Genomic DNA, 101,303 nt, shown 5'->3' on the forward strand with positions numbered 1-101,303 from the left:
TCAAAATGGCCGAAGCCCTGGATTTAGATAAGAAGGTGGATGCTATTGAGACTTGCGAAGAAGAAACACCTGCTGTAAGGTGTCTGTTATTGTGTGTTTATCAGAGCTGTCAACTCTCCAACATTAAGAGACAAAACGTACGTGGTAGGTGACACTTTAAATTCACACATTTCTCTTTGTTGTACAATGAGAACAAATAATAACTGATAACGCCGAGGCGCAAGCGGAAGACACGGAGGAACGGAGAATCACTGTGAAAGATAACACCTAATTCAGTTTAAGCAAACTGCTTCTTCAGTATTCAATTCATTGCCGGCATGGATTCAAATTAATATGTTTGCAAATAACATTGTGCACTGTGTGTGTGTGTGTGTGTGTGTGGTGTGTGTGTGTGTGTGTGTGTGTGTGGGGTGTGTGTGTGTGTGTGTGTGTGTGTGTGTGTGGTGTGTGTGTGTGTGTGAGATCTGATACTAACCCTGCAGTTACTGAGCTCCTCGGCTGTGAAGATGATGCTTCCACATTTCTTCCCAGGTATCCCACTGAGAGAGAGAGATAGAGAGGGATCATTAATAGTTTTCAGGTCAAGTCTAACTCTTGAAAAAGTTGGAAAGCCTTTATCATCCACTTTATAATTCCTTGTAGCTCTCCGAATCACTCCACCTTACAACACGACTCAGGGATTTTGTCCGTCCCGTTGAAGCCGTTCTGTTATGCGGTGTTATGATATGTCTGTATCAGTTTTGTTTTATGAATTGTGGACAGACATGAGTCTGCTTTAGGCAAGGGTCAAAACTGATGTCACTCCTTTCGGGTGTTTGTTGCCTTTGACTGTTATTAACAGCTGTGTGAGATATATAGTTAGACTCTGGGAGCTGGATTGACCCGCCATGAGGAAGACACTAGGTTGAGAACATTTGGGGCTAAAAAAAACGTTTATCTCATGTTTTTATATGTACAAACTGCTGGGGCACGAACAACTTAGATATTGAGATATAGCCTAATTGTATATAGGCTGTAGGCTATCCATGGTTCTGACGGCAACAGCTAGCTGATCGTTTCATACGAAGAGGAGAGCGAGCGGAGAGGGGGGGGGGGGGGCGGCCTGTTGTGATTGTGTGAGAGAGGGAGAGATGTGAGCGACAAATGGCATACTGTCGGAAGCAGTGAATTAACGACACAGATTAAAACTGTCGGTGCATACATTTACTTTACCTCCAGTTTTTCTAAGTAATCGTCTCAAATTTGAGCTCCAGATGGTCAACTTCATTCATTTCTTTTTTATTATTTACTGCTGGCGCTGGTTATGTAAAAAACAGCCTGCATCCCAGCTCTCTATAGGGTTCATGTATTTGCTAGAAAAGGTGTTGGCAGCTCATTCCTAAAAGCAAAGCCTCAGATTGATTATAATAAGGGAAAATAAGAAGGGTATACTTCAAGACTTGTATGCAAATCGTTTGTTTATCAACTAAGATTTGTTAGAACAAGTTTTCAACTTGAATTGACTGAATTTATTTGAAAAGTGGGCTTATTAACACATGAATACTACTGTATAATGTATGTCTACATATATATTTAGGACGTACAACATTTTACATTTGTTAGCAAGGGACTGACTGGCACTGTAAAACAGACCTGGACTCTGAGCCAGCCCAGCCAACTATTGGTGTCATCGCCATGGATACTCAAGAGCTGCAGAAGGGGTCTTAAAATGCCTTAATCTTTCAAAAAGATATCTTTACCTGGCAAGTAAGAACCAAACATTTGCAATAGGGCTGTCGACCTTTGTTGCATGTCAGTGTACAACTTGAAATGTCATGTTTAATTCAATGAAAAACCAACAGGTCTGATGATCTGTACCCGAGGAGACGCTCGACCCCAGTGAGCTGGTCAGGGGCCAAATCAGTGCTGCGAGTCAACAGAACCTTCCCCACCAGACAGGAATGGTTTTATTCGCCCAGAGGAAGTCTAGTTACATTTTGCCGTCTAATGCAACGTTACAGTATAAAGGCACTTACGGGCTTGCAGGCCATCCAGGCTTCAGGATCTATTACAAACTGGGTTTAGCACTGAAGCCTAAAAAACATCCTGAAGCTGTGTTGGGATTAACATGCCTGCTTGGATTCATGGGTTTTTCGGCATCTGTGACACATGAAGGCACAAACACACCTATGACACATGAAGGCACAAACACACCTATGACACATGAAGGCACAAACACACCTGTGACACATGAAGGCACAAACACACCTATGACACATGAAGGCACAAACACACCTATGACACATGAAGGCACAAACACACCTATGACACATGAAGGCACAAACACACCTATGACACATGCACACAATCCCTTATGCTGAAGGGATGATACTATTGCACAAACACACTATATATTCTCCTGGGGAGGCTGTTTGCTGAAACCTTGACCCATGGCTTCACCTCAGTCAGTCACTTTATTATCCATTCCAATAAGCAAAGCTCCTCACATGAACAATAATGAATTCCTACACCTCTAACTTCCTCTCAGTTTGGTTTTCTTTTTAATCAATCTCTGCTGAACCTCCAATAAAGAACAATGCTAACAATGATGAATGAGCGTGTGCATGCTGCCATCCCCGCCCATAATGACCATAATGGTCTTGTGGGGAGATGGCAATATGTGCGTACACACACACGCACGCACGCACGCAGGCACGCACGCACGCATGCACGCACACACACACACACACACACTCTAAAAACGAATTCAGGGGACCTTTCACCTCCACTTAATTAAATGCATGGTTCTTTCAGGAAGACTGGGTGCATATACATTCACTCCGCAGCTGCATATAATCAGCTCATCACAGGCGTTCTCTTTAACCTATTACATTTCACCTCATTCTCCAGCAGCCAATCACTGTGCTGCAGCCAAACTATAAAATGGTTCTCCTCTCTCCTGCAGTCAACTGTGATTTCAGGTGTTCATGTACCTTATCATATGGCATGTGTCAATAAATGTTCAAACAAAATGAATTCTCTCCTGATTGAAACATCATGTGTTGAAATAAACAACTGCAGTTCAAAATAAAAAGTGAATTGCCTAATATTTTTGTTGTGGACTCAATTAATTTCTTTCTTTAAAGGCAAAAACATGAAAAAGCTAAAAAAAAAAACGATTGAATACAATATATTTGGAGCAACTTAATTTATAAATGGTTGTCAACTTAAAAACGTGTGTTCACATTGATGGTAATTAAGTACATACAACTTAAAATTCCTTTTAAATCATGTGGTAAAACTAGTCGGAACAACTTAATCTTTTGAGTAATCAACTTAAAAACTTGTGTTTATGCTACCAATTATTAAGTAAGTGATAATTAAAAACACCTCTGATTGTAGAGGAAAAGCCTTCTCTCCTAACTCAAATAACTTTGTTGCTTTAAGACAATTTCATTAGAAGTTGTCTTAACTCAATAAACATCGATGCAAACTGTTGCGTTGATTTTCTTTGTTGAGCCAAGGCACACACACACACACACACACACAGTCCTATTCACATTCCTTCTGCAACACTACTACTAACACTCAGTGCTGATAAAGCTGCAGCTACAGGAGCATGATGGTAGAAATCAATAAAACAAAGATGAGAAAAAGAACTTAAGGATGCCGGTCACCGAGGAAAATCAAGTCAGGAGTTTTCCCACACATTTCTTATCATCCTTCCACATCTACCACGCTCAAACATACACGGATGTGCACACATAAAAATATATTTTCAAGACATGAAGGAAAAAATAAACACTCAGATAATAGAAGTTGTACTTCTAAGTTTGTTTTTTATACATTTTACATGTGTGCTTCTTTTGATTTCTTTCTTTAAACATTTTATCATATGAAAAATTGTTCTTTGTGTTATTTAAATCTTCGACATCGACTATTATTCCAGTATCGTCTAATTTAGAGTTTGTTCAAATATTTGATTGTATCTTGTATTTGGTTGGATGATTTGACGTCCTAATGTGGCTCTGCATGGTTACAAAGATGGGCAGATGGTCACTGATCATTAACTATACTACTTTTACGAGAGACATGCTGTATTTTGAATTCTGCATTTATATAACTTCTACAAATTCTGCAGATGTTGCTTTCAGGGACTTGTTCATAAAATAATTAGATTAGATTAAATATACTTTATTAATCCCATATTGATATTGATTTATTGTCACAGCAACACATTACCAAAAAATATATAATAAAATAAATAATAGAAAAAGATATATCAATCTAAAAACACACAATATAAAATAAGCAGAATAAGTTAGAATACTCTATATTAGACCAATCTGCAACATAAATATAAAAAAATAGGATACTATATACATTATAAAAATCTGCAAATACTACAGTTGTCAAGAAAACTGCCAAAAGGTAGACTGTTCAGAAAACTCGAAAGCTTCTACTTTTACTACACCAAAGAACATGAGTCCCTCCGGTGCCTCCGGTGCCTCCGAGAGTATTGAACTCTATTTCATCAGACATCTCTAACAGTCACTCCACTGCTGTAGTAAATCTATTGGGAATATCAGATGATGTGGAGTTATGCAAAGCTGAGTCTCTGGAGTTACATGCATATTATATAACCTCTTTGTGGCCACGTACATCAAGTACTTGTACACATGAGTAAGCAGGGCTCTCACCAGAGAACGTGGGCAGAAAGCCTTCGGTCTCCTGACCACGCGCTCAGTGCTGGGGATCCCTGTCACTACTAGAGATAAATGCACTGTGGATCAGGGGATCTGATGGCTCCTTTGGCTGCCTGTAATAGATGATGGTGCACAGTGTCTTTGATGGGGGGGGGGGGGTGTGACTACTGTGACTATATTGGGCTGTGACTACTGTGTGAGATGGTCAAAGGATGTATTCATCCACAAATACCTAAATAATCTATTTACTGGGAACTACACAGATTTGTCCCTTTTAAGTGTACTCTTGTAACAGGAATTCCACTGTGAAAACTCTGTAATATGTCTTTGTGTGGCTCTGGAGGAGCTTTGTTGAGTCTGAGAAAATAGAGTCTGTCCCTGCTTGGGCATGGATAGACTCTAAAGTCTAAAGAAAAAAGGAAAGCCGGCATTACAAACTGTGGTGCAGAAAGATGTGCGTACCAGGCACACAGGGACCAATAGGACATCATGGAGCTGCATTATGGGAAAAGTAGGCTCCAGAAGTTTTGAAGCCTTTCCTTTTTCAATCTGTCTATACTGTTTTACTGGTATTTTGATGAATAAATGTTAAATGGACTGTACTTATATATCGCTTTATCCAATCTCTACGACCCCTCAAAGCGCTTTACATACTACCATTCATCATTCACACCTCATTCATGCAGAGCAATATGCCACTTTTTGCTCATGAAAGCTAACATTCATACAACACATTCTTACACCATTGGCCAAGCCGTCGAGAGCCACTCAGGTTTAAGTATCTTGCCTAATGATAAATTGACAACCCACAACCTTCTGATTGAAAACCGACTTCACTCCCTCGTAGCCAAAGTCATGAATAGTTTAAAGAATATAGTTCACTACATGTATAGTATATGTCTTCTGATGTTACTAATCACCATACTCTACTAATGAAAGGTGTTTTGACTTTAGTAGCTCTTGCCATCATTTTTATTGAGATCTGCTGCTCTCTGGGAACACAGCAACACGGCAAAATACATGTAGTCGAGTACCAGGTTCCTAAGGACAGTACGACTTGTTTAAATTCCCAAAGAATGAAAGTACTTTTAAATAACTTTACACTGAAGTGCAGGTCACAAAACATATTCAATACTTATTTTTTTAATCAGATCCATGGCTTTATGACAAAAAAATACGGGCTTTTATCTGAGGAAACTGAACTCTGTGCGTCTTAAGACTTTTAAGCCTAAACTGCTCAAATCATTTCAATGACACTTAAAATTCATTTGGCAAATATACAATTATTTGAATAAAGTACAACTTGAAGTTTTACTTTAGTTTTGAGGGAAACTGTTATAGTGTTTAAAAGATAACTTTGACTTTGGCTCTTCCCTTAATATTATTTTCTAAAGGGTTGTATGACTCCTTTTTCTACACTAAAGTTATCATATTACTGATGTACTGTGCTTCAATAAGCTAAGATATTCTTGATTCTACTTTTAATAATGTTAATCAAAGGCATCATGAGAGAATTTACATTCATTTATTGCCTTCATTCCTCCCCAGATAGTCCCAGTAAGATTTTAAAAAGCATTTTAGCGAAAACCAGGTCACGACAGCAGCATCACCATATTCATTTTGATGAGCACCAAAATAAAATAGAGGTCAAAGTGACACGGAAAAGCCGAGCAGCAGCACTAGTTTAATACATGTATCTGATGTTGGGTTGGGGTTCTGGTTAGAGCAAGTCTGGTTGGTAACATGTATTCATGACAATAACAAACAATCCATCTATTCATATTTATAAAAACCTAAATAGGTGTTAATACCTATGAAAACTATTTATTTTTCATTATATTTAATATAATTATTAATTACAATAATAAGTATGACCTCATTTACATCAAGTCACCTGGATGACCATGCTACCCCTGAGTCGCAGCCGCCCACAATGTTAGCTGTTAGCTAAAACAATCAATTAAGCTTAGCAATAAAACCAAATCAACACATGTAAAAAATATTTACAACAGTATATTTGTTATATGCTTACTGAGTAATGTAAAGTTAATGTATATTAAATAATATACTATGTCCAGTAGATGTTCAGTCCCTGATCGCAAATGCTACTGCTGATAGCTTGTTAGCTTAGCTAGCGAATCCTTTGTGATTAAGAAAACAGGCTGCTGTCTTTTTTGATGCGGCGTGCTGGTTGTTGAGTCTTTTTGTTGTGCCAATACATGTAAGCTGTGTTCATGGCCGAGGAGACCAGTCGCTATATCTGTTAGCTCCCCGCTAACTACAGTAGCCTACTTGTTGCTCCTATTGTGAAATCTAGCTAGTTGTGGTAAGCCACTGCAAGCATTAAACTTGATTATTGTGATTAGCATTGCTGGCAAACTGGAAGTTCTTTAGGCAAGTGCTTGCATTAGGTCATAATTATTATTGCATTTCTACTATTGTTTTTTTTCTACTACTAAAGAAAATAATTCCAGCCGTCAAAAAAAACATCATAGTTTCATGTTGACAGCCACAGCATAAAACAGAGAATGCTTTGCAGAGTACATTAACACTAACCAACTCTTAACCCCTTAGAGAACCAAACTAAACATGGATGGTGTGATTATTCTACAGCCATTAAAATATTCACATCATCCATGGCTTGCTGCTGTACAACTTAAATGTTTTATTTTTAGATATTATAAGTGCCTGCAGGTCCTCTGAATCTCTCTGAAGCACAAGTGTTCTTTAACATCAGTGTTTGCTCGGCTGCAGTAGATTATAAACCTCAAACTGAAAGGTGTCACAGCTTTCTTTTTTATTTGAACTTCATTGTATCCTCATATTTTTTTACTTTGATTTATTCTTCTCCAAACCCATTGTGAAATTATATACATTAAAATGACTGGATGAACAGGAAACAGATACATTTAGAACTAGCAAATCACAAGAAGACTAAAACCATTCTGCCCGGCAACACCGATTTACTGCTGCTCATGGAGAAGTGAACATGAAGGAGAGATGCAAGAGTACATTGGTGTTTGAGTGTGTGTACACATGAATATGCATGCAGCTATGAGTGTACAGCATCACAGGTGTGCGTCCAGGTCCATATTCTGACAGTGTGTGAGGTTGTCCCTCTGTCAAAGTATCCCTCCCCATGGGGCTTTCTGCATGGGAGATGCGCTGATGTTCATTTGGATTACAAGGCAGGGGATATGCGTGGAAGGGGGGAAGGGTAAATGGTAACGCTGGCCTCTTCCAAACACACACACCGTCCCTTTCCCTCCTGTCACCCACTGATGGGGAAGACAGGGTGGCAGCTCAGTCAATTACACTCTCTGATGAAAAGCTTTCATGTTCTCCAGAGAGCAGAGGACGGAGGGAAGCAGCGAGGAGAGAAGGGAAGTGGTTTGGGAATAGAGGGAATGTGAATCAGAGTAACGTTAAGTGAGAAGCACAGAAGCGACTTCTTTTCAGGATACAACAAGTGCATGTTCACAAAAAGTGTCTTGTTGCTAGTCAAAACATATTCAATTTAATTTTGAATTGTTTACTTCTGATATTTAGTTTGCTAGGCGAGGACAGAGCAATAGCATTGCATAGTCCTCTACGCTTCTACGCTTAAAAACAGTGGAATAATAGAGCAGTGTCTTGGATCATGCTCAATTACGTCTTCCCAAGCTTGAATTTGCATTTGTTTCAGTATTAGAAAAGCTACACAGCTATGTTTATAGGAATAAAGGAATATTTGACTAATACACTAACCATACAATAGCAGACCTTTTCAATATTTCAAACTATTTTTTATAAAAGTGGAGGTCTAACTACACGAACAGTAAACAAGGCAAAAAAATCAGCTTATCACTCACTGATTAGGTTATCACTCACTGATTAGGTTATTCTAAATTACAGAGGAAGTACAATTACTGGGGATTAAACATTAGCAGTGACAGCCATCATTACAGAACAGACACATTTTCCAACAGCACCAAAAACTAAACTGACATTGAGAAAAAACAAACAAAAAACTGATATAGGGTAACTGCTCAAAGACAAAAAAGAGGGTCATGTGATTAATTGCTTTAATCAACTTATTGTCTACATTGCACTGGCATCAGCTTCTCTGTTTTGTTCGTATGTGGGTTACTAGTAAATGGGGGAAAAAATGTAAAGGGTAGAGTAAAGGGATTCAAGTAGGTTAAATCCATGGGTTAAATCATAACCCCCCCAGAGACAGTAATGAAAGATAAAACACGTCTATTGGCCTTTTTCATGGAAAGGAGGACGATTCATTATGCATGTTTGTGTTTCTTGCTTCACGCTCCCTCCTGCAAAAATGTCTAAAGACATTTTTCACAGGATGAGTAGAGAGCTTTTAATCAGCAGTGAGTAGGCACTGATGGTAATTATCTTTGCACTGGTACTTAAGTGGATTATTGAGGAGTTGTAGAGCAATAAGCAACAGGAAGTAGAAGCTTTTTAGTTTTGTGCTGGTTTGGCCTACATTCTTAACGTTCCATGAAAAGAAACCCTGGAAAAAGTTTGGAATCAAACCAGTCAGTCAGACACTTTTCAATTCGATTAACATGCATGTAGATTTAGCTGCTGTGTAAAATAAATTGTTGTGATTATCAAATGTTCATGCAATCAATATAGTGTCATCATTACAGTTGCCCAAAAGGAGAAACACCTACCCAATTTGTGCATCCTAAAGCAGCGACCCTTCCTTTTTGTCAGGAAAAAGGAATCTCGCTCCACGTTACATCTCAGTTCCGACAAACTAGCTTTGCTTCAAATAGCTGATTTAAAAAAGGGCGCTCTTTTATAGCTAAGCTGAATAAATGTGCTAAAAAAGACAGGATAGCTGTGTAGGGTTCAACTTGCCCTTTTGTGAAACCAGTGATGCTGGTGAGTGAAAATGTTAAATGTATTATGGAGCATTCATAACAGGACACAAAGCTAATTTTTCACGCCTTGTCATTACATTTTAAATCAATGCAGATAGACATTTTATTTATGTCTGTATGATGTTATTGTGAGAGTGGACGTACTGTAGCAGCTACAATGGTATTTTAACCTAGCCTATTCGATCCAATCTTCATTACAGAGGATGCCATGGTCATACTGCACTGACCCACCATGTGAGGATCCTCTTTATAGACGTTAGTTCTGTTAGTTCTGCCTTCAACACAGTCATCCCAGGCAGACTGGTTTAAAAACTAAGCCCCATCCTCTACTCACTCTACACTCACGTCTGTGCCCCCCCCCCCCCATCCCACCAACACCATCATTAAGTTTGCGGACGACACGACTGTCGTTGGACTCATCTCAGGAGGAGATGAGACAGCCGACAGAGATGAAATCCAGAAACTGTGATCTTGCCCTCAACTCCCCAAAAACGAAATAACTCATAAACTTTTTCGTGAAATTAGCCTGTTTTCCTGAGACCCACAGGGCCGTATACGATCCCAAATATCACGTTGTGTTCAAAGTGTCATAACTTCTCAGCTGTTTGAGCCAGAGACATGCCGTGTTTTTCCTCTTAAACTACAGAAACGGCAATAAACAACTCTATTCAGTTTTTCATTGAGAGGCGTTTACTTATTTCGGTGAAACGGATGTGCGTAAAGTTTTAAAAGATGCGGATAGTCTCACCTTGATTCTGGCTCATTGTTTATCGTTTTGTATGTTTCATAGGTCTATTCTCATCTACCATCTTTGTTTGTGACGTAAAGAGTGTAAGAGTCACGTTTCTGAATCGGACACTCTTGAGTGGATGCAGTCACAGCCAATCGGAGTCTGATTCAGAGTAGTGATGGGAATTCCGGCTCTTCTTGGTGAGCCGGATCATTTGGCTCGGCTCACCAAGAAGAGCTCTTTCGGCTCCCAAGCGGCTCTTCAGTTTACCACATATTATACCTTTTATAATTCAATCAAATAGCCCTGTTTTGACTAATGATTTATATGTGTACACATATCACTTAAATTATTCAATACATCCTTTGTACTGAAGTATTCAAAAGTAAAAATTACATGTTTAATATCAATTATTTGCTGCATGTGGCCAATTGTTTTCATTGCATTTACAGACCCTTGTATCTCTCTGATACCACCCAATGAATGCACTGACTTGCTTGTAGAACCACGCTACACAAAGCAGATAGCAACACCTATAAAAACTTAAGCATAGACATTTAAAAGAAGGCATTTTAAAATTATATTTAAAGAAAAGGCCCTGACAAAACAGCAGGGCTCTATTTCAGTATTAACTATAGAAAAAAAGACAGCAAAGCTGACATCAAATCTTTGCTGAGCCCAAGGATAATCATAAATAAATAACATAGTGAAAATAAATATATTGCAATGCTCAGTACAGCAGCATCCAACAGTCTCTAATCCTTGGATATTACATGTCCCTGCATGCATGCACGGAGCAGCTGTAGCGCAGAGATCATCATATAATTCTGTCTTGTATTACTTAACAAAAAAAAAAAAAAAAAAAAAAAAAACGGCTCCCGTCGTTCACTTAAAAGAGCCGACACATCACTAATATATACGGTCTATGGTCGCTGCACATTATCCCTTACGTAGTTCCTTTCCACAATACATGGCATGCTGAGAAGATTAGTCTTAATTTTCATCAACATCGTCCCCTTGAAAAATCAGCTCCAAAGCTTCAGCTGTAGTAAACTTCCTTGCCATACCTCAGTTTACTTTCAAAACACTAAAAGAACTATTCCAACTTTTATTTTGTTTTCGCGCGTGGAATTATACCGGCTCTCGTTTCAGTACACATAACAACGGAACTGACAGGCAACCCTCTGAATTAGTGATGTGTCGGTCGCGGGAGCCGGCTCGCACCCGCGAACGAGCCGTTTTTTTTTGTTGCAAGTCAGTGCATTCATTGGGTGGTATCAGAGAGATACAAGGGTCTGTAAATGCAATGAAAACAATTGGCCACAGCAAATAATTGATATTAAACATGTAATTTTTACTTTTGAATACTTCAGTACAAAGGATGTATTGAATAATTTAAGTGATATGTGTACACATATAAATCATTAGTCAAAACAGGGCTATTTGATTGAATTATAAAAGGTATAATATGTGGTAAACTGAAGAGCCGTTTGGGAGCCGAAAGAGCCGGCTCTTCTTGGTGAGCCGAGCCAAATGATCCGGCTCACCAAGAAGAGCCGGAATTCCCATCACTAGTATATATAAAGGCAGCGACGCGGTCATTATGGGGAAAAGAACACCGACAGGCAGATCAGGAGCCCGACGCGAAGCGGAGGGATCTAGATCTGCATGAAGGTGTTACCTGCACATTATCCCACTTATTACATGGCCACATTCTCAACAAAGTAACGATATGACTCCCAATATTAATTGAAATGCTTTTATGGATTTAGAAAATGATTTTATTGATTTAAAAAATAGTTGTATGTATTGATTTAAATTGACATGCATCCGCTAAGAAAAATAGTCTGTTGTTACCGTTTGAAAAACGTAGCAACGGCAGGAAGGCGGAGCTTTTTGATTACAGATTTGAAAACATCGTTGCTTGCTTTAAAAGTAGCACAATTCATTATGTCAAACCTTGGAAAGTATCTAGATATCCCTGCCCTAATGCCAAAGTAACTGGCAACTGAATATGTGTTGCCGTTTGATGTCTATGTCTGGACCGCTGCGTAAAAAGGAGGGTTTCTGCCCGTTACTGTTTTCTTGTCGCTCTTGTCTTGTCCGTTAGAAAAGCAAACTGCATGCAGTTTGCTTTTCGGCCAAACTGTATACAGTTAAATCGAACGGACTTCTTTGTGCAGATGTGAGCGTCCTTAACAACGGTCAATAAGTCCTTGACAGCGGTCTGTCTGTTCTGGATTAACAACGTGTCACGTGTTCTGAATTGACCAATCAGAATCGAGTATTCAACTAAACCATGTAATAATTAAGCAATAGCTCACGACAGGCCGTGGTATATGCTCATTATATCACAGCTAAGGCGCGTGGTTCGGCCCGACGCGAAGCTGGTAAAACGGTTACCAAGTGTGGCAATATGAAAGAAAAATACACACTCTAATTTAAATAGTTTTTATTAGTAAATAATCATGTTCAAAATAAAATAGTCCCTCCGTTGCCTTCTGCACGAAACAGTGTGAGGTGGTTGCTATGCAACAACACTAACAGCTAGCGAACATTAGACAGAGAGCGTTGATCCATTATTTGGCTATTTATTTACATTAATTTGTATGTTGCCGTTTATTGTGCACCCACTGAAAAACTGTCCAGCATCAGTAGAATGGCTTACGTGGTTACTTGTATAGGTTAAGGTTGTAAATAATGTATGGACTGTATAGTGTACGCTGTTGCTTGCCATGGCGAGAATATTGCTCCACTTTCTCCGGCCCCCAAGATTCGGCTTCCAGTAGCTCTGGAGAGAGCTTTCGCACCTGTGGCCACTAACGGTCATAATTTCTCTGCTTTGTTTCAAGACCCGCATCAGAAAGCTTTTGAATGGTGGTACTTTTCCAGTTGGTCTAACCGCTCTTCACGTAGCTCTGCATGTCGTCGTTTAGGTGCTTTTTGTTCTGGAGATAGGCACTCCTCAATCCACTCCTCCATAGTAAGACCCCCCCGGAGGTCGAAGTTAATCTTAACTGTTTCCATCTTATGCTTTGTAAGTTTGTTTCGTAGCGGAAGAAATGTAAATATATTTATAAAACGGACAAGTCAAATCAAGCAATCTGATTGGTCGATAGCGTTTTTGCTGACCTTTTTGATTACAGATTTGAAAACATCGTTGCTTGCTTTAAAAGTAGCACAATTCATTATGTCAAACCTTGGAAAGTATCTAAATATCCTTGCCCTAATGCCAAAGGAACTACACACTGAATATGTTTTGCCGTTTGATGTCTATGTCTGGACCGCTGCGTAAAAAGGAGGGTTTCTGCCCCGTTACTTCTCCGCTGTTTTCTTGTCCCAGTTTAAAAAGCAAACTGCAGGCAGTTTGCTTTTCAGCCCAACTGTATACAGCTTTTCTCAGACGCGGAGGGATACTGACTTGTTGTGAAAAGTAACTACAATTCTACCCATGGTATACGCTCAGTATATCACGGCTAAGAACCAATCAGATTGCTTGATTTGACTTGTCCGTTTTATAACATCATATATATATATCATAGTCTTGACAAAAAAAAAGACAATTCCTGGCAAAAAAACACCCATGGACACTGCCCAAAAGAATGGGCATAACTAATGAACAGAAGGAGTTAGAATCTTCTAATCAGTTCTGATACAATGATAATAAATGTGTGCAATTGTCTGTGTTGAATGTTTTTTTCAATGTTATGGTTAGCAGTTATTTTTTAAGAAATAAGTAAAAGATTCAAGCTCCGTTTAAAAAAAAGAAAATGTTTATTGGCAAATATCCCATATTATATTGTATATAAGTCTCTAATGAGTGGCATATATCATTAGCTGAGGTTGTGCTGATTTCTGGGATGGAAAACTTTATTATACTGTAAAGAAATGACAATTTATAAAGCAAAACACAAAAATATACAAAAACGGAAATGTCCTATGTGGGTTTCAGAGGGTTCAAGTGTAACAGATTGATGCTTCTCCACAGATTGTTGTTAAAAAACTGTAAAAACTAGGGCCACCAAACAGCATCTTGCATAGGGCCCCCAAAAAGCTAGAAACGGCCCTGAGTGGCACAGTACAAAATGTCTTGCATATCCAAATCAAATATTTTTTATTAAATATTGGAGGCTTTACAGACATACAGCATACACACCCTCTGTCTTTAGACCCTTGCAGCTTGCAAGGTAAAAATCCCAAAGAAATGCCACAATTAAGAGTGCAGCATCCACATTGCAATATGCATGGTGTCACTTCAGATCCAGAGTGGGTGGTATGTACAGAGCACTGGTTAAGACAGACCTATCTAGGTTAGACCCACAGCCTAGCTATTAGGTTGCCTTTAATAAATAATGGCCAGTAGGATTTAGGTTGAGCGTCTAGGAGGAGATGTGAAATACTGAGGAACTTGTTCATTAGTGAGTTGTGCAATCCCTGCCGTACTTATTACCCCTCATTACACTAAAGGAAAGTGCTAATAGCGATGGCTGCAAGCATAAGACTGAGTTGAGAAAAGGAGCACGGAGGTGTAATTTCTGTCCTGAAGGGGGAAGCTGGTGATATTTGAGATCATTTGAATTCTCAGTCAGGCTCAGCTTATTGAATATTTACTCTGACTGCTCTAGGATATCTCAATTAGGAGAGGCAGGAACATGACTTCTGAATGTAATATAATATCGCAGTTGGGTTCTCACCGATTATTAAATAATGTATGGACTGTATAGTGTACATGCTAACTGGGTTATAAGAAGTGCTGGTCTGTAGCTGAGAAAGAGACAGAAATCAATCTCCAGAGACACTCTGACCTCTTTCTGATGCTCAAGTGAGGGGGTTGATGGAAAGAGTGACGGAGGGAAATACAGAACAGGGTTTCCCATTGCTAACCCAGTGTGAGGCACATTGGATGTCATTCTAAACTTAAAAGAAAATGGATTCAAAACACTCCAGCAGCATAGTCTCAAACCTGTTAAGCCCCATAGCCCCCGAAGGCGGGGGCTATGGGCTTTTTTTCTTCACGAAACTGTGTCTCAGGGCTTCTTAACATTTAACAACCTATTAATGTGTCATACCCACTTAACGGGAAGAAACTCAGCTAACTGACGATTTGAACCCTTTTTAGCTAAACGAAACACAAGGGTATTACCAAGCCTCTGAATTAGCCCTGAGCGAAAAAATGCTAACGCACAGAACTCACGGTAGAAATACTTTATTACTTATCGGATCTTCACAAACAAGATATCAGATTAAAGCTGAGATACCACAGATTCTAGAGGTATAAGTATCATCACTGTGCGACCAAAACTCGCGGCAGCTCAGGCAAACCCAGACAACACAACGTAGCTTTACGGAGCCAAAACGGCAAATACGTCTTACCTTTGCTGTTTTCTGATCAAAAGTTGTGTTCAATGGCATTAAAACGATAGAAACGCTGCTGAAGGTTAATCCAATGTGTCTGTGTCACTTTGAAATGATTACTGATAATCCATCATTCCGTTTTTGTCAAAAACTGAGATTTCATATTAGCTGCTATGAGAGCTATGAGCAGCTTCCGGTTTTGGGCAAACTGCGTGCGCATCACTCTCACTCATCAATGGTAATGTTTAGATGGATTTTAGGAACTTCCCCTCGATTCTATTGGCTCTAACGGTTCAAAAGAGGTGTCAATCAGCAAAATCGACGGAGGGGGGCCAGTGATATGGCAAATCCACCCAAATGACCCCAGAAGTGTTTTTTCTTTGCTAAACCTCTCTGAAAAGGTCAAATGTCACTTGTTTTGCATCAATCTTGATACAGGGTACTTATTATATGTTATAGTTTGGATTCCTAAAGCTTTTAGTCTACTATCCCATCATTCAAGGGTGGTTTTCACTATAAGTAATGTTTCTTTTTTGGACGGACACTATAATTTAATTTTTTTTACTATGTTCAATCTGAATTTACTTTAAAATAAAAAAGTTCTATATTGATTCTGACTTTTCTACATCCAACTCACAGGTTTATCATTGCTTTGAGAAAAAAGATTATTAATTTACCCCTTTTAGAAGTGAAGTTATAGTCATTTGTACTGGGAATGTTTTTCGAGCCTGAGACCTGAAAAACAGGCTTGGGGCTTAACAGGTTAAAAAGATCGCTTTGTATGCCTATCTGCTCAATATACTTTTCCATTGTGAGAAGTGGTAGCTAGCTATGGAGGATTTGTGATAATAATATATTTTATTATCTAGTATTATTATACTTTCATATTCACATTGAACCATTTTGATGTTTACTTATGTGTCAGGTGACTAACAAATGATTATTAACGATATATATATATATTGATTGATTGATTGATTGGTTGATTGATTGGACTTATTTGATGACTAAATAACAAAAAGATGCATTGCAAAAACACAATAAAGCTTGAAGGCTTATTTCCATTATGCTTCTCTTGTATTACACTTAATACATCATCTGATAAAGCCACATTAACACAGTCAATAAAATCAGCTTATAAGAAAAGTATAAAATCAATAGGCAGTGTGGGAACATCAACATGCTGTTATTATTGTCATCATAAGAGGTTTTACTTTGTAACAATGTATTTAGGGCCATTTTGAACATGCCTTTTGAAATGCTCAGTTTCAGTGTGTTCAGTGTACTGCTGCACTAGAAAAATGTGTTTTTACCCTTTAGGCTATTTTATCGAAAGGGTATGAAGTCTGTCAAGTTACCTCTAGTCAAGTAGCTAGGATTTTCTCTTAGAAGTAACAATTAAGGACTAACGTAATGTAAACCCAAAAATGTGGCTTCCTGTATTGCTTAAATTGTGGGGATCATTTATTATCTTCGAGCCACTTACTTACATTTTGAAAAACCTTACTGGCAGTATTCGAAACCACTGCATTGTATTCATGTGCTACAAAAAAAACCTGCATTGTCAGCATATAAAGAAAGATTACATGAGGGTTTAAAAAAGAAAAATTAAAGTAAAAAAGATGGCCCCAAGATACTACCCTGTGGCACCACACATCCCATTGCATTGTTCTTGAGTCTAAAAAGTGTCCCATTGTATCAACCATTTCACCATTTGTTGGTTTGACTGGACCGAATAAAGGCAACCCACTTAAACCCATCATTTCATTAAAAAAGTGCTGTAATCTATTATTTGAAATGTTTTTTTTAATATTATCATTATTTATTAGGTTTAGGATTATTTTAATAGGCCGCCTTTTACCTTTCATGTTGCAGTCACATTGGAAAAACCTATATGGCTGTAATTTACTTTACGTGTATTAGCTTGTCCAGATTGATGGGTCTCAGAGTCAGACATCAGTTGACTTGGTTATAGACGCAGTAGTCTGATAAACGCAGATAGGGGAGTAGACATAAGTAGTAACATCACATAGGGATGGTAAAATACGCACACAATACATTTCAATTAGAGGGGATTATATTAACAATTATATACTGTCTAGTTTACGAATTTCTTTCTGCTTCTGCAAGATATACCAATTATATTACTGCAAAACTGACTGGCTAGTTGACATAACAAGTCATGGGTCACAGGGATACACACTCGTCACCTTTTGGTAATGCACTTGTTAAAAGTATGGTTATAACTTCAAGTGCATGGGCTAATTGTTGTTTTTGAAGGCATAATCTTATTTTGTAGTCTTCAGGTTTTCGGGGGCGCTAGGTCGCTGTGCTGTCATCAAAGAAGGTCAGTGATGCACATGTTAACCTCTCAACAGAGCTTAGAACTAACTCACATCTTGGTTACTTCCCTCATCATCTTGGAGAAAAAAACATTGTGTTTTTTCCAGACTGAAGCTGATAATAACAGGTGAGCTATGTGGCATCCTTCTCAGCTCTGTTGAGAGATTCACATGCAGGCAGGATGTCCAAGTCTGTGTTTCCCAATCCTGTCAGTACTTCAAATTCAGGGCTGTTTCCCACTTGCATTCCACTTTTTTAAAAAGGGCATTAAGGCTTGACAAAACATTTTGCACCTCTGTTAGAAATGTGCCATGGCTTAAAAATCCTCCCAGATTGATTAGAGGACCATATTTGAAAACTATGTGAATTTTGGAAACCCACATTTTGAATTGTCACTGCTCTCAGAACAGAAATGTAATCATCGCAATACTGTAAACAAGTACTGCAAACATTGCATAGTGAAACGATATTGGAGTGGTGGAATTACAATGTTCACATCAAACTGCCAACAGTTCCTTTTCACTTTTCTAACGGCCTCCTGCCTGGGATGACAAGCGATTCAGTCAGCCTTTTAGTCATGAATAACAACCCATTACTAGAACTACATCAGAGTCAAAAACAAAAACAAAGAAAAACATGAATACACAAACTTTATCTGTGTGATCAGATACATCTTTTGTTCTGATGTTCTGAGGTTTAGAGAGAAGAGACAGGAAACAGCTTGCGGGAAAGAGAAATATCACTTTGCACAACAGAAACTTGAAGGTCTTCAAGAACTCTCTTTAAAAAGTATTTTTATTCCTTTGTCTGATGCTTGTCTTTGATTTCACACAAATCGTTTTCCTTCATTGCTATTCATTCTTGCTCCTGCTATTTCGTTCTGCTTTAGTCATCCATTCTTCACTCTGATTCCACCGCTGCTCAAAAGCTTAGACATTCATTCCCAGCAGCATGAACTTCTCGGGTCAGAATCCTCCTGTTAATTAAATCTGTCTTTATCTTGTCAGTCAAGGATCAAATGTTCTAACTGCTTCACCCCAGTATTAAAAAACATTGGCAGGTTGGATATTGATCTCGACATGACCGGAGAGGGACTTCTAAATATTAAGTCCCAGCCCCTAGACTTGCATAGAAAAAAAAAGATGTCGGACCTTTGCATCCAAGTTAATGTTTGTCTATTATGTAGCATGTGTAGGACTACATGGATGCCATCCAACATGTCTCACTTGCAATCCAATTACTTGATTTGTCACCTCCTTAAAATGATTGTGTATTGATCTCTAATTAAGCTTAGGGGCTGTAAGCTCATGCTAACAGTGAGAGGGACATTCAACACTATCATCATTGGGACTACAGTGTAAAAAATCAGGAAGTTAGCTGAAAATAATAATATTACGTTGAACCTAAAACTTTTTATTTAAACTTGATATAATTGCTTTCACCTAGCCCAATACAGATATATGAAATCTGTTGACATAATACATTTAATTAAAGTCAACGTTTCAGTTTTTTGAACTTATGAGCTCCGTGGAGACTCTTCACCTTCATATCTTTATTAGGCATACATTTGTTGATAGTCCAAGTTGTTTTTATAAATAATTATAACAAGCAGTATTTTATTCCTGTGTATTTTGTCATTTTGCATTATCTCTTTCAACCTTACACGTAGAGTTAACTCTAGTTAACTATTCCTTCATTTTGCATGCACAATTATTTAAATTTGCACAATTTTATCGCACTATTGTATGTCTCTTTCTTTTCATCTTAAGTCAATTGTCTGTTGCAATTATGGAGGAGCCTGGGACTTAAGATTTTCATCGCCAAGAACTACGCTTTAACTGTTGTTCAAAAGACAATAAAGCCTTTGGATCTTAAATCTTTGAATTCAGAACATTCTTGCCATCTTAATGATTGATTGGCTGATGGAAAGGTACCATATTTTTGGGGCAGGTGACTCAGAACTACACTTTGCACGTATGAAAACACACCAATGAGCCCCACTGTTGCAATGGATGAGATGTTCCTTTAATGAACACGAATACTTTACTTTATTGCGAAACAAGACTAAAGACACATTCAGACATAATCAGACAGGATCAACATTACAAGTTGAGGGCATCAATAATAATTGTAATCCTCTGTGTTTAAATCGTGATTGTGATCAACCATCAGAAAAATGTGAGATGTGATTTGTTTCAAAACTGGAAATGTCTCTGGACAAAGCCAAGGGAGAGAGTCAAAAGTCTCACAGTATTTTCAGAAAATCACTGCTGTACGATCTTTCTGCGATTATCTGCTTCTGCTGAATTTGCATTGGTAGTTCAGGCTTCTGATCAGGACGCCTCCTGGACACCTCTTTGATGTTCTCCAAACATGAACATTTGAGGACAAGAAGGTCATACTTCCACCCCTAGGCCTCTGCTCTCCAGTATGAATGTGTGTGAGTGGGTGAATGCTGACTCGTACATGTAAAAGTGCTTTGAGGGGTTGAAAAGACTGGAAAAGTGATATATAGATGCAGCCCATTTACCATGATGACTGGGGAAAAGCCTGCCACCATGACCTTGCAAACAGGGTATACCGGAGATAGAGAATGCATGGATTAATGGATGGATCGTTTGGTGAACTTTTGTCCCCCAGAAGAAAAAAATGTCTATCTTCCAAACCAAAGATACAAAAATACAACAAGGAACACTCTGAATGCCACACAGTCAGTCAGTTAGTGAGCCTCAATAAATATGCTGATCACCTGCAGGGTAAATGCTGCTATTAATAACCCCAGCCAGCAAAATCCTCCACACAAAAACCCTGCAGAAACCCCTCAGAACCGCTCCGCCAGCGCCTCCTCTCAGCACCTCTGAGACAGGAAGACAGTGGGTGGCTTTAGCATCTCTAGCTAATTATCTATTTGGACAAGCATCAAACATCCTACTGTGAAAATTATGTTCATTGTTTATTAAAGTCGGAGCATTCAATGTGCCAACAAGTTTGCTTATGGAGTGGAGAAAAGCCAGGAGAAAAAGGCGGTGTAGCAAGGTGTAAAAATACTTTTATACACAATATATAACAAACGCTCAAGATAAAGTGTGCTCACACTAGCTGTCAACAAATCAGGCCTCAAGTTAGCCAGTGGGGAAATATATTGTTTTAGTCCTTTTGCACAATTGTTTTATCCTTGCAGCGTTAATGGGAACATTTTATTTAGCTGTCTGTTCTAATAAAAGTGCACCACGGCAAACATTACAGAGGAAATAAAAAAACAAGTAAAAGGCTCAATTAATTAATTAAAATGCCATTAAATGTAAAACAAAATATATTACAAATCAATGTAGGCATTAATATTGATTAAATGTGACATAAATTGATCTCTATGTCTTTATGTACCTTTGCAATAATTCCCCTTTTTATATACGCTTCTATTCCTGCATTCATTTCCTTTTACATTTTCCACCAGTTTATTTCAACCAACTTGTTTATTGCTGTTTTTTTTTTCTTAAGCGACTTATTAGTGCACTCACTGTTTAGAACAGCAATACCGTATTTTCCGGACTTTCCTAGTTTTTTTTACCTGTCTGGCTGGTCCTGCGACTTATACTCCGAAACGACTTATATATTGAATTTTGTCTGACTGTGTTCAAACTCCGGCCAATAGATGGCACTGTATACAATCGTAACTGCTGTACCACCGAAGAAGAAAAAAGTCACGGCAACTGGGAGGATGCGTCACGTAACTTTCCAGGATGTTGTGGGATGAATCGACACAGCATGGGCTTCAGTGACGACAGACACCATCCTGTCGGGATTCAGAAAGGTCTAATCGGAGCTGATTCTGATGGTGAGTCTGAGGACAGCCCGGAGCGGGACATGCTGCTTCATCGACACCGATAACAGCGACTGTATAAATACAGTGAGAATTCCGAGTGGCTAAGCTAATTAGCGGCTAGGCTAATTAGTGTATCAGTATTATGCATGGATGTATAATAAGGACTGGATACAGCGTGGGAGGCGGGGTCTCGTTCTTTCCTATGAGAGCTGCTCATTGGCGCATGAAGGCAAAATGGCCCAACTTTTGAGAGAGCGAAACGTCAGATTACCCGTCATGCCTGGCTGTCAGAGCAGAAGAACCCGTATGTGTGCTCACAGAGCACAAGCCCCTTAAGCCCCGCCCCCCGAGCTCCCACTCTCGGCTCACTAAAATGAATGGAGAGAGAAAATAAATCTAGATTCTGCTTTTAGTGCATTTTACAACTTTAAGGACTTAATGATTATAATAAGGGCTATAAAATAGTTCATACTGGGTAGTTTATTTTTATTTTTTTTAATTATCCGCTGATTTACAGACGTCTCTTTCCCCATGTTAGTCAATGGGAAAAAGTCTTTCTGGGCCGGGTGACGTCACAGACTGATACGGAAGTTGCAGTACCGCCGTTTGGACACTACGAATTTTGGGCAGAGAGTCCGGCGCACTTCCTGGGGGCTTGGTATTATGGGCCGTAGCTCATTGTGTGGATTATTTTGTTTATTCAGCTCGTCAGTCGGGCAGTTAATAACAGTGTGCCATGTCTGTATTGTGTTTACAGTTTCACCAATTCATTAAACTTCAGTAAAGCTGACATCTGTGCCGGAGTTTCTTTGAAAGTGTTTAACTGGATGGATAGCTAGCTCGCGACTTATACACCGAAGCGACTTATATATGTTTTTTTTCTCTAACGACACGTTTTTTTACAAAAGCGATTTATAATCAGGTACGACTTGTAGTCCGGAAAATACGGTATATGAAATGGAAGCAAATCAGGGAGGGGACACTTTATAGTGTAATAGGTGATTATTTTTCTTGAAGTACATGCAGTTTTCAAAATAAACTCAGTGATTGTAAAAGTTAATACTTGGCTGTGATTGGAGCACTGGTGGAACTGGGCGGGGCTTACTGAATGATCTGTAAGTACTTCCTATCTCAGTTGAATTATTTTCTTAAAGTTTTCCAAACTCCTCCAGTTGTCCTCCTGTCACCTCCCCAGTTGTATCCACTTTCCTCTCTGGCTTCCTGTGTTTTATTATTTATGATGAAAGTCATCATTCAAAATTAAACTGAGTCCTAAATGGTGCAGACTACAGTTGGGTGTCTTAATGTCTGAGAGACGCACCTTTTTGTGCAGTATTGCATTTAGTAATAGAGTTGGAGAGAACAGAGAGCAGGAAATGAACGTTTCCTCCACATTGACATTTATAAGGTCTTCTACTAAATTTGGAGGGTACGTTTGAATTGATTGTTGAAGCCAGCGGTCAGTGAGGAGATGTAGGAAAGGCTGAGGGGGAGGAAGATATGAACGAGGAAAAACATATTTCACCTGAATGTTAATTTATCAGGGATAAAAGGCGCTCACTATGTGGAATATAATTACAGGAATTTAAGAGGCAGCAAGTCTCCACAAAGCCGCTCTGCACGTCTAACTGAGAGCAGGAGAGGAAGGACAAAGAAGCTAATAAAACACCAGACATTTTAAATCAGACTATTGTGCCCAGAAGTGATTCACCTGTCTGTCTCAGTCTGTCAGAGTAATAACTTTCTGAAAGGCTTCAGTCCAGCGCTGCATTATTAATTTAACTGACCATCTACATGAATGAGCTGAATAAGACCAAAGCATACAGAGTTCAAATAAAAAAATGACAATGAAACAGAAACAGAGATATTAAAAAGCGTAATCATTTGTTCAGGTTATTCTCATATTGTAGCAGTTCTAATAAAGCATTGTTGAAACACAGTGGTAGTAGGCGGGTGGATTGGGTGGTGGTGATGGTGTATCCTGTCACCTTCCTCCTCCTCTGATTTAGGTGGGAACCCCCGGCTCATACATCTCAATAAAGCCCCTCGACAGCTTCTTCCTGCTGTAAATTGATGTTTGCTGGATTTAATCTATTTTTGGAATGTGGCTCTATCTTCTGTACTGGGAGAGATTTAATTATGCATGTATATGAAATAAATTGTTAGAGCCGGGGTAGCAATTTCATGGTGGCACAGTGACCTATTGATGGACTTGGAGATATTGAAACAGAGGGAGGGAGAAAAGATTCATATGAAAGTAAAATACTCCATGATGGAAACTAGCAGAGCAAACATGGTCTTAGTGATATTGCACAGAAGCTGGAGGAGAATAGAGTGGTGCATTTATGATGTCTTTTTGTAGACGTACGAGGAAGTTAGTATTGCAAGGGCTCTCTTGATATAAAGCGACGAAGAGTATAAGATTCTTGGCAAAAACATGTTGTTTTGTTCAAAAGGATACACTCCACATCATGATTTTTGAAGTTCAAATGTAATCAACAGATGTAAAAAGCTAACATTAGGCTACAGTATGAACAAACAACATCACATGGCTGCGCATAACCACCGCTAAGCTAAAGGCAGCTAACGTGCAGCTAACTTGTTAGAAGGCGTAAAATGTAAAAATCTCTTCAGCTTGTGTTAACCACAGATATCATTTCCGGCTACTAACCAAAAACATGTTCAAAAAACATTTGAGACGAGGGAACGGACGTAGTAAAATGCTAATTTCCGGGTTTTAGGACCCATCCTGCACCACTCTTTTACACGTTTTATTTTCTATGACTCTCTGTTATATGTTCTATGACTCACTATACTGACTCACTAATAATTGGATCCAGAAAATGACAGACTAGAAGTTGTGCATGTGTGACTTTGAATGTAAACTCCAGTGGGATTTGGGATAGAATAAATGGCCAGCGTGTGTGTCTGTGAATGAGAGCGTCATCTCATGGTGGGCTGAGACGTTTTGCATGACCCTAACTCAAAGATTACAGATACATACAGAAATAGACTCATTTATACTCTCATTTCAAGTGCTCCACATCCAGGTAAACCAAGATTAGATTTGAATTTAAAATTAGCCACATGGCGCTCTGATGGCCAGATCATAAAAAACATCCATCTGGGCCTCCCCGGGCTGAATGCAAATCACATTGGCCCGCCTCATGAAGCTCTATCTATGAACACTAACTAATTACTTTATATATGGACGAAGTTGGAGCTACTCCCTCACCCATATATATCATCTAATGAAGCGACCAGGATCAGATAAATGCTGCAGAAGCATGTTACACTTTCTGTAAGAAATCTGTGGAGCTACTTACTACTCGTCTCTTTAATGGGATGCTTCGCATAATTAATATGTCCACTTGTGGGTTGTGTTGCTTTAGTTTAAAGAGGTCCTATTCTGCATGTTGGAGGTTTCCCTTTCCTGTATAGCTTTTTGAGCATGTAAATGGTCTGGAAAGGCTGTATTCCCTCCATTGGGAGTTTCTGTCCCCACACACTCCCTCCCCCCCCTGCCTGAAGCACCTCCATTGGACTCTTTTGTTTACTTCCATAACATAGTGACATCACTAACACTTGGCCTCTTTTGGCTAGTGCTCCAACAAATAGAACATGATAGGCTAAGTGGGCGGGACATCTCTAAGCGGTTGACCAATCACACCAGAGCCAGCCAGCTAACCAATAAGAGCAGACTGGACTCTGGTTTCAGACAGAGGGTGAAAAGAGGTGCTGCAGCACAGGCAGTATGAGAAAAATAAAGTGCTTTTTGAACATTAAAGCATGGAGACATGTCACAGTAGAGACACAACATACTGATATAACCATAAGCATAATAGGGCCTCTTTTACTTGTGTTTCTGCTTTGAGAAGACTGATGCTGTGGATACGTCTTTAACCGACAAAGAAAATACCCTCTTAAGCTCTATATCTATCTGGGAGTAACATAGCAGCTGGACAATATGGCAAAATGCAAAACAGAAAATATGGTAAAGAAATTAGAAACCTGGTCTCAGCCTTTTAGAAGTTCATCAGCACCCTGAAACCATTTCCCACATAATCTACTCCCAAGAGTCCCGACAGGCAGAATGTAAAGCGCATCTTATTTCCATGGCCCTGAGGAGTTGCTCCATCACAAACTCCAGGCAGCAGTGTGTGAACACAGGGACACATTCTCTCTCCACAGCAGCACCGTTTCTGAACAGCTCAAAATAAATAGGAGTCAGACAGGCACAAGGACAACATTCAGATCATAACACAAACTTCCTGCTTTGTCGAAACTCATCCAACATATCAAAGGCAGAGCTACACGCTTTGATGCTACTTTTAGATTGTAATGAGAAGCTTACAGAGGGAAGGGAATCGTCAGGTTCATGTCAGAAGATCTGATGTTAAACACCGGGTGGGCCAAAAACAGTGATGCCATGGAGTGACAAATGCATGTCTGTTAGCAGGCAGGAATCATGGGATTGATCAAAGAGCTGAGCTCATGCCAGTCTGATGTATCAGTGGCAAAACATCAAGCATCCTTCTACATATGGCTTTTTAATATTTAATCAGACGGACTGCCAATAGAAAGAGATTTACATCTGTGAGGCAAAGTCCTAATTAAGCACAAAAGTTAATAAAGTGTACCAGCTGCTCATTAATAACCCGTTTGTGAAGCCTCAGATGAATATACTGTGTGAAGTGTTTGGCTTTGCATGGATTAATGGCACAACTTATGTCAACAGATATCTGCAGAGCCACAGCACACAGTGCAGGAGGGCAGAGAGCAAATCAAATACAGCACCGCCCCCCCCCCCCAACATGCACCCCTTCACATCTGAGAGCACAGAGAGCTTCACACTCGCTGCAGTGTAAATGCCAGGCTGGGGTCTCTCCACATATTCATGTGTGATGTGTGAGGCAGCGGAGGAGAGAACAGAAGTCACTTCTCGATGAAAGTAGGTTGCGGGTAGTTGGAAAAATAATGAAGGGGAAAATGTAAGTCATGCATATATTTATGTGCAATCTTTTGTATATTTAATCTGACTCTGTCTGACCGCCGAGAGTACAATTGGAGTAATACTAGTGTGAAAAGCAACCCGCTGCGAGTGTTTCACTGACAGATGTATAATATAGATATATTTATATATATATAAAATAGTATTATTGCACTTCTTCTTCTGCGTTATAGACACCTGCTTTGCTGGTGGACCCGATGATGCTGGTTGCCATAGATACCATTCAATCATTGCAGGCCACGGCTCTCTGATACTTCTCTTGATGTCAGCAGGCGGCACAGTAAAAATAGCAACTGAGAAATGAATCTGTCCACTGGGTTTTGTTGAGGTCTCCATATTAGGTTGAATACTTAAAACGAAAGTTAATTATAATCAAATTTATATAATCAATTATATTCTTGTATATCCCAAAATGAAAATGCTTCATATTTTATGGTTTCCTATATTTACAGTATAAACAAAACACAAGTGGTTTGTTAAGTTGAGTAAGGCCTATAATGGTTTATGGGTGTCACTGATAAGAGAGAGGAGACAGTTTATTCCCTCTTCCTACAGCGGTGCACAAGGAGGGGGCTCCTGACTTAGTGGAAAAAAACTGAGGCCCCAAAAAGGTGTTTTTGCCATAGCCGAGAATAATATTTTCCAGTTCTGCACATTAGAGGTCATGACCTTTTTTTACATAAGCATGAGAAGGTGTGTCTTGGGTTTTCTGTCCTGTTTTCAGCATAAAAACACTGGGTGAGAGAGGGAAAGCTTCAGAGCTGGGTTTTCTCTCGGTAAGGTTCTCTCAAACTTGGTAAATATCTCTCGAATTTCTTTGTTGAATGCGGAGTGAATTGATGTGTGTTGAAAGTTTAGCACCCTGCCACCTGTGAGGAAGGTCCTCCGAATTCATGCGGGACTAGATGTGTATACGAAATGATTTGTTGAAAGTTGAATGAATTGATTTGTTGAAAGTTTAGCACCCTGCTACCTGTGAGGAAGGTCCTCCGAATTCATGTGGGACTAGATGTATATATGAATTGATTTGTTGAATGAAAGTTTGAATGTTCTTTTTATTATCACCAGTCATTTATGAGGAGATGTCTCTAAATTCTGTCGGACGATTTGAAATGTCAAAACTGAATTGGGCAGTTGAAGTTACAATTTAGTGTAATAAATGTAAAACTGTGAATTGAGGTTTCATATTAGAACATGACCACAGAATGATATGTTTTATATGATTATAATGTTGTAACGAGAAGGTAAAACCCTGTTCAAGTGTGGACCAATTTTTCTTCAAATAAACTGATCCCACCTTTTGGATTGGGACAACTTAAAAGACATCTGCGCTCTCCTCTCCTGCTTGAAAGGTAAGATTGCACCCTGCCACACTGACACGTAGTATAGGGCCACACCTCATTACTGATATCAAAATCCTTCGGGATCGCTTAAACAGATTTAGAGGGTCGTCTGAATTGAAACATCAGTTAATTGAACCTGGTTCTTCAGAGAGTTAATAGAGGTGAAATCTTGCTGACATTGGTGGATCTGAGCCAAGCAGCAAACGTACATAGACTCAATAACTTCGGTTAGGTCAATTAGTAGGTCTGAGTAATTTGCCGGAATAAATTAACAGGCCTCCCGACTCCAACAGTTTGTTATGATAGGTTCATATATGTATATATATATGATTTTTGTACATCTAAAACGTATATGTTTTTTTTTCTGAAACTAATATAAAACTTTTATTATGGTTAATTTAGTCATGAATTAAAAACAAACAAACTCTATCAATTAAATTAGTATAAAGACTTTAGTGTCTCCAGAGGGAGTCTTATAAAGTGATGAGTTCACTTTAGAGTGGACTCATCTGGAGAATACAGGTTAGAAAGAAAATTCACTTTGATTTCATCTGTATCTGTGTGTATCTGTGTTCCTATGCTGTATCTCTGTACCGACAGTGTATATGTGTACCTGTGCTGTATATTCAGCTCGGGAAAGAATTAAGAGACCACTCCAAATTCTTCTTAAAGGTCACCTATTATGCAAAATGCACTTTTTGATGTCTTTTATACATAAATATGTGTCCCTGGTGTGTAAGGAGACTCACAAAGTGTCATCAAATACAAAACTCTCTCTCGTCATATGTGACGAGTTTTGGAAGTAATATGGTCTGTGTTTACATTAGCAAGCATTGGTATTTTGAGCAAAAACCTTCAGAGACATGTTTTGTATAGATATGGCCCTATAATATTTTGTTTGAATATAGTATAATGGGACCTTTAAATCTGAATCTCTACATGTATGGCAGCGATTCCATTCCAGTGTCTGTTTAATTCAAACACAGAAAAATGTTGTCTGTAGTTTTTATTTTACTCAAAAACATTCCTATAAATACTGAAACCAGAGAAACTGATAACGCTGCAGTGGTCTCTTCATCTTTTCCAGAACTCTATGTCGGTATACCTTTACTGTCTGTATGCCCCTGCTGTCCATATAATACAGGCTGGGATTGACTTTTCAGTCGATTAAAGGTTTATTTTACAAAACACAGAAGGGCATCAGAGCCAAGTCATTTATGGGTAATTGGTGTTCTAACATCCATGTCAACCCAAGGCGGGTATATTATGGTCTGTTTTCCAGTGAGTCTTGGTTATGTATCACAGCAGCCATAGTGCATGCAGAGCCTGATGGTCGAGTACATTACCAAGGCACAAGAGGCGGTGCAGGTCAGGTCAGCAGGCGGTGAATAATGTGACAGACCCACTCTTCAGCCTGCGAGGACTCACAAAATGCCTAAACACAGTGTGAGTCGTGACTTTGTAACTCATAAGGTGGGTTTCCCTGGTAATCCTGTCCTCCACGCACTAAATGCCAAAGGGCTTCCTCTCCCCACCCAACGTATGAAAATAGATCCATGCTGTGGTTCTGATGTCATCTTGAGCACAGGAGAATAGAGCAGCATGGAGGCAATGGCTCACCCAGCTGGATATTTCAGCAGTACAGAGGATGAAGTACACTTCAAGCTCTCAGTTGCCTTGGAAACTCGTCCATGCTTTAAACTTGAACTTCTTCCAGTACATCACGTTGTGTGCTGGGTATCCTCCTGTCTTAGTTATCATTCTTCTCAGCGTTTCTGATATAAACCAAGTTTTAGATGTTTGTGTGTGCATGGCAAACTTTGTATACAGTACACACACACAAACACACACCATTTTGTAGAGGAGAGTGCACTTACTCCAATTTATTTGTTCATGGCAAAGCCTTGAAAAGCAATTAACGAAGACGCACAACTTTCACCTTGGAGCATCATCCACCTCTTAAGGCTTTTTGGACCAATTTCAAATGGATGTGCTAAATCTGCAATGAGCAGCTCATAAAAGTACACAACCTGTAACTTCCTGTTGCCAGGTTAGGTGTGAGCTATGACTTCAAGTCAATATTGGCGTGTGGATGTCTTCACGCTCTGACTCTAAACTCTCCAGTTACAACAACTCTCTGTTTTTGGAGGAAGTGCCCGTGACTGCAATGCCACTGACATGATGTCAAATCACTTTGAGTGTTCACAAGACTGGACAGGTGCTATATAAAATGCAGACCAATCTTTTAAGACAAAATTTGAAGTCTGTCGGAATAAATCAGTAGGATGAGCTTCTTTAAGTACAGCCCACTTCAATGCTAAAAAAAGAAATTGCTGTTAAATGGCCAACTTCCTGTCGGGTCTACGGCAGGGGTCGGCAACCCCAGGTACCGTAACCAGTGGCACACTAGGAATAAGTGGAATAAGTGTGCAAAATATTTAAATTGTACTTTCGGATCCTGAACGAGACCACCGTCAGAGCGCGTCTCCCCGTTACCTGCAGAAGGAAGCCATGCACGCAGCGCAGCGCAGAAGGACAACTTCTAGGCCCCGCTCTATTTAACTCCAGTCGACTTTCTGGTGCTTTCCTCCGTGGTGAAACGATCAGGGGTGTAATGCTGCCGGAGTGCACCGGAACGCCGCGCCGGCACTTCACAAATTGCAGTACCCATAAGGAGCCGTACACATGCCGCAGTTTTTGCGTGGCTGTGTCTTTAGTTGAAAGCCCAGTGGCGATCTGCTCATCTGTCATACTGATCATACAAAAACGCCATTGAATAAATAATATGCTACAGTACAGTACAACTACTTCTGGGTCTCTGTGTGTCATTCAAGCTCGGCTCTGTGTGTGTGGCACGAGCGCATTGTGTGTGAGTGAGCAAGAGAGGCTCAAATAACCTCAGCTCAGGTGAAGTAAAGGCACACCTTTACATGATCATTATAGTTATAAAGAAATAAGAGAATAAATGAAAAACAGGTATATGACAGAAAAACAAGAATACAGTTTAAAAGGGGAGTGATTGTAAAATATCCATAAAGAAAAAGAAAATCTGTTTCATATGGGTGTTGAGAGATGTATCCATAGATCTATTAATGTTGCTCTCAAAGTGCACCAGATTGATGCTTTTAACTTCAATATTTAAAAAAAAGCCTGCCTGTTGTGTGATAAATCGGATGTGGATGTTTTCATATGGATGGGAGCATACTTGGTGCTCATGTTTCTGTTTGTTACATTTCATTCACCCGTTTTGACATTTGCTGTTAACACATTGCAAGTGTATTGCTGAAGATTGGTGCTTAATCATCATTGGTGATTAGTGATTTCAACTCAGATGTGAATGTGTTCATAAGGATGGCTGCTTTCTTTGAAATGTTGCTATGCACTTGATCCGTTGGAAATGTTGATGTGATATCATAATTGCAATTCATGATAATCTTAATGTGGATTAGGCACACTGATCACATTTTTTTTTTTTTAAATGGCACTTCATATCAAAAAGGTTGCTAACCCCTGGTCTACGGTATACCTCGAATAGACTTTTTTGTACATCTCTACTTACAAAGTTTCGTACATGTGAATTATAGGGTTGCATTTGAGCCATTTTAACAAGCCCATGCGCTAGATGCACATTTTACCTAATTATTCTCCATTTCTGAATTTTGTGGTAATAATAATTCAAATCAAAAGCAACTTTAGATCGCCAGAAATTCCAACAATTAAGGTCCTACCTACGTTACCTTGCTCAGACCCTTGATATAAACTTGAATTAAAGGTCAAAGGTTGGTTGAAGGGTCTCGAACATAACGTCTTCATTGACTGTAATGTAAGGTTAAATGTCTCTGAATTTCATACACATGCAAAACATTGATTTCAATCTTTTAATCTACCTCAGTTAAGATGGCAAACAGACAGCCAACACAATAATATAACTGTCATGTTTTTATGTTTGTCTCACTGATAAGATTCAGCATGTCTGTCCATAGAGCGTGTTGTGGCTTTGAAGTGAACCCTAGCTGCTGTTATATATGTAGCTGTGGGTCCAGATTGAAGTCTCCTGTAATCAGTACCGCTCCTGACCCCACTTTGCTTCTTAAGTTCTTCATACAGCTTCACTTGACGAGAACCAGGCAACAAAACGTTAACTTTAATTAAATGTACTACGTCAACAAATTACACATAATTGTAAAAGTTCAATTTAATATTATTGCTTTCAACTAACCTAATACAATTATGTGTGATTTGTTGATGTATTACATTTAATTCAAGTCAAAGTTGAACTTTTTCAGTGAACCCTCTTCACACACATACACCAAAGTTGCCAGAATCCAGCACTTGCGCCCCAGAGCCTTTGCTCACATTGACAGGCTGTCTGACGAAGGAAACGCTCAACAAAGATTGATTAATGTGTTACGAAGGAGAAACCCAATCTGCTTTAAAAGGAGGGGCTCAAATTGGGAATATGATGAATACGTGGCCCATCATTAAGAGTGTTCCATGACTGTTGAGTTAATTTAGTTTTTCATTTTACCTGTTGGTTTTTTACAGATGAATTATATTCATATTTAGGATACATGCAGTAATTACCGGAAAATGTAATATTACACAAAATAGTCTTTCATCAGTTTTCAGCAGTGTGAGTCAAAAATGTAATTGTTACCATCAAATCAGAGGTACAGGGTCCCACGATTCAATGCACGTAGACAGAAGAACTCTCATGTGCACCAGTCAATCCTCAAATCAAACACAGAGTTAAATCCAGGTCAGATGTACGCTAGAGGGTCTTGAAAAAGTTATTGATTAAGCGATCCTAATGTTATGGTAAATGTCTGTTTCCTTGTATCGTGTCTTAATATTTGTTTGATTTGATTTAGCAAATGAAGCTACTTTGCTGCAAGAAACATTTCAAACTGAATCTGACAATAAAGTATCATCTTATTGTATTCTATTGCAAATAACCTGGCAAAGATTATTCCAAATGTACCAAAAACGACCAAAATCAGCCCACAGAGAGTATACATATTGGCATGTTTCTGGTTACTATAAATGACTGACTTTTTTGGAGATAAATCTCAACTTGGAATAATAATACAACAGGATTATATGATGGACATGATATTTAAACCTGCAACAAGCTCAGATGCATGCTGAATCCATCTAAACTGCCAAACAAAAAAATTAAAACAATGAGTTGCATGTTTGAAACTCAGACTTAGCATGTGGCTTGAACTTTGGGATTTTAGTCTTTGCAAACCATTTACATGCAAACAAACCTATAGAACACACTACAGGAAGTGGGAACAACCCAAAAAGCAGAATAGGGCCTCTTTCAGATCAATGTCCTGCACAGACCTCCCAGAGGTCCCTGGTGCAGGTTGATATAGTTGTACTTACGAGAGTGTCCGCTCCAGCCTGCTGCCCGTCGATCCGATGATCTCCCCCAGCGTGCAGAACATCTGACCCAGGAAGTCCTTCACAGAGGAGAGCAGCAGCACACAGTCAGTACTGCACATCAGTACAACTGGAGGACAAGGGTCATTTGGGGCAAATACGCTAGAATTTGCTATTGCTATCTTATCAGAGAAGAGACTGTTTTGCTTCACATGTCTGAAGGGGATGGTACCAGGATCAGATTAGATAGATAGATTGTGTTTTGAGAGAACAGTCACAGTCTCAGAGATTAGCGGTTCCATTTACAAGCCCAGATGATGTTTAATCTGTGGAACAGTGAAGATGCTGTATTTTGAAACCAGCTGCAGGAACAGCATGACAAGTCTTCAGGCTATATGTTTAACACAAAGACTTCAGAGAGAAATTCCCTTAAGGTAAAGTGCGTAATGTCAGCTTACCTTCTGCTCATCCAGGAGGGTATGCAGTAAGAAAAGTCAGACACAAGTTAGAGTAAAAGCTGTAAGACACAATAAAAACATCATTAAGTTAATAATAACAAATAACTTCCAAAGCGAAAGGTATAATGCCTTCATTTTTCAGATAAAGGCATTATACCTTTGACTGCTTCTTGTCTTTTTCAGGTCTCAATACCAGCTTGCATAAAATAACATATTCACATCTTGAAAGCTGCTTACATGTTTTGAAAGGTTGGAGCTCCTGGTATCCACATTATACCTGCAATTTAACAAAGAAAAAAGGAATTTGAGGTATTTTCATTTGGAATACGCACTGCTATACCTTACAGTATTGTAACAAAAAAATACAGTCTTAATGAAAAAAACAACCTTATTTGAACCTATATTCTTTGACAGGCAGCACAGAGATAATGTGCAGCCCTCCTGGAGTGTGCTGATGAAATACTTAGACATGCTGCGCAGAGAAGAGTGATGAAGGATAAACGTATGGATCTGGAGCAGCCACTTCCTCTCTGCAGCTTCTTTCTCTTTCGCACCTCCTCTTAAGAGCTTTCATCTTTGAAAAGGCTTTTGCTCATGTTTGACAAAGGAAATCTTCTGGTGTGTCGAGTGACATTTCACTCATATCATGTATTCTTCAGCTCCTCATCGCTGCGGATCTCTGCGCTCTTCTGCCGTCAGCATCTTTCTAAGGAGAAGACACTGAGCGCTGAAACCTGCTGCATCTTTACACCAGTTTTTTCCTCCTTCTCCAATTCATTTACACCTAACGTATGACATGAATGAACATCTACTAAAGGAGCTCCAAGCATGGACGCACATGAGGTATGCAAAGGGAGTTCTTAATGGACTCAGAGTGTGTGATACTGTACTGAGCTAGCTGCTTTAACTTCACTATGAAGATGATGTGAACATCTCAGAAGTGTTTCTCAGGGGAGCAGGCAGGCATGAATAAGATGAGTGAGAGCTGTAATATAGTATGTGTGTGCAGGAGCTCAGGGACTGCCTGCTTCCCTGTTAGCCGCTGGTAAAAAAAGACAAAAGCCAAGACAATAAATTATTGCTGTAGGAGTCTTCGATGTCTAGAACACGTTAAACAGCACAGACATGTGGAAGTTACTGAGGATTTGTACACACTAGCATGTCTGGACCTTCAAAGTGTTTTTCTGAATGTGTAATGTTTGCACTTTCAACCTTTTCTTTCGTTTTTTTCACAAGAAAAAGTACCCATCCTTGAAACTTAAATGATGACATTTCATGTCAAATAAAGTTGATTGATTGATTTTCATCACATTTGGTTTACACATAATTGATTTTACTGTACTTCTAGCATGACCCTTGGGTCAAATGTGTCCCAATTCTTTACCTACAATACCGATAATCAATCAATCAATCAATCAATCAATCAATCAATCAATCAATGTTTATTTATATAGCCCAATATCACAAATGTTACATTTGTCTCAGTGGACTTCACAGTTTGTACAGAATATCAGTATGACAATACGACACCCTCTGTCCTTAGACCCTCACATCGTACAAGGAAACACTTCCAGAGAAACCCCACAGTTTAAAGGGGAACATGGGAGAAACCTCAGGGAGAGCAACAGAGGAGGGATCCCTCTCCCAGGACGGACACACGTGCAATAGATGCCGTGTGTAAATCGAAGAGATAATACATTTCACAGTATAGGTAGACCAAATGTTTGGAAATGTATGTGTCTATAATAAGAAGATGAATCCACGAGGATGTCAACAATCCTGTGGGAGCCATTAGGGAAGTAGTATGATGAGAGTCAGGCAGGACCACAGTGACAGGTTCAGCCACGACTCGAAGTCCAGGACTCAGATCAGGACTCAGGATGGAGGATCCAGGACTCAGGATCCAGGACTCAGGATCCAGGACTCAGGATCCAGGACTCAGGATCCAGGACTCAGGACCACAGCAACAGGATAAGCCACGACTCAGGATCCCGGCGTAGATAGACACCAAAAAGACATTTGGGGAAGCTGGGTTATTGGGAACATGAGAGTACACAGGTACAGACAGACAGAAGGAAGAAGTAAGGTGTCCCCCGACAGTCTAAGCCAGGGGTGGGCAATTATTTTTTACAAGGGGCCACTTCAGAAACTCGAGCTGTGTTGGGGGGCCGAATCAAAAATAAGTTGAACTTAATTCTGCTCAATATACCAATACTGAAAAGGTGTTTTACAGTATGTTAAAGATAAGAAATGAATCAGCTTTATACAAAAAGAAATTAGTGCTTTTGATTTTTGTTTTTCAGTTAATTTTACTTGTTCAGTGAGAAAAATCCAGTCTGTCTTGGGCTTGAACAAGTGCACGGAAATCTGGTTCAATGTCTGAGGTGGATATGCGAAGGACAGCTGAGAGGTGATCATCAGTGATAGAGGATCTGTATCTGGATTTGTTGAACTTCATCACTGAGAATGTCTGTTCACATATGTAGGTAGATCCAAAGAGGACCATCATCTTCTGAGCACGTCTCCTGATGTGTGGAAAGTTCTCCTCTTTCAGGGAAGAGTAAAACTCAGGCAGTGAGACTGACCTAAAGTGCTCTGACAGAAGTGTGTCAGACTGCAGGTCAATGAGTTCAAGCTGAACATCACTGGGTGCATCATCCACATGGCATGTAAATGGGGAAAAGATCATGTTCATTTCATTCTCAACTGTTTTGAAGTCTTTAAATCGCCTTGAAAACTCACCATGCAGTGCTTCTAACATGGATGAGTACCTCTGGAGGTGATCAGCTGATGGTGTGGCTTCCTTCAGTGTTGGCAAGTGCGTGAGAATGTTGTCCTCCATTTGGCTTGAGAGAAGCTGCAGCTTTCTCATGAAAGCCTTCACTGCACTGTACATGTCATGCACAAAAAGGCCCTTGCCTTGCAGTTTGACATTTAGTTCACTCATTAGTGCAGTCACATCTACAGCAAAACCAAGGTCTGCCATCCAGTCTGCATCTGAAAGCTGTGGGATGTCGTTTCCTTTCTTCACACAGAAGTCTTGAATCTCTTCTCTCAGGTCCCATACTCTTTTCAGCACTTTGCCCAGGCTGAGCCACCTGACAGCTGCATGGTAGGGTATGTCACGATGTTCAGTCTCACTTTCCTCCAAAAGTGCAACAAACTGTCTGTGATTCAATGCTCTTGCCCTGATGAAGTTAACTATTTTAGTTACAACATCAACAACATGGTTAATTTTTAACACTGACTTACACAACACTTCCTGATGTATAATACAATGCAAAAATACCTATTTCTGCTCAGGGTTAATTTCTGTCACTTTATCCTGCATTCTCTTCAATAGTCCAACATTTTTCCCTGTCAGATTTGGACAACCATCCGTTGTCACGCCTGCCAGCTTGTCCCATTTCAGTCCCAACTTTTCCACACATGCATTTACCTCCGTGAACAAATCACTCCCTGTTGTTGTACCTTTCATTGACTGCATGGCTGCCAGCTCCTCCGTGATTTTGAAGTCTGTAGTTATCCCACGTAGGAAGATGAGTAGCTGGGCAGTGTCACGTACATCGCAGCTCTCATCCAAAGCCAAGGAAAAAAAGTCAAAGTTGACCGCTCTGTTCTGCAGCTGAAGCTCCAGATTTCCCGCGATGTCCTCAATTCTCCTCGTAACAGTGCGTCGGGAGAGCGGCACTTTCTCAAATGCCTCCTTTTTCTCCGGGCATATTAGTGTCCAACAAACACTCCTTAATGAACTCTTCGTCCGAAAACGGTTAACTTTTAAGACATAACTCGTCTTGACAGCTGCATCTCTGGATGTGGAATGTTTTGTGGAAATGTGTTGTTGGCTTTGCAGCTTAGCTAGCAAAGCATCCGACCCCTTTGCCCGCTCTTCCTCAGACAGGTTCTTGTATTTATCTGCGTGTTTGGTAGCATAGTGGCGACTCAAATTGTACTCCTTGAACACAGCGACCTGCGCACCACAAACTAAACACACAGCTTTACCTTTCACTTCTGTAAATAAATACTTAGCGGTCCATGTCTTGTTGAAAATACGGCATTCAGTATCGATCTTTCTTTTTTTGCCCTTAGCGGACATTTCGAGGACTAGCCGGCCAGCATCACTCGTAGCTGTTACGGCATGCGCGTTTACGTAAATAAATAAAAAAAACAGCAGCTTCCTTTTCAAAATAAAAGCAACACAGTTAGAAAAGTATTTACGCCATGCAAGCAATACAGCTGTGTTGCTTTTATTTTGAAAAGGTTGCTGTTTTTTTTCATTATGTTATAATTTATGATCAACCTCACACGGGCCGGCCAAGGCCGGCCAACGGGCCGGATGTGGCCCGCGGGCCGTAAAATGCCCACCCCTGGACTCTAAGCCATTATATTTATATAACTAACTAATGACAATCACCTCAGCCTCAGCTGTGCATTTTCTTTAGTTCTATATGTAGCAGAAAAGTGATAAGCATTGCCTTTTTGTGTTATATATTTCTTGTGAAACAAATACTACATCTCAAGGGTTTCCTCTAAAATATATATGATTTGTTATGCGACACCTCTTTAGTTTATGGGCTATGTAGTAAAAAAAACAAAAAGGGTAGTTATTACTCATGGTTTCCTCTAGCACATTCCTCAGCACAGGTAGCTGTGACAGGTGAGGGCTGTGCAAAGTGAGAAAACAAATAAGTGTGACAGGACTGACAACTGTGTGACGGACTGACCAACACAGCCAGCATCAGGAACATGTGTTAGTCCTCCACACTACACCAACTTAGAGGGTTCACAATTATGGGCTTATTTTGGGAAATGAATATAACCATAGCACCCACTTAGTTAATCACTTAGATTTATTTCTCTTCTGTTTACATGTGTCATAAACCGCCAACAGTCTATGTAGGCTGGCCAAAAGGGCAAAATGCAGTGCTCTTAAACAGTCCTTCGACACACTTTCATTACATTTCTATCCTCTTTATTTCTATGCTCACAACTCGTCTTCAATCTCTCCCCTCCTTGCCCTCCATTTCAACAGAAATCTCCCTCACCCCCCACCTCAACACGTCCCCATCTCCAACGATGTCACATTGAGCTCTGTGTGGAGTTTGGGTGGGATCAGATGAAATTACCTCACGGTATGATAAGCCTGTGAGGGATGCTGAATTAGATTTGAGTGTGGAGGAGTAATATAGTTGCAAAAAAAATAAATCGAATGACCTTGATTACCATTGCAGGCGTCGGGGGAGCTGGAGGGCTTTTAATAACAAATTATGGAAAACAGTGAAAATATGTCGCCTTCATATTTTGCCATATCTCTCCTTTCTTCCTGCTTTTGTATTTCTTTGTGCAAACCACATAGGTTTCAGATCACACAGTGTTCAACTACAGGGGTCTTTTGTGAATGAGATCCACACGCCTGATCCTCATCACTTAGAGTCTTCCTCAGGGATTCATGGCATCATTTTCACCAGAGACCGCTGAGTTTGTGTTTATTGAAAAGGATTTCCTCCTCTTCAGAGCCTAATGCCAACACATTCACGCAGGAAACTCAGCAGTAAGAGCGTTACACTGTGCAAAATGTGGAGTAAATCATTTAGGCTGATTCATTTAGTCACCATGGGGGTGATTAGTGCAGTGAAATCACATTACTGTTATGTAAGTGTCAGCCGGTGAAAACCAACACTGTAATGAGAGATATCTTTTTAAATCCATCATGATCCGCCATGAGGAGGCAAAATACATCAAAAAAGGCTGAACCAAGTAAAGGTGCAGCTCAAATGTTCCTCCTACTCTGATGTGACCTTAAAGAAATGAAATGTGTTGATTCTCCTCTCTGTAATACAATAATGTGCTTCAGTTTGGATCATTCTGCTTGTCTGTCCTTTCATGTGACAATGAGAGGAGGTTGACTCAGACTGGCATCCTTTCAGATCCATTTTAGGATTGATATATTTACCTTCTTTGTTTACTGTCTATGACTTTAGCCCTTAAGGCAGAACTTAAAGTGCATGCACTGTTATGGTGAATTACAGTGAGGAGCCGCTTTTAAAAATAGAAAATTAATATTCATATATATAAAAAAAAAAATGATTTAGCTAGAACATGGCTGTTATGCAAACAACGTATTCAGCCAGTATTCATATTATTGCCACAATCCTTTGGATGATTTTTTGTAATCTTTGGCGACTTTGTTTTGAGACCAAAGATGTTCTGATAACTCATTATTAGCTATTATTTTGTAAACCTATTTTTTTGAAATAATACTTGCCTACGACTGAAGTGTCTGGGTCCCTATTCCTCAATCTGCATATAGCTTATCAGGGTATTACATATCTCTATTTATTCTTAAAATTGGACTTGAATTTTGGAATACACTGAAATGATTGATTGGTTGATTGGTTGATTGGCTGATTTATTGATTGACTGATTGCCTGATTGATCTAAGCCTTGCATCAGATGCAGCTAAAAGAAGAATATTTCACTGTTTTGTAGAAATGTGGTACACACGTATGCATGCACCGTCGCCACTGATTTGCTACTGATATTCATGTCTCATCTCATTGTTTTTGTTTACCATTATCATCAGCCTGCTTTTCCCTCTCTTTGTTATGGTTTCAGAGCCAGGTCGTCACAAGACTTGAAGCCTTAATGTGAGAAATCCTCCTCTCTTCACAACCACTCAGGGATTCTCCACAGAGAATACACACAGAGTCCAGAGAGAATACGTGTCGTAGGTGCAGAAGAACTGGACATTGGACATGGGAGTATCGGGTCAGTAATGATTTTCCCACCCTGAGGAACATTACGTCACAACCAGTCAAACATGTTGACATGAGATTGTAAAACCTCTTGTGGCAAATTAGGTGATTTGTGATATTGGGTTGTAGAAAATAAAATGTTCTTGCCTTGAATTGAGAAATTATATATATATGGCAGGACATTATAATTACTTTGTTACAGTGTCATTAAACTTTAATGACATTTTAAAATCCCAGACCATGGACAGTGTTATAAAAATCACATGACCCATTTCAAACCTTTTCTCATTTGAGGAATTCCCACTGTACTTTATATATTTATAACTATGTAAACATTGTATACTTGCCTTGCATACACTTCATTGAATTTGGTCTGTAGAAGCTCATGATAATTGAAGCTGTGTATGGAAATGTGAGGTTTTGCGTGATGTGATGTACATATTTAGTTTGCATCATGGATGAGGCGTCTCTTAATCACAGTCTCGGTCTGAAACTGCAGTGTGAATATAAAACCTCATTACACACCACTGCACGCTGTGTTAGCTCGGATTCATTCCTTTAGGGTGCAGAAACAAAATGTATACCAGTCTTAATGACGTGTTTTCAACAATAAGTTGAAGTGTGATGGAAATATATGCTATCAGCACTCATGGCTAGATGTTTGTATTTGTTTGTCTGGGTATTTGCTTGCTTTGCATTGTACATTGGCGCGTTTCAGGTCCGTAAAGACATAAGCTGATAAACTAATTTAACAAGCTGTATGGAAATGTGAGGGCAGGCATGATGAGATTTACATATATTTACATAGTATTTCAGAGACCTTGGTCATTACTTAAATCAAATGTGCATAAAGCACAAGTAAACAATTGATTTGGAAAATGATTAGTTTCCTTTTCACTGAAGTGAAAACATGTTATATAAAGTAACGGCACAGTAACGCAAGATGCTGCCATTTGTGAAGGAAAGGCATTCATGATGCACTTCACTTGACAGAGTGTATGTGTGTTGTCGCTGTGTGGGTTATATGTTGCATTACTTCATAATTCAGCATTAATGATTGACTTTGTCAGGAGATTAAGACTAAGCGTGCAGCCGTCCCAGGGGAGGAGGCTCCATCCCAATGCTCAATGAACTGAATATTGAGGACTCTTATGCAGATGGTAGACCAACTGAGGTTCTGAATGAGTTTCCAGCTCATTATTTTTCCTCATTCATTACGATAGCTCTAGGAACAGTACAGCATTATTTTAAATGAATATGTACAGACCTGTTTGTCATTGTATAAGTCAGGCTATGCATTTGTCTCTCCGCAGCTCAAAATCTGTCTCAGTTTGGTTTACTGTGAACACTTATGCAGTGCAGGAATTTCGACTGTATTGTTATCTCAAATCGCTGAAAGCTGCTGTGCCCTCAACGGAAATAGTATCACCGCAGTTAACTAGCTAGCTAGCCAGTTATTTATCATCGACATATTGTTACAGACTGCTCGATTAAACATAAGAAACAGCACCAGAATATTGGCACATGACTTAAAAAGTGAACTAGAAAACCCACATTCCTAACTTTCTTTGCATAGTGCTGTGTGTACCGTAGCAACCTGGGGCTGGTCGTGGGACTTCCGAGTATAGAGCAGCTCTGATCAATAGGAGGGGTGTGATAGCCTCTTCTTTAACCTGGCCCCTCGCTGGTCTCTGCTCTGACCCCCCTCTAGGTCTTCGATTCTATGAAAGAATGAAGGCGGTGAAGTTCTAAGTTTGCCCTATCGTGTCTTTCTTTACCTGCAGCCTCCTCTGTGAGTCTCTTCACATTAAAGTGTAACTTCACACTTAGATCCAAGCCTAAATGACTCCAGTCATTTAGAAAAATAATAAAATGTGGGAAAGGGCTGAGAGGGGGGCAAGAGGGGATGTAGCGGAATGTGTGAGGCAGGAGCTGCTCAGTAAATAATATATTGGTTTAGGACAAACTTTTCTCACTCAGGGCCTCATACAGTACAGAAAAACATACGAAGGGCTGGGCCAATCACTAGCGATGAGGTTTATTGTCTCATAAGATAAACATTTGCACATTTGCATCGTATAGGTACATTATTCTTGATAATTGAATATGCTTTATGAAAAGAAAACACAATACAGCTCCCCATAGGGATTCATTTATTTTGTTACTAAAAGTGTTGGCAGCTCCTTCTCCCTTCACAGCCCTGTAGCAAAGGGTATATTTCAAACTGGTTTGTCATGTGTGGGCCATAATCCATTATCATTTTTAGAATTTGCTGCGGGCCAATTAAAAATGGACCACGTGCAGCAGTTGGTTTAAGAAAATGCTAAAATCAAGTACTTCCAAACGGAATCCTCTGATAACATTGAACTCATCAGACCTTTATGGAGCGAAGCTGACGCAGTAAGTACACATGACCTCATGTTGAATTTAGATCACAAAGCTATATTGATTCCCTTTCACCCCAAAGATGGTCTTTAATCCAGTATCTGCAGTGGATGTGGTGATATGGAACCATAAGAGCAGTGTTTAGTTACTGATGAACACACCCGAAAAAAAGTGGCCAATAAATCATGAGATGATTCCAGAAAAGAGAACAATTGCATTTGTGTTTTTAGACTTTGTACTTTCGGAATTAATTTTCCCCTTCTCTTTTCCCCTTAAAAATGCCTCAGTAATTACACTGGATAAATATATACATTTTCTTAAGTTATTAATGTTACTATAAATGTCCATTCAAGAAAGAAAAAAAACTACAACAATGTTTTAGTTATACTGACAGTGTATAAAGATATTATTTATAGATTATTTTGTCTAGTTTTCCATTTCATAATGTTTTAGGACTTTTTCAATGGTAACCCAAAGATATGAAGACATTGCTAACATACTGTGTGAGTATGCATATTTACTGTCTAACAATGACATGAGAATATGTTTCTATGGTAATCAGCTCTGACTGGAGGCATGTAAACATTGTTGGTATGAGTCAGCAATCCAATATAAGGCAGACTTGATTGACGTCATCCTCTGGTATAACACAATAAAAGAGAAGTTGGTGCTGTCGAGGGAAGAAAAATAGATGTTCCAACTTACACATCAAAGCGAAGGTTCTGCTTCTCTTCAAAGAAGAAATCAAGGACAAACTTCCTCACAAAGTCTGGGTTCAGTGTGTTATCGATCACTTCTGTCCGACCAAACTGGTAAAAAGAAATGAGAGATGAAGGAGAGAGTCAACAACTTACATATACACTGATCAATCTTTACATTTATAAGAGAGAAAAGTAACTAACAGTGCAGAAGGGTAACTCCTGTTCTGTTGCTTCTTTTAAACCTCTTGGCTCAATGTTGCATCACAATCTACTGAACCAGCAGTGACAGCATCGGACTGGGAGCAGGCTAACACAGGCTAACAGGGCAGCAGGGTAAGCAGCAGGCTAACAGGGCAGCAGGCTAACAGGGCAGCAGGCTAAGCAGCAGGCTAACAGGGCAGCATGCTAACAGGCTAACAGGGCAGCAGGCTAACAGGGCAGCAGGACTACAGAGTGTGAGCCTCCTGCTGGAACAGGCTGGCAGTCAAAAAGAGTAATTGCAGCAAGACAGAGAAAGGCCCAGGTCTGGTGGAAACACTTTACTCAGGCCAAGACCAAGCATGGTGGCGGCCTAACTAATATGATGTTTACATGAACTGTTACCGTTTATGTGTGAATCGCTGAGATCCAACAAACATGTTAAATGCTCTTCCTACCCCATAAAATACGTGGATTTCTTTAGAATTGAAATCCCAATGTGTTAACATCCATGTGTATGTGCCAGAAGTAGGAGGTTAAGCTTATAAAAGGGAAAATTACTTTTCAAAATCATATTATTTTTGCCAAGAGTCAGACGCTATTATACAGTATTTCACCTTAAAGCTGTTACAAATGTATTGTACACATGTAGACTATGCATGGATGTATAAATGGCACACAGATTGACCACAGTCTCAGTCCTGCGCTGTGCCAGTCATTAGATAGAACACTTTTTATTAGAGAAAGCTTCATCTCATAATGCAATGTGACTCTGGGGAGTCTACCTACAATTTCAAATACGTCACATGGCCTGATTAAACCAAAGCATATTTTTCATAGTTTTTGATGGTAGTGTGGAAATTGAGAAGAACGAACATGTCTTTGTTGAGTTTTTGATAAACTCAGCTATAGTTTCATGTATGTTTAAACGATTGGGAAAGTACCCGATTGGATCCGTTTTTTATAAAACATTGATTAGTACAGCTCTGCATGTTTAAATAATTGACAGAAATGAGCTGAGGCACCTGAACAGAGTACACACGTTCAGTTCATGTGGGGCCCCTGGTGGCCCTTAGCAGCTGCTTTGTTTATGTCACGCCTCGGGGAAGCTCTGCACTTTCTTCCCCCAATAAAAAGCAGGAGATACTATAGTTATACACAATCTATGACCACACTGCATTTACATCAGTTCATTTTCTTTCCTTATATTCAATTGATGTGGATACACACTAACCAACCTCTACATTATTTCACAGACTTAAAATGCCACAAACCTTTATTACATGGTGAAGAAGAAGAAGCTGGGGCCCTGAGAACTTCGACAATGTCACTGGTCATTAAAAAGACAAGAAATGGGTGGATGCTGTTTTATGATAAAGAACTGCTACCTCAATGAAGTAAGTAATACTTTCTAAAATAAAAAAATAGGGAGGAGTGTTGTAGGTTTGGGTAACAAGTCCAACACTGACAGACATGAGGGAGAAAGTACTGTAGGACACTGGTTTCAAATAATGAGATACACATACACACCAACTGACAAGTATCTTTAATAAACTCTGTTTTCGACAGCTTCTCTTTTTGTTTGGTATGATTTCAGTGCAGGTTGTTCTCTGTCACCCACCAGATAGTTGGCAGATCTTTTATTATTATTTCTCCACATTAATTTTTAAACTAGATTTTCTGCTAATTGCATCAAAAAGTGCCTGGAGCCAAATCCTCCAATGTGTTCCGACAGCCCACACAGTACAAGCTGCTGACAGTACCGTGTCGCAGGGAGGAAGCTTGTTTCCTCTGCTTGTGGACAGACAGCTACGCCAGAGTCCAGGCAGACGGAGGAGGAAGGGGGCGGCTGAGTGGGACCTGCAACCATATGGAAGATCTCCAACAGTGGCTGCACCCCAAACTGGCAACCCAGGCCTAAAGAAAGCTCCTCTGTCTTCAATCAGCTCGGATTATTCAAAAATAAAGAGCAGTGGTAAACACAGTCACAGCCAAACCACATGGCTCTGTTTCTGCTGTAACAAACAGTTAAAGGGAAGCCGCTAAAATAGAGAGGCAGCGAGATAAATAAGGTTTAGGATGCTCCCAGATAAACTTTTATCTGCTTAGAGAAGCAGAAGCGTGCTATGATATTTTCCAACTGTGCTTGGATGGAGGCTTTAGAGTTTATCTAGCACAGTTTCTAAATCTGTGATAGGATTTTTGCTCTATCGCTCCCAGCAACTTAAATGTTCACAGCAACTCACTCAGAAGCTCAAAACGGTATATTCCCTCTATGAGCATAGCAGAAACCGGTTTAAGTCAAAAGTAAATGCTAAATAATGTTTTGTGAAAATGGACAAACTGTAGCTGGAAACTCCAGCTGTTCTTGTTCATTGTCAATTTATACTACACAGACATTTAAGCACCACTAAATAAAAAGGGTAAAATAAGTTCTTACCAAATGTGTGTGCCCACTTCCTAGAGGTCATGATTGTTGAGCTAAATGAACTAACAAAGCTAACGTTAGCTTGCTAATATTTCTCCTTTGGTTGAAGGCGTAAAATGATAAGTTAAGATAAGATAACTGAGATAAGGTAAGACAAGCCTCTATTAAAATAATAAGTAAAATCAGTTTTCCACTGGTATTGTCTGCACACTTTACACAATACACACATGCATACAGATTAGTCTGAATACACATATGCACAAACACATTTATATTGAGGTGCCAGAGCGAAGAGGCTGCCAGGTTGTCCGGCGCCAGGGAGCAGTTGGGGGTTCGGTGCCTTGCTTAAGGTCCAAGGACTTGAACCGGCAACCCTTCAGTTCCCAAGCAAAGTCCCCCCACAAACACAATGCAATATCCTTTTCAATTTCAAAGAACACACATTGGGTTATTTACAGGTGTTGTTTTGTGTGGTAGAGGGTCGCTTTCATTGATGCGTTTTGCACCCCGGGCCGTTGTTTTGATATTCCGCTGAAGTATACGCTGTGACGTAATAACTATTTTTTCTTTTTTTTTTTCGAGAGAAGGGGTGGGGGTCAGAGGGGGTATAAAAGCCACGGCTCGCCACTGGATCATCAGAACTCTTTAGTTCTGATGATCTAAAGAGCAGATCGCGTTCACACCGGAATACGTCCCTGAGGGAGGATTAGGCAAATGAAGCCGCTGACGTCACTTCTTCTTCTTCTGCTTTGGGTTTACTGGCAGGCCGCAAACAACTTCACGGCGTATACCGCCACCCGAAGTCCCCGGCCGGAAGTCCCCGGAGTTGGGGACTGGCTTCAGTAGAAGCTGCTGGGACTCCCAGCAGCTTCTACTGAAGCCTTCCGAGTAAATCGCCAGAACGCCGACACCTCATCACTCCACCGCTTTTTTGTGTTGCCATAAATTAGCCCTACTCCGTTGGTGCGCTGGGCTAATGCTAATAATGCTAATGCCAGCAAATACAATGGCGGCTTCACAAAACCTTTCCGAGTTTTACGGGGCGTGGTTTGCAATCCGCCCAGCCAATCAGAAATGGGAACCTTTTTCTCCCATGAAAGTACCTGCTCTCTAGCAGGGACTAAAAAGGGGGTGAAAAGGTTCTCATTAACTAAGTTCTAGTTCCAGATTTTTTTGGTGTGAACGCAACATTTCAAGAACTATCGGAACTATACTGGGAAAAGTACTCCGGTGTGAAAGCGCCTAATGGTTGAAACATGGTTTTGTTTACATTGTGACTGGCTACATCACACTAGCTGTGATCTCATTGGTTGCACACCGTATGGTCAGCGGCAATCAAGGTCCACATTTTTATGGAAATCTTCCGTTTTACCCCCCATTAACTGCAGGGTTTTTCTGGGAGTTGTGTTGGTTCCTTGTTGGTTGTGAGGAACTAATGACAGAGGGTGTCATATTCATATTCATATTATGTATAAACTGTAAAGTCCACTGAGACAAATGTAAACGTTGTGATATTGGGCTATATAAATACACTTTGATTGATTTATTGATGCATCAAAGTTATGGTTTACTGTTAGTTGTTGTCAACTAACAGTAAACCACTTCTTAAATGGTGACATACAATGGTGTATGTCACCATTTAAGAAGGTGACATACACCTTCTTAAATGGTGTATGTCATTTGTGGCAGAGTTCTGAAGTGTCCTGGAGAGTTTTTTGCTTGCTTTTGTTTGGCCTTGCCTTGTCCTGCTATACTGACTAAAAGTATTTTTCTGTTTATATTTTTGTACGTTCTGCATTTGGGTCCACCCTGCTCTGCACTCAATCATGACAAATGTTAAAGATGCCGGCCATATATTGTGCCCATAAAAATGTTTTTTTCTTTGTGTACATTCATGCTGTAGCAAATTCAAAAACTACAGCAATGCACAACTACTACTGTTTTTGTTCTGTCCTGACATGTTTTTCACGTGGAACATGATGGACTATAGGAACCAGCAAAACAATGCAATGCAGATATTTAATATAACATTGCGCTACAACTCTCTCTACCGTGCTGCGACTTTAACCTGATGCATCACACTCTACAAGCTTCAAACAACTCAATATGTTCTTGTTTGGCCCTTACAGTGTGCCTCCTCTCCCGTGAGGCTGATTGAGGCTCCCTGAGATCTATATGTATGTGTTTGGACCCCCACTGAGGCAGGACTGATTTTCTGTGATAGCACAGAGCAGAAATGACTCTGTGAGAGAGAGTGAGACTCTGAGGCAGAGAGCAACACATCGTTCCAGGCCGACCTCCCAACGCGTCTCAGTTGGTTTTCCAATTGATGAATTCCTATATTTGGATGCTCAGGCTTCACAGAAGGGCTTAGCTTTTTATTACGCTCTGTTTGCTGTAAAGCAGTGTGATCACTGTGACCGTCACAGGACACTTTGCTTCACGGCTACTTAGACGCTCTTTAGTTGTGACCTTATTGGAGGAAAGCAAAGGCCATTTTTTACATTTTGTAATCTCAACTATGCTAAGAATGATAAATGCTTTTTAAAGGATTGCAGTTATTGTTAACCTTGACCTTGTTTTCTTAGACTCTTTGCCATTTTGAAGACTGATTTGTGTGCTTTTCCTGCTTTCCATTTCCCACAAAGAACAGTCTGTGAACTTAACTAAAATTAACAGAACGCATTACTCTTTTAAGTAGAATGTATTACTGCAATGTGTGTACTGTTCACACAATGCAGTAATACATTCTACTTAAAAGAGTAATGGCAGGTGGCAGTTATTGGTGCAGCCTAAAATCTTTTCTAATACCCAACACAGGAAGGCTGGAGTGTTAAGGCCGCTACACACCAACCTGAGACCAAAGAACGCGTACCGAAGGCGTCCCAACTTTTACGTCCGCTACGTCGCCTGCGTCGGCTACGCCGCCCGCCTACGAACACACCGCAAAGACTTCAGTCGACGAGTGGCAATAACTGTCCTTACCAGCAAGCAGTGGCGGCTCCAGAGTGTTTTTGTTGGGTAATCTATGGTAGGGCTAACCCATACAGTGGTGGGGCTCAAGTCAGTATTTGCAATGTAATTACATACACGCTATATCGCCCCCCTTGACAGTGAAACGCCACGCGTGAGGTTTAGATTATTTCCCTGTCTCAATCAAAATTGAACTTTATGAAATAAAACGGCACATTTGTCTTGTAGTAAATAAAAAGGCATCACTGTGAACGTGACGTATGATAGTACACGTTGAAGATCCAATGGGGATACTGAATGGCGGTTCCGACGGATCTCTTCAGTAATGCATGACGCAGACCCAACGTTTTGTTGCTCTGATTGGCTGTAGCCTACCCCAGCCATACCCTGGCGCCACCACTGCCAGCAGGCAGCGGTAGTGTGTATTCGTCATTCAAAAGAGGCAACAACCAGAAGACAGACTGCGTTATACACCGAGAGAAGAAGAACAGACTGCGTGATATAAACAAACAACAAATAGCGTCTGGGTTCCATTTTCACTCTCTCTCATCGATCGAAAACATGTATCGTACGGTACTGGCGTTATCAGCAATTGGAGTGTTGCTTGCGGCTGCAGAGATTAAGAAGCGGAAGCAAAAAATCAGGAGAAACCGCACTAAATGGGTGAAAACATGGATACTACAGCGAGAAGCTCAGGGGGCTTTCCCGAACCTGTGTCGAGAACTGTCCCAGGAAGATGGAGACAAGACCCTGAACTACGGCTGGCCACCCTGCCACACGGCACCAATATTCCAGCTCGAGCCAAGTAGCACAGGGATGAACTATGCCAATATTTTAACAGTGTCGGTGCAGTGCCTTTTCAGTGGGATAAGGTATAGCAAATATGTCTAAAGAACTGTGCAATGTAAACAATCGACAAAAATACAATACGATAAAAATAGTGTGTAATACAATAAAAAAAAGAATTTGCCAAATATGTCTAATGCTGTGTTATCAATGGCTGTAGTATCAAGGTACGAAATAAAGTTTTGTATTGCCTATCCTGCTATTTGTGTTTATTCTTTTAATCACACAGCGTTAATAAAAAATAAAAAATGTGCCTACATAACTGTCAGTTGCAGCCGTACATTATTATTGGTTTAACCTACTAACAGTATATTTTTAACACATTTTAAAATGACCATCTTGAACAGCTACAAGGTTAAAATACTTCTAGGCAGATTGTGGAGGATAATGGGAGAAAGAATAGAGGGGCAGACAGAAACTCCCATCTGAATAATGGCCATTTCTTGCAAAATGTACATTTCCATGTGATGCTCACAATAGGTAAATGAACAATGAACAGTGGTAGACTCTGGGTGTTTCTCAATCTCGAGTACGCTTGCTTGGTAGCACATGTCTTCCGAGCGTCTTACTACAGAAGCGAGGCAAGAATACTTCCTAGCCTCGGAAAACGAAAAGTGGAACAGGCGAGCAAGTGTACGTCATATGAGAGGCCCCCGCCTTACATTTTCCGCCACAGATTTGGGGAAATTGGTCCGTGCGCAAAGCATTGTGGGGATTTTAAGACCGCGGAGTCTACACATGTGCAGCCTCGAAATTTCTCCAAACGAAGTACGCCGGGCTCGGTAGAATTCCAAGTATCCTGGACATTGGAACAGTACTTCGGCGGCACTCGATGACGTAGTATGCTTGAAATAGTGGCTCTGGAGCAGCTTTACTCGAGATTGAGAAACACCCAGTAGCTCTGTCTGTCTGTGTGTGCCTTCTTGATCGTTTGTTTTGGTCCCTCACTTCCGCTTCGCTTCTCATGCACTGATTCGCTAAGCTGAACAGCCAATCAGAGTGATTTCTTTGGCCGACTTTCTTTGGCCAACTGTCGCGGGAGGTGTGAAAATTTGCCGTAAAGAGACGACGGTGCGGGACACACCAACCTGAGTAGGGCGCCGCGAATGCCCGACTGCCTCTGACGGCCTCTGACTCCCAGAATCGGGTTGGTGTGTCAGGGCCTTAAAGGCCATGGAGATTGTATAGCAGGGGTAGCCAACACGGTGCCCGCGGGCACTTAGTCGCCCGCAGGGGCAACGTGAGTCGCCCGCAGGGGCAACGTGAGTCGCCCGCAGGGGCAACGTGAGTCGCCCGCAGGGGCAACGTGAGTCGCCCGCGGGGCATGTTCTAAAAATAGCTTGCCAAGCAAATCCAAAATGTATAAAATACACAAAACAAAAAAGGAAATGTAAATAAAAGAATCTACCCTATGCATAAACGAAACCTCAATCATAGCGAACTCTATCTACTTACTACAACTCTATATCTATCTAACACCCCTCCTCCCCCCACCCCCACAATGAATATCGACCAATCACGTTCTTGCTTGATTTGCGGGACCAGCGTTGCAGTCTGGAAGAAAAGCAAATGTGGAGTGGCAGCTCACCGCTGATTTTCCTTCTGGCAGAATCTACACAACACATCAGCCCCATTGAACAGCCTATCATGCAGCCTATACAACACATGGGGGGCAGAGTTTTACTCTGTGTGTTGCAACTTGCATATATATGTATTGCACTTGACGCACACACACGCATGACGTAATTTCCACCTGGGAGAGGGGGGAAATGTCCCCCGCTCTTTTCGAAATCCCGTTTGTGTCCCCCCACTTTACAAATATGTTTATTATTATTTTTTAACGCAAGCCGTCATCGACACGGAGGAGCACACAGCCTCTGTGAGCGAGAGAGACAGAGGGAGAGAGAGAGGGGGGGGAGGAGAGAGAGAGAGAGAGAGCGAGAGAGAGAGAAAGAAAGAGAGGGAGAGAGAGAGAGCGAGAGAGAGAGGGGGGGAGAGAGAGAGAGCGAGCGAGGGAGCTAGGGAGAGCACACCTTTATCTATTTAATATAGATAAAGTAAGAAATCATTCCAATGTGTATAGGACAGTAAAAAAAAAAAAAAAAACAGTTTGAAAGGGGAGTGATTAGTAAAATAAGCATAAATAAAATAAGCTAACATAAGATAAGAATAAACCAGTTTAAATGATTTGTTATTGGTTGTGATCATATTCTAAAGATGTTTGGATTATTGAAAAGTATACAGCTCCCTTTCATCTGAGTGTTGAGAGCTGTATCCATACATTCATGTTGTGCTCAAAGTGCACCAGATTGATGCATTTCACTTCAACATTTAAAAATAATCTTCACGGGGGTGCATGCCCCCGGACCCCCCTAGAGGAGGTGAGGCCCGTCCACCCCCAAATAAAGCAGGTTAAAATAATTAAATTGCATACATGTTCTTTTAGTAAACACTGAAAACGGGTCCCACAGACCCAAACAGCACACAAAGGTTAAAGGTAAGCATATCATAATGTTAAAATGTGCTAAATATATACACTGCAAAAAACAAAAACAACAAAAGGGGTAAAAGAAGCCCCCGACTTGTTTTATTTTTTTAAAGTAGCCCTCACCCTAAAAAAGGTTGGTGACCCCTGTTGTATAGGTTGTAGGCTTCAAAGAATTTTAACTAAAGCTCACCAGTGAAGATTATCAGTATAATACATGTTTGAAAATGTAATTATTTTGAAAAAATAATACATATTTAGAAATGACATACAGTATGGATAAACCTTTATAAACCAGTGTCCAATCAATAAACTGCTACAGATCACTGCTAGCACTGATACAATGTCTGTACTACCAGAGGTGGAAGAAGTACTCAAATGATCTACTTAAGTAAGAGTATCAAAACTATAGTGTAAAATACTTAGTTACAAGAAAATGTCAAATTAAATAAAAAAAGTATTAGCATCAAAATATTCTTTAAGTGTCTAAGCATTTTATCACCATAAATCTTTGTATACAATTATCCTATTATAATTATTGATTTAATGTGTTCATCACTTCAGTGTTGCACTTGGTAAAGGTGGGGTTCATTTAAATAACTTTATACACTACTCGGTAGCTTAACCTATCAAAATATATCATAATGTATTAGTTCATTTATATTTTATATTAATGATCTAAATCTGCAAAGTTGCTATTAACTAAATCTGTCAGAAAAAATCGACTGAGTAAAAAGTATAAAGTAGCATAATGTGAAAATACTCAAGTAAAGTACAAGTACCTCAATTATTTAAATAAGGTACTTGAGTATTTGTACTTAGTTAAATTCCACCACTGAGTACCTCTACTGCTCCTACTAACGGTACCATTACATGTCACATGTCTAAATATGCGAGCAGCTTATTACCACCCATCTGATCTTTCCACAAAGCACAAACTTTGATCAGCCTAGTTATAATTTTAATCTTTAAATCTCACAGGTTGATTAATTGAATTTTGAAAAGCATTTCATTCACTCACCTCTCTCCACTCCTTGGTCCCCAGGCCTTGTATGTACAACACCACCACTGAGGATAGAAAATATATGCATACTGTCATGAAAGCAGTTAAGCACAGGTTCAGTACTAAACTGTTCGCAAAATGTTCACTAAATAAGCTCTCCTCTTGCAGAATTCTAAGAAAACATTGAGTAGCAGAATAGCAGGAAACATCTGCGGGAGCATTGTGAGAGAGAGGCATACACAGAGACACTACTCACATAGACAAGACACAGCTGGAGAGGGCGGACAAAAACACATTACATTACATTACATTACATTGCATTTAGCTGACGCTTTTATCCAAAGCGACTTACAATAAGTGCATTAGACCAAGAAGATACAAACTTGAAGAAAACAGAATCATATAAGTACATCAGGTTTCCAACCCGGTATCACGGCAAGACGTGAACATGTGACGATCTACCATGCTGGTTTCGTCCCTTCAAACGTGACAGTTACACGGTATTGTTAACATGGCCCAACCAGTGGACAAATACCCGGAAGTGCCAAACAAATGCTCTACCAAGACTATTGGTGGGTTTTTATTGTCAAAATTAGATGTTTTTAATTTATTTTTTAATCGTCACACTCGATTTCACCGATTTTCTTGTTGCCCTAGCTGGTCGACACCTCTTTTAGCAGAAACAAAGGCTACATTAATGTATTAAATCGATGTTAATCCATGTGTGTGGATGTGGAATTAACGGACGTGACGTTGTGCGATTGCGTTGCCAGGCAACAGCTTCGGTTCATGTTAATTTACAAACTCTTCAACTAGAACCGTAGTTATATTTAAAAACATTTTAGAAGGCCTCACGAAATACTTTAATGTAAATTTAAATTTAAATGTGAAGGAATGTGTGTATAACAAAATACATCCGTCATAAAAAATACCGGAAACAGACGTAGGCAAGGTCCTCAGCTCGGTGATTCGATGGTTTAGCCGCAATGCACGTTGGGAAATGGTGTTTATGCGATGTGAAATCCGAAAACATTTTTTAAAAATAAAATAATACTTTACCGAGTGTGCTTGCTTTTCTCTTTGGAAGTCATCACATAACGGCATTGTAATACACGGTTCGGCTGCATTAAATATTACATATCTGCCGTAGTTCTCTATTTATAGAGCCCTGATGAGAAGACTTCTGGACAAACAGGAAGAACTGCCACCAAAACTGAAAACGTGACGTGGATCATAAATATATCAGCAATTAAACAACATCTTACATTTCTTTTCACACAATACGTCTCCTTGCAGTATCAATAATAATTCGGCTGACTTTTATATTTGATCCAATTGGTAGATAGGCTGTATTTACACCATAACGGTGCACAGCTGATAGAAAGGCACATCTAGTGGTTGAAGCACGTTATTGCCTGGCAACGCAATCGCACAACGTCACGTCCGTTAATTCCACATCCACACACATGGATTAACATCGATTTAATACATTAATGTAGCCTTTGTTTCTGCTAAAAGAGGTGTCGACCAGCTAGGGCAACAAGAAAATCGGTGAAATCGAGTGTGACGATTACAAAATAAATCATTATTATATTAATATTGACAATAACAACCGACCGTCGGGGTAGCATTTGCTTGGCACTTCCGGGTATTTCTCCACTGGTTGGGCCATGTTAACAATACCGTGTAACTGTCACGTTTGAAGGGACGAAATTGTGACATCTTCACGTCTCCCAGCACATTTCAAGTGCTACTCAACTGGCTTTAGATAAGCCAGTCCTTTTTTGGTATATAAGTGCTTTGTTAGTAATTCTATCGCTCGAAGTGGAGTCGAAAGAGATGAGTTTTCAGTCTGCGCCGGACGATGTGTAAGCTTTCTGCTGTCCTGATGTCAATGGGGAGCTCATTCCACAATTTTGGAGCCAGGATAGCAAACCGACAAACACAAATGCAGCAGTGAATATACCCAGGTGGAAAAATACAGGGCGGGGCAGACAATCAAAGGCGGGAAAACACAAAGACAATATGTAGCGAGTAGGAGTATATAGCAAATATAGATATCATCTTAATCATAAGAAATATATTCTCTGACGGTCATTTTTGTTTTGGCAGTACAGTGCAGAAGCACCACAACAATGGACCGAGACCACATTACACACACACGAGGAATGCTCTTTTAAGTGTCAGCAGACGACGTTGCTCTCCTTTAACTTGTCACTATGAAGTAAATGTGGCCTGCCCAGATGAATGACTGCTGAATAATGACATTTAGCTTGCTCCCCCTTTCACCCTCAATTTCCATAATGCAATAATGTCTTTCTCTGGATCGCGTTTTTCCAAGACAATTAGGGCTCCATTTACAGCACTAAGCTAACTCAAATATAGCATTATATACAGTAATCAAATGACAACATATTCTGAACCCTGAAATCGCTGCTTGTAATAAAGCTTTTTGAAAAGAGGAAACTCAACAACATTTCATCAACTCAACAACATATCTTACAAAACATATCTTTCTTGATTTGGATGGTATAGACTTCTAGCAGTTGTAATTTGGGCTTTTCCCCAATAACATCCGATATAATCAATGCTTTTTGGGGTAGTGTGTTATATAGGTTTGTGTGCATGTAAACGGTCTGCAAAGGCTCAAATCCCTGATTTCCCTCCAGAGGAAGTTTCTCTCATCAGTGGACGGAACTGTCATCACTGTGATTACTGTTTCCAATCTTTGCTAATCACAGAGACTGTAAGAGACTGGCCTGAGGGACAGGTCAGCTGCTGTCACCCCCCAGCTGTGCCATTGGGGGGTGTTTATGCTCTGTGGGGGTATATTTGGAGAGCTGTTCATTTATGAGTGCTGTGTTTGTTTTCAGATAGTTTTTCCTCAAGTGATGAGATACAATGGTTAGGGTTATCTGCCGTCTCCTACAATAGATTCATAAAGGTACATTTACAAATGTCTCCTCTCCTCATCCCCTCTCCTTCCCTCTCATCTCCTCCCCCCTTCTCCCCTCTCCTCTCTAAAGCAGGGCATGGTAATGGAAGGCAGTGCATCCTGATTCTCTCTATCTGTTCTCCTCCTCAAAGAAGGAAAAAAGGAAAGGGGACAGGCCAGGAAAGGAAAACAGGGTCAAGCTAAATAAATAAATACCGAAACAGAGGGGGGGGGGGGGGGGGGGGGGGGGGGGGGGCAAGAGGCTGAGGGTTTAGGGACGGTTGGCTAACTGATTCCATTTGGGAGAAAAGGAAAGGGAGTGTGTGTGTGTGTGTGTGTGTGTGTGTGTGTGTGTGTGTGTGTGTGTGTGTGTGTGTGTGTGTGTGTGTGTGTGTGTGTGTGTGTGTGTGTGTGTGTGTGTGTGTGTGTGTGTGTGTGTGTGTGTGTGTGTGCTGTCGAGGTTACATGTTGGCACTGAAGTGTGAGGACATCACATCAGAATCAGGGGGGCCGATTGGGTTTTGTTACAGTTGCTTTAATTTATAATAAAATCACATAAAAATATATATAGAAACATAAGAGGTTAACTTTCAAATGTGCAATACAATGAAGTAGACTAGAAATATATATATACAAATAAAATAAAAACAATTATAAAGTAAGTTTGGTAATTTGGGATTTATTGTATGTCATATTGGGGACATTGTACATTATACTGTATGTATTTAATAATTAGTCATAATCACCTACATCCAAGGTGTTACTGCTAATAGTTATAAATAGTTATACAGCTAAATGTATGCACATCTGAAACTGCTCTGCATATTAAACCTTTTTAGATAGTCAATCCAAACATTCTTTTACATGGTCCCAAAAACTATAGTTTTTTGTTTCAAAGTGACCAAACGACATGCAAACGCAAATGAGAAATAAAAAAAACTGTTATTGGGAAATGTTGCTGCAATTATTAATCATTGCAAATTATTTATTATTGTATGAGCTTCAATTGTGTCCCAATATACGTTAAAAAATTCTCCCACTTGTACAAATTAGCAACCACTGAGTGTTAAAATCGTCATTATAATGTGTTTATAGCGTACGCATTTTAATCAGAAAGTATTCCACCACAAAAATACTTTACACTATGCAGGGGCAGAGAGAGAGAGGTGGGGGTTACAAGGGCCCCACACTCATATTAACCCAGCAGTCACGTCTGAGCACCAGGGAAAATGTTAAGAGCTGCACTTCCTGAAGAAATCAAAGGAACATGAATGTATATGTTGACGACTGGCAGACAGCAGAACAAGCTGTTAACTTGATGTTGATTGAAATGAGGTTTAACAAGAGCACCAAAACCCTTACACTAAACAGTGTGTTCTGTGAGTCCATCACTGCATGAGACTAGGGCTGGGCATCCCATAAACAAAATATCAATATTGTCATATGAGACTACATATCGTCTTGAATTTTCAATTTCTTAATATCACATAACTGTCTTTCCCTGGTTTTATAGACTCGGGTACAGTGAATTGATGTAACTTTTCAAGCTGTTCAATTATTTGCATTACCCACTTAGCTATTATATCGATATATTTATATACCGAAGACAATTTATAAAAAATCTTAATGTGTAAATATTTTGTAAAAGCACCAAATTGTCAGCCCTGCAATTTTGTCAGAATATCGATATTGGATTATTGATCTGAGATATTGTGATATTTGATTCTCTCCATATCACCCTGCCTGAATGTGACTCCTGTCACATAGAGCTATGGTCAATATTTAAATATAGATAAGTTCAGTATTAACTAAAGTTAATGGACACATTCAGCTTGTTCAGGCAGTCAACTCGAGCACCAATGATATATTTACACGTGACGCGCCTCGTCCCTCTTACAACCAACCAACCAATCACATTCTCCTAAACTTCGCTCTATTCAAGCTGCCAGATCTGATATGATATTTTTGGAAAAGATTGATCATTAAAGTTCTGAGAAGATATACACTTTATCTATTAAGAATAAATCACATTGTCCCAAGTTGCTTAACTGCGGCTCTGAACCTCAGTGACCTCGCAGCGAGGGTCCACCTGTGGAACGCTGCGTGACATCATCAGGACGCATCGACCCGGTCCTGTGGAGCCGGACGCCGGGCTCAGAGAGAGGCTCAGCGGGGTCACAGAGGGTCCAGCTCCCCTCTCCAACCCAGCGGGGAGGGGGCTTTGAAGTTCAGGACCCCTGTGACACAATCATTACCCTGCATCATGGTTCCCCACCTCCACCACCAACAGGAAGAAAGACTCATCTATGGGATGTGTCAATAACTGACCTGGCCTGCTCACTGCTGCGCATGATCCAACTGTCCCTACCCAACATGAAGCACATACTGTCCAAAATCTGCAGATCTTTCTGATTCAAATGCTATATTACCAATGTATAGCTATTTAATAAATGCAGATGTAATATAGTGGTAGATAATACTCAAATTGTTGTCTAGTGGTGGTACCCTTGTAAGGTAATAACACCTATGATGTGCATAGAGGAAGTTAATCATAAAACCGAGTTATGAGGCAGGACTAAGCATATTGTCAGAATCTTTCATGTTCTGCTATTTAGATCAGGATTATATGCAGATGTTAATACTGACTGATAAACACAGTAGGAATGGTCCTTTTTGCCTTTTCAAACCCAAAAACTCTATGTAAAATTATTTAGTTAACTATTCTCTTTATCAATACTGAAGCTGTCCATGAACGAGATCCAAATCTACTGCCATTCCATAATTAAGCATCTATCACTCTTCCTGCCTCGCACACCGCCAGTCATTAAACCATAATGTAAGTTTTAGCCAGTTTACTATAAATCATATAAAAAAGAGGGATATCAATTTGGAAGAGCAGGCAACTTCGTTTTGTATTATTGCGGGTGTTCCACTATCCAAGATGTCAGTGATGCAATACCACTATTGAACTTCCCTGTTTTTTCCAGTTGGGGACTCATTGCCTGTTTCTCTCCCCCTGTTTCCTGTGAGCCTCTCTCTGCAGCAGAGGGGAATCCCAGTGCTTCCAGGATGCTTAGAACTCACTAAAGAGGAGCTCATCAGAGAGGCACGCAATGAAAATACTATGACAGGCCTTTGCCAATGCTTACAGTTCCATACCCCATAAAATAGTGGATATTGCATATGAGCGACACTACGTCCTGAGTAACACAATCACAAAAGACCTCTGATCTCGGCCTGCTATGTGTATGCAATGCCAATGTCACAGCGTGACACACAACCCACTAAACTTCTAATAACCACAGGTTCTATCACTAAAGGTATGTCCAAGTGCATCTCTAGATGTATGCAGTAGGGATGTTAAGATTCACCGATTCGCATCGGTGCACCGGCATAAACGTTCAAGATGCGAGTGCACCGGTTGAAAGAGTGCACATCTACAGCTTGGGTTGAACTCGCGATGCATTGATTGTAGCGTCTTTGCATCGGTAAAAAAACGATTCATTCATATAATATCCTCTCATCCTGTCAGCACTCAGCAGAGACGATCTTTGATCTTTGCTTCGCACTACGGAGGCCGAGAGTCTCAGTTATCAACACACATGGAAGTCGAGGAGAAAGAGAAACACAGCGCACCGAAAAATACCTACAAATCAAACGTTTGGCAACACTTCGAATTTTTCAAGAAAGACGGACAACTTGAAAAATCGCTCGCAAATTGTAAGCGATACCGTGCGGCTTTAAAGTACACAAGTAGGCTAGTACGACGTGGGGTCTGCGTCTGAAAAGAAAAACCTGAAAGTTAGACATATGAGTTAAATCACTCAGTGAGGTGTTCTGTCAGTGAGAGTGGTGTTTAGTTTACAGCAGACTGTGACTGCCAATAATAGTTTAAATGTCTTCCTTACAATTGTAAGCAGTTATGAAATACCTGTTTGTGAAAGGTTATTTGTATTCTTTATTGTTCATATAGAAACCACTGCTTTCTGCTCACTGGTGAGTTAGCCTATGAATGAGTGTCAAGCACATCAGGCTGGCAGTTGTATGGGCATTGCACTATGGTAGTTGTTATTTGCACATTGTTAATCCTGGGCAAAGCATCCTTAAACTGTTTAACTGTGAGGTGTTATACAATTGCACTGTACTCTGGAGACAGAGAACAGTACAACACTTGTGAAAAGGCCAGTTTGTGAAAGGTCCAATTGTTTGGTTTTTTTAAGGTGAAAAAGAAACAGCATGATGGGATGCGCAGTACTAGTAGAGAGAACCAAATATGTAAAGCACTTTTTTGTTAAGTTATGATTTGCTGCATATAAGGAATAAAACAAATTCCTCTGTCGTACCATATTGAATTGTATCATTATTTTGCATCGTGTTGAATCGCATCGTATCGCCCCGAATCGCATAATGTTGAATCAAATCGTATCAAACTGTATCGCAACAGGGGTGAATCGTATCGTATTGTATCGCATCGCCTTGTGCTTCAAGTGTATCGTTAATGTATCGTATCGTTGGCAACGTATCGAGATGTGCATCGCATCAGCCTCAGTGATGGAGATGCACATCCCTAGTATGCACATTTTCTGTCTGCCTCTGAATGGACAAAGTTACTTTCCACTTGTTGGCTTTTTAACTTGTCTATTCTGTATTAAACAACCAATCACTGTTTGGTTAGCACACAACTTGTCAAACTCTTTAGATACAGGTTCTTCGTGTGTTAGTAGAGACACAAAGTCTTGTTGACAGGCAAAAATAGCACTAACTGTAGAAGCTAACAGCAACGTTACTATCACAGTGACAGTACCAAGATAGACAGACAAAACGCGGCTTCTTAGACAAAGAGCTCAGCAGCAGTTTCTGTTTGTTGCACCATTTGTTTGGCTGAGTATAGGAAGCAGCCAGGAAAGAGGCAGAATGTTTGACACTGGATTGTTTATAACGCCAACTGCAGCTAAAGCTGGTAATGTGGCATGAGACTTAACCTGAAGTATTGGTTATCTTATGTCAGTTGTTCTTCATGTGCTACAACACTTGGCAAGCAACCATTATCACCATCCCAACCATACACCACCGACAAGTCATCAGGTTCAGCAGCAAAGAAAATAATATTGAAGAAGCAGAAACGAGAGTTAGCATTGGCGTGCCGTTCTACTGGAGACAGCTGTTGGCGAGTCAAAAGACGAGCTTTGATTCTGAGTTTCTTCAGTGCAACTAATGACAACTAAAACCGTACGGAAAACGCCAGCGTATTTTATAAATTGATTCGAATGAGAACAGAGCGCATGCCGTCTGCAGTGGACGTCTCCAGAAAAACCGAAGCACCCAGCGTATTTTTTCCGAACGTCCGTCGTATTTGTGCGGCCGCTTAGAGCGCACCGTGGTGAAAATATTTCGACTTTTCAGAAAAGCGCCGGTGACGTCACTGTAGAAATTGGCGGCTTGTTTTTGGTCGTGTCTGTCGTACATCATCATAACATCATAACAAAGATGGAAAGCCTGTTTGTTGGAGCAGATCGGCCGGGTGGACACCGGATGTTGCTGCCGGTGAGTGTGTGAGTTTTATCGTCCTGTTCCCTCGCTCTGGCTCTGGGTGACAAACCCATTCATACAAAGTGTGAGAGCCAGAATCTTGGTGGGGGGCTTATGGTTAAAAAGCAATGTAAAAACAATGTATAATAGCACAAACAATGTAATAAATCCATGCTACTTTGCCTTACAAATATGACATATGGTTGTCATAGAAACAATAAAAGAGCGCTGGGAGTTTTTTTGATGAAGCGCTGGGAGCAGGCGTTCATCAGCACCCTGCCAGCGCCTTCCTGCCAGAAAAAGGATTGTATGTGGACACAGGTCCTTAAACACTACATAGAAACACTCTGATTCCTGCCTCCCTAACTAGACTAAAAGTGTCACAATTATTTTTTCAATCACTTTCACCCCTTCATCCATTTGCAGTATCCCTAAAAGAGCCTTCAATAGGCGCTTTCACACGTAGTACTTTTCCCAGGAATAGTTCCGATAGTTCTTGGGATTTTGCTTTCACACCAAAAAGATCTGGAACTAGAACCTAGTTCATGCAAACCTCAATGCATTAGCATTATTAGCATTAGCCCAGCGCACCAACGGAGAGAGACTAACTTATGGCAACACAAAATAAAACGTGGGAGCGGTGGAGTGATGAGGAGGTGTCAGCGCTTCTGGCGATTTACCCGGGACTTCGGGTGGCAGTATACACCGTGAAGTTGTTTGCGGCCTGCCAGTAAACCCAAAGCAGAAGAAGAAGAAGTGACGTCAGCGGCTTCATTTGCGTAATCCTCCCTCAGGGAACTTATTCCGGTGTGAACGCGATTTACTAGGAGAGTTCCGGGACTAAAGAGTTCGGCGGGACTAAGTACTGGGAACTAAGTACGGCAAAGTACTTGGTGTGAAAGCGGCTATTGCTTTTCCGTGCAGAAGGTTCTTGTGTCATAAAGCTATCTCACACAATTCCCTCTGCACATCTGTTACACAATAGACCACAAAGCACCTTCACCTGAGGGGGGTAACAGTCAGAGAGCCTGCTCTGGGATTTGTTTTGACTTCTTGTTGTGTCAAGCAGAAAGCAGCTAAAGCTCACACATGATTTGTTGGGTTGTAGTGCACGACTCGTGTTCAAAGATAATTTATTTTCTTTTGGTGATAGCACTGTGAGCTTTGACACCGAGATCTGAGGCGCCTTCATCTGTGAGAAACACTCACTGAAGAATACACAAGCCAACAGCACTTACATACACACTCACTATCACACACACACAAACCTTAGGCAAATAGGGCACTGTAAGCACCAACAGGCAGAGTACTGTATATTGCACACACTCACTTTGAACACTCTATGTCACATTCAATGTTCAGCCCTTAAGATCTGTTTCTAAAGCATGCAGTCTCATGTATCTGAATGATTGATGTCTTCAAGTAAACCCTGCTATTTTTCAACCTCTGTATTGTTGTTATAATTGGGTCACTCTTTCACTGCCCTCTCCCCTCCGCTGTGCACATCCTGCTCACTTGGCAGTTGCAATTCAAGTTTTATTGAAAGACGATGGCAGGGCTTTAAAAAAATGATAAAAGACAAATTAAGACATGGGGAGCAAGAACAAAAAATATGCACATGGCTCTGTAGCTGGATGACAGGCTGTAGACGATATGGCTGGTCTATGGAAGGTTGGGTTGTATGGATGGCTAAACCAAACCTCAGACTGCTTTTATGTCCTGTTTCCTACCAGCGGTGCACGTTTTTTGGAGCATGACCACCATTGTTTATTCTATAACGTCAACGTTACAAACTAGCCCAAACCACAGTGTTTCCTTAAACCTTACAAAACAATAACTATTGTCACATCATTACACATTAATTTCCAAACCGTGATTTGTCATAACTATTGTGGGCCGACTTTTGAGGTAGACCAGCTATATAGAAGTGGAAGAAGTATTCAGATCTTTTACTTCGGTAAAAGTAGCAATAGTACATTTTTTGAAATACACTGTTCCATGTTAAAGGCTTGCTCAACGGTTTAGTACCAAAATTCAAAGTAATCTTTTTTGGGTAATACATTTGAAATGTTCGACACCGCGACAGGCACACTGGTATGGTCCATATATATATACACTTGTTTTGCGGTAGCATGCAATATTCTAAGGGGAACAGGGATGATATCACAGCCTGGTATGTAACCTCACAGTGCAGAAATCAAAGATCCCTGGCCTGGTACAGACTGCCATTAAAATGATGGGGGTTTCAAAAATATCCATCCCCCAAAACATTTGTGAGGAGTCAATCATTAGACCAGTGGCGAGCCGTCAGGGCCCTCTAGGCCCTCTCTCAAATGACAGTACAATTGACCAATCATATCTTCCCTCTAAATGGGTGGGCTTTATTTTCGCGGACTTTATGACAAGTTCTGCCCGCTGTGAAGTTTATGCATGTGTGTTATATAGTGGTGCAGTGACGCGTCCTAAAACCCGGAAGTAAGCTGCGCATGGGTTCCATCGACAAAAAAGCAATGGGATTTCTCCATAGGATTTTGGAAAATAGCTCGAAATAAGGTCTGTGGAAAACGAACCTGTTAGATGAATGCACGTTTTGTTCAGCCGGATAATATCCACATGTCTACCCTACTTTTATAATTTTTGAATCATAAATCTAATAGATTTATGATTAGCATAAGTTCGTTCATGATGGCTCATGTCAGTGATAGTGATGACATCGTTGCGAAATTATTAACCGAGTCATTTTCAAGATTGAGTTACAATGATAAATTGGAGTGGCAAAGGATCAGCTGCATGACCCCGCCATCAAGTGCTTCATCCAAAAGGACAGGAGGATGGACTTTGTGTTTAAGTGATATGATCTGTGGGCATCGTGTCGGATGAACACATGCTCCGCTGAGCGAAGCCCCACGGGAACCCGGGACACCGGAGTGCCGTGCTGAGCAGTGGGGATCGGAGCAAAGGCTTTAGCGGTGTCCTGCATGACGGCGCACAGGGTGGTCACCAACCAGGGGGCCGATGTGTTGGCGAGGAAATCCCCTGGAAACCGCAGCGGCTGACCGTAGACCATCTCAGCCGTGGAGCACTGCAGATCCTCCTTAGGCACGGTCCTATGGCCCAGCATAACCCAAGGCAGCTTGTCGATCCAATTACCGTCCAGGCTGGCCCTGAGGTGAACTGCGAACCACGGTCTGAGGAAATGTCCGATGGGGTGCCGAAACGACACACCCATGTCGCAATGAAGGCCCGGGCTATGTCAGCCGCCGCTGTTGATGCGAGTGGGATCGCCTCCAGCCAGCAGGTCGTCCTGTCCACCATAGTTAGGAGGTAGGTGAAACCTTGAGAGGAGGGAAATGGGCCAACCAGATTGATGTTGACGTGGTCAAACCTCCTCTCAGACACGAGGAATTGCTCCAGGGCGGCCTTCGCGTGGTGCTACATTTTGGCACGCTGGCAAGCCACGCACGTGCCGGCCCGCGCACGTGCCGGCCCGCACACGTGCCGGCCCGCACAGACGGCTTCCCGCCGGGGTGCGACAGGTCGTGCACCACCTCGAACACGGAGCGCCTCAAGCTGGTGGGAACAAAATCCACATCCTCCAGACGCAATCCCACGTCAGCCCCCTTCAGGGCCTGGACGCTGGGGTCCATGATCTGGTCCGCTGTCATGCGGGTATAGTCTTAGTCTTAGGGTATAATCTTAGGCTCTCTGTGAGGGCCTAAGATATAATATTTAAAAACATTTTAAAAATATTTTTTTTTTTTAAATATATATTTTCTTAATATTATTTTTGTTATATTTTTCATTAGTTTTACCGAAAAAAAACTTGATTTAATTGTATTTAAAATAACATTTCCAAAGAAATAAATCCTTCGAATCTGCCTGTTCAGTCTCTGTTGAATGTGAAGGGTTACATGAAAGAAGCTCGTCTGGCCCTCTCTGCGATTCACAGAGGGCCCGCTATAGTAACTGAACGAGAGAGTAATGTCAAATGACAGTACAATTGACCAATCATATCTTCCCTCTAAATGGGTGGGTTTTATTATCGCGGACTTTATGACAAGTTCCGCCCGCTGTGAAACTTTTCTTGTTTCCATAGCAACAACAACTTCCTGTCAACAGCGTGAACTCGCCTTCAAAATAAAAGCATGCCAAATTACACTTAAGACATACAACTGCAACGAAAGTAACAAACACAATGCAATATCCTTTTCAATGTCAAAGAACACAAATTGGGTTCACAGGTGTTGTTTTGTGTGGTAGAGGGTCGCTGTCGTTGATGCGTTTTGCACCCTGGGCCGTTGTTTTGATATTCCGCTGTGACGTAATAACTATTTTTTTTTCTTTTTTTCGAGGGAAGGGGTGGGGGTCAGAGGGCCTAGGTATAAAGCTCACGGCTCGCCACTGGTCGAGGCCCAACTGGACAGCCCCGATGACGAGGTGTCAGCTGAATAAGGCGAGTGGTTGCCAGGCGCCCTCCACCCATTATTAGTAGTAAGGGAAGAGGCTGACGGATGCGCCAACAGGGCCGCCTGAGCCAGCGTGGTCTTGACCTCCTTGAAAGCCTCCGTCTTCCAGCTGATCTCCTGGATGGGGGCCTTACACTTCAATGCCTCGTACAGCAGCTGCATAACGTGGGCGGCCCGGGCGATGAAACGGTGGTAAAAGGTCACCATCCCGAGGAACACACTGAGCAACCGGGCCATGTGCGGGCGAGGGAAAGCCGCGACACCTTCAACCTTTCGCCGGCAGGGATGCCGCCCTGCCCTTGGTGACGCGGTGCCCAAGGAAGAGTTGATTATTAACCCGTGTTGGCTGAGCCTCGTAAAAAGGGCGCGGAGGTGGGACAGGTGTTCTTCTTCCGAAGTGCTGGCGACAAGTATGTCATCCAGGTAGACAAACACAAACGGCAAGTCCCGCAGCACCGAATCCATCAGGCGCTGGAATGTTTGAGCGGAGTTGAGCCCGAAAGGCATCATTGACTTTAATGAAATGTATTATGTCAACAGATTTCACATAACTCTATTATGTTAGTTGAAAGCTGAAATATCAAGTTTAAATAACACATATTAGGTTCAATTTAAGATTATTGCTTTCTACTAACCTAATACAGTTATTTGTTGACGTAATACATTTCATTAAAGTCAATGTTTCCGTTTTTGCAGTGTTCTTTCTGTCCTTCTTAGCAGCAGTAATCACAGTAACTGTCCACCGCTCACTGCTGTTCATACTGTACCTCCTGCTATGTGGCAAACAAAGCTATGTGTCAATCATCCTGCAGTAGGTAGTTGCTCTAATAACAAACTAGATTGAAAGTCTGCCAGTTGACCCCTGGGACAGAGCTTTTCATCAATGGGCTGCTGTATGGTGTGTGTGATGCTCTCGCTGTGTTACTGCTCACTGATGCTTGCTGTGCACTGATAAGGTGCATGAAGAGGAGATTTAATAATCACTGCATGAAATTGAACTTCTGTAAATGGTATTGGGGATTTCAAATCACTGTTGAGCTGAAATTAAAGACATGAAAGTTGAATTTGATTAAAGAATAAATGAGAAAATTACCTGGATCTGACTTAGAGAAGGTGTCCATGTCCAACAGGTTTCTGCAATAAAAGGAAAGAAGCTGTTAAAGACTCATTAAAGAGACCTCATACAGTCATATTTAATATACAGTGTCAGTCATTCCAAATCGTTGCGATGCACCATCACCATGTCGTGGAAAAATGACAGGCACGTCAACCAGCTGTTGATTAAATGTCTCAGAAGGCGTCACTGAAAGGGATCTCTATGTGGCCAGTACGGAAATGAAAAGGAATTACAGTGATCAAGGACATTTTAAAGTTAATGTGAGTATTGTATCAAACTTGAATGTGGTCCTTTCCTTAAAAGAGGACAATAGGCGCGTTCACACCGGAGTACTTTTACCCGTACTTTTCCCGTTTAGTTCCGATAGTGCCTGGAATTTTGCGTTCACACCAAAAGGAGTACTTAGTTCCGAGAACTTTTACCCCCATTTTTAGTGCCTGCTAGAGAGGTGGTACTATCCTGGGGAGAAAAAAGTACCAATTTCGATTGGCTGGGCGAATTGCAAACCACGCCCCGTAAAACTCTGAAAAGTTTTGTGAAGCCGCCATTGTATTTGCTGGCATTAGCATTATTAGCATTAGCTGCTGGGAGTCCCAGCAGCTTCTACTGAAGCCAGTCCCCAACTCCGGGGACTTCCGGCCGGGGACTTCCGGTGGCAGTATACGCCGTGAAGTGGTTTGCGGCCTGCCAGTAAACCCAAAGCAGAAGAAGAAAAAGTTACGTCTCCGGCTTCATTTGCATAATCTTCCCTCAGGGAACTTATTCTGGTGTGAACGCGATCTGTACTTAGTTCCATGGGGGTACTAAGTGCTGGCACTAAGTGCTGGGCACTAAGTACAGCAAAGTAGTTGGTGTGAAAGCGGCTATACTATGCTCATTTTCAGGTTCATCAGGGGAGAACACAGAGATCTTTGCCTTTACAGACCATTTGCATGCACAAAAACCTAAAGAACACACTACAGGAGAGGAAAAAACCCAAACAATAAGAATAAGAATACATAGTATTTTAGCGTTTTTCCTGGTTCTCTTTAATAATAGGGCCCCTTTAAAATATAATTAAGCACAAATCCAGCCTTCATTTTGTAGTTTTAGCTGTTGTATCCATCAGTTATGATCAATGATACCTTTCAAATTCAATACAAAAAAACTGTAATAAAAACGTCCGTCAGTCAGTCAGTGGTGTGTGTCATTTTATATTTTGTCATCACGTATTGGAGGCATTGGAATTTCTCAACTGCCAACAGAAAGATAAAGGGGAATAACATAAGTCAAGGTTCAAACTGTTATATCCTTGCCAATAATATGAAAGTAGAAACATCATTGAGTCATTTTGTTGCCCCATCAAGGGAGAATCATACACACACAAACACAAAGAGCATCATTGCAAACACACATCAAATCAGTGCCAGGATAACGACCCAGTTTCTCGTCACAACTTGACACATTAGTGAGCGGTGAGTGATCACAAACACAGATCTGAAGCTGAGCAGTGACTGACAGGCTGATCTCCAGAGGGCTCCGAGCTGTCAAGGTGACGAGGGGCCACCGCGGGGGGCCCCTAGTGAGCATCCTCATATGTTCATGCCCTGCTCGTGTCGACATGCAATATATTCATATTCATATTCATGCAGCGACCTGAGAACAGAAGCCCTCCCCTCCCAACAGAGCAACAGTTGTATTGCTAAAACACGGCCATATGGCTCCCCCCCACATGCATATCATACAGGATTTACTGTGTTTTTAACACTATAACTGCCATCGGGTCAACCGTGTTGTACATTTTTCATCTCACTCTAAAAAATAGACAAATCAGAGTCAAAGAGACCTTGCTTAACAGGATTTCATTTTCTATTTTTAGGTATGGTACACTTTAATTTAATGTTTTTTTATTCAGTATTTCTGCAGTCTTTAATGAACACAATGTCTCACAGGACAGACACAGGCTGGCCAAACTGCATCTCCAATCATTGCTCTAACAATAGCACACTTCTTACTTTAAAAAAAGGATAATCCTGAGAGAATATAAATTGGTGAATATGAAGAGTGAGAAGAGGACATGCTACAATGACATAAACATACTTAAATCATTTTATGGGAGCTGTGATTGTTTGCCTGCTTAAAAATCAATTGTTTGACTTTGTTTTTTGACTAGTTTAACAGTAGATTTGCAGAAAAAATAAATAGGACTAATTATATTGCATTACAGAAGCTAGAGGAGTAGCATGTAGCTGCATTGGGACTGGGACTTTTGAACAGCTTCCACAAAACATCATCTCCAGTATAAAAAGGTGTAGCCACTTCAACTACATGGTCCAACAAGTTCGAGTTGGCTAATTTATAAAGATTATTTGGTGAATTCTATATAAAAGAGATGTGTAATGTGTAGAATCTGAGTAAAAAAATGGCCTCCAAGAATGTGTGTTTGTTATTGGGTGCTCAGGATCTCTCTGCCTGTTTGTAACATTGTTCGTTTAAAGAATATCAATGTATCCATATCTTTCAGTTAATTAGTTTTAATCCATATAAACACAACATATCAGTTTATTGGTGCCATGTTGCTGTTATAAATAGCCTTACAGAGGAGAGTATTCCTGTGAGCCTCAGACTGCTGGCTGCTACACACTGTGTGTCTGCAGGGTAACGGAGACATTTCCTGAGGCTCTGCTGCCTTTTTAATGCATAATCTCATGTTTGGACATGTTTAAAACATGATGTGTGATATTAAAAATATTAAAAAATTCAATATAAATACTTTATTATGTATAAAATAAACAAATGGATCCGTTGAATATTGAGGCCAAGATTCCAGTTTTTCATACTTTAATCATTTCACCAATTCTTTGGGAGAAGGGATTTTTAGGGTTTCCTTTAAATCCCAAATACATTTTTAAAAAAAAAGAAGCAATAGAGTGCCACAGTGACGCGTCCTAAAACCCGGAAGTAAGTTAGCATTTTACCACTTCCGGTTCCTTCGACAAAAAGCAATACAATTTCTCCATAGGATTTTGAAAAATAGCTGGAAATAAGGTCTGTGGTTGAGACATTGAAGAGACAGATCACGTTTTGTTCTACGACATTAAATACATCAGCATTGACCCCACTGGTGATTTCTGAAGAGTTTACATGTCTGAAAAACGATGGTTGTTAACAAGTAGCTGAATAGGACTACAGAAGTTGTGGAGGACGTTGTATGTGTTACGAACTCAGACACTTAGGATGTAGGAACCAATTGCACGACCCGGGAGACAGAGGTAAAGTATTAGTAAGATACTTTATTTTCCAAAATACAGCAATGAACAACAAAAAAGGTAACTATCAAATCTCTAACCGAGATGACAAAAATAGAGGAACAAAATGAAAGCGCTCACGTAGTGAGGAATCAAACTTTACAAGAGTACAAAGAGCATAGACCTGACCATAGCAAGAGACAATACGAACTGACAAAGAACACTTGGGAGACAGGGGAATATAAGCACAGGGTAACTAGACACAGGTGGGACCAATCCGGGGCGGGGCTGACATTGATGAGCACAGGAGACACAGGTGAAAATAATCAGGAAGCCTGGAATGAGAGAAAGCAAACGTAAATAACATGCATCTCTCTAGCATTTCTGTCGGTGCACAACAGTACCCCCCCCTCTAGGGCCAACTCCTGATGGCCCAGGCTGATTGTAAAAATCGTGGATAAGCGTCTTGTCTACGATAAATGACGCAGCTACCCAGCTTCTAGCCTCAGGACCGTAACCCTTCCAGTCTACCAGGAATTGCTTCCCCCTCCCCCTATTACGGACCTCCAGTAGCTTACGGACCTTGTAAACCTCACCCCCTTCAAAGAACTCGGGCGGTGGAGGGGGCTTGGAGGCGGGAACAAGTGTGCTCTCGCACACCGGCTTGATTTTACCGACGTGAAACGTCGGATGTACTCTCATAGTTCTGGGGAGTTGCAAGCGTACAGACACCGGGTTGATGACTCTGGACACCGGGAAAGGACCCACAAATCTCGGAGCCAGTTTCTTTGAGGCGACATGGAGTGGTAAGTCCTTAGTGGAAAGCCAAACATTTTGGCCTGGTCTGTAGGAGGGAGCGACCCTGCGATGGACGTCTGCAACAGCCTTCATCCGAGCTGAACTTCGGAGAAGAGCCTGGCGAGCACCAGCCCAAACTCGTCGACAACGTCTGATCATGGCATGAGCCGATGGAACCCTCACCTCTTCCTCGTTGTTAGGGAAAAATGGAGGCTGGAAACCATTGACACAATGGAATGGAGAGAGACCTGTGGCTGCCGTAGGAAGAGTATTGTGGGCAAACTCGACCCATGTGAGGTGGTCACTCCAGGTAGTCTGGTTCCGGGAGACGAGACAACGTAGCGTAGTCTCTAGTTCCTGGTTCAGACGCTCCGACTGTCCATTTGACTGAGGATGATATCCTGATGACAAGCTGACGGTGGCACCTATGAGTCGACAAAACTCCTTCCAGAAAACGGAAATGAATTGTGGACCCCTGTCGGAAACAATGTCATCAGGGAATCCATGGATCCTGAATATGTGATTCATCATGACCTCTGCGGTGACTTTGGCAGAGGGAAGCTTGGTCAATGGGATGAAGTGAGCCATCTTTGAAAATCGATCCACCACTGTTAGGACCGTAGTCTTGCCTCTGGATGAAGGAAATCCTGTCACAAAATCCATTGAAATGTGTGACCAAGGACGTTGGGGAATCGGCAGGGGCTGGAGCAAGCCCATCTTGACTTGTGATGAGGTCTTATTACACGCACACACCGGACAAGCCGCTACGTACTCTGCCACATCTTTCTTCATGGCTGGCCACCAGAAACGTTGTTGTATCCTGAACATTGTCCTTGTTACCCCCGGATGGCACGAAAGCACAGATGAGTGAGCCCAGTGGATGACCTTGGAGTGAAGAGCCTCAGGAACAAACAGCAGATTGTTGGGACACTCGCTAGGTGCTGGATTCTTGACATTCGCCTTTTTTACGTCCGACTCCACTTGCCAGGAAAAGGCTCCGATCACACGGTTAAGTGGAAGGATGGTCTTGGGCTCTACCGCAAGTGGTTCCGGATCATAAAGACGAGACAAAGCATCGGGTTTTTGATTCTGAGACCCGGGACGAAAAGAGAGGGTGAAATTGAACCTACTAAAGAATAGTGTCCACCTGGCCTGACGGGAGTTGAGACGCTTAGCCTTTCTTATATATTCCAGATTCTTGTGATCTGTCCAGACTAAAAACGGCTGCTCTGCACCCTCTAACCAGTGTCTCCATTCCTCGAGGGCAGCTTTTACAGCTAACAGTTCCTTGTTCCCCACGTCGTAATTCCGCTCTGCCGTTGTCAGTTTCCGCGACAGGTAAGCACATGGATGCATCTTGTTGTCTTCTGCAGAACGTTGAGACAGTACTCCTCCAATTCCCTCATTGGAAGCATCAACCTCGACCATAAACTGGCGCTGGGGATCTGGAATGGTGAGTATGGGGGCTGATGTGAATCTCTCTCTGAGACGTTGGAAAGCGAAGTCCGCCTGGGGAGTCCACTTGAAAGGAACCTTAGGAGAAGTCAGAACATGTAGAGGGGCAGCAACAGAACTGAAATTCCTAATAAACTTCCTATAGAAGTTTGCAAACCCTAGAAACTGTTGGACCTTCTTCCTGGAGTCTGGTGTAGGCCACTGGGATACTGCACTGATTTTAGCCGGATGCATTTGCATATGATTAGGTGAGATTATGTATCCTAAGAAGGATACCTCTTTTGTGTGGAACTCACACTTCTCTGCCTTGACATATAACTGATTCTCTAGCAGTTTCTGCAAAACCTGACGGACATGGTTAACATGAGACTTAGTGTCTGGGGAGAAAATCAGAATATCATCCAGATACACAAACACTGAAATATTCAAAAATTCCCGTAAAACCTCATTCACAAGAGCTTGAAACACAGCCGGTGCATTGCATAGTCCAAAGGGCATTACTAGATACTCATAGTGACCACTCTGAGTGTTGAATCCTGTCTTCCACTCATCCCCTTTTCTTATTCTAACCAAGTGATATGCATTTCTTAAATCTAACTTGGTGAATATTTTGGCAGTTTGAAGTAGTTCAAAGGCAGATGTCATGAGTGGCAGAGGATAGCGGTTCTTCACCGTAATGTCATTTAGTGGACTGTAGTCTATGCAAGGTCTCAGAGACCCGTCTTTCTTTCCCACAAAGAAAAATCCCGCTCCGGCTGGAGAAGATGAAGGACGGATAATTCCTGATTTGAGTGAAGAGGAAATGTATTCGTCCATTGCTGCTCTCTCAGGTCTCGAAATCGAATAAAGTTTCCCCTTGGGAATGGGGGCTCCCGGTAAGAGATCAATGGGACAGTCAAAATCTCGGTGAGGAGGTAGCGACATGCTTTGGATTTGTTAAAGGCTTCCTTTAAATCATGGTAACAGGAAGGTACCTTCTGTAGATCAGGATAGTCGGGGTGATCTATAATGATTTTACGAGAGTCTGTTGGTGCATTAACAGGTTGTGAAAGTTTACACCTGCCCATACAATCCTCTCCCCATTCCTTAATTTTCCCTGAACGCCAGTCAATGTGAGGATTGTGGATCTTTAGCCATGGAAACCCCAAAATAATCGGGTGCTGAGCCGACTCAAAAATATGGAATTGCATGCTCTCGGTATGGTCCTTATTCACAGTAATCTGAATGGGCTCAGTGCAATGGGTGACTGTGAACAACAAGCGGCCGTCTAAGGCACTGGCATTAATAGGATGAGATAGCGGAACAGTCTTTATTTCTAGCTGATTTACTACGCCCCAGTCCATAAGACTTTCGTCAGCCCCTGAGTCTATTAACACACCCTGGTCAATGGTTTGATTGTTAATACAAATGTTTACCTGCGTAACAGGTCGAGGAGGAAAGTCTGCGGGAAACTTGCTCACCAGCGCCCTCCTTTTGACTGGTGAGCACGATCTTTTCCCGGGCATGAAGCGAGTTGATGATCCGACTGGCCGCAGTAGAAACAACAACCCTCCCGTAGACGGCGCTGCCTCTCCTCCAGAGAAAGCCTGGTTCTGCCCAGCTGCATGGGTTCCCCGGAGTCATTCGGAAGTGTAATCCTCTGACGGTGTGGTAACATGGGCTGGACATCCTCGGCTGGCGGCGCGACCCACCAAGATGCATTCTGGGAGCTGGGAATAACGTCTCGGTTGCGTCGACGCTCCCTCTCTCTTTCCCGAAGACGGTTATCGATCCGGATGGCCACGGCGATGAGAGATTCCAGATCCCGGGGTGTCTCCAGTGGAGCCAGCTGGTCTTTTATCGGTTCCGAAAGTCCCGTCATGAAGGCGTCACGAAGAGCCGGAACATTCCATCCGCTGTCCGCTGCTGCTGTGCGAAACTCGATGGCGTAATCAACCACCTGGCGGTTGAGCTGGCGTATATGAAAAAGTTTTCTGCTGGCCTCTGTAGCAGGCGATGAGTGGTCAAAAATACGACTCATCGTCTCTATGAAATCGGTCAATGAGTAACATAGTTCAGTTTCTCTTGACCATTCTGCAGTAGCCCAGGCTGCAGCTCTTCCCGTTAAATGAGACACAATAAACGCCACTTTACCATGGTCCGATGAAAAGGCTCCTGGGTTGTGTTGAAAATGCAGATCGCACTGTACCAAAAAGGCTCTGCAATTAGAAGAATCTCCGGAAAATCTCTCCGGAAGAGCCAGCCGTAAAGGGGAAGAAACAGCCTGACTTGGGAAATCAGCTGGAGCATTGACAGGCAACCTCTCAGTTGTGGATGACGTCACCGGAGGAGCAGTCTGTTGGTGAGTGAAAAAATGATTCATTTGGACAGCCAGTTGTTGCATCTGTGTGGATAATGCTTCCTGAATCCCGGCCTGGCGTTCTCTTAGTTCTTGCATTTCCTGGTTGACTAGGCCCAGCTGTTCCTCGTGATGAAAGATCTTCACGCCCTGTGCTGACAGCGCTGCGTGAAGCGTTCTTGGGTCGGCTGGGTCCATAATGGTCAGTTCGTTCTGTTACGAACTCAGACACTTAGGATGTAGGACCCAATTGCACGACCCGGGAGACAGAGGTAAAGTATTAGTAAGATACTTTATTTTCCAAAATACAGCAATGAACAACAAAAAAGGTAACTATCAAATCTCTAACCGAGATGACAAAAATAGAGGAACAAAATGAAAGCGCTCACGTAGTGAGGAATCAAACTTTACAAGAGTACAAAGAGCATAGACCTGACCATAGCAAGAGACAATACGAACTGACAAAGAACACTTGGGAGACAGGGGAATATAAGCACAGGGTAACTAGACACAGGTGGGACCAATCAGGGGCGGGGCTGACATTGATGAGCACAGGAGACACAGGTGAAAATAATCAGGAAGCCTGGAATGAGAGAAAGCAAACGTAAATAACATGCATCTCTCTAGCATTTCTGTCGGTGCACAACAGTATGTCATTACACCGAACACGTAAAACACTCCCGCTAAGTTTGTTTGCCCTGTTCTGCTTGAAAGCAAGTACCTGCCTGCCTCCTGCAAACTGTTCAAACAAACGCTTCAACTCGTACCATTTTGAATCTGTATTTTTGAATATGGATCTTAAGTTGGCGTGACGTTGAAGTCGTGCGACCCTGCAGTACTCGGCTGTAGTTCGTTTATAGCATAACGTTAGCATTTTGCTTCTGGCGACTAGATTTATGATTAGAAAATTATAAAAGTAGGGTAGACATGTGGATATTATCCGGCTGAACAAAACGTGATCCGTCTCTTAAATGTGTGTCAACCACAGACCTTATTTCGAGCTATTTTCCAAAATCCTATGGAGAAATTGCATTGCTTTTTTGTCGAAGGAACTGGAAGGAGTTTACTTCCGGGTTTTAGGACGCGTCACTGTGGCACTCTATAAACCAACAACAAGCTTGACATTTTTACCTAAAATCATCAGATGTGCATAAGGCTGTTCTTTTGAAGGGTTTTGATTGGTGATGCTTTTTTCTTTGAAGCTTAACTTCTGTTAGACACTAATCTAATTTAGCTGACAAAGGTTTCTGCTTGTAATGTGTCCTTATGCATGAGACCTTCAGGACAAGATATGAGGGAAGCTGGGCATCCAATCAGAGCCCTCCCCTGCTGTGATTGACATTCTCCCACTGAGGAGTCCTGGCTCCCTGTGCTCACTGACCTGCCTGCATTTCACTGTCAAACAGCAGCAACGTCACTTTTCAGTATCAGACCTGGGCCCCGCTGAGCAGCAGTCACAGTGCAGAGGCCTTTAAACCCTCGCTGCATTTATGGAGAACACCTTATGGGTTTCACTCAACCTTTAATCTAGTTGAACACCGGACTCCTTTATCCCCACTGAAAAATCTATAATGTGCAAAATAGTTTTTATTTCGAAAGTTTGGATGCTTTTTGTTTCCTACTTTACTGCTTCTGTTGAGGCAAAAACACCTGCTGCATCTTTGGGTGAAATATGACTATAAGATCCTGTCAGTGTCTGTCTGTACACCTGATGGCCCTGTATGATCATTGGTCCATAGGAACTTAATATGAAAGACAACTGACATCAAGTTTTTTTTATTTTAATTGTACCAAATTATAACAGAATTTATATTTAAAGTTCACCTATTATGCAAAAATGCCCCCTCTCTTTTTGTGATCCATCAATATAAAAACCGGTCTCAAATGAGCTGATCAGATTTTGGTCACTTTGTGATGTCACAATGGTTTTTTGGGTTGTGTAACCATTAGCCAATCACCAACCAAGATAGATTGAATGTGTGTGGTGTTTTGCAATAGGTGTGGGTCCGAGAATGTTCTTATAGTTGTGTAGATTTGGGCTTTGCAATTTAAGTGTCAGTTTCAACAATTGTGCTCACAAATGTATCATTGTGGTGCAGTTGAATGTTGAACCTATACCATAAATGAATGTTGAATGGTAAATAATAAATGGTCTGCATTTTATGGAGCTTTATCAAGTCTCTGTGACCCCTCAAAGCGCTTTTACATTTACAATTCACCATTGACACCACTCATATAGAGGTAGATGCTGCCATAAAAGATTCTACCTGCTCAAGGAGATTGGGTTAAAAGTATCTTGCCCAAGAAAACATAGACATGAGGACTGCTGGATGGAACACACAACCTTTTGATTGAAAGACAACAGTTCTACCTCACAGCCACTCGGTTCATTTCATCAACAGTGAGCTAGAGATTGGGTTATTAGGTGCTTTGCTACCTGGAGAGCAGATGTCATGTATTTGTCTCATGTAACAGTCCTGTGGCAGCGGTAATCAATGCAGACTGAAGGCTGGCTTAAACTCCTATCAGACAGAGGAAACCCCCCGCTTCCTTTCACACTGTCTGACTGCCTGTCTCACACACACTGAGATTCATCTCAAAGCTGCTCTGTAAGGTGGAGCCTTCACTTTGTCATTGGTGAGTGATCAAATCAGAGCAGTCTATCTTCACTTCCTGTCCTTACTGAACTATTTAACAGCAAAATACACAGTCTGACAGCTCTGGATGCAGCAATAAGCCTCTAAATGTAGAGAATACTTTGTCACATCCTCTGTTACTGAGGAGAAGGCTGTCTTTAATACCGCCTGTAACCACTCCTGTAAACACATATTACAACTGTAGACAACAGCTTCCACCAAAGACTCGCCTATTGTAGGAGTGTGGTGGCCACTAGAAAGAACATTAGGGAATATTGGACAAACCTGTGTTGTTCAATCTTTTGCAGTCAGAAAAAGGGTATACTCTCATGTAAATAAGGCCCTTAATCCCAACACTAAGGGAAACATGTGTGGTAGTGGGTTGGACTGAAGTAAGACTAAAGGTGTAACACAGAATGTATTGACAATTTATACCATATGCTTTAAATGACAGTCAAACCAAGCAAGATCCTTTTTTACCCCAGAGAACAAAGGCGTTTTTTAAATCGCTATTCAAACGCACGACACACCCCAAGCAGGGAAGCAGCCTTCCGGTGTGTTCCATTTCAAATGCGTTTGTTTCCGAACACGCGGGAAAGTTTTTGGCCAGCAGATGACAACATACTTCTCATCTAAACAGTCGGATGTTCGTTAAGAGAATGTCCGTCGCGACTTGAGTCATGGGACAACCTTTGGCATCTGTATTTATGTCTCCCATCACAATGTAATAAGTAAAACAATAAGTAGTAAATACAACCCCCAATATTAATGTGAGTTGAAAAAGTAAAGCATTGATCTAGAGGAGAAGCATAACCTCTGTGTGAGAGGCCTGCTATCACTGCTTGTTTTAATTGTGCATTGTAGATGGAGCATCATTGCAGGACCCCCACCCACAGCTCTCTGCTCCACCAGGGACCCCACCAGGAAGGAAAGGCCAGCTCAAAGAGAGGCTCCAATGTGCGTGGACAGAGAGGAAGACAGATCATTAATTATTGAAAAATGTTGTGACGGATGTTACTAGGGATGTGATAAGTGTATGATATGAGATTAAATATATACAAATTATTGTCTTCTGTTTGGATAATTACAAATACTTTCTACACACTCAAAATTGCAACATTTCCATGTTGGAAAGAACCAAGTGGTTAAACTGTTTTGGTCCACCTTAGCACATTAGCTAGCAAAATTAGCATTGTATGACTATCCCGAAGATTCATATAAAGTATATTCTAAGTGTTTGACCCCTGTACGGTCACTTTCAGATGGCTCGTTTTGCAAATTGAATGTCCAACTTTTACAACAACTCCCTGGTCATTTTGTAGTTATGCACCCATTTTTCACACTACTGATTTGGGGCACTTTATTGTCAGATATGAGCCTGTGATGTCACTCCTTCTGAAATATTTACAGCTCCTCTTCTCACTGCTTCAGGTGAGTGTCACGACACACACACACACACACACACACACACACACACACACACACACACACACACACACACACACACACACACACACACACACACACACACACACACACACACACACACACACACACACACACACACACACACACACACACACACACACACACACACACACACACACACGACTCACCCAAGGGGAAAGGATTTCTCCACACACACAAAAACAACTCTACTAGCAACAGTCATTTCCACAGAGCAACACTGCAGGAATCACTGTGTACTTATACTCATTAACATGGGACGTTATCTAACCCCTGTTGTGGTGGAGCCAAATGTGCTGATTTTAAAGCCACTATGTGAGAATGTGTAGTAGTAAAATCAAAAAAGGCTATGGCAGAACGGTAAGATGGATACACTGAATACAACAAATAGGCTGCAATGATTTTTCCCATGATTTTTCCAATCTTATTCCATCAGAATAATGTGGAAGATGCAAACAATAACAATTGTAGGAGCTTCAATGTATTTACACACTTCCTGATTCATTATTTTTTCATCAGTGCGACATCTCTGTGTTTTCCCTTCCATGAAGTGTGTTACATAGGTCTTCGTGAAAGAATGAATGGTCTGCAAAGAGAAGCCTGTGACATAAGATTTTCAACTGCATAATTACTCTGTAGCTATGTCAGATTGACAATAAAGAACCTTGAACCTTGAACCTTGAAGGCTGAAATCCCTCTCCTCTCAATGCACCTGTTCTAGTTGTAATTAACAATGACTGCCCTCCTTTTGTCTCCTTTTCACAACGTGACTTAAAACCGCCTCACGTACGAAACACTTAAAGCAGATCTGAGGTGCAGCTGCCTGCCTGTCTTCACTTTAATGAAGTCATTATGTGCAGGGACATGAATCTGGGCTCTCCCCTCATTCTCATTTCCCTTTTCCACGTGTGACTTATCCGTTTGAACAGTAAACTCTGTGTCAGGCATCTTAACCTGAGTGGAGAAAGCAATCCAGCTCATTACCACCTGCAGGGGCTCCGGGCTGCAGCAGCACAGCTGATGAAACCCTTAATGGAAAAAAGAGACGGCAGAGAATTGGCTGAGGCATCGAGTGTGTGGAGACAGACCCTTTTTTTTTTCTGCAGGCAAATCCTCCTCATATTGCAAAACAAGCTGAGATTTAAAAAGTTAGGAATAAGGGAGAAGTCACAGAGGCTTTTAGAAATAAAGTATTTCACCTCCAGATAACCTCCCCTGACAATACTGCAACGTTCATGCAATAACGACACAGTGTGGCTACATGAGAGAACCATCAAATGTCACGACACATCAGGCACGTCCTCTCAGACAGGATGATGCAGGAAGGTGAGCGAGGAGGGTGAGGGAGGAAGTGGGTGATGAGGGAGGCAGCAGGTGTTCTGAGGAGCACCACGCAGCATCATCTACACACAGCCCTGCTTCTGTCTGCAGAGAACTTTGTCAATCATCGTCAATTTCAGAACTCTATAACGTCTTATGTATCTCACTCACAGCAAAATGACTCTCAGCAACCACTTAGAAATCCACAATGTTGTGAATTGGAGTGTTACTGAGAAGCTATCCTTCAGGTGGGCTGACTGTGGCTGAGGTGGTCTACAAATAAGAAGGTCATGTTTTAATCCCCATCCCCCTGCAGTCAACATGTATCCCTGGGCAAGATACTTTAGCCCTGATTGATCCATAATGCATTGCCCACGGTGTGTGAGTGTATGTGAATGTTACTCCCTGAGCCTCTGAATGAATGTGTGTATATTAATTGTGCAAAAAAGGAATTTTTTCTTGGGGGGAAAAGTCCTATTGTTTTTTCCCATGACAGTTTTTTGGTTGCTAGAATTTTATGCTTGTTATAACAATTCGAGCCAATGTGTTTGAAAATGTGTTTTAAAAATATTTTGGGTGCTGTTTTTGCAGTTTGAGTACCTAATAACAACAAAGTCACCTGTGACCCACGTGACGACGGCTACATAGGCCGGCGTCATTAGCAGATCGGTTCCCAGAATCTTCTCGCGAGCACACAAGAATTCTGAGTGACAGGAAACTCTGGCGGTCATCCGGGACTCATAGAACCGTAGTTACAGCCGTAACTATCGTTCTATTTCGTCCCTACTGACCGCCAGAGGCGGTGCTTTAGCACTGGATGACTTATACCAACCATGTCATGAAGAATCCAAGCCCTTGCTCACTACTGGAAGCAGCGGAGCTCGGCAAAAGGACCACGCCCAAAGAATGGGGAGTGGCGACATTAACCCGATAACAACTGGAGAATGTGCAGATGGTCTCCAGGGGCACCCCTCTCAGGGCAGCCCAAGATGTTGAGATGCTCCTTGTAGAGTGGCATCTCAGCCCTGATGGCAGGGGGCGGCCACTGGCCCCGTAGGCATGTGAGATGGTATCGACAACCCAGTGAGGCAGCCGCTGGTTAGAGGGCACAACCTCCTTTAGTGCCGCCATGGCAAAATCAAGAGCTGCTCCGACTGCCGTATACAGGCAGTAGCCTCGATATACGCCCTTTGGGCACCCACAGGACACAGCAACTTCGACGTGCTGTTCTCCTGAATGTCAAAGCGTGCCAGCTGGGCAGGCTGATTGAAGTGGGTTTGTGGAAGCACCCTGGGCAGGAATGCCACATTTGCCCAAAGGGCAACACCTGAGAGTCCCACCTCGGTCATGTATCGTTTATGGAGAGGACATGCAACTCCCCAACTCGCTTCCCTGAGGCTATGGCAAGCAGAAATGCTGCCTTCGTGGGCAGCCACCTAAGCCCCACCTGGGCCAGGGGCTTGAAGGGAGGAGATGATAGGGCATCCGGCAGCAGGGGCAGGTCCCAAGCCGGAGCCCTCGGGGTGCTAGGGGGACGCTGCCGTAAAGCCCCTCTTCAGGAAGAGGGACACCGACCTGTGGCACCCCGCCGTGGCGCCGTCGACCCGAACATGTCAGGCACAAATAGCAGCCGCATAAACTCTGAGTGGAGTGAGAACGTCCACTATCTAGAAGGGACTGCTGTATGGGCAACAGTGTACATGCTGTCCCAAGGAACAAGCACATGCTTGCCCCCCAGTTGGCGTAGAAAGTGCGTGAGTGCAAGCTGCACAGCCCGAAGCTCTAGCACGTTGACATGGCGTGCACCCTCCTGGGCAGACCACTGACCCTGAACAGTCCTGCCCTGCCCTGCTGCACTCCACCCCACCCTGATAGACATGCACCTATGGTGACGGTCTCCTGGCGGGATGGGATGGCGCCCATGGGCACGCCCATCAGGAGATAGGCCCTGCCCCTCCAGCGTGACAGAGAGTGGAGGCAACGCTGCGACACCCTGACTTTCCTGTGCCTGTGCCACTTGGCGTCCAAGTGAAGGCTATTCAGCCACATCTGCATGGGGCGCAACGACAGCGGGCCTAAGGGCCCAACGGCCGAGGCAGCCGTCAGTCTGACCAAGGGCCGGAGGAACTGAATATAAGGCACCATCTTGCCCGGCCCACGTGGAAGTAGGCATCCCTCAAGTCCACGGTTGCGAACCACTCCCCCTGTGCATGTGCTGTGGTCAGCATATGGAATGGCAGCACCTTCAGGAATCTGTTGATTCCTCTGAGGTCCAAGATCAGGCATGGCAGCAGAGTGGGAGAGGGCCCTGGTGGCTCAAGAGAAGCCATACAGGCGCTACATGAATGAGCCATTCTGTAGGAACACAGCCTTCCCCAGCTACCTGCTGAACGGAAAGAGTAGAGCAATGCTCCTACTCGCCGAACACAAAGAGGGATGTAACTACACCCACGTTACCGGTAGAAGGAGCGGGAGCGAGAGCACTGCCTTCACCTAGCTGGATTAAATAAAGAAGTTTAACAGGACAGCTTAGCCGGGCGGCTGCTGCTAGAATCAAGCACACGTCTACCAGGAGCGGGGGCGAAAAAACACTGCCTTCACTGGATGAGTTAAACAATGAAGCTCAACAGAACACGCCAGATGTTAGCCAAGCGGCCGCTGCTAATAATCAGAGCAATACGTTACAGGGAGCGGGAGCGAGAGCACTGCCTTCACCAGCTGAGTTAAATAAAGAAGCTTTAACAAAACATGCATGATGTTAGCCAAGCGGCTGCTGCTAACAATCAAAACAATACGTTACCGGGAGCGGGAGCGAGAGCACTGCCTTCACCAGCTGAGTTAAATAATGAAGCTTAACAGTACACGCAAGACGTTAGCCAAGTGGCTGCTGCTAACAATCAAGCGAGATCAAGTCAAATAACACAAATGTTTAAGACCAGATAACTAGCTTCTAAAGAAGACAACAGCACAGAGCCGTAGTTACAGTAGTAACCATGGCCAGTGCTTACACGGCATAGAACCGTAGTTACAGTAATAATAAATAATAAATGTAATTTATATAGCGCTTCTCATCTGCCAAGACAAATCTCGAAGCGCTTCACAGCAAAGGACACTGATACAATTTGAGAGATTAAACAAATAATAATAATACAAATTAAAAATTAAAACAAAATTAAATAAAAATTAAAAATTAAATATAAAATTAAATAAAAATAAATAAATAAAATAAAAGTCGGAGATAGCGATAAAAATGGCAATACTCCAGGTGTACCATGCTCAAAGTTTATTGGAAGGCCTGCCGAAAGAAGAGGGTCTTAAGACCGGTTTTGAAGACCTCGGTGGAAGGGGCAGATCTCATGATGATCCCAGCTGATCTGGGAGGGAGTTCCAGAGGCGCGGGGCGAATGAGCAGAAGGCTCGGTCTCCCATTGTTCGGAGACGTGTGCGGGGGATGTAAAGAAGAGGAGCGTGGCTGGAGCGTAGAGAGCGAGTAGATGTCTGGGTACGGATGAGGTCACAGAGGTATTTTGGGCTTTGTCCATTCAGGGCTTTGTAAGTGAGGAGCAGAACCTTAAACTGGATCATGTAGTGGACTGGGAGCCAGTTGTGCAAGTATGGGGGTTATGTGTGCGGACCTTTTTGTACCGGTGAGAACTCTGGCTGTACTGTTCTGGACAAGTTGCAGGCGGTTGATGGATTTGGCTGGGAGACCGGAGAGGAGTGCATTGCAATAATCTAGTCTTGAGAAGACGAGTGCATGAACCAGTTTTTTGGTGTCATCAGTTGAGAGTAGTAACTATGGCCAGTACTTACACGGCTTAGAACCGTAGTTACAGTAGTAACTATGGCCAGTACTTACACGGCTTAGAACCGTAGTTACAGTAGTAACTATGGCCAGTACTTAGACGGCTTAGAACCGTAGTTACAGTAGTAACTATGGCCAGTACTTACACGGCATAGAACCGTAGTTACAGTAGTAACTATGGCCAGTACTTACACGGCTTAGAACCGTAGTTACAGTAGTAACTATGGCCAGTACTTACACGGCTTAGAACCGTAGTTACAGTAGTAACTATGGCCAGTACTTACACGGCTTAGAACCGTAGTTACAGTAGTAACTATGGCCAGTACTTACACGGCATAGAACCGTAGTTACAGTAGTAACTATGGCCAGTACTTACACAGCATATAACCGTAGTTACAGTAGTAACTATGGCCAGTACTTAGACGGCTTAGAACTGTAGTTACAGTAGTAACTATGGCCAGTACTTACACGGCATAGAACCATAGTTACAGTAGTAACTATGGCCAGTACTTACACGGCTTAGAACCGTAGTTACAGTAGTAACTATGGCCAGTACTTACACGGCTTAGAACCGTAGTTACAGTAGTAACTATGGCCAGTACTTACACGGCATAGAACCGTAGTTACAGTAGTAACCATGGCCAGTACTTACACTGCTTAGAACCGTAGCTACAAAAGTAACCGTGGCCGGTGCTTAAAAGTGTCAGCCAAACGGCTGCACACTAGATAATATAATATTGGGAGGATGAAATCCTCTTTAATGGCCACACATGCAGAGCACACGGCACACACCGGCGCAGTTAAATAATGAAGCTTAACAGTACATGCAAGGTGTTAGCCAAGCGGCTGCGGCTAACAATCAAGTGAGACCAAGTCAAAACACAAATGTTAAGACCAGATAATTAGCTTCTAAAGAATAGAACAGCCCGCATAGAACCGTAGGCCATGGTCACAGTAGTAACCATGGCCAGTGCTTACATGGCCTAGGACCTTAGTTACAGTAGTAACTATGGCCAGTACTTACCTTACTCTCTGCATCTAAACAAAAAACGGGCAAAATATGGCACCCTGGGCTTTCCATACTAAATTGAATGAGAGACGCAGCTAAAGCTGGGAACTGAAATGCTAATGATAGCTCGGGCACAACGCCACAAGCAGAACTTTCAATAAGGGCAACTTTATGGGAGCGGAAGCGGGAACACTGTCGTCACCAGAAAGTCTAAGCCAAACAATAAACAAGACAGCAATCAGGACAACTTAGCTTGGAGAGGGTGCGGGGACACAACCATCACAAACAACAAGTTGACAAAAACCTGTCCGTCGAGGCTCTGCGCAGCGCACAGCCGGCCACAGCTCCTGGAGGACGCGTTAACAACCCGTAGCTCCAACTGTCAGTCGCGAAGCTGCATGCGGCCAGCTGCATGCAGAGAAATCCCTCAGATCAAACGTTCAAACCTGAACGCTGTAGGCTACAAGAATGTAGCCGCTGTACTCTCGCACAGCGAGATGATGAAAAGGAACCGATCTGCTAATGACGCCGGCCTATGTAGCTGTCGTCACGTGGGTCACAGGTGACTTTGTTGTTATTAGGTACTCGAACTGCGCATGCGTGCGATGGATATATCCAGTGCTAAAGCACCGCCTCTGGTGGTCAGTAGGGACGAAATATAACCTAGGCTTCAGTTCTGAAGAGGATCCTAATGTGTAACATAACTGACCCTCTTTGAGAGAGTTTCCCAGATGTTAGGCGGACATTCTGTCAAAAATCAAGTGAATCCATAGGCGGAGTTTGACATTTTTTTACTGACGTCAGTACACAGTCCCAACTATTGCGTTGGGTGCTACGGATACAGTAGCAATAAAGCCAGCGTTCACCACACTGAGTATGACTTTTCCACATAGGAACACAACTCGTCCCGTCATGCACGCCTCATGCCCGGCGTACACACACACTCATATGGAAGGGGTGGTCTCTCCCGCCAACAACAGTGCATTACATAACTGTAAAACTTATCATAACTGTGTACATCTTGTACTTATTTGATAACTACTATATCCCTTGGTTACTTGAACACGCTACAATATTATTAACCAGTGTCCTACCTTAGTGCAGAAGTAGACGCCTTTTTTTACGTTCCGCATATATGTCCACTATCCCCTCAGGTGACAGCTGTGCGGTTATGTCGTCCTCAATGTGAAGAACCGCAAGTGAGGAAAATCTTGTTCCTCCCATCGTTGACCGCAGCCAGTTCCGAATTCTCCTCATTGCAGAAAAACTTCTCTCAGAGGTGGCAGATCCGATAGGCAGAGTCAGTGCCAACTGGAGCATCTTGTATACATTTGGATAGCTGTCCTTTTTAACAGCCTTTCGAAGATGCTCAAGTGCAACAGGTGCGACAGCAGAGGCTTTAACAAGGTCCATCTCTGCTCCAAGAAGGAGAGGGTGCATTTTGAGCGGCTGTGCGAGAGGTTCAATTCCATTTTTGTCACATTTAAACACTGCAAGGAAGAGATTCCACCAATACTTAACTCGATAGCATGTCTGTATGTAAGGGAGGAAACATATACAAAATGTACACCACCCCAAATTGATCATGTTGTTGATAGTGCTACAGATGCGCTGCGAATACAATTAGACTATGTTGCTCCTTTGAAAAAGAAGAAAATAAAACAACATAGACTAGCTCCATGGCATAATGCCGAAACCCGCAAAATAAAGCAAAAGTCGAGACAACTTGAAAGGATATGGCGTTCCATTAAACTTGAAGAATCTCGTTTAATTTGGCATATTACTCTCAATGAATATAAGAAAGCACTGCGTAAAGCGAGAGCAGCTTACTACTTTTCATTAATAGATGAGAATAAGAATAATGCAAGATTTCTTTTCAGCACTGTAGCCAGGCTGACAGAGAGCCACAGCTCTATTGAGCCTTCTATTTCCATAGCACTCAGTAGTAATGATTTGATGTGCTTTTTTAATGATAAAATTGTTACTCTTAGAAACAAAATCAATGACCTCTTGCCTTTGACCAGTATAGTGTTATCAACAGCTCCCGGAAATGTAAGTTCTAATATTACACTAGATAGTAAATTAGAATGCTTTTCAGCCATAAACCTTGAACAATTGAATTCAATGATTCTTCCTTCTAAACCATCAACGTGTATCTTAGACCCGATTCCAACTAAGCTGTTAAATGAAGTTTTTCCATTAATTAACACTTCTTTATTAAATATTATGAATATGTCTTTATTATCAGGCTATGTTCCACAATCATTTAAAGTAGCAGTGATAAAAACCTCTTCTTAAAAAGCACAACCTCGATCCAGAGGTTTTAGCCAACTATAGACCTATTTCTAATCTTCCGTTCCTCTCAAAAATTCTTGAGAAAGCAGTCGCAAAACAGTTGTGTGATTACTTAAAAAACAATGATTTTGGCTTTAGAACACATCATAGCACAGAGACAGCTCTGGTTAAAGTCACAAATGACCTTCTCATAGCCTTAGACAAAGGACTTGTCTCTATTCTTGTCTTGCTCGATCTCAGTGCTGCATTTGATACTATCAACCATGAAGTCCTATTGCAAAGACTAGAGCACTTAGTTGGCATAAAGGGAACTGCTTTAGGCTGGTTTAGGTCCTATCTATCTGAACGGTCTCAGTTTGTGTGTGTCAACGATGAATCTTCCATGCAAACCAAAGTGAGCCATGGAGTGCCACAGGGCTCAGTGCTTGGACCTATTTTGTTCACATTTATGCTTCCGTTAGGCAATATTATAAGGAATCACTCTGTACATTTTCATTGTTATGCGGATGATACTCAACTATATTTATCAATCAAGCCTGATGAAACCAATCATCTAAATAAAATTCAAGACTGCCTCAAGGACTTAAAAACGTGGATGACCTTAAATATTTTTATGTTAAACACGGCCAAAACTGAAGTTATTGTACTCGGCCCAAAGAATCTACGAAACAAGCTACCTAAAGATATATTAACTATGGATGGCATTAATTTGGCCTCCAGTGAGACTGTAAGGAATCTTGGTGTTATATTTGATAAGGATTTATCTTTTAACGCCCACATAAAATCAATCTCAAGGACCGCCTTCTTTCATCTACGTAACATTGCAAAAATCAGGCATATCTTGCCTCAAAACGATGCAGAAAAACTAGTCCATGCATTTGTTACTTCAAGGCTGGATTATTGTAACTCTTTATTATCAGGGTGTACCAAAAAGTTAGTTCAGCTGATTCAAAATGCTGCAGCGCGTGTACTAACCAGAGTTCAGAAAAGGGACCACATTACTCCTGTTTTGGCTGCCTGGAGGTGGGCGTATCTGAGGCTTGGGGATTTTTTTGCGATCAACCAATCACATGAATCTCCCGCCCGCGACATACGAAGCCAAAAAGCCCGAAGTAAACTGGATATAAACTCCCCAAAACAGGCGAAAACATACTCTTTGTGTGATAATGGCTGAATTTACCAGCACTTTTCAAAAACGCCAGTACAAATGTTGTGTTTTTTTACTGTTTACTCCGCCAGGAACATAGGAATTTTCTTTTTTATTATTTATAAAGCTGCATTTAGATGTTTTAGGCTTTCAAATGAAATTGAATCTGCATATTATGTTCCCTGAGCAAGTTACAGCTATTTATTCTATATTATCCTAGGATAATATGGAATAATGAAAACGAAATGTATTTCCATATTTAAATGACTGATCATGTTTCTTCTGTCAAAAAAAGGTTGAGAGAGTAAAAAAAAAAATATTAAACCATAACAGATGACATTGCAAAATAAAAAACTTGTTTCAGAGAAATATATTATCATTTGAACATTTAAATACAAACACAAACAGTGAAACAAATTCCAAGTGCTGGAGATACAAAGTGCAAATGAACAAAGTGCAAATTATATTGAAACTATAAACAAAGTATTAGGAATATCTAGAAAGTGCAAATTATCTTCAAACTATAAACAAAATATTAGAAAAATATACAAAGAGCAAAGGAAATGTATCAACATTTTTTAAATTATTTACATTAAATTACAATCAGACTTGATTCAGTCAATCGAAAGGTTTTACGTGCGGCTGCTATGCCACTTGCTGAAGCAATTTCTGTGAGCCACAAGACACAGTGTCCCATCACCCTGCGCACACTTCCAGATGGAACGTTTTTTGCAGAGCACACATTTTCGCCAACCTTTTGTTGCCGTGTGTCCTGACCTCCGTCTCGCAAATGAGTCAATTCCCTCTTCCTCCTCCTCCTCCTCCTCCTCCTCCTCCTCCTCCTCCTCGTCTGCACAGGACATTGACTCTGGCAAGCACTGTGCCCCTCTGGGTGGCACAAAGCTGCCAATTGGGACTCCACACAGCTCTGCAGACAGCTCCTCCATGAACTGAGCGTGGGACATGCCACTGACCCTGAGGACAGACACATCTCCTTGTGCAGAATATAGCTGTTGGTTGCAGCAATGTCTATAAAGTGGTACAGCAGTGTCCTGTACCACCTGTTGGACCTCTTGTGCACTGAATAGTATTGGATGAGCTGGTCAGACAAGTCCACCCAACCCATGTATTTATTATATTCAACCACACAACGAGGTGCCATGATGTTTTCTTTTTGCCATTTCCCCGTTTCCTTAGCATACACATTCCTGGTGACAGTGTCTCCATTGAAGGCTTGGTGTATTGTAGAGCACACTGACACCTCTCTCGTATCCATCCACTTCACAAACAAAAGCTCCTTCTCTCTGAGCCATCGGATTGAGCCCCTGGGGCTCTTTGAGGTTAGCGCATTCAATTTTGATTTAGGCACGTTCTTCCGATTGTCGCGGAATGTACCACATGCCACAAAACCCCTTGCAAATAGGTCAGTAAAAAGTTTTGGGCTGGTGTAGAAATTGTCTACAAAAAGATGGTAACCTCTCCCCAAGTAGGAATTATCCATTAGGCCGCTGACAACATCATAGGAGAGACCCTGCCCTGAAATGAAGCGGCTCTTTCCAGTATAGATGGAAAAATGTATGGTATACCCATTGCTGGAGTCTGCTAACACAAACAGCTTCACACCCCACTTAGTTGGCTTGGCCTTCATGTACTGCCTCAGTCCAATTTTGGCTTTTGTGGCCACCATCCGTTCATCAATTGAAAATTCTTTCCTAGGCTGCCACATTGCCTTGCATGCCTCTTTTATGGTGGCTTGAAGTGGTTTTAGGCGATGGAGTGGATTGTACTCTGGGGTGTCCTTTTTCCGGTCATTTGCCAAATCATGGTCTGGGTCGCTCAGGTGTACAGCTCTGCTGATTGCCATGAACCTGTCTCTTGTCATGACAGAAGCAGGAAAGAGAACACTTAGGTGTGATCCCTTCCTCCAGTAGTCTCTTACTTTTGGCAGTTTTAGAAGTGCCATGAACATCATAAGGCCGAAATACATGAGGAATTTTACCGGCTTTAGCTCTTCCCAAACAAACTTTTTCCCCTTAGCCTGCTGGCTTAGCTCCTGGCTCTTCTGGGGTCAGAGATGTTTTTTTCCCTTTTCCTCTTCCTCTCCCTTTCACTGTCAGGGGGGCTGGCATTGGTTTGGCCTTTTTTCTGGATGCTGCACCCTCCTGGCCACATTCTTTTCCCTCTCGGTTTGAAGGAGGCCTACTGATGGGGACAGTGGCTTGAGCATCCCTTCTCTCATCCTCTGGACTAAAATAAAAGGGAGGAAAATATACAGATATAAATGTCTGAATTTATTTTATTTCCTTTATTGCTTTTATTTCTCCAGTGTCATCCTATCTATTTTCTAAACACAGTCTCAACTTTTGATTTGATACACACTTTAACCCTCTGCTAACATTACTAGTTGATGGAATCAGTAACTGAATTGTAATGCAATGAATATAATAACATTAGACCTTATAACAAACAACCAAAGAGGGCAAGCGGAATGAGGCAATAAATGAAAGGTATTGCCTGACGTTTTTTTACTGAAATAAATAGTAGCCTCTATTGATAGTGAATCTTGAGCTCAGGACTTCACTTTATGACACAATTACGGCAAATGGCCATCCATTATAAAAACTCTTAGGACAAATTATTTCCGGCGTTATACAGAAATAGCAACCGATAAATGCAACACAAACAATAAGAAATAAGCAAAGTTACTCACTTTTTATCTTCGAAGGGATCAATCCCGTGATCATACTCCTCTTCATCACGCCAGCTGTCATAAATAAATTCTACGGCTTCTTCCTAGTGTAACGCCGTTTTGACATGTTGGTTTGAATTTGTCTTGGGATGTGTGTGTGTGTGTGTGTGTGTGTGTGTGTGTGTGTGTGTGTGTGTGTGTGTGTGTGTGTGTGTGTGTGTGTGTGTGTATGTATGTGTATGTGTGTGTGACTGTATCTAGATATCTCGTGTTGTATTTATTTCTCTTACGCTGGCAAAATTACTCTTCTTTGGTATTACTCTCTCGTCTCTCTGTTTCTCTTTGTTTATCTCCCGCCGCCAAAAACATACACAGCAACCTATGTTGATTGGTCGAGAAGATGGTAGCATGGGCAGAGGTTTGCCTGGACCTTTACATTTTAAACCTATCCGGACACAGGGGGGTGGGCCTTAGTCTAAAATCTTTGCTGTTTCATTTCATTTCAAATCTTTATTTAACCAGATTGGTCCCTTGAGATCATAGATCTCTTTTTCAAGGGAGACCTGCAGCATATAGGTTCCACATGAAACATAAAACAACATAAAACAATAAAGGACATCATACATTATATTTACAGGCTACATTTACATAGTTATCGACATTTACAAATACCCATGGTATCAACGAGCATTTCACTTAGCCTAGCTTTAAAAACATGCAGAGGAATGAGATTGCTCAGTTTCAATTCTTGCTGAAGATTGTTCCAAGCAAGTGGAGCTGCGCACATAAAAGCTGTCTTACCTAAGACAGTCCTTGCTCTTGGCACATCTAACAAGACTACATCATGCAATGTCAGACAATAGCTGCTTGCAACTCTCTGTGTTATCAGAGAGCAGATATAATACGGGAGTTTACCCAACAAAGCTTTATAAATGTAACGTGTACCAATGACTGAGCCTCCGTACAGTAAGTGATGGCAAACCTGCCTTGGCATACAGGGTACAGTGATGTGTAAGTGCTTTACAATTTGTGACAAATCTCAGTGCATTGTGATAGGCGGCATCTAACTTGTTCAGGCAATGGGCAGGTGCATTCATATAGACCAGATCACCATAGTCCAGCACAGGTAAAAAGGTCACAGTGACTAGCCTTTTCCTGGCTTCAAAAGAGAAACAGGACTTGTTCCTGTAAAAGAAACCTAGTCTAACCCTCAGCTTTTTAAGCAGGTTATTGACCTGAAGTTTAAAAGTGAGACAATCATCAAGCCAGATACCTAGGTATTTATAACAGGCAACCACTTCTAGTACTTGTCCTTGCATAGTAACAATATCTAAAACAGGCTCTGATGTCTTTTTAGCTTTTGAAAAAAGCATTACCTTGGTTTTATCAACATTTAAAAGAAGCTTTAGTTCAGAGAGCTGAATAATGTTAAAAACAGCCTGTAATTTAACAACCGCCTCCTTAATGGAGTGACCTGCACAGTACATCACGCTATCATCCGCATAAAAATGTAAAGTAGCTTCATCCACATTTTCACCTAAACTATTGATATATATGGAGAATAAAAGTGGACCTAAAACAGAACCTTGAGGAACACCATTAGCAATGTTTAACCACTCAGAAGACAGCCCATCAAAGTGAACACATTGGGATTGTTTGGCTCAGACGGAGGGGCCGCGTGGGTCTCCTTGACGAATCAAGGCTGTACAATGTGATAACGTTGCCCCGATCATGTCGGAGCCTCTGAATCCCGGAAAAGGACATAGTGATACCAGCGAAAAGCCTAGAATCGCCGCTTTACCTCACTTTTTAAATCAGATGGATAGGATTAGCGGTTAAAAGTTATTAAGCATTTTAGAACGCTACCTCTTTGAAGCCGCGGGCGGCTCGCTCGGTCTTTAAGGGTTAATGGGCAGGCGCCATCTTACCTTAAAGAACTCATTATGCCCTACTGTCCTACTCGGGCATTGCGTTCCAAGAATGCAGGTTTGTTGGTTGTTCCTAGAGTCTCTAATGGCGCATTTCCACCACACGGTCGGCCTCGGCCTCACTCGGTACTGCTAGGCCGCGTTGGGCCTTGTTAGGGCCGGCTCACTTCATGCTGCGCTTCCATTACAGTTTAGGAACTGGGGTAGTTACTATAGTAACGCAGTGTAGGCGGAGCCGTGACGTCATCTTCAATGAGAACCCCAGAAAAACAACACAGCCGTTAGCTGTTAGCACTCAGAGCTCACAGCTCCTTATATATGTTCAGTAACTAGACTAAAGTTAAACAAGTACACACCACAGACTGCCTGTGTCATGGTGAATACACTCACTGCTTTATTTATGTCTGTATAGGCCGTTGTTGTGAGTGTGGACGGTCGGAGCATATATTGAGTTAGTTTAGCCAATCTCCATCTAGAAAACACGCATTTTAAAAGGTTTTTCACCTGCCGTCTGTCTGCAAACTTGCCAAAGCATTAATTAAAAGCATTAATTAATAATTAATTAATTCACCTGCAGGATCAATAAACTGATCAGGAAAGCTGGGTCAGTCATCGGCATCAAGCTGGAACCCTTTGAAGCTGTGGTGGAGAGGAGGACACTGAACAGGCTGTTGTCCATCATGGATAACCCCACCCATCCTCTCCACCTGCAGCTGGACAGTCAACGGAGCTCCTTCTCCAACAGACTGCTGCAGCTCCCCTGTCACAAGGACAGATACTGGAAAACATTCCTGCCCACTGCAATAACTCTGTACAACAAATCACCTCTGGCTGGAAGAGAACTCTCTGCTCCATAGTTTCTCTAGAAATAAAACCACCTTGTACATTTTACTCACACATAATCTGTTTCATATTTAATACTCCATAATTCCATATATTTTGAATATATATATATTTGTATATATATATAATATCTGTATGTATATTTTCTATTTTGTATTTTGACATGTATATTTTATATTTTATTTTATATTTTATTTTATTTTATTTCTATTCTTGTATATTTTGTTTTATTGTAAAATGCCTTTTATGCTGCTGTAACAAAAACAATTTCCCAATTTGGGATCAATAAAGTACGATCTATCTATCTATCTATCTATCTATCTAATTCATGGTTTTTACTAACCGGTATCAGTATGTTGTTACTTCGGCATCATTTTGAAACGTGTATTACAATTAAATCACGGTCAAATATGTTCATCTTGTTGTAGTTGTAGCCTCCTTGCCAGCGATTCTCTCTCTAGTTTAGCATACTCAGCCCGACTCAGCCCTGTTTGTTGGCCCCGATAGAACCACGATTTTGTCGGGCCAGAAAAGAGGTGAAAAAGTACCCCCGGGCCGGAACTAGGCCTAGTGGAAGCGCAACCAAAAACGGGCCCGGCACGACACGGCACGCTTAAACCGCGCTCCGCGCCATGGTGGAAATGCCCCATAAAAGTACAATGGGAGCCAGAGCCTTTTCTTATCAAGCTCCACTTTTGTGGAATCAGCTTCCAGTTTGTGTTCGGGCGGCAGACAGCCTATCCGTTTTTAAGAGTGCGCTTAAGACCTTCCTTTTTGATAAAGCTTATAGTTGATCAAAGAATCTAATAAGAGTGCATTGACATAGACACGTTGTGCCTCTTCACCTATACTCTTTTCCCTCACTGATGGTATAGATGTAATTTGGTTGTGTGTGTAGATCAGGGGTGGGGAACCTCCGGCCCCCGGGCCGTATACGGCCCGCAAGACCATTTGGTACGGCCCTCGAGGTAATTTACACGCAAAAAAGAAAAACATTTAAGAAATCTAGACCGCAAAAAAATTAAACAAGCGAGTGCCTGTTTTTCCTGGGTTAGGTCAGGGTCCTTGAACACAACACGAGCCTAACGTGTCATCTAGTGATGGGAATTCCGGCTCTTCTTGGTGAGCCGGATCATTTGGCTCGGCTCACCAAGAAGAGCCGGCTCTTTCGGCTCCCAAACGGCTCTTCAGTTTACCACATATTATACCTTTTATAATTCAATCAAATGTACAGTGGCGACTGGTCATTAGGGGCAGGTGGGGCACAGCCCCACCTAGTGTCAGCAGAAAGTATTACAAATAATGATTACAAAAATGCAAAAACAAAAATAAAAAAAAAAATATATATTATAATGTTTAATCATCTGATTCGTCTGTACATTGCTGTTTTAGTCTGTGTTCTTCTAATTAGTGTGTCTACAGTCACAGTGTGTGCCTATTGAGCTGTTTAGAGCCATGTGGGACAAAACCTGATTATGCCCCTTCCTCTCGCTGTGAAGTGAACGGTGACTGTAAAAACTACACTGCGCATGCTCAGAGTATTTTTCTATGTAATGTGTGTGGCAAAAGAATAATGACCAGAGGGGCACGGAGCTTCCATCCCCACCATACGTCATCTCAAATCATTCAGAGCTGATTGGCTGTAAGTACGTGTGCCGCGAAAAGTGTGGTGCTTGAAGAGGAGACGAGAGAGCTGCAGTGGCGCGTCCTAAAACCAGGAAGTAAGCACAAAAAAGCAATGAGATTTCTCCAGAGGATTTTAGAAAATAGCTCTACCCTACTTTTATAATTTTTTTTATCATAAATCTATCGATTAGATTTATGATAGACTTTTGAAACTACAAGAAGATAAGGAGGACTTTTACAAAAAAGTAATAGAAATGTTTGTCCAGAAGGATAGGCAAATGGACTTCATCTTCAAGTCAAGGTAAGACCGCCATTTTATTGAAAATGGGATCTTACTAAGAGAGAACAATTCAATATTTAAATGATAAAATTACATTTTTTGGGTATCCTTTTGTTGAACTGTCTGTTTAAAATTAATCGAAGCATCAGACAAAAAAAGCTTTTGAAAATAATATTATATTTTGGTTTAGGTCAAAATATAATATTTGTAAACCTGAAGAGTCAGTGCCAGTGCCTCACCAGCCATGAACCTCACTGCACGTCACTGCAGAAGCTTATATATAGACATCTAAGTTTTTTGTGCCCCACCACTTTTGTACATATAAAAACGCCACTGCAAATGTAGCCCTGTTTTGACTAATGATTTATATGTGTACACATATCACTTAAATTATTCAATACATCCTTTGTACTGAAGTATTCAAAAGTAAAAATTACATGTTTAATATCAATTATTTGCTGTGGCCAATTGCCGGATTTAAATGCAAGCGCGTCGGAAAAAGTCAAGACATTTGCGAAAACCGAAAAAAGGAGCAGCTTCTGGCTGCATTAAAATGATATTGGAGAAAGCAAAGCTGAGTGCAGGATTTGTAAAATGAAAATAACCTTCAGAGCAGGGTTTTTTTTTTGGTAACCACTCAGGATTTATTGCCAGAAGTTCAGATCTTGTACTTGAGTAACAGTACCAGAGTGTAGGAATACTCGGTTACAATAAAAGATCCTGCATTCAAAATGTTACAAGTAAAAGTAAAAAAGTATTATCATCAAAATATAGTGAAAGTACCACCTGCAGAGGGATCTAGATGCAGGTGTTCTTTTCCCCATAGAGACGCCTCGCTGCACATTATCCCTTGCATAAAGATAGATTGTGGGTCCCTTATAACATGCTGTACACAGTGGAAATAAACATTCTGGTCACCTCAACATCAGGGATCTTATACATTAAACTCCTTCTGAATCAAACCGTCACGGCAGCCTTACCTTACTGATCCTTCTTACAATAGAAGAAAAACACGTTACTTTACCAGCAGAGAGAAAATGGATTATTAAATTATTAATGTGACTAATAAAGAGCAGTTTGATTATTAAGTATTATTCTGTTGATCGATGTCATTACATTTGTTGAAAAGCACATAAGGACTTGTTTAAGACTTGTTTTGTCAAAGTTTAGGACTTGGACTTGACTTGAACTTTCCCATCCTGACTTGAGACTTGACTTGGACTTGAGCGCAAAGACTTGAGACTTGACTCGGACTTGCAAAACAATGACTTGGTCCCACCTCTGTCCAACAGTCTCTAATCCTTGGATATTACATGTCACTGCATGCATGCACGGAGCAGCTGTAGCGCGAAGATCATCATATCATTCTGTCTTGTATTACTTAACAAAAAATAACAAAAACAAAAAAACGGCTCGTTCGCGGGCGCGAGCCGGCTCCCGTCGTTCACTTAAAAGAGCCGGCTCGTTCGCGACCGACACATCACTAGTGTCATCACGTGGTATATGTCCCGCCTGACAGGGGTGCAGTTCTGCAGGAGAGCACCAGAACGCCGCTCCGCTCCGCCACTTCACAAATGTCAGTAGCCTACCCATAAGGAGCCGTACACATGCCGCAGTTTTTGCGTGGCTGTGTCTTAGTTGAAAGCCCAGTGGCAATCTGTTCATCTGTCATACTGATCATACAGTCAATAACTTTGTTGTTATTAGCATCTGGTTAGCTAACTATGCTAACGAATATAAGAAGCTTTTTCTCCAACCAGTGAGGTAAAGGCACATCTTTATATGATCATTATAGTTATAAAAAAATAAGAGAATAAAGTAAACAGGTATAAAATACTATATGACAGTAAAACAAAGTTATTAATAAACAAGAATACAGTTTAAAAGGGGAGTGATTTGTAAAATATCCATAAAGAAAATCTGCTTCCAGTTCTGTTTCAAATGGGTGTTGAGAGATGTATCCATAGATCTCTCCATGTTGCTCTCAAAGTGCACCAGATTGATGCTTTTAACTTCAATATTTAAAAAAAAATCTTCCCAGGGGAGCATGCCCCCGGACCCCCCTAGAGGAGGTGATGACCCCCCTAGATGATGTTAGGCCGTCCACCCCCCCACTTAAAAAAATAGCACTTTACCCCTGTTTACACCTATATGCCATGAGCTGATTATCGAGCCTTCATTGTAACAGTCGCGGGTGTACTGTGTGCGTGTGGGGAGTGTTGCAGTAGAAAATTCCACTGTAGCGCCCGGTACCTTAATGGGAAACCCTACATGTTTGAGCACCCTCTATGAAACGTCAAGCTACCCCACAGCACCCTCAAAAGAAAATCTCTGGCGCCGCCACTGATCCTTCTTCACAGTGAGAACATGATCCACGCACTGTGATCTCTGAGTCTCTCCGGAGCTCTCCAAGACACTCAGAATAGTTGCTGCACCCCCACACACATCTACACCCACAGCACATGCAAATCCCTCCTCAGGATACAGAAGAGTTGCTCCATGCACTTTAAAGAACCAAAACGCTGATTTAAAGCGAGAGGAACAATCTGAGCTTCATAGAAAACGCCAGGAAATTACGCACAAGAGTATGATAATCTCAGAGATTATATTTCCCACCAAGCATCCAGGATGTGGGAGTGTGAGATGACAGATGAGTGTTTGCAGGTGTGTGTGAACGCTGTTACCTGCAGGAGACGGTGATCTCTATCTTGGTCGCAGGTACGGTGGAGTTGAGCGGGTCGAAGTCCCCTATTGTCGCCATGACTGAGGCTTTAATCACTTCCTCTGGATCCTCCAAGTTCTCACTTCTATCACAGCGCGAGTTCTCCTGTGGCTCTGATGGGTTTCATCCAGAGAGAGTCACTGAGACGCGGAGGGAATCTGCTCCGGCTGAAGAAGTGTTCCTGCGGACGGCTGGAGCGCAGCGGAGGGAGAGGAGGCATACCTGAGGAAGAGCTCCATTCATAGAGAGGAGGAGAGAGAGAGAGAGCGAGAGAGAGCGAGAGAGAGAGAGAGAGCTCCTCCTTTCTCTCCATCCATCGGTGGAGGCAGAGACCCTCCAGTAGGTTCGGCTGTCTGGTGGCACATTCTCAACTGTTTAACACAGTTGACAGTTCACATATCTATAACAATATCCGTCTGATTTTCAGAATTGTCCTGTTTTAGTTTTGTTGGTTGAAGAAGAGTTCACGAAGAAGATTTTCTCCATTCCTTTTACAGCATCATTAAAGGTGGGGTAGGTAAGTTTGAGAAACCCGCTCGAGATACACTTTTTGTTATATTCCATGGAATGCTCTTAACATCCCGATAGCAATGAATATCTTAAGTGCTTTGAAAAAAAATCCATAAAAAAATGTCATCTGTGGAAGCCGTAATAATAATAATAAAGCCGGCCCGGCTAAAATAACTGGATGGCCCACCTGCCTGTCAGCCTTCCATCTGTGCACAAACTTATCTCGTGCCCTCATTGGTCATGTGCGCGTTCGTGTGTGTTGGAGGAGGGGCTCTGTAAGGAAGTGGCAGATTTTTTCCGGTTGTGTATTTTCAAATTCTTGCGCACTCGAGGTGGTTTCTCCAAAATTACCTACCCCACCTTTAAGGTCTGAGTACAGACAGCATTGGGTTGAAGGACTCAAAAATAATTTGATTTTTTTCCGCCCCAAATGAATCCCATTTTACAGCGCCTAAACATTCTTCAAAAGAGGTTTCCTTTTTCAAACCTGTTCGAATGTGATATTGCTAACACATCACTAACTGTGTAAGCATGTGTGTACTTAAGTGAACATAAACGCAAATCATCACATTCAACTACTAGAGAATCTGCTCTCTCAGGTTAGGTAAGAAAAAATCTGTAATACATTTTTATGGTCAGAAAATTCACATTACAGTTCGGTCAGTGTATGTTTTGGTCATTGGATTTTCTTTTCACAAATGGAAATTCAAAAACAAAAAACGACTGGATATTTGATTTTCGTTTTCAAATTGAAAAACCAAAATTGAAATACAAGGCGTTTTTCTTTATCACGGTCAAAAAGGGATTTACTAAACTTAAAAAACGGGATGATTTTCATTTTCTACTTCTCAAAACAAAAAATAAAATCACTAGAAAACAGAAACAAAAAAAAACCCCGTTTTTTCATATTCTGCTACCGGAAGTTACCTTACAAAATAAGAGCGCAGACGAAACTCACGGAAGTGATTTCAAAACAAAAGCACTCGTCGGCTATGCTAAAATCACACTTTGAATCACTACAGTATCCTGTTGAAGGAACTGTGATTATTATAAACAAGGGGAATTTAGCGATCACAATGAAAACGGCCAAGACACACTTTGAGCCCAGAAAATGAATGTTATAAAGGGCTGTAAATATAATAGGCCTATTTCTAAAATGGACAACATTGTTAGGAGATTTCAACTATACAGCGATTATGCACTGCGGTCAACTCAGCCGTCTGGGTGACCAGATGTCCCGCTTTGTGCGGTATTGCACAGCATTTTCACGACTTTTGGTGGGTCCCGCAAATTGAGACGATGTCCCGCATATTTCATTTTGATTGGCTAAAACGCTTTTCTAAAATCTGATTTATGACATGA

General features: G+C 41.5%; 1 protein-coding gene across 1 annotated transcript; it reads right to left on the bottom strand.

Moving 5' to 3' along the window:
* Positions 1-33,566: 33,566 nt before the first annotated feature.
* On the bottom strand, positions 33,567-99,625 carry LOC117493577 (copine-8-like). Its single transcript, XM_034144209.1, has 6 exons — positions 99,394-99,625; positions 67,823-67,863; positions 53,818-53,864; positions 43,871-43,974; positions 34,263-34,302; positions 33,567-33,647 (listed from the first exon to the last, which is right to left on the bottom strand). Exons 1-6 carry the CDS (start codon positions 99,468-99,470, stop codon positions 33,567-33,569), a joined length of 390 nt encoding a protein of 129 aa, XP_034000100.1. The 5' UTR covers positions 99,471-99,625.
* Positions 99,626-101,303: the final 1,678 nt, after the last annotated feature.

Source organism: Trematomus bernacchii, unplaced genomic scaffold (assembly GCF_902827165.1).
Source record: "Trematomus bernacchii unplaced genomic scaffold, fTreBer1.1, whole genome shotgun sequence".
Lineage (NCBI taxonomy): Eukaryota > Metazoa > Chordata > Actinopteri > Perciformes > Nototheniidae > Trematomus > Trematomus bernacchii.

Coding starts and splice junctions, on each gene's coding strand:
- LOC117493577 (XM_034144209.1), bottom strand. CDS start 99,470: ATGGCGACAATAGGGGACTTCGACCCGCTCAACTCCACCGTACCTGCG. Junction 67,864..99,393: donor GAGATCACCGTCTCCTGCAG/GTAACAGCGTTC, acceptor CTTTTATTGCAG/AAACCTGTTGGACATGGACA. Junction 53,865..67,822: donor CTTCTCTAAGTCAGATCCAG/GTAATTTTCTCA, acceptor TTCTATCCTCAG/TGGTGGTGTTGTACATACAA.